General features: G+C 37.7%; 2 protein-coding genes across 2 annotated transcripts in view; both read left to right on the forward strand.

The window, feature by feature from the left end:
• Window positions 1–9671: 9671 nt before the first annotated feature.
• VSIG1 (V-set and immunoglobulin domain containing 1) lies at window positions 9672–113098 on the forward strand. The gene is made up of 8 exons (XM_053714188.1): window positions 9672–9720; window positions 10310–10473; window positions 21071–21166; window positions 44101–44293; window positions 80338–80493; window positions 96202–96321; window positions 98249–98381; window positions 112939–113098. The coding sequence occupies exons 1-8, from the start codon at window positions 9672–9674 to the stop codon at window positions 113096–113098; spliced, it is 1071 nt and encodes a 356-aa protein (XP_053570163.1).
• Window positions 113099–128636: 15538 nt separating this feature from the next.
• ATG4A (autophagy related 4A cysteine peptidase) overlaps window positions 128637–144179 on the forward strand; it is a 179209-nt gene continuing 163666 nt past the window's right edge. The window contains exon 1 of the mRNA XM_053699137.1: window positions 128637–128659. The gene's annotated coding sequence lies outside the window, so the exon portion shown is untranslated. The remainder of the gene's footprint in view (window positions 128660–144179) is intronic.

A 144179-nucleotide genomic window follows, 5' to 3' on the forward strand; every position in this document is an offset into this window, starting at 1 on the left:
ATCTGGAAGTGGGATTCGTGGTATATACTGTCCAACAGGTTAAGGTGGGTTAAAGACAGCATTGGAGCTAGTAGCAGCTGCAGTAGGAGTCACAGTAGCTTGAGAAGGAGCCGAGAGGTTATGTAGCAGAGCAGTAATCTGGTCAAGCTTGGAATTAAAAGATTTCAAATGAGCAGAATGATTTCCCAGAAGTTGCCCTTGTAGAGCCACAGCCCTGGATAACTCATCAGGGTCCATATTATGGCCCGTTTGTACTGTCATGTTAGGAAAAGTCCAGAAGAAGACCCAAATGCTAGGGCGAACTTAAACAACACCCTTGCACTCTGAGTTTAATCCAGGATGTGACCCCACGACAACCTCTAAAAAACAATGTACTCATGATATGGAGCAGGGTTAGCCTGAGTCCAAAGTATTTAAAAATATCAGTCAAATAGACTTCTGAGTAAGGAACTGGTTTCAGGAAAAGTCTTCCACAGAATCAGGAGAGCAGGGATAGTCCACTTATACTCAGACAGAGGAAGGGTAAAACAAGAAACAGTTAATAATGCAGGAGTAGGTAACTTGTTATCAGGCAGTTTGAGGGTTAATACTGTGTAGTCAGTCCTTGAAGAGTTTGGCAACAGGTTATCAGGCAGTTTGTAGGTTTATACTGAATAGTCAGTACATGCAGAGTTAGATAACAGGATAACAGGTAGTTTGAGGGTTAATACAGATTAATCAGTACTTGCAGAGATTGGCAACAGGTTATCATGCAGTTTGAGAGGTTCACAGAATAGACAGTTCTTGCAATGTTTGGCAACAGGATATCAAGCAGTTTGAAGGTTTACACTGAATAAACAGTATTTGCAGAGTATGGCAACAGGTAAACAAGCAGATTGAGAGATTCACAGAATAAATAGTACTTGCAATGTTCGGCAACAGGTTATCAGGAAGTTAGAAGGTCTTTGCAGAGTTTGGCAGTTAGAGAGTTTCCACAGCGAAGTCCTCACAGGAGCCACAAAGAGTAACAAACAAACGGGCACTGAAGAAACAGGAAGCCCGGAATAAAAAGCCTGGCAGTGACATCATCAGGAAGGGGCGGCTCAGACTACCTGTCGATCAAGCACACAGAGAGGACAGCTGGAGCTTCCCAGCGGCCGAGCATGACAATAACAATAACATGCCGTTAGAATTTCCAATGGTTTTTCATGTTAGTAAAGCAGAAATGTATCTATCTGCTAATACTCTATAAACAAATACAAATGTATGCATTATTGTTATAATTGAAGATTCTATCAGATATATGCAAAGATACTTTTGAATTTCATCAAATGCCAGAAAAAAAGTTGAATTGAACAATCCTATCAATATCTTCTAAACTCCATTCTAAGACTTTCTAAATAGAAGCTAATATCACTTTAAGAAGATTATCAACACATACGGGTAACATATATGGACAGTTGCAGATGTATATAAAGGATGAAACTACTTCCCATAAGTCATCTTGATAAAGGCATTTGAAGTGCCGAAACGCATAGAAGTTTGATTTGTGGACATCATCTGCACCAAAGAAATACAGGCACCCTAATCCGGTGTTAGCGGAGGTCCAAATACTCATGAAAGGAGAAGCTGTGGAAACGATCCTCTGATAGGCGACATCAGGGTTAGATGACCAAGCTGTGAGATCGAGGCAGTGAAGATGCTGTGTGTATCCCGCCACACACGGAAAACACAGTTAGCGAGGAATACAGCTAGGTAAGTCTGCCACACAGCCGAACTCGAACTGAAAAGCCTGAACAGGGATCCGACGACACTTACATTCAAAGACACCTGACCGGTCAGGCATTACCGGTATATAATATCACGGGACACTTTCTATATTATTCTTAAACAGAACTTTCACTTGGTACTAAAACTACATGGTATAAAATTACCTTCCACCTAATAATCCTCCACACATGGTGGATGATTGTTGTTTTTTTCAGACATCATATCACTGAAGTGAAAATTAAAACAAGAGAGATATTTATCGATTCACCTATACCTGTTTGTACAGAGATATTTTAATCAACTATATATGGGATTTTATAAGAGACACTATTTTTTTGAGTCCGCTTTTTTTCTTTGAATCACCTACTCTTTTTTGATACAATGGAAAATAATTCAGGAGTTATAAGGAGATTTGTAAACATTGTTATATTCTCAAAATCTACACATATTTTTGAAACTAAATGAACTTTCCACTTAGGGGCATGTTATCTGTATATATTATATGCTGAATACTGCTATTTGTGCTGATTTAATTGCATCCTATACTAACCTTGAGATATACTTTTATGCATTAATGGCTTAATTTTAGCCTATTTCTCTATGTACTAACAATTTAATATACATTGGGTCATAGCCCCTTTTGTGTAACATATTTTTATTAAAAAGAAATATACTAACTGATATCTAGATATTCAGGTATCCAATATTTCCAAATTGGATACTGGTATACACATTTTTACTTGTTATATACTGTAGGTTATATGGGTTGTGGCCACAACTCTATCTTTTTTTTGTTATTATATATATTACTATGTTTATTTTAAATATATTGTTGAACCTTATTTTTTATTCTAAGGTTAAATAAACCTTTTTATTTGTCACTGAATTAAATCATATTTCGCATAGATTATATAGGATAACCCTCCCTTCCATTTTATATTATACCATATATCCTCAGCTTTCACTAGCGCCACTCAACTACTATTTTTAGGCAGGTTACATCAGCAACACTTAAATCAGCACATGAATATTTGAATATTCTCTGTGTGATAAATGACCTATTGTTAGGAAAAACCTCTTGACTCACCAAAGTTTGTATACTCCTTATTTAGAATGCAGTGAATATCTAGATTAATGCTTGAATTGTTATGGTTTGGGGGGAAAAAGGAACCTAACCTTAGTTAATAATCTTGCTATAAAAAGACATGCAAACCTCAGAGTCTACCCTCTGGTAATTTAAGACCTATACAGTTAGTCTGGAACAAGCACATATACATATAGAAAAGATAGAAAGTGAACAACAGCCGATGACCGTTGATTATTCATAAATATATAAATCGTTATCGCAATGTTCTTAACAGCCATAGCATGTTACATAATAAGGCCATGTTACACCAACAAAGTGTGGTGTAATAGAGATATTATGCTATAGCAAGCAAAGAGTGCATTATATGTTCTCAATGGTCGTGACCTTTTATTTATATATTGACTATATATAACTATGTAGAGCTTAAGAACTATGGTATATAAGGGCCGTGAAACAAAAGCATATCAAATAGATGCAAAACAGATATAATGCTAAATGAGCCTATACATTGGGCTTATAGCGGAAGCCCCTTAGTGACTTGCTAAACACATTAAACGTTTTGAGTCAGGGGATTCAACGAAACTCTAACAACCTAATTGAGTGCTAAATCTCACGGCTAGATTAAGTGAGTATCTGGAGATCTATCCTACTCTGGTCCTCAAGCGGAGCATTTATATTAATTGCAGTGAGTCCTCAATATCGGCAATGTCCATTGAGTATTCTTCTGGGCATTCCATACCCCCCTTCTGTATTGTTCAGACAGTGCCGATGTGGGGAGAGCCATCGTTAACCGGCTGTAACTGGTATGTCAGGGATACCTCATGAGGACGTTGGGGGCTCCCCCTTCGATATCTAGAAGAATTACGATCCACTGTCGCATAACAAGTTCTGACTCCAAATCTGCAGCCAGATCAGGCTTAAGGCTCTTTGCTATTTCAAGCACTCTCCGTTCCGGTCCTACAGCAAGCTCAGACTCTCCTTGTTGCATGTGCTGCTGATTAGCTGTGCAATACAAGGTAGTATCTCCGCTGTCTGACAGGGCGTTTGCAGTGTTGGCATGTAGATCTTCAGTAAGCACTGTAGGGTAAGGAGTGCTAACTACATTTTTTAACATGCCCACAATTGCTGCCTGGTGTTGATCAAGTCGAGTGCACAATGCTGCCAGAAGGGAAGTTGCCAGCTCCATGGAGAAACTTTTATGTATGTATATGTGCTGCCGTAAGCCTATCTTCTCGCTTTTTATTTAGTGGTAGACTGAGGGATCTGGAGTCCAATTTCTGTTACCCTATGTTCAGGATCCAGCACAGCAATAAGTCTCAGTATCGTGGGTGATCATTTCCTTAGTAGGTATCGCAGTTAGGATGCATATCTTTGTGGTAGGCCGTAATCACTGCCGCGTGCATTTGTTCTAGAGCCGGCTTTTACACTGCAGAATCACCTGCTCTCATACTCTCGCCAAGTCTCTGAAGAGTTGTAGGGATTTGCGGGTCCAATTACATGGAGAATGGTGTCTATAAACCCCTTTAGTAGCAAGGTTTTTTATGGAGCTCCTCTAACTTGCATCCGCTCAGTATGGCGGTTAACTCCGCCCCCAGATACTAATTTTAGTATCCATTTAACATAGCTGTTAGTAAAAGAGGATTGAGTGCTTTTAGGTGTAGCCTATATATCTAGGAATGCTCCTCAACAAACGATACCAATAAACTAAAATTTGATAATATTAGTAAATATATTTCTTATACTGTGTGCTCCATCTGGCAATGAACGTTTAATTTTGACCTTTATATCCTTTTAAGGGCCAGATTACAAGTGGAGCTCTAATGTTTGCGCTCGTCGGGTTTAATGCTCGTATTACGAGTTGAAAGTAAACGTGATCACTTGAGCACAATATTAGTGATTTGATTGTGATTTACGCAATTTCAGAGCTCTGTTAACCGTTTTGCAAAACTAAAAACTTGCACAAAACACATCAAAAATACATTACAAAGAGCACTTACACTAATAATAACACCATCTAATACAAATTATTTAAAAAAAATATTGCACACTAAAGTTTTAAAGGCTCAAAGATATGAAGTCTCAGGTGTTGGGAAAAAAGGCATGCAAATGGCTTTAACATAGAGATACATACATATACAGGGAGTGCAGAATTATTAGGCAAGTTGTATTTTTGAGGATTAATTTTATTATTGAACAACAACCATGTTCTCAATGAACCCAAAAAACTCATTAATATCAAAGCTGAATAGTTTTGGAAGTAGTTTTTAGTTTGTTTTTAGTTTTAGCTATTTTAGGGGGATATCTGTGTGTGCAGGTGACTATTACTGTGCATAATTATTAGGCAACTTAACAAAAAACAAATATATACCCATTTCAATTATTTATTTTTTACCAGTGAAACCAATATAACATCTCAACATTCACAAATATACATTTCTGACATTCAAAAACAAAACAAAAACAAATCAGTGACCAATATAGCCACCTTTCTTTGCAAGGACACTCAAAAGCCTGCCATCCATGGATTCTGTCAGAGTTTTGATCTGTTCACCATCAACATTGCGTGCAGCAGCAACCACAGCCTCCCAGACACTGTTCAGAGAGGTGTACTGTTTTCCCTCCTTGTAAATCTCACATTTGATGATGGACCACAGGTTCTCAATGGGGCTCAGATCAGGTGAACAAGGAGGCCATGGCATTAGATTTTCTTCTTTTATACCCTTTCTTGCCAGCCACACTGTGGAGTACTTGGACGCGTGTGATGGAGCATTGTCCTGCATGAAAATCATGTTTTTCTTGAAGGATGCAGACTTCTTCCTGTACCACTGCTTGAAGAAGGTGTCTTCCAGAAACTGGCAGTAGGACTGGGAGTTGAGCTTGACTCCATCCTCAACCCGAAAAGGCCCCACAAGCTCATCTTTGATGATACCAGCCCAAACCAGTACTCCACCTCCACCTTGCTGGCGTCTGAGTCGGACTGGAGCTCTCTGCCCTTTACCAATCCAGCCACGGGCCCATCCATCTGGCCCATCAAGACTCACTCTCATGTCATCAGTCCATAAAACCTTAGAAAAATCAGTCTTGAGATATTTCTTGACCCAGTCTTGACGTTTCAGCTTGTGTGTCTTGTTCAGTGGTGGTCATCTTTCAGCCTTTCTTACCTTGGCCATGTCTCTGAGTATTGCACACCTTGTGCTTTTGGGCACTCCAGTGATGTTGCAGCTCTGAAATATGGCCAAACTGGTGGCAAGTGGCATCCTGGCAGCTGCACGCTTGACTTTTCTCAGTTCATGGGCAGTTATTTTGCGCCTTGGTTTTTCCACACGCTTCTTGCGACCCTGTTGACTATTTTGAATGAAACGCTTGATTGTTCGATGATCACGCTTCAGAAGCTTTGCAATTTTAAGAGTGCTGCATCCCTCTGCAAGATATCTCACTATTTTTGACTTTTCTGAGCCTGTCAAGTCCTTCTTTTGACCCATTTTTTCCAAAGGAAAGGAAGTTGCCTAATAATTATGCACACCTGATATAGGGTGTTGATGTCATTAGACCACACCCCTTCTCATTACAGAGATGCACATCACCTAATATGCTTAATTGGTAGTAGGCTTTCGAGCCTATACAGCTTGGAGTAAGACAACATGCATAAAGAGGATGATGTGGTCAAAATACTCATTTGCCTAATAATTCTGCAGTCCCTGTACATGTCTAAAGATGTATACATATATATATATATATATATATATATATATATATATATATATATATATACACACACACACACACATACATACACACATATGTATAGGTGCATTGGAGCCCTTTGCAGTTAAGTAGATGAAAACATGTAAAAGCATATTTATGCAATATTCATATTTAATAAAGTGTTATAGTATGTATTTACTGTAAATGTTACGGATAAAGTAAGATATCCTAGAATTACCCGGGTAAAATGGACATTAACAAAGCGGTTGTGGGTAAAGCCCAATGTACTATAATTCTCCCATCTACACTATTATTTTTTGCCTCCGCCTGAGGGGTTGAAAGGGGGAGCCCCGCCGATCCTCTGGCATCCACCCCAAGTGAACCTTGGGAAATGAGGATGCAAAAAAGATAGTGAAGATGGGGGAACTACAGTGCATCGTATATATGTTTGATGCAGTGACTCGATGAAGAGCGTGCACTCTGATGGGATTTATAATCTTACATCGGCTTTACCCACAGCCGCTTGGGTAATGTCCGCTTTTTCTGGGTAATCCTACGATTACTCAATATCTGACTTTACCCATAACATATATCTATACCTATATACTATTATTTATATATATATATATATATATATATATATATATATATATATATATATATATATATTGTACCGAAAATCATCAGATACAGCCAATAGGATTTCAGTAGCTTTAATTCTATTGGCTGATTTAAAAATTTCAGCCAATAGGAATGCAAGGTACCCCAAATATAAAACAGGTACCTTGCATTCAATCCTCAGTGTGCGGCAGTGACTGCATGAAGAGGATCCTCCACGCTGGATGGCTCTGCGGCCGGTGTTCTTGCTCCGTGATCACCTCCACTCCGCGCCACCTTCGTCCTGGATGAAGATAGAAGAGGTCCCTGCGCTGGAAGAAGATGTCGCTGCCTGGAAGAAGACCTTCTCCGTCGGACTTTAGGAACGGTGAGTACCTATTTGGGGGTTAGACTTAGGCTTTTCTTTATTTTTTGGGGTGGCTTTTTTTCTTTTGAATAGGGTTTGTTCTTTTAATGGTCTGCAAAAGAGCTGATTGCCATTTTAATGCTCCTTTAGGGGCAATGGGTAGTTTTGTTTTGTTTTAGTGTTAGTTTTTTTATTTTGGGGGGTTTGGTGGGTGGGGGGGGGTTTACTGTTAGGGGAGACTTAGTATTATTTTAATGTAAAAGAACTGTTTAACTTAGGGCAATGCCCTACAAAAAGCCCTTTTAAGGGCTATTGGTAGTTTAGATTAGGGGGTGTTTTTATTTTGGGGGGCTTTTTAATTTTCAGAGGTGTATTAGATTAGGTTTATTTTTTTTATTTTCTATAATTTGGTTTATTTTTTTCTGTAATTTTAAAGTTTTTTATTTTTTGTAATTTTAGATTTATTAATTTTAATTTAATCTTAGTTTTTTTTATTTTAAGTACTGTTAGGATTTTTTATTTTAATTTTAACTAAGTATTTTATTATTTTATGTAATTGGGGTTAATTTAGGGGGTGTTAGGTTAGGGGGCTTAGTGATTAAATTAGTTATTTGCGCTGTGAGGGGTTGGCGGTTTAGGGGTTAATAGGTTAATTGCATTGTGGGGGATGGCGGTTTAGAGGTTAATCACTTTATAAGGCAGTTTGTGATGTGGGGGATGGCGGATTAGGGGTTAATACATTTATTAGGTAGAATGCGATGTGGGGGGATGGTGGATTAGGAGTTAATAAATTTATTAGTTAGATTGCGATGTGGGTGAATGGCGGATTAGGGGTTAATAATTTAATTAGGTATATTGCGTTGTGGGGGTTGGCGGTTTAAGGGTTAATACTTTTATTATTAGTTGCGATGTGGGGTGATGGCGGATATAGGGGTTTTGACATGTCAGGTTTATTTTTGGGAGGTGGGTTAGACTTTTACGGGCGATTTAACTAAGTTTCTAAACTGCCATAAGTCACTGGCGACTCCAAAAATGTGTATTTATCCGACTTACAGCAGTATATGAACTTCTGTAGCAGTTTATATGATTCCCCGATGTGCAAGGTGAAATTACGCGCAATGTGGGTTTTAGCAGTTGCGCTGAAGTCTGCGCCGCTTATGTAATCTTGCCCCAGGATTTACCAATGCAACAAATAAAGGGGACTTTTAGTCATGAAGTATAAAATACTTCAAGCTGAAAGTTCCTATATTTGTTTCTAGCGTTCACCACACTGAGGGCCTCAGTATGCTATTTATCACTGAGGTCATTTTAGCCAATAGTCGTGCACGCCAGTTGGCACTGTGCCGGATAGCTAACACGCTATTGGCTAAAATCACCTCAGTGATAAATAGTTTTCTGCCGTGGATGGCCTGAGGTGCTCAGTGTGGCCAATGCTACAGACAAATAAAGGAACTTTCAGCATGAAGTATTTTATACTTCATGACTGAAAGTCCCCATTGGCAAATTCTATTGTGTCAAAAACGCTTGGATTTACTATCACTCAGTTAAGAGTTTAGTGTATTTTATTTTTCTATTCATACATGTAAATATCTATGTTGTGCACTCATTCTAGTTGATGATTATTCGGCTAAATAAACTGCATTCTGTTTGGTTAAATAAGTATAGTTTCTGTATTCATTGTTCTACACATTAATTTGCAAATAGCAAGATCATTTGCTTTTCTTTTATGTATTTTGCATTTTATTCACATAAATACAATTTTTAACTAATAGCAACCAATGTTTTTATTTAAAAAGGGAATCAACATTTTGGGCTAAGTGCTTTCATATATGCTAGAAGTAATACATTTTTAAACTGTAATCTGATCTGTAACTGCACTTCAGAATATTTGGAGACAAAAAAAATATATCATTACAAGTGTGTGTGAGTGTTGGGGGGTGGGACAAGATGCCCACACCTTGAAATATAGTTCAACTGAAAAAAAGCCACACAGCCATATTGGGCGAAGTCTGGGAAGTATGTTTGATAAAGTCAGTGTATGAAAAGCCCTTGTTGACATACAGATATGCAACGATAAGAGGAACTGCTCGTTGAAGTTTGCCACAATATACTCAAACCAAACCGAGAGAGCACCTGTATTCTTCTTTGTCTGGACCTCTTGGCAACATGACGGTCTCCTTTTTACAGATAGTGGCAATACTGGGAAGCCTTACAGGTAAAGTTTCAAGACAGAAAGAAATTGGAAAATTTAGGTTTTCATAGAAAAATATATTTGAAGACATTTGTTTGTTACCTGCCTTTGTTGCTAAAGCAATAGTTGACAAAACTGTATTCCATGTAACCCTGTTGGTCCACTGGGTGATTAGGGGGATCAGCAATAAAATTTGCTATTTTCAGCATTAAAATTAGCCATTTGAAAAAAATATAGAAAGATCAAGAAGGAAGTAGCTTTAATTGTACAGTCTCATGTAGCAGTTTCAGAGTATTGTGGAGGAATTGTGTGGTTCTGGAGAGACGTTGTGCATTATTTTTATTTTTTAAGTTGTAGTAGCTGTGCCCAAATAGCAGAAATGCTAGATCACAAGACTGTTGTGTGAGTTATTTCCTTACACTGAGAGACGTTTTTGGATAAAGCAATAAAAAGACTTCAATTTGGGATAAGCTTCTCTAAGTTATTCTGTTTGTAGACCGATAAGCTATAAATATACCAAAATATAGGTGACAGGATAAATGTTTAATTTCTAGAACTATATATTTTTTTCCATTTTAAATTTATATCATATTTTTAAATGTATTTTTTTCAGGTTCAGCCTACTGTTTGCAGGTGACAATTCCCTTTTCAGCAATCAATGTGACCGTAGGACAAAATGCCACCTTGTACTGTACATATTCCCCCGTGGGAACCCTCTCAAAGGGTCTCTTTATTCAATGGAGCATTTTTGAAGCCCAATCACAGCAGTTTAAAACTGTGAGTATAACTTAATATTAGGTATTATTTAAAAGGTTCTATTGATCTCATTGCCAGCTATGACCATTTGATTTGTGTTTTCATAGGTAGACTTTACCTTAAGTCTTTATGACTGCCTTTAATTGATATACTTAAATGTACATTCCAGCCAAAATTGGAATCCACATGGCTTCATTTCCGGAATATACAGTACGTTTGTTTTTTTAATTCTTTTTATTGAGGGGACAAAATCAATACAGTTACCACATAAATAAAATTGTCATGTACCTTCAGAGTGTAACCATTAAACAGAAGGAAAATACAGTCCAGGTACATAAATATACATCTATTTGATAAGAAATAGTCCAGTGATCAATTAGAGACTGTAATAAAGGAAGTCCAGTGAAATGCTCAAATCATAATATACATGTTTTAGCAAAAATGCTTGCAATAAAAGTTATAGCAGTTTCAAAAGTATATTTAAGTATGCACCAGCATTTTAAACACAACACTTGCTCAAGGTGCTTGTACCATCTGGTGAGACATGATACAAGCTCCATTGGCACTCAGAGCAGCTGCAGTATTTAAAATGCTGGTATAGTGACAATATCTAGCTATGCTACACATGCACGTGCAGAGAAAAATGTTAACACTAAAACAGTGATAAGCTTTTATGCCAATACATGTATCTTGCAAATATGTTACTATTCAAAGATGTAATTCATCTATGTGCATTTAAATTTTGACTGGAATTTCCCTTTAAAGGAAAGTTTAGCTATTAGCGTTGTTTATAAAACCATATGCACTTATATATGTCTATATACAGTATGTATACATGTTTATGTATATGTGTTTATATGTCTGAAAATATAGTGTGTGTGTACATATGTATATATATATATATATATATATATATATATATATATATATATATATGTGTTAAAGCCCTTTGCAGTCCTTTTTTGTCTCTAACACCTGAGACCTCATATATTTGAGCCCTTATAACTTTTTAATGTAATTTAGTTTTTTTTATATTCTTTATCTGACAGCGTTATTATGAGTGTAACTGAACTGTTAAATGTTTTTTTGATGTATTTTGTGCAACTTGTTTACCAAAGCTCTGAAGTTGCACTAACCAGATGCGCGTTAAATTAAATTGTGCTCAAGCAAATGCGTTTACATTCAACTCCTAATAGCGCATTACTTCTCGCACACAAAGAGCCACGATAAACATAAAGCCCTTATTGCTCATGCAACAGCACACCACGCGTAATCTAACCCTTTATGTTTAACCCCTTTGAGGTGGTTAAACAGATAGTTATTTGCTATTAATAGTGCAAAAAGAAAATGCTGCAATAAGGCCCCATCCATGTTGGTTGAAGCAGATGGTCATAACAAGACCTCATGTTTTATCTAAATGAATTGTATCCATGGACAGCGCTGCGGAATTTGTTGGCACTTAATAAATAAAGTATAATAATAATAATAATGCTTTTGCTCCAGTCTTTTAATTCTGAAAACTATAACAAATCCCCCATCACAACATAAATGATAGAAAATGTTTTATACACCCTTATTTGAAAAACAGAAATCCCAATTTTCTCATAAACAGTTTCATTATTTAGTTTTCACACATCTGGGTTACTCTCATTAAATCAAAATGTGCAAGTACCCTAAAAATGGAGGAAGTGAATGAGTATAAAAAATAGTTGTCAGGCTTACTTTGTGAAAATAAGGGACTACCTATCTCACTAGGCTCTCGGCACAATCAGCGACAGGAGAGAATAAGAGGTAAAGGATTGCATGGTGTTTAATATACTTCTCTGCCTTTGCAATGTGTTGCAGCCCTTTATCTCTGTCAGTTAAAGAGGTTACTGAAGTATGTGTCTGATCTGAGGTCTGATGTACTCATGTACCTGGTGTCACGCATGCACTGGCTCTTATATCTGTTTCTGGTAATGTAAATGGCATTACAGGGAATGTTTCTGAGACCTGACATAGGTAAGCAGCTAGCGTCAAATGAGCAGCTAAAGCAGAGTCTTGTCATAGTTTTGATATGGGGTTGCCTGAACTCAGATTGAAGTGTAATGTATTCATGTAGCGGGCACTGAAGGGGTTGCTAAATCATGCACCAGGTCTGAGGTTTGATGTGAGAATGTAGTTGGTCAGGGGGTACTTAGTCTGACAGTTAAATTTTGCAAACAATAGTAATGATAGCTAGATGGTTTAAAAAAAAAATAATTAAAATACTTCTTAAGAAGGTGCTTAAGTGCCCCAATATACCATACATTCTATACCTCCTAAAGTAGCCTCATCATTTAAAATATTATACAAAAAATGTAAATGTTATATGGCTCACAAAAATACACACACACATTCAACACATAAATATACACCCTCACATACACAAGCATACTCAAACACATACACACATATACACCTTGACAAACACAAACAAACATACTCAAACACATATACACCCTCACATACACAAGCATACTCAAACACATATACACCCTCACATACACAAGCATACTCAAACACATATACACCCTCACATACACAAACATACTCAAACACATACACACACATACTCAAACACACTCAAACACATATGCACCCTCACATACTCAAACGCATACACACACATACTCAAACACGTATATACACCCTCACATACATACTCAAAACACATACACACATATACGCCCTCATAAACAAACATACTCAAACACATATACACCCTCACATACACAAGCATACTCAAACGCATACACATACTCAAACACGTATACACCCTCACATACACAAACAAACATACTCAAACACATCTACACCCTCACATACACAAACATACTCAAACACATACACACACTCATATACATATCTACAGATTTACACTTACATGGATATCATGTTTAAGTTAGTACATACATAGTCAAGCAAGAACCTTTTTTGGAGAAACTGAGCAGAAAAGGGACAGAATCCAAAACTCTGAGAGACATATCCAAGTAATTGCTGTTAATAATATGAAACCACGTGATTTTGGGAAACACCAAAAATGACAATATAATGACATCATCACACTGATGTCACAAGCCACAAATACCAGCATCTTCCCTGCAGGTTCACTGCAAGGCAAATAATATCAGGTTTAAACACAAAAATGCAGGAAAATATTTTAAAACAACATCTAAATTGTAGGTGTATAACATTTGTGATCAACTGGGCTGACTTTAAATAATGTGCAGTCAGTCATGTAATATATCAGAAACAAATTTAAAAAAAAAAACTTACTTAGACATATTCTGACTTAAGGTTTTGTCCCTGTGCCAAACTTTCTAACAACATGGAGGATAAACTGCTGGTTTCTAATCAACTGAACAATCATCAGAAAAAAAGAAAAGCAATTGTTTTAATTGGTTAATTGTATAGCCTGTAAGGAAGTAAAAAGAAACTGCGTGGAGTGAGTGATCCCTAAAAGTTAGAAAAATCATTGAATTTAAAATATTGACTGTAGTTAACTTTGGTGGACTGATGTTGAAAACCTGTTATTTAAATATAAAGAATAGCCATCATTAAAGCTTGTAATATTTATATATTATATACAAAACTCATAAGTGAGAATTCTTTGTATTGCCTAGAAATACACCAGACTGTTGCCATAAGGTTTGTTTCTTTGTCAGTACATTGGTCCATATGAAATGCTTTGCACAGTGACTCTGCCAAACTCCCAGGCCTAGATTTAGAGTTCGGCGGTAGCCGTCAAAACCAGCGTTAGAGGCTCCTAACGCTGGTTTTGGCCGCCCGCTGGTATTTGGAGTCAGTGATTAAAGGGTCTAACGCTCACTTTACAGCCGCGACTTTTCCATACCGCAGATCCCCCTACGCCATTTGCGTAGCCTATCTTTTCAATGGGATCTTTCTAACGCCGGTATTTAGAGTCGTTTCTGCAGTGAGCGTTAGAGCTCTAACGACAAGATTCCAGCCGCCTGAAAAAAGCAGGAGTTAAGAGCTTTCTGGCTAACGCCGGTTCATAAAGCTCTTAACTACTGTACCCTAAACTACACTAACACCCATAAACTACCTATGTACCCCTAAACCGAGCTCCCCCCACATCGCCGCCACTCGATTAAAATTTTTAACCCCTAATCTGCCGACCGCCACCTACGTTATACTTATGTACCCCTAATCTGCTGCCCCTAACCCCGCCGACCCCTATATTATATTTATTAACCCCTAACTTGCCCCACACAACGTCGCCGCAAGCTACTTAAAATAATTAACCCCTAATCTTCCGACCGCAAATCGCCGCCACCTACGTTATCCCTATGTACCCCTAATCTTCTGCCCCTAACATCGCCGACCCCTATGTTATATTTATTAACCCCTAATCTGCCCCCCACAACGTCGCCGACACCTACCTACACTTATTAACCCCTAATCTGCCGAGCGGACCTGAGCGCTACTATAATAAAGTTATTAACCCCTAATCCGCCTCACTAACCCTATCATAAATAGTATTAACCCCTAATCTGCCCTCCCTAACATCGCCGACACCTACCTTCAATTATTAACCCCTAATCTGCCGACCGGAGCTCACCGCTATTCTAATAAATGTATTAACCCCTAAAGCTAAGTCTAACCCTAACACTAACACCCCCCTAAGTTAAATATAATTTTTATCTAACGAAATAAATTAACTCTTATTAAATAAATGATTCCTATTTAAAGCTAAATACTTACCTGTAAAATAAATCCTAATATAGCTACAATATAAATTACATTTATATTATAGCTATTTTAGGATTAATATTTATTTTACAGGTAACTTTGTATTTATTTTAACCAGGTACAATAGCTATTAAATAGTTAAGAACTATTTAATAGTTACCTAGTTAAAATAATTACAAATTTACCTGTAAAATAAATCCTAACCTAAGATATAATGAAACCTAACACTACCCTATCAATAAAATAATTAAATAAACTACCTACAATTACCTACAATTAACCTAACACTACACTATCAATAAATTAATTAAACACAATTGCTACAAATAAATACAATTAAATAAACTATCTAAAGTACAAAAAATAAAAAAGAACTAGGTTACAGAAAATAAAAAAATATTTACAAACATAAGAAAAATATTACAACAATTTTAAACTAATTACACCTACTCTAAGCCCCCTAATAAAATAACAAAGACCCCCAAAATAAAAAATTCCCTACCCTATTCTAAATTTAAAAAGTTACAAGCTCTTTTACCTTACCAGCCCTGAACAGGGCCCTTTGCGGGGCATGCCCCAAGAAGTTCAGCTCTTTTGCCTGTAAAAGAAAACATACAATACCCCCCCCCCCCAACATTACAACCCACCACCCACATACCCCTAATCTAACCCAAACCCCCCTTAAATAAACCTAACACTAAGCCCCTGATGATCTTCCTACCTTGTCTTCACCATGCCAGGTTCACCGATCCGTCCTGGCTCCAAGATCTTCATCCAACCCAAGCGGGGGCTAGACATCCACTGAAGAAGTCCAGAAGAGGGTCCAAAGTCTTCCTCCTATCCGGCAAGAAGAGGACATCCGGACCGGCAAACATCTTCTCCAAGCGGCATCTTCTATGTTCTTCCATCCGATGACGACCGGCTCCATCTTGAAGACCTCCAGCGCGGATCCATCCTCTTCTTCCGACGACTAGACGACGAATGACGGTTCCTTTAAGGGACGTCATCCAAGATGGCGTCCCTCGAATTCCGATTGGCTGATAGGATTCTATCAGCCAATCGGAATTAAGGTAGGAATTTTCTGATTGGCTGATGGAATCAGCCAATCAGAATCAAGTTCAATCCGATTGGCTGATCCAATCAGCCAATCAGATTGAGCTCGCATTCTATTGGCTGTTCCGATCAGCCAATACAATGCGAGCTCAATCTGATTGGCTGATTGGATCAGCCAATCGGATTGAACTTGATTCTGATTGGCTGATTCCATCAGCCAATCAGAAAATTCCTACCTTAATTCCGATTGGCTGATAGAATCCTATCAGCCAATCGGAATTCGAGGGACGCCATCTTGGATGACGTCCCTTAAAGGAACCGTCATTCGTCGTCTAGTCGTCGGAAGAAGAGGATGGATCCGCGCTGGAGGTCTTCAAGATGGAGCCGGTCGTCATCGGATGGAAGAACATAGAAGATGCCGCTTGGAGAAGATGTTTGCCGGTCCGGATGTCCTCTTCTTGCCGGATAGGAGGAAGACTTTGGACCCTCTTCTGGACTTCTTCAGTGGATGTCTAGCCCCCGCTTGGGTTGGATGAAGATCTTGGAGCCAGGACGGATCGGTGAACCTGGCATGGTGAAGACAAGGTAGGAAGATCATCAGGGGCTTAGTGTTAGGTTTATTTAAGGGGGGTTTGGGTTAGATTAGGGGTATGTGGGTGGTGGGTTGTAATGTTGGGGGGGGGGTATTGTATGTTTTCTTTTACAGGCAAAAGAGCTGAACTTCTTGGGGCATGCCCCGCAAAGGGCCCTGTTCAGGGCTGGTAAGGTAAAAGAGCTTGTAACTTTTTAAATTTAGAATAGGGTAGGGAATTTTTTATTTTGGGGGTCTTTGTTATTTTATTAGGGGGCTTAGAGTAGGTGTAATTAGTTTAAAATTGTTGTAATATTTTTCTTATGTTTGTAAATATTTTTTTATTTTCTGTAACTTAGTTCTTTTTTATTTTTTGTACTTTAGATAGTTTATTTAATTGTATTTATTTGTAGCAATTGTGTTTAATTAATTTATTGATAGTGTAGTGTTAGGTTAATTGTAGGTAATTGTAGGTAGTTTATTTAATTATTTTATTGATAGGGTAGTGTTAGGTTTAATTATAACTTAGGTTAGGATTTATTTTACAGGTAAATTTGTAATTATTTTAACTAGGTAACTATTAAATAGTTCTTAACTATTTAATAGCTATTGTACCTGGTTAAAATAAATACAAAGTTACCTGTAAAATAAATATTAATCCTAAAATAGCTATAATATAAATGTAATTTATATTGTAGCTATATTAGGATTTATTTTACAGGTAAGTATTTAGCTTTAAATAGGAATCATTTATTTAATAAGAGTTAATTTATTTCGTTAGATAAAAATTATATTTAACTTAGGGGGGTGTTAGTGTTAGGGTTAGACTTAGCTTTAGGGGTTAATGCATTTATTAGAATAGCGGTGAGCTCCGGTCGGCAGATTAGGGGTTAATAATTGAAGGTAGGTGTCGGCGATGTTAGGGAGGGCAGATTAGGGGTTAATACTATTTATGATAGGGTTAGTGAGGCGGATTAGGGGTTAATAACTTTATTATAGTAGCGCTCAGGTCCGGTCGGCAGATTAGGGGTTAATAAGTGTAGGTAGGTGTCGGCGACGTTGTGGGGGGCAGATTAGGGGTTAATAAATATAACATAGGGGTCGGCGATGTTAGGGCAGCAGATTAGGGGTACATAGGGATAACGTAGGTGGCGGCGGTTTACGGAGCGGCAGATTAGGGGTTAAAAGTGTAATGCAGGGGTCAGCGATAGCGGGGGCAGCAGATTAGGGGTTAATAAGTGTAAGGCTAGGGGTGTTTAGACTCGGGGTACATGTTAGAGTGTTAGGTGCAGACGTAGGAAGTGTTTCCCCATAGTAAACAATGGGGCTGCGTTAGGAGCTGAACGCTGCTTTTTTGCAGGTGTTAGGTTTTTTTTCAGCTCAAACAGCCCCATTGTTTCCTATGGGAGAATCGTGCACGAGCACGTTTTTGAGGCCGGCCGCATCCGTAAGCAACTCTGGTATCGAGAGTTGTATTTGCGGTAAAAATGCTCTACGCTCCTTTTTTGGAGCCTAACGCAGCATTTGTTTGAACTCTCGATACCAGAGTTAAATTTATGGTGCGGCCAGAAAAAAACCCGCGGAGCGTTAACAGCCCTTTTACCGCCAAACTCCAAATCTAGCCGCCAATGAATAAAAGCCCAAGGTGAGCATGAGAGGAAGGGGAGATTCTGAAATCCCTTGCATTTTGTTAGAACTTTGAGATGTTATAATTTATAGTGGGTACAGCAATGTAAAACTATTTATTTTTTTGTAATTTATTAACTGTTCATGTCTATTCAGCTCCTGAACATTTGATACAGCTCATTTTAGACATACGTGTTATAACTACTAACATTAAAGGGATATCAAACAGTACTTCTTTGGTAAAAACAAATATCTTAAATCAAAGGAAACATAAAAACAAACACATTGTTTAAAAACAGCAAACAACTAAAATGTTTTCTACAAAAATTAGCACTTAGATTTTCTCACTGTAGCCTGTAGGGCCAGTCAAGTCAAAATAAAACTTTCATGATTCAGATAGGGCATGCAATTTTAACCAACTTTCCAATTTACTTTTATCATTAAATTTGCTCTGTGCTCTAAGTATTCTTTGTTAAATGCTAAACATAGGTAGGCTCATATGCTAATTTCTAATCTACTGAAGGCCGCCTCTTATCTCAGTGACTGTACTTTTGCTGTTTTTCTCAGTTAGACAGTGCTAGTTCATGTGTGGCATATAAATAATGTTGTGCTTACTGCCATTGAATTATTTATGAGTCAGCACTGGTTTTGCAAAACAGGTGAATGGGTAATAAAGGGATTGTCTATCTTTTTAACCCCTTACCGACCAGCATCGCACCTTGTGTGGCACTGGTCGTTTAGCTCTTAAGGACCAGCGCTGCCTTCCTGTGCTCTTTCTGAAGCAAAAGCAGCGAGATCACTCTATTTCTGCATGGAGCAGTGCAGAAATAGCAGGGAAGAATAGTACCTAAGATGGTGGTAACCAGGGGGGGGGGGGGTGAGGGAGGGAAGAGAGATGTTTAGGAGGGGGTGGTAGGTATCAGGTGGGAGGGTAACCTCTACACTAAAGCTAGATTAACTCCTTCACTGCCGAGAATTTCAGAAGTGTGGTGTGCTGCTGTAATTAGCAAACTTCTGATTACCAAAAGGCAATGGCAAATGCATGTGTACTATTTCTAAACAAAGGGGATCCCAGAGAAGCTTTTACAACCATTTGTGTTATGACTGCATATGTAAATAATTTCAGCGAGAACACCAAAGTTTGTGAAAAAGTTAACAATTTTTTTATTTGATTGCATTTGGCAGCGAAATAGTGGTATGAAATATACCAAAATGAGCCTAGATATTCCCGGTCCTTAAGGGGTTAAACAATAAAAGAAAATGTAAGTAGATTGTCCCTTTAAGTTTCATTCTGCCAGTTCTGAACATGAGCAAATCTGACTCCTTGGTTATCTAGTCTATTCACTTAAAGGTACACTGAACCCAAATTTTTATTTTGTGATTCAGATACAGTATGTAATTTTAAGCAACTTTCTAATTTACTCATATTATCAAATTGTCTTCATTCTCTTGGTATCTTTATTTGAAATGCAAGAATGTAAGTTTTGATGCCGGCCCATTTTTGGTGAACAAACTGGGTTGTTCTTGCTGATTGTTGGATATATTCACCCACCAATAAACACATGCTTTCCATGGTTCTGAACCAAAAAAATAGCTTAGATGCTTTCTTTTTCAAATAAAGAAAGCAAGAGAATGAAGAAAAATTAATAATAGGAGTAAATTAGAAAGTTGCTTAAAATTGCATGCTCTATCTGATTCACGAAATAAAAAAATTGGGTTCAGTGTCCCTTTAATACTAAACTAACTATGAACGTTTTATGACATCATGCTAGATAAGTTTAATGTAGAGACCACAGGCTCCTTGTAGGGCTGTGACAGGAAGTAATGGACACTGAGCAAATTAAGTTTAAAAACAAAAATAAATAAAAAAGGTAAAATCAATTTAAATAGATGAACAATACATATTGCAATGATTTATATTAAGTATACATCACTGCTTAGTTATTTGTTTATTACAACAATGAAACAGACTGTTCAATATACCATTAAAGAAAGCAAAAATTATTATTTTTGTGTGCATCATCAATATGTGAATAAAAAATAGACTGTTCTATGAAGCAAAGTCTATTTTTAAGTGAATGGAGCATAGCTGGTAATATGAACATTCTATCCATAAAAATAAATAAAAATAAACTAATTCAAAGCTGTGACTTGGTCTTCCTTTAGACTTAAAACATTTGTGCTGCTTCCAATTCCTCTCGAGCTACTCAGTATTTATGTTTTACTTTGAAGAGGCAATTATTTGTATTACACTGGAATATAAAATTAGTACGACAGTGATTTAATCCAGTTGTAATTAAAATGAAAAAAAATACATTTTTTTTTTCTGGAATTGAAGTTGATGTGTAATACAAACATGTACAGTTTGTAGAAAAATACTAAAGATATAAAATGTCGAATTCTCCAAAAAGCAAAAAAATAAAAATAAATATTTTTTAACTTTTTCATAAATAAAAAAATGTCAATGCTAAAATATAAGAAAAAAAGAAATATAATTATACAATAATTAAAAAAAAGATACAAGAATATAAAACTAAAGCAAATTCAGCACAGTCCATTCACTTTTAAGATGCAGATTTAATATAGATAGTGGATTTAAACATTCGCTCTTAGATACTTTCTGCTCCAAAACAGTATTCCCCCTGCTTCAGTTCGGAGGAAAATGCAATGAACCACTGTAAGATGCAGCTCGGCAGAGATGCCCGGGGAAGGTGTAACTGGAAACACCAGGTAAATATATATAACAGAGCAAAATGCTTGTCATTTCCAGTGGTTATACTCATCATAACTACTGTATATATTGTAGCATGGAGAAGGACAGGGAAATGTTATCTTCATAAAGTTTCAAGTATTCAAAAAAAAAAAGGAAAAAAAATATATTAAAGCATCATATCAGCAATCCAGTTTATATGCACAGTTCTACAGATATATTAACAGTCACTTGTGGGATATATTCTTCTAGTGTATGGGTTGTCCAGTAGAGAAAACTTCTTATAAGGGGATGTGATAATAACAGACTTAGTACATTAACAGTGAGATAGAATCAAAACATATGGCAACCAGCATGGCAAAAGTAGGAAGCCGGTCTAGAGAGAATTCTGACATGAGGTTTTGCAATTGGTTAAGAATTTATATTTATACAACAGACAATGAAAACAGATTATTCTTTTGACAAGAAAAAAATAAATAAAAAATATTATTTAAAGGTATTTGTCTTCTTGTCAGATTCCAGTTTCTATAGAGCTGTATAACACGGTTTATATGATAGACCATCACCTTTATTAGATCTACTTTTGTGTTTATTAGGAGGAGGGCAAACAAAAAACACAAAGGACCAACTAAATAATATATAAAATTGTTAAAAAAAAGCTAGTCATTTAAAGGGACATGACAGTCGAAAAATGACATGCTCTTATTTGTTAAAAAATTTCATTTTAATCTAAATGAGAATAAAAACATTCTAGAAATGTATAGGGTAGTGAGTTTGGGAGAAGTATCCCAAATAGCGAAGGAGACGGAAAGAACCTACAACATAGGTTCTCGATTGGTCCTATTTAGATGTGACAGATAGATAGCAAAAGGTAGTGCAACAGCGGTTTTATAACATCGTGATTGTTAAATCTGAAGTCAAGGAACAACAAGTTGTTATGTTATTAATATGTGTTTATTACATTTACTGCTAATTTCATTAACCTGTATGATGAAAACCTAATAAAAATTTAAATGAAAAAAAAATAAAAAAAAATGTAATTTTAAGACTATAGACAATACACTACTGATGCTGGTCCCAAATGGTACTTATAATGTACCTTTGCAGGGGTTAAACACACAGTAGTGTAGGGTCAATAGCCTTAAAATGACGTGCTCTAACAAATAAGAGCATGTCATTGTTCGACTATTATGGCCCCTTAAATTTGCATTTTACTGTAAAAACCAAACAAAACAAAAACTGTTTCAATTATAGTCAAAGCTGTGCCACTTCACATGAGGGTGTAGATAGATAGTGAGTAAATGACAAGCAGGTATACCTTATAGAGCAGGTTATTTTTGCAGAATAATGTTCCTTTAAACCAACCTAACTTACATTAACTTGATTTTCATTGACTTTAAAGCATTTGTTCATCTTATTTACTTTATTTAATGTAAACCAGCTTACTTGTCACCTACTCACCTGAAACATAGAATTGCTTCTAAATCACAAATTACATACATGTCAATCTGTCTTAGAAAAGATAATAAACTCTGGCATTTTAATATAATAGGTTTAGTTATAAATAAAACTTTGCATTACAAATTATTATTAATTTTGCCCCCCATAGATTTCACAAGCCTACTCACCGCAGTGCAGATTTTTATCCCTATATGTCTCCAATTTACCTCACCAGAGCTGATAAGGTGGAAGCAGTTTGGCCATTGGAAAAAAAAATGTAGCAAACAAGGTGTTAAAGGGACAGTCTACACCAGAATTTTTATTGTTTTAAAAGATAGATAATCCCTTTATTACCCATTTCCCAGTTTTGCATAACCAACACAGTTATAATAATATACTTTTAACCTCTGTAATTATCTTGTATCTAAGCCTCTGCAAACTGCCCCTTTTTTCAGTTCTTTTGACAGACTTGCAGTCTAGGCAATCAGTGCCTGCTCCCAGATTACTTCACGTGCACGAGCACAGTGTTATCTATATGAAATATGTGAACTAACACCCTCTAGTGGTGAAAAACTGTTAAAATGCAATCTGAAAGAGGTGGACTTCAAGGTCTAAGAAATTAGCATATTAACCTCCTAGGTTAAGCTTTCAACTAAGAATACCAAGAGAACAAAGCAAAATTGGTGATAAAAGTAAATTGGAAAATTGTTTAAAATTACATGCTCTATCTGAATCATGAAAGTTTATTTTGGCCTAGACTGTCCCTTTAATATATTCAGAAAATGTTCACCCTCAGAAGGTATGTTAATTTATTGCAACACTAACATACATAGTAACATAGTAGATAAGGTTGAAAAAAGACCGAAGTCCATCGAGTTCAACCTATACAAATCTAAAATACTTACAAAAAGCTCCAGTTAAGCTTAAATAACCCCACTAAAAGGTGAACCATTTAATACTAGCAATCAAATCCATAAATTTTGTTTATATACAGAAATGTATCCAGACTATTTTTAAATGTATCTAGGGAATTGGCATTCACTACCTCCTTTAGTAATGAGTTCCACAATTTTATTGCTCTTATAGTGAAAAAACGTTTCCGTTGTAGGAGATTAAATCTCCTTTCCTCCAACCTTAAATTGTGACCTCTTGTCACAAAAAATTTTCTTGGAATAAACAGAGCTTCTGCCATCTCTGTATATGGGCCTTGAATATATTTATATAAAGTAATCATGTCACCTCTCAAGTGCATTTTTTCTAAGGAAAACAGACCCAGTTTGGCTAGCCTCTCCTCATAGCTTAAATTCTCCAATCCCCTTATTAGCTTTGTGGCCCTTCTCTGAACTTTTTCTAGTTCTGCAATATCTTTTTTTGCAATCGGTCCCCAGAACTGCACTCCATACTCAAAGTATGGTCTTACCAGGGCTTTATATAGTGACAAAATTATGCTTTCCTCCCTTGAATCAATGTCCTGCATTGTGCACCCATCTTTAGCTTATTATCTATTACTACTCCCAAATCCCTTTCCTCCTCTGTTTGGCTAAGTCTTGTGCCATTTAAAAAAATACGTTGCCTGCTTATTTTTACTTCCAAAATGTAGAACCCTGCATTTTCCCGTATAAAATCTCATTTTCCATTTACTTGCCCATGCTTCTAATTTTTGCAGATCCCTTTGTAACGAAAGTTCATCCTGCTCTGACCTAATGACCTTACTTAACTTAGTATCATCTGCAAAAATAGAGATGTCGCTATTTAATCCTTGCTCCAAGTCATTTATAAAAATATTAAAAAGAACAGGGCCCAGTACTGATCCCTGGGGGACTCCACTGATTACCTTTGTCCAATCTGAGTATGATCCATTTACTACTACTCGTTGCTCCCTATCTTTTATCCAGTTATTTATCCATGAGCTAACATTTTCAGCTATTCCCAGTCCCTTAATTTTGTGCATTAATCTCTCATGTGGCACTGTATCAAATGCCTTTGCAAAATCTAAGTATATCACATCAACTGATTCCCCTTTATCTATATTTTTACTTACTTCCTCATAGAATCTAGATTAGTTTGACATGATCAATTTCTCCTAAAACCATGCTGATTAGAACTCATAATCTTGTTTACACGAATATGCTATTCAATATAATCCCTTCAAATATCTTCCCCACTATTGATGTCAGACAAACTGGTCTATAGCTTCCAGGATCATCCCTGCTTTCCTTTTTGAAGAGTGGCATCACATCAGCTTTGCGCCAATCCTGGGGTACCATGCCTGAGGATAATGAGTCTTGAAAAATTAAAAGTAGTGGGTGTATTCCATCTGGGACTGGAGTTTTATTTACCTTAATATTATCTAGTTATTTCCTGATATCCTCTAAACATAACCCAGTTAATGGTATGGACTTGCATGGTTCCTCTCTTGTGTATACTGAAGAAAAAAACTGGTTAAGTACCTCAGCCTTCTCCCTGTCATTATGTATCATGCTATCCTCCATGCATTTTAATGTACCTATATTGTCCTTCTTAGATTTTTTTGCTATTTATGTACTTAAAGAACCTTTTAGGGTTAGACTTAGAATCCTTTGCTATTAATTTTTCATTTTCAATTTTGGCTAATTTTATTGCTTTTTTGCATGCTTTGTTACATTCCATATATATATATGGAATGTTGAGTCTGTACTATTTTCTTTGAATAATTTAAATGCCCTATGTTTTTTTCCTAATTTCTCTTAACACATTTTTATTTAGCCACATTGGCTTTGATTTTTTTTTATTTTTACAACCATATGGTATTTGTTGATATGTATATTTATTTAACAAAGTTTTAAATATTATCCATTTTATCTTCTGTATTTTTATTAGAGAATATATTGTCCCAATGTATATTATTTAATGATCTCCTTAAATTGTTGAATTTTGCTTTCTTGAAATTAAAAGTCTTAGTTAAACCATTAAGACACTGCATATGAAAAGAGATTTCAAATGTGACCATGTTATGATCACTGTTACCCAAATGTTCTTTGACTTCTATGTCTGATATAATATCTGTATTGTTTGATAGCACTAAATACAATATAGTTTTACTCCTAGTTGGATCCTCTATTAATTGTGACAAGAAGTTATCCCTGAGAACATTTAAAAATCTATCCCCCTTAGCTGAATTACTAGTTTCATTGGCCCAGTTTATATCAGGGTAGTTAAAGTCTCCCATAATTACATACCTCCAAACATTCAAAATTCAAAAGAGGGACAACCCCCCCGGCGGGAAAAATTTGAAATGTCGTGGGCATAAGACCAAGTAATATAAATTTAAAAAATTTGAAATAATGTCATATCTTTTAATACTCTTAGGCAGCAAATCAAACACAAGCTCAAACCACTGGTATAGCTATGTGAGCTCTGTATTTAATTAATCTTTGCAGAGACAGTGCTAAATATTTTTATCTTAATTGGACGTTTAATAATAGATTCTTTTAAACTGCTCTCTGCATTCCTCATTAATATTCTAGATTCTGGCCTTTAAAGTTAGCAAAAATGCACAGTAACACTCTACATAGCATACACTTACATATGCAGTTACACACACACTACATAGCATACGCTTACACATGCAGATACAGACACACACACACACACTACATAGCATACACTTATACATACAGATACACACACACTATATAGCATACACTTATGCATGCAGATACACACACACACACTACATAGCATACACTTACACATGCAGATACACACACACACTACATAGCATACACTTATACATGCAGATACACACACACTATATAGTATACACTTATACATGCAGATACACACACTTCATAGCTTACATCTATACATGCAGACACACACACTACATAGCCGACACTTATGCATGCAGATACACACACATACACTACATAACATACACTTACACATGCAGATACACACACACACTACATAGCATACACTTATACATGCAGATACACACACACTATATAGTATACACTTATACATGCAGATACACACACTTCATAGCTTACATTTATACATGCAGATACACACACACACACTTATGCATACAGATACACACACTACACAGCTTACACTTATACATGCAGATACACACACATACACACTTATAGATACAGATAGACACACACACTACATCATATATGGTATGGCAAAAATTCACTGTATTTGTGCGCGCCTCCCGAAGGTCCGGTATGTAGATGCAGACCCGGCACAATGGAGAGTGGGTGGGGGACACAACACCCCCTGTTAGGATCCAGAGGATAGGCTGCAACTTCAGGCATGTCTGCCACACACGCCCCAAACAAAGACAATGTATCAAATACAAAAAATTCAAGTAGCGCTCTGAAATGCTGGATAGTCGCTCAGTAGTGCTGAGAGCAAGAGGGTAGAAAAATAATGATTCTTCAGGCAACAAAATATAAAAATAGACGACTCTATTCCAAATAGATAAAAAGGACAAAATCTGTAACTCATTGTATGGGTTCCTGGGGTTGGCAAGCACATTAGCTGGTAGTCTGAAGCTGCCACTGTTCGTTACCCTGGTGTTAGCACTGCTCATCATATACAACTAAAGGCATGCTAGTATTATCACCTGGGGTTAGACGTCATCACTACCAGGGGTTATAGGTCACCATTACCTGAGGTCAGAGGGTATACAGCCTTCCTACTCCTGCTTAACCCACACACCATTACTTTTCCACAAGGAAACTAACAGGTATATAACCCTGGGAGAGAAAAGCCAGCTGCTTTTGAGTATGTGCCCAATAGAATTTTTTTTAATGCATGGGGCAATGCGGGACAGATCGCTAGCAACCCGGGACAGCAGGACAGACCCCTAAAATCGGGACTGGCCCGCGAAAATTGGGACAGTTGGGGGGGAATGTAATTACAACACTGTTATTAACAGCCTTACCTATTTGGATTAGTAGTTTTGTAAATACAAGGTGTTTTATGTCCCTTTAACTAAAACAACCAATGTAATGTCTGTATTTAATTGTCAGAACATGCTTGGTGCACCAAGCATGGAAGTGTATTAATAATTAATAATTGTATGTTATTTGATCTTCTTTTCTAAATTACCCTAATAATAACTAAAGCTTGTATTTGTTCACTGTCAACACAAATACAAATAGAAATGATTTTAGTTATGGATTTGATTACTATTTTTTGTAAGACTGTTTATCAAAGTTATGAGCCTTAAAATCTTACTGACATAAGACAAAAAGACAGATTTGAAAAGTCATTCTCAAGTAGGTGATTTGTATTTGTAAGTTGACTGTTGACTTATGTAACAGGCTTATACTAACGTGGGTAGTATGCTCCATTTGCAATAGGTGACTTTCTGTCTTTCTTGTGTTCAGTGATTACATTTTTCTTTATTCTCTTGCTATCTTTATTTTAAAAGCAAGAATGTAAGTTTAGAAGCCGGCCCATTTTTGGTTCACAACCTGGGTTGTCCTTGCTGATTGGACAGCACCAATAAACAAGTGCTGTCCAGGGTACTTAACCAAAAATTGTCTGGCTCCTTAGCTTAGATACCTTCTTTTTCAAATAAAGATAACAAGAGAACGAAGAAAAATTGATAATAGTAGTAAATTAGAAATTTGCTTAAAATTGCATGTTCTATCTGAATCATGAAAGAAAAAAAATTGTGTTTAGTGTCCCTTTAACTGACTTGGATATTTTTTGTCTTTTCACCTGATGTTAAAGAGATCAAGTTGGTCCAAAGTTGCACTTTGTCTATAGACCCCAGTAGTTCATTAATATGCAGTATGTATCATATTTATCTATTATATTCTTTATATAGTTATAGCAGATGTTGTGGTTTGTTCATATTTGCACCTGTTTGATACCACATTAAACATGTCTGGTATCAGAGTGTTACGTGTACTACAAAGATAGTGTAGAAAGATACTCAAAGTGCGCTTTGCTGTGAATGTCTGAGACATTGCCAAAATACATTTCCCCTTGCAGAGATGTACGTGGTTTTGAAAGCTGTTACCTTAGCAGTTATAGGTAACTCTGACTGAGTAAGTAGAATTTATTTTCATTAGTGCTTCACAACCTTTAAACACATAAGACAACATTATAGTTTTGATTTCTAAGACCATAAACCAGTCCTATGAAAAGCTTTTGTGTTTGACAATGCATTTCATAGGAAAATGGGGAAACCTGTACTAATTTGTGATTGGCTGATGTCTGTCACATGGTACAAGGGCTGGCAAATGGGAGGAAAAAATAAATTTGGCAGAATTTTTTTTTACTGCTTTTGTGAAATTCAGAGTAAGCGTTATTGCATTGTGTTTTTATCATGCACTTATTAATTATGCAATTCTACGTATTTAGTGGTCCTTTAAGTAATCAAACACACACAAAATTAGCCCATCCATGCCACTATAGTGATCTTTAACCTTTGTATCTATAGACAGGGCTGATATTATCTGATGGGAGGTTGAAGGATTTGGATTGGGAGTATCCTAAAGCAGAATGGTCTATTTTTGCATGTTGTTGAGCCTACTTAAATGTAAAGATATACGTATTTATATGTCTTGGCATCATTTCCTGTTTAGAGATATTAAAAACATTTGCTTTCCGCTGAAAAAGGATTTTGCATCATTAGAAATCATCCATACAAATTAAATTTACATTGACAAACTGAGTAAATTTTAATTATCCAAAATCGCTATAAAATGAGCACTGCTGTACAAGAGAGTTGAAATGTGTGCACCTGAATTAACACTTGCTGGACCTTTGCCAAGAAAGTCAGGGGTGGGAGGATTAAATCAATATTGACTATGGTAAATATTGTATTATTATAATACATGTTATGTTATCTTCATATAAGTGTCATATTCTGTGCCACTCTTCCTTCTCAAAGACAATGAAGCACATTTGATAATAGAAATAAATTGGAAAGTGGTTTTAAATTGTATGTTCTATCCAAATCATGAAAGAAAATTTTGGGGTTTCCTGTCCCTTTAAGTAACCCTTTCTTGTCTGGTCTCAGCACTTCTCTTTTTTTAAAATGTTATCAATGTTTTTGTTCCTTAACAACCGTAATCTGGGTGTTGCTGGCTTTGTAGATAACATTGATGAAAGATTTAGGTAACAAAGTGAATATTCAGAGCATTATGCAAAACACTCAGCAAAAGGTTAACTTACTGGAAGCGTTACAGTAAATGTGGCCATTTTGGGGCCGATTTAACAAGGGCCGAATGGCATCTAAATGAGCATGTGTGGTGTAACTAATGAAGACTGAATACATTTTAGAAATCAAAAGATCAAAAGAAATATATATTCTGAAATTAGTGGTCTTACTCTGAGCAAAACATTAATGAATAACATTGTTTAAAGGGACATCAAACTGCTGTGCACAACTACAAAAGAATAGTAACTACTCACCATGTTATTGTATTTCATCCTGTTCCTGCAGCTCTTTTTAAACCAGTTTTCCTGTTTTTATAGCTTATGTGTCAGATACTGAAGCTCCGCCTCTTAATACTAGGCATCGTAATCTTGGAGCACAAGTATTCTTGCAGCCTGTGACAGCAGCAGTGTGCATTTGTACATCAACTGTATAAACTGCTTCAGGTTAGGGTGCATAATACAAAGCAGGAGCTGCACATTTTGTGCTGTGGCTGCAAAACTCTATATTATTGTTGAGTGCTTTTTTAAATATATTTTTTGTAACTGTAAAACCGTGTGTGATACAGCTGTCAAAAAGTGGCCAATATTACGGATCTGTGAGTGTGCACTGTTTATATCACAGGCTGTGAGAAATATCTGAGGTTTAAGATGGCGGCGCTCAGTTTTAAGAGGCAGAGCTTCAGTATCTGGCACCTTTAAGCTATTAAAACAGGAAAACTTGCAGCAAAAAGATGAAATGCCACAACATGGTGAGAAGGTACTATTATTTTGTAGTTGTGCAAAGCAGTTTAATGTCCCTTTTAGTTCATATATGTGAGTTAGCTGAAAAAAGAGCACATGCTTCAACTGTCAGGATTAATAGATGAGTCAGGCATGAAAGTGGATGATTAAATGACCATTAAATGCAGTAGAATTGCACGATTGACACATACATAATTAAAAAACAATGACATAGCACTTGCTTTAAATTTCAAATGAGTAGTATATTTTTTCTGTCAAATTTTAAAGTTAATTTAATTTTCCCTCTCCCTGTATCATGTGACAGTCATCAGCCAATCACAAAGTGTAGTTACGTGTATACTGTGCACTCTTGCAGATGCTCTTTAGAAGATGGTGCCCCAGAAGTTCTGCCTATATCTCTCCTTGTCCCCTGCAACAGCCCAGATTAATTGGTTTCTTGTGATTTTATGGAAGGGTCTTGTTGTAAAGTACAGATTATGTTTGATATCCATGAAGCATCACTTCACCTATATTTCCCAGTGTTTCATTACAGTGTGGGCCTTACTTTCATTAACATATATGGTGGAGTGAGGTGCCAAGAACATGATTTATCAAACAAGATCCTCTAGCAACAAGGAAAAAACAACTGCAATTTAATTTATAGCCTATTAATGTCACTGCTACCCTATGCAGTGCACCATTGTATACTACAGTTTTCTACTCTGCAACATGTTACATAGTGTTTGTGGGAGGTCATTAACATATGACCTGTGATTGGCCACAGCAATTGAAAAAAGATAAACATAATCAAAGGGACTTTCCAGGGGTCCATTCTTGGCATCAATACTCAGCAAATGATAATATCAAAAGGACAGTTTTAATGCTTATGAAACACTTTGTATTAATCTCTGTTGCAATATGATTCTTATTTGATGATATATATTATGCACATTGGGCTTTATTGTCCTATTTATATATTTGAAGAAAATAAAAATGGATGTAAACTGGTAAAAATAAATGTCAGCATTGATCTTGGAGGATTCTCTATGAATTCCATCTCAGAGGCCAAAGTCGTATGTTGAATGTATACAAAGAAAGCGGGTCTCAAGCGAAATTTGAAATCCAATGCACCTTTATTGTGAGCAAGCATAGAAAGTAAAATAATAGGACATAAAAACTACATGTAGACTAAGTGGTCAGACGCGTTTCGGCTCACGCCTTCATCTGTGACCTGTACATTATACTCTGCTAAGCATGTATATACCCTAAGGGTATTGCTGATTGGTTAATTGGTGCACAGAACAATCAGTTAATTAAGGTTGAGAGAACACCCTCTTAGGATTTAACCCCTGGAAAAATGCATATAACAGAAAATGCATGTTGTAAACAAACAGATTATCATCAATAAAAGTTTATGTGCAACAGAAAATAATGATAATAATACGCAATACAATAATTATAATAATAATAATAATAATAATGACTGCTGAAAAATGTATATGTACAGACGTGCCTGCTAAAAACATCGCTCAGACATATAAAATTTAATTTCATGAACCAAATGTTATATTTAATCAATGTTAATTAATTTTACCATTGTTTGATTTTTGATTTAAATTTTATTAGAATTTTATTTGATTTTTGTTATGTTGATTGTAGATTCTCAACGTATAAACCTATAATAGTATGCTCCAAAGAAGAGAAAAAAAAAAAAAAAAAAAAAAAAAAAAAGAGAAAAAATAGAAATAGATTTTGACTTGGGAGAAGGTTTCCTGGACTAATGACATATTTTGTCACATAAATTTAAGGACATTTTAAACTATGAAAGTTGTCACTTGAACCATCATCCCTTTGCCAAATCAAACCTCTTTTTCATCAAGAAACTTGATCACTAGATCCTAGGTATTATACCACTTTGAGAGAGCTGCAAAAAACCATAGATTCTCATAGCAAGTGTTTTTCAGCAGTAATTGGTCACGAACATATATTATATGCATTATAGTATTGAGCTTATATAGAGGTTTTGATACGTATGTACCCCTAGTGACCCCTATTGTAACGAACCCCACTCTAATCACTAGCCCTCCCCGAAGAGAAAGTGTGATAATAATAATAAAGTAAGTCACTTATAGACACTCAATTATCTCCTATGGTGTCCATAGCGTCTGGATAAACTGAGTGCTCAGGGTCCAGATAACATGGATGCCTCTTAGTTCTTCCTACCAGGATATCCACTCTATTAAGTGGTTCCATAAGCCTGGCTCTAACATTGTATTGTGATAAATCTGTATTACCAGGGTAGATTTAAATTCCTATTTCCAGACATTTATAATGTCTGAATCAATATTGAAGCCAAATGGTACTCTTGTTCTCAGAACAAAAATCCAAAACGCTTCTCTCTTGGAGAGGATCTCATCCAAATTTCCCCCCCTTAGGGGGCGACGAATTTGTTCTATTACAAGCCACTTGAATGTATTCACTTTACAGTCATGTTTGATTATAAAGTGCTCTGCCAGTGCTGAACATGGAGAGATATTAGAGATATCATTAAGATGTTCTCTGATCCTTTCACGGGCTTCCCTTGTAGTCATACCCACATATTGAAGATTACATGTGTGACATCTGACTAAATAAACAACATATTTGTTCCTACAATTTGAAAAATGTTCCAAATTGTAAATTCTTTGGGTGACGCAAGATTGGAATTGTTTAGAGACCTCAGCATGACCACAGGCTTTACAGTTGGTTTTCCCACATTTGAAGTGACCATGGGTCGCCAGCCAATTGCCTTGCTTGGTCTGAGTACGGATCATACTGGGTGACAAACAATTTCCCAAAGTTTGATTGCGTCTTGAGACGAAGCGAAAACCCCTTTTAATAATAGGGTTTAAAGAAGCGTCTCCCATAAGCATAGGCAAATTCTGTTTAATAATCTTGATTATCTGATCATATTGCCTACTGTACCTGGTACTGAAGATAATCTTTTCTTCTTGTTTAGCTTGACTATTTGGCCTAGATTTGAATCTGTCCCTTAGTAAAAAGGATCTATCCAAAGCTTGTACCTGTCGTATGTTACCTACAAAGTTGACTCACTAGGATTTGGATTGTTATTTATTTTGTTCCACTGGGCACAATCTGTTGACTGGTCGATAGACACACGCTCTATATGAACAGACCACTTTTACATATGCACAAAAGAAAACTTTAAAAAATTATAGATAAATAAAAGAAAAGAGAGAACCTAATTGCTTTAAAAATATTGAGACCTGATCACGAGGTTAGATACGTCACGGGCAATAGAGTCTTTATGAATTGCGCATGATGAGCTATGGTGTCGGAGAGAAACACCCTTCCAGATTCCTCTTCTTCACTAAATTTTACAATGGTATTTTGTACTGCGCTCAAACACAACGCTTAAAAACTCACCTCTTGTGATACAAACACTGAGTGCGCTAATAACACATTCTGTACTAACCTGTCAGTATATACCAGGGTTATAATACAATTTATTTGTTATTTTCTTTAAGACAACCTCCAATTAAAATGTATATACGAAACAATTGAAATTAATATTTATTCCTAAATTCTTGAGATTAGTTAAATTTATAAACACATTGAAATATATTAAGTAGAGACTAGCTTTAAACAACTATGCATGCTTATTCCGTTATAATATTCTATACAACAGATTATAAAATATACCTTTAAAATTAACCTTACTCACAAGGAATTGCATTAAAATACCAGAATATGGACCGCTAACTTCACAGTGTTTAGATAAACAATATACCAAGATACTTCACACAAATCTTATTGGGTCTCAATAGATTTAAGATAACTTTCAGACAAGTATAATTAAGTTATTTAGCCCACAAATGATTCTATATAACTTCAATCAGAAATTGTATATATTATTAATGCAAACAGACAATTTATATGCCAATATGCCTGACCTGAAATTACCTCTTATTTAGCTACAATAAGGCAAATTCTAAAATATATATATAGCAATAACTGTAATTAATTTATATTAAAATACAAAATTATTTCTAAACATTAATATTTAATACCAGTATACCAGTGATGTGCAGTCACTAGAGGCAGGTGAGGCAGTGCTTCACCTCTCATATGGGCAAAAATATATATTTTTTTATTGGCTTTAAAAAAAAAATTGTAATTTTTTTCCCCCAGCATTTTTTTTTCTCACAGCTATATGTTGTGCAATGGAGAGGCACAAGCAGGTCTGCCCACCATTACACAACATGCTGCGCCATCTACTGGATGCAAGTGGTTAAGCTCATTGCATGGCTCATTAACTGCTTATTTGAGGCAGTCCTATTTGGGCTGAACCAATCCAGCAAGAGGCATTAGTAAGTGGAACATAGGGTTGGGGCTGGATGTTAAATCATATAAAACAAAACAAAAACGGAAAAAAAACAACTTTCATATATTTTGTTGCTGTCCTGTGAACCTGCTAGCTTTGCTAAAGTGAAAAAGAGAGTTCTGTTCTTCCCCTCTAAGTGCAGTGGAATGTGCCACTGTCACTTCCTGAATCCTTACAGAGCAGGAGAGAGGCACAGAGAGCAGTGTTTCACCCACATCTTATTAAAGTAAGATTTTACTGAAAAGGATTCTGTTAGTGAAAATGATCATTTAATGAATGTGGTTTAGTGTTTTTTTTACTCTTTTACAGCAGGGTCGTTTTTGTATTTTGTTTACTCAAACTTTACACCCACTAACTTAGCAGCTTGCCTCTGTACTTCACACTAAATTATAGACTAATTTTCTGAACTCTCTGTAGCTCTGCTGTTTTATTACTTTAAAATGCAGTGGTCCCCCCCCCCCCTTGTGTGTGTGTGTGTGTGTCTCTCTCTATCTATCCATCTCTCTCCTTATGTGTTGTTCTCCCCCATGGTCTCTTTCTCTCTCTGTCTCTCTTTCTCCCCCTCTGACTCTCATCCCTTATGTAATGAAGGAATCTATAAGCATAATTTGCAGCATTAAAGTAAAAAGTATGTTTTAAACATATTTTAATGGGCATGGATTTCTAGATCTCATAATCAGAGCAAGCATTGTGTTATCTGGCAAGAGTTTCTGTTACAATCCTTTTAGACTAAAATCAGATGTTTACTAAGTTGACCAGTTTTCCAAGACACCATTTAAAGGGACATGAAACCCATATGAAACCCATATGCAAATTTAAATAACTTTCCAATTTACATCTAATATCTAATTTTCTTCATTCTTTTGATGTCCTTTGTTGAAAATAATATCTAAATATGCTCAGTAGCTGCTGATTGGTGGCTGCACATAGATACCTCATGTGATTGGCTCACCCATGTGCATTGCTATTTCTTCAACAAAGGATATCTAAAGAATGAAGGCGTATCCTAGCCACTGCCTCATCAGCCTCTGACGTCACTGCACGTCACTGCAGTATACTTACTACCCTTGGTCTAATTAATATTAAATATAAAAATAAATTTGCCTTTTAAATCACAACTACGATATAACTATAGTTTTAGATTACCTTTGTTTAAAATATTAAATATACAATTGCTTATACTTTACCAGATCACCAGTTTGAGAATTCAGTTAATATCCAAATATGTCTATCGTAATATGTCTTAGGGGAATTATGTACATTTGTAAGAGAATTAATCTTGATAGTCTCTTATCCACAAAGAGTGTCCCAACAAAGTAATTCCTATACATTTAGCAACTTATTGTATGTATATCTCTTCACATTGGGAATCCTCTGTTTAATCTGATGCCTGTAATAAAAGAAACAGAGTTTTTATTCTGATATTTTTGGAACACATTTTAAATGTATTCATGTAGCTAATCATACAATGCAGCAGATATGTATTTAATATGTATAATCTCTCTCTCTCTCTCTCTCTCTCTCTCTCTGTCTGTCTCTCACTCTCACTCTCACTCTCGCTCTCTCCATATATAGATGTTTTTAATATGATCTGTACATTTTAAAATATTATGAAGATTAGACACAATTCCTTTATCTGAGATTTAGTTTCCTATGTCATACAGAGACTTAAAATGCCAGCTTGTCTGGAAGCTGCGTATGTAGCTCTGCAGGGGATAATTTAACATGTAGATGGTGAGAGCTACAATTCCTTGAGATTCAGCTAGCTTCAATAAAGTTGAATATTGTAGACTGACTACCTCATTGCAGGGGTTCGTCAGCTTCACTAATTGAACAAATTTTTTCCTTTTTCTCTCAGATGGCTGTCTCTTGAGCCTCAGTCCAGTGCCATTTCACATCATTCTTTAGAAGAAGTAGCAGTGGTTTAGCTAATTCTGCATCATTATCAATAAATTTGCAAGAATAATTTGTCATACCCTGGAATGATCTCAATTCCTTTAAGTTAGTTGGGTTCTTAGAATTTATTATAGCTTCCACCTTTTTCCTCTGAGGATTTAACCCTTCAGAAGTAACTTTATGTCCTAAGAAGTTTACACGAGAGCGGCACCATTGAGCTTTTTGTAGGGATAATTTGACACCTGCCCTTTTAAGTTGGCTAAGGATGTGTTTAAGTTCTGTGATGTGTTTTTCAAAGTCTGTGCGTTTGATTACAACATCATCAACATAAGATAAGTTCCCCCTTTCCAGTGCATCAGGCATAGCCTTATGAATGAATACAGCAAATTTATGTCCTGAATTTATGTATCCAAACGGGAGTCTCTGGAATGCATACTGGACCTTTTGGAACGAGAACGCCAGCTTGTACTTGTCATCCTCATGTACCTTTATGGTCCAATATCCCTGTGCACAATCAATGGCAGTGAATATTTTAGATCCCTGCATCTGCGCTAGGCACTGGTCAATATATGGCACAGGTCAGCCAGACATGTACACTCGTTTGTTTATCTGTCTTAAGTCAGCACACAAACGCCATTGTCCATTGGGCTTAAGAACACCAAGAATAGGATAGTTATAAGAGCTGTGCACCTGTCTGATAATACTTCTTTCTTCCAAGTTCCTTATGTTTCTGCAAGAGAATCATATGAGGCTAAAGGAAGTCTGTATTGTTTAACAAAGACAGGTGGTGCATTGGGATCTGTTTGGATTCTTGCAATGTGCAAGTCTGTAGTCCCACAGTCATAGATATCCCTAGCAAAAATATCCTTGTAGTCTATTAAGAGTTCTCGTAGCTGACGGCGTTCATCATCACTGGAACAGCCATTAGCTAAGGAGATTTGCTCTTCGACTATTTGCTGAAATCCTGGAAAGATTTCAGACTGTCCTATCTCATAGGCTTCTTCCAACCTAGATGTGAGATCCCCTTGATTATAATTTACATTGCCCCCATGACTCTGGGTATTGGGGTATTGTTGCTCTTTGATCGGCTGATCAAATACTAGAGAGGCTTCTTCAATTTTATAGATGCCTTCCCAGATCTGAGCTGAAGGGATAAATAGACTGAATTGTAAATAGTCTCTCTGGCATAGATGCAAATTATTTTTCTATTAATTGTTCTTCAGTTAAGTACCCTTCAGGTATAAGCCCAACTACATTATTCTGGAATCCAAAAGTGTAATAACTTGATTCCAGCACATATCCTATGGTAGTTCCCTTGGATAAGGTGATATCCTGTGGGGTCATGTTATGCACAATAACATGTATTGGAATAGTTCCAATATTTACCATAGGAGTATGGGTCATTGTTATACCCAGACTTTGCATTCTATAGGAGATGCAAATGAGTGTTTCAGAAGTTTTACCTGTAAGGATAAGAGGAATTTATCAGCCCCAGCAGGGATTACAACATCATTAGACACCTGCATATTCACAGCATATGGCAATTGCTGATTTTATTTCAAGGCTGTATTTTCATCCTGAAATACTTCAGGGTCCCCCTTTAACCTGCTCCAGAGGTAAAGGTTAATCAAATCTATTTGTATGGCATATCTATGTAAGAGATCATTGCCGATCTATATTTGATTATGGGGAGTATTTAAAACTAAAAACAGGTGCTTCGCTGATTACCTATAGAGATAGATAAACATTTAGCTGTGATGTTATAGCTTTCACATTTGTCATGGACCAAGAGATCTTGGGGAGAAAGATATTTAATCACTTTAGGTTCAGTTATCTGCTTTAATAAGCCTTCACTTATATAGCTAGCTTCCTGTTTTAAGTTCAATTTAGCATACTTGGTTTTACCAAGGCCATGCACCTGTATAGCGATGAATAGATAATCTTTAACTTTCTCAATTTCTGCAAAGAATTGCGAATGATCTCCCCCTTTAGGGGACTTAGCGTCCCCCTTGCGGAGAGATATGGTTAATACATCGCCAACTAAGGAAATATTTGCTATCTTTCCAGGCGAAATTTTAAAAGTATTACCATCAGAGCCACTTAAAGGATTCTGATCATCTATTTGTAGGATAGTGATTTCAGGTACAGAGTCATTCCTGAAATGAATCTCGACAGCATCTGGCTTCTCTTCCACCACGTGACAGTTATGTCAGGTGCGAGATATACCAGACTGCTCATAATTAATAGGCCTTTTTACTTGTGACCAAATTACATTATTTATGCAATCAATTATGGTGCTTAATCGCTTCAAGAGATCACTACCAATAATTAAACGATCAGTTGGCAGATCCACTATAATGACAGAGTGTCTTATTACCCTGTTCCCCAGCCTTAGTTTTAACCATGCCATACTGTAGACTTTGAGAGAGTCACCCCTACACCTATTAGTGAACCATCAAATTCTTTTATCTTAGGTTTGTGGGGTGTTAGCTCATTTAGCTGTGTGTAGTACCTGTGGGATAAAATAGTTGTCTGAGATCCAGTATCAATTAATCCCATGATAGGGTTAGCAACTGAATCTTGGAGCTCAGCTAATACATAATATATCCCTGCAGTTTCTACAATTTCACACATAAAATTAGCATGATTACACATCTGTGGGCTTCGCCACGAGTTACCTGAATCCGCCACGTTACATGATGCAGAAGAATTTTTACTCTTACCAGTCATACTCTCTACGATAGGGCTGACAGGGTTTCTTTGTACTGCATCTGTGGGAATAAGGTTAGGAACATAAGGTTAGGAAAACTGCAAAGGAAGAGGTTTGTTAGAGCTTCCAGGCTGAGGTTTCTCCTCATCACAGCTAAAACGTCTGTTTCTGGGCTGTAGGGAGAGAACATGATTAGTACCATTATTACATTTTATCATTTAATTTGGTATATCTCTCCCCTCTCTCTCAGGTAATACAGCAGTATTTATAACTGTGCCTGTGGCCCACTGCTGGCCACTGGCTGTACCCCTAAAAAGGGATTATTAGGGTGCTGAGCCATCAAAGTTTGACTCATATTAGTAAATAGTGTATATAATTGACTTATTTGCATATTGAGTTGGCCCACTTGATTGGACAAGCTATTTCTACCCATGGACTGATTTTTTGATATCCCATGGTATTGATTCCTGGATCATTGGGATCTCTATGAATCATAGCTATTGTTCCTATTTTTACGTGGTTGTCTTTGGGGTTCAACTTGTTCAGCGTTAATATCTTGGGTAGCTCTATTTACTTGGGGTGTCTGGTTACCCTGAGAGTATCTTCGCCACTTTTGGTATTTATTTTTACGGGGGTACCAATTACCTTGTGGGTGTTCATCTCTTTGTGGATAATTATTTAACTGGGTATGCCCCCCCTTTTGAGTATATTCTCTCTGCACCACGGCCTGTGATGGGGTAGGGGCAGAGTTAAAACTTTGTGGGGAAGGCCTGTTTTCTCGGGCCACTTCCGCATAAGTTTTCTTGTTAGACTCCAAATTGAGGGGGCTAGGTGACACCTTAGTTTCTGCCACAATTTTGGGGCTGGGCCTTGGCTCCCTTTTAATCCTCTTTTCACCAGACTGCTGAATAGAGTATACCTTTATACTCTCTTTGATCAGCCAGTTAAATGAGCAGTCCTCATCAAAATCTCTAGATAAGTTAAGTGTGATGTGTGCGGACAATGCTTCGTAAAATATATTCACAAACTCTGAGCTTTCAACTATGGGGTAATCTTCAGCCATACTGTACGCACCTTTTAGTACAGAAAGGAATTTAATTGGGCTTTGATTCGCGCCACATTTAAAACCGTATACAGCCACTTTAGCAGCAGCAGTCGTGCGATAAAAACCAAATTCCTTTTTGCACTGATTTTTCATTTCACTCCAGGAATGAATAATGATATCCTTTGTGATGTTTACCCTCAAATACCCAGGGCAGAAATTCAATTTTTGACTGCTCACTAGTAACATTCATTATGGATAAAGCATTTTCATAAGTCACTAAGTGGTCAATTATAGAATTGGTTCCCTTGTTGGAAGACTTAGGTATTGCACCACTTAAAATTGTTATTATTTTATGGGTGTCATATATTTTATTAGATGTATCTTGGGCTTTCCTAGGGACCTTATTTTTGGGGCTGGAGCGTTCCCTATCTGCCTTTTTACTATGGGGAGAGCCCTTATGTACATTAGTACTACGTGGGCTATTTGGGTAGCTGGCTCCGCCCTCTGACTCACTATAATCACTGTCCTCCCCCTCTGAAGTGTAGCAGTCCCCTGAATTTAAAACATGCTGTGACTGTCTATGTTGGAAGTTTATCTCTGAGCCAATCAGTGACCTATGTTTAAACTCTTCCCTAAAGTTCTGTAATTCACTTCTCATTAATTCTTTAAGGTTTTTTAAAGTATCTGCATTTTCCTCTTTGCTAACAGAAGGGGGCGTATTATTGCTAGCCTGCCTTTTCAGTTCACTAAGTTCTTTCTGGCTTTGCGCGAGATCTTTATTTAACTCTTGTATTTTGGCTAGTAAATTTAGTTTATGCTTATCTAATGCGGCCATGTCTTGCTTAAATGTAACAATTTAATTTTCAGCCATTTCTAGACTCTCTTCGCACTTGCGTGATGAGCGAATATAATCTTATAGCCCCTGTATTTGCAATTCCTTTTCTATTAAGGAGTGTGGACATTTCATCAATAATGCATATTACAAGGGGCCAGGATTTGCGTATTAGTTCATCCTGTTTTTTGAGATTTTTGCATTGATTAATTTTTAATAATTCTTGGAACAATTCACTTTTTTCATTCCACCTTCCATTATCAATAGCAATATCTTTGGCCTTAATTGCATGCATATCCATATAATCATTTAAATCACCCACAATATTACACCTCTTTTTAATGTGGCCCATAATGTCAATCTTAAGAAAATCGCCCTTTGTGAGGGGTAATTTTGGGGAACATATTAGTATAGATTAATTTGATTCCCTTCTAGTAACAGACATTATTATTTTGGCTTAGAATTTGGTTAAATTTAAAAAACTAATATAATTTTGACCAACAAGAGAGAAAGAAAAAAAAATATTTTAAAACATTAATATCAATTTTGAAATATTAATAATAATAAAAATAAATATTTTTTTATATTTTTTTTTAGAAAAAACAACTTTTTTTTCTCTAAATAGTAATCTCTATTTACTACAAAATATGTTATATCAATATGATAAATATAAAAATCTTCTAGCTGTGCCTCCGGATATTATGTCATACTATTTACCCTGAGTATTTCAAGATTAAACATGAATATACTCCCCTTATAATATCTTAAATATGCGTTTAAAAATCCTATTTTCTATGAAAAGATTTAAAAGGATTATAATACCTTCATCATGGACTCAAATACTTTCTCAGTTATCATCTTATCACATACATACCTTGAGACCAGCAATCAGATGTAATTTCACATAATTATATCTATACTGGACTACTATCCCATATTAATATAAATATTGCATATCTGTACATCTCTTGCTGAATGTATAAAACATTTGATATTATTTACAGCAACAATTACATATACACTTATTAGATCTTATGCGTTAGACACATCTCCCAGGTTCATATATATATATATATATATATATATGTCATTTGAGTATTTTAAATAGATTTGAAAATTATAGACACATTATTTATATGACTTCCTAGGTATACATTAATTTATCTAAGAATTATGTAGATAATTTGTTATCAAAAGTACATGGGTTAAGATGTTTTGAAATATTGATTCTTAGGCTTTCAACTTCCCATATGTCTGTAGGTAAATTGAGTTCAGAATCTTTGTGTATCTAAAACTCAGCATAGCACAATTTAACACTTAGACGATAAGGGCTATATCCTCTGAGTATGTTTGTATATTCCATTATCAGTTCAGACTGAGCGCCTCTTTCTCCCAGGGGGCCTGAAATGTGTACCTAGTCACAGCAAGGGGGGGTCTGTGTCATCCTGAGATTTTACAGATATGAGTCCCTTTGCTCTCTGATGTTCTGTAATCAGGAAAAGGCATCTCATGTCTGACCTTAGATTTACAATACACAGATATATATATATATATATATATATATATATATACACATACATATACATATTTAGACATGTATATGTACTGTATGTATCTCAATGTTAAAGAGCCCTTTGCCTGCCTTTTTTTTCTAACTCCTGAGACCTCATATCTTTGAGACCTTTTTTGTGCAATATTTGTTTTTAATAATATTTATTAGATCATGTTATTATGAGTGTAGGCATTAACCAGCACATCTGTTATTTAATTAGCATCCCATTACAGAAGCGAGACAAGTAACAGCTCACATGATATAAGAATATTTAGCTCTTTCTATATAACCTCCATATGTCAATAGTGTTTAGATTTTTATGATATCTTAAAATTGCTAATATATTATGTAATAATGTAAATAGAAAACATGGGTAAACCCCTCATAATTACCTACAAGTGAACTTATATATTAGGCTTAAAAAAATATGTTACTTTAATATTTAGGAGCCTATTTATTATTAATGTGCGAGCGGACATGATACGATGTAGCGTATCATGTCCGCCGCACATCGATAAATGCCGACAGCGTACGCTGTGGGCATTTATCATTACACAAGCAATTCTTGGAAACTGCTTGTGCAGTGCCGCCCCCCTGCAGATTTGCGGCCGCTAGCAGGGAGTGTTAATCAGCTTGATCGTATAGGATCGGACTGATTGATGTCCGCGGCCTCAGAGCAGGCGGACAAGTTATGGAGCAGCGGTCTTTAAACCGCTGCTTTATAACTGCTGTTTCCAGCAAGCATGAAGACTCGCGCGGAAACAGGGGCATCAAACTTCATTCGGAGCTTGATAATTTGGCCCCCATATATTAATTCTGGTTTTGTTTTTAGCAAAACCGTCTCTCCCAGTTGTTTTATGGTCCAAGACAAAACATCACTGCTGCTATGTAGCCCAATGTTTATCAAGGTTTACAGCCACGCATGTAAAAGTGCATAATAATAAAATGCTCTTTAACAGGATATGGCCATTGATTAGTAGCTATGGGATTGTCACTCCTGATTGGTTCACTGTTCTGGTCCTGTTCAGGAGCAATAATGCATTTTGGCTTCTTAATTTATTTTAACTATGTGTTTACTCCCTTTGTTTAACAAAATGGCAGTCTGTTCTACAAATATTTGTGTTAAAAATATATTGGTTTGTTACTCAATTGAGGTATTCTACACATTTTTACATTGCTAATGAACCTTTAATTTTGTGTTGTAGGTGTTTTATTATCAGAATGGAGTATCCTATTCCCAAGGAAATTTTAAAAACCGAGTAACTGCTGCAATAAGCCCGGGAAATGCAACAATAACCATATCCAACATGCAGCCACAAGAGACCGGATTCTACAGCTGTGAAGTATTGAATCCACCTGACCCAATAAGTCAGGGAAAGATTCAACTCACTGTATTGGGTACTTCTATCTATTTCAATTACATTTTATAATTTGATAAAAAAAAAAATTATAAATCAAAGAAGACAATAATTACAGGTTTATACCTTTCTAATCAAAATAACTAGCTTCAATATATTCTTGAAAAAATAAAGATAGTGAGTGCGCCCAAGGCTAAAGATACTATAAAGCATGTATTAACATCCGGATTGGATAGTTTATATGATAATTACAATATTAAAATCACAAAAATACATATAAAAGCGGGACGTCTCCCAATGCTTGTAAAAAGATGAATTCATAAAATGTGCTAATTCATAAAAATGCTAAAATATCCAAACCTACATATGCGTGCTTAAATATTATGGTAATATCAAAAACAAAATATGCGTTAATGCAGATAACCAAGAACAATGTGAAGATAACAGTGGATAAAATACAAAAGTTCATCCGTTGTGTAATAGGGCATAAATCAACTGCCTTATGGGCAAAAAAGTTTAAAGCATAGAGCACAAGTCAATTCTGCTGCAAATAGTGCGTTATCTACTTCTTAGCAAACAAAAACAGTCAATAGGACTATCCAAAGTGTGTGTATAAGTTGCTCCAAAGGTAAGTGTGATATTAGACTTACTTTTTCTCGCTGATTATCTCTACACAGGAGATTTTCTTGGTTGATAGGATCAGTATTTTCCACAGCGTTTAGCCGTTCTGTATTCTCCATTCCCCAAAGGAACTACCAGCCGTCTCAGCTCAAAACGCTAGATCACGTGTCCCAGTGTGACTACTTGCGTTTGCGTGACATGATGGAATGCCGGCTTACACTGTGAGTGATTAGAGGTAACAGGCCCCTTGCGATAATTGGGCCAAAGTGCCCCACCTCCTTTTTCTTGTGAATAATGACTCCTATATGGCTTGGAAGGTGTTTATTAGAAACTATCCTTATTGCCGTAGGATTTTCACATCGAATATGTGGTAGTATTGACTAGTTTCACCCTTTTGATCTTGATAAAGCCCTGTAAGAGGGTGAAACTAGTCAATAAGAGAGGATAGCATTGTATGAAATACAACTTTTTTTCTACATAACCACCTTTACCCGGGTATATTTCATTTTTGAAACCACTTGTCTAACGACTATTACCTCTGCGTGCAATAGTTCCACTAAGAGCAGGTGTCTTCTACTACCAAATATCCCATGTGAGAATCCTATGGCAATAAGGATAGTTTCTAACAAACACCTTCCAAGCCATATAGGAGTCATCATTCACAAGAAAAAGGAGGCTGGGCACTTTGGCCCAATTATTGCAAGGGGCCTGTGACCCCCAACCACTCACATTGTAAGCCGGCATTTCAATACATTACGCAATCGCAAGTAGTCATGATGGGACATGTGATCTAGCATTTTGAGCTAAGATGGCTGGTAGTTCCTTTGGGGAATGGAGGATACAGAACATCTAAACGCTGTGGAAAATACTGATCCTATCCACCAAGAAAAATCTCCTGTGTAGAGATAATCAGCGAGAAACTGTAAGTCTAATATCACACTTACCTTTGGAGCAACTTATACACTCAAATCAGATAGTCCTATTGACTGCTTTTGTTTGCTAAGAGGAAGATAACGCAATATTTTCAGCAGAATTGACTTGTGCTCTATGCTTTAATCTTTTTTGCCCATAAGGCAGTTGATTTATGCCCTATTACACCACAGATGAACTTTTTTATTTTAGTCGCTGTTATCTTTACATTGCTCTTGGTTATCTGCATTAACGCATATCTTATTTTTGATATTACCATAATATTTAAGCACGCATATGTACGTTTGGATATTTTAGCATTTTTATGAATTAGCACATTTTATGAATTCATCTTTTTACAAGCATTGGGAGACGTCCCGCTTTTATATGTATTTTTGTGATTTTAATATTGTAATTATCATATAAACTATCCAATCCGGATGTTAATACATCCTTTTTAGTATCTTTAGCCTTGGGCACACTCACTATCTTTTCCCCCCCACTTATTTATTGTTTCCCTAATAGAGAAGGAGTTAGGGCAGGTGTAGTGTGTGATACTTTTAGCTAAGCACATTTTCTTTGTATATCGCATTCAATATATTCTTAGAAACAAAAACAAAAAAAGACCAATGAAGCATTATAGATGAACACACTATATAACTCTTTGACCTCTGAATAAATAATTGAATTTAAAATAAATAAATAATAATTGCGTTTTGAACCAAGGCATACAGGCAAATGCAACTATGTAGAATACGTACATTACAATAACAGCAAATACTTAAAGGGACACTGAACCCAAATTTTTTTCTTTCGTGATTCAGATAGAGAATGAAATTTTAAGCAACTTTCTAATTTACTCCTATTATCAAATTGTCTTTATTCTCTTGGTATCTTTATTTGAAAATGCAAGAATGTTAGTTTAGATGCCGGCCCATTTTTGGTGAACAATCTGGGTTGTCCTTGCTGATTGGTGGATAAATTCATCCACCAATAAAAAAGTGCTATCCAGAGTACTGAACCAAAAAAAAGCTTCAATGTCTTCTTTTTCAAATAAAGATAGCAAGAGAACGAAGAAAAATTGATAATAGGAGTAAATTAGAAAGTTGCTTAAAATTGCATGCTCTATCTGAATAACAAAAGAAAAAAAATTGGGTTCAGTGTCTCTTTAATGGATTCCACATTAATTAACATAATTATAACAACAGGAAAAAGAAAAAAAAGAGAAATTTAACATGTTTCCATGTTACAAAAGAAAAATCTTTAGGAAGCAATTTCCACAAGCAATATTTGGATAGTACGACTAACTGAAAGCTTTCTAGAAAACTCAGGAGGCCATTCTTAGACCTCTTATATTTAGAGAAAAAGAACAGAAGTTATGAAATAATGGAGACCACTTGTGGGTCTTGTTTGATAAACCTTTTTTTATTATTATTATTATAATAGCCAATAATCTAGAGTATAATATATATAGGGAGAGACCCTACTTTAAAGACTAATGAGGCAAATGAGAGACTCAGTAATTTAGGTAACAGGTCCGATAGAGTAAGCAACTAAGGATACAGTTCCAGTTAATTATAGTATAAGTATAGTATAGTGTAGCAGCAGTCTAAAGAGGGTTAGAAAAAGGAGCTAAAAACTCATATTGCAAATTAAACATTCAATACCACTTTAAATTACAGACTTTAAGATTATTTACAAGCTTCCACTTATATTTTAAAAAGTAAATCATTTAACTTTTTAATTAAAGTAAAAATGTAATACACTCCAAGATGAAGCAAATATTCCTCATTATCTCTACCACCCTCCCCTGAACTTAGACAATTACAGCCAGAAGAAAATAAGTAAAAAAAAAATATATTTACTTCTGAGACTCTTTTCTCCCACCACCTTTCTCCGTATCTGAAAAATATTTGACCATTTTCCCCCTTGCCCAATCATCCTATATCACATTGGACTCTATAGATATATCAGTATCATACTGCACCATTATCATTATATTAAAGGGGCAATAAAGTCAAAATTAAACTTTGATCATTCTGACAGAGCCTGCAATTTTAAATAACTTTACATTTTACTTCTATTACCTAATATGCTTTGTTCTTTTGGTGTCCTTTGTTTAAAAATACCTATCTAGGCTTAGGAACAGCAAGGCATTACTGGGAGCTGGTTGCTGATTTGTAGTGGCACATATATGCCTTTTGTCATTAGTTCACCCGGGTTTCCAAAGCCTCAATATTAAAGATCTTTCAGCCAATGCTACTAACTGCAGAAATCTAACTTATTTAAAACAAGTTACTATAATGATAATGAAACAGTGATCCTGAGCTACAGTATATAAGGAAACCTAGTAAAGAGATTTGTCTCTAAATTAGAAACATTTATAGTGAGAATACATCAAGGATTAGAAAAAAAAGTTTTTATAAATCATCTAAGATAAATCAGTCAGGGATAATATCAGTCCTCTTAAAGGGACATGAAATCCCAATTATTTTTTTTTACGAGAGAGCATGCAATTTTTAACTATTGTCCAATTTACTTTTATTATATAATTAGTTTTTTTCTTTTGGTATCCTTTGTTGAAAATCACACCTAGGTAGGCTCAGATGCTGCTAATTGGAGGCTGCACATTTATGCCTCATATTATTAACTCACCGATGTGCATTGCTGTTTCTTCAACAAAGGATACCAAGAAAATGAAGCAAATTAGACAGTAGAGGTAGGCTGGGAAGTATATTAAAATTGTATTCCCTATATGTCATGAAAGAATAAATGTGAGTTTTGTGTCCCTTTAAGAAATAGCGGTCTGCTTTCACAGCTTCATAAATATGGGCTTTGTGAATTTTAGTTGAGGATCCTAGACACGTAAATTGTGTATTTTTGTGTTATTCTTACTAGCTGACAGCTTAAAAAATATGCACGTGACGCCGGGTTTGCTTTTCTCGCTTAATGCAACAAGGCCATTGGCCCATAATTCACATGAATCTGGGCATATTGTCAGCCCTACACATGAAAAAAACAAATACAAGTGTGTTCATTGTGTGAAAACTATACAAATAAAAGGCTGAAACCTGTCATTTATTCAGATTTGTTAGGGAAAATAATATTTTAGGTATTTTAAAAAAATGTGCAGTTGATCCTGTTTGTGCTTCAGTAATAATTCACTAGTAATTGTTGTTGCAGTAGGGCTGTGACAGAGAGGTACTAAAATGCCCATTTTCCATTTTTCCATCTATAAGTATTCTTCTTTGAGTAAACAGTGAAAAATAAGATAAGGATGACTTTCTGTAAATAATTACAGATAAGATAATGATGTCTGCCCTCCCCACAACTTCAGCCCATTTAGGGATAGGTTACGTGTGGTGCGCTATTGTTAGTGTAAGGAGAGCAAACGCGAACGTTAGATCACAGTATTTTTTGTGCTCTAATCCATATTACAAGTGGCGCAGTGTTTAAATTCCTGCAAATTCTTTTGCGCAAAGTTGCGATAATTTACACTCCCCATATTTTCTATAGGTGGCGTTGAGAGGCAATGGGCGCTCATATTACAAGTTGAAAGTAAATATGATTGCTCAAACGCAATCGCATTTTACACTTAAACTTTTTACATGACTTGAAAGTTTGCATAAAGAGTTTGGCCAGAGTAAAAAGTTGCACTAAACTAAACTAAAAAGTTGCACTAAACTAAACTATTATCCCTAAATTGCCACACCCCACATTGTAAACTACCCCTCTACACTAACTACACCTAAACCACCACATTTCAAACTAATCTGCTGCATTATTAACCCCTAACCGACACCCCCATATTGCAAATGACTGCGCTACAATATTAACCTCTATACTGCCACCCCCCACATCGCAAACTACCCTCTAACTTTGGGGGGTTAGCTAGAAGGGTTTTTTGTAGGGCATTGCCCTAATGTGATTTAGATCTTTTTTTTTTTTTTTTTTTTAATTACAACCCCATTCCACAATAAGTTATCCCCACCCCCCAAAAAAGCCTATCTAAAAAATTTACTCTAAAAATTGCCTTGATAAGGACATTTGGCCTAAAGCGATTAAAGCAAATTTTGGGGGGAAAACACTATTCTACAAAAAAACACCCACCCAAAAAAGCATCCCGCTAAACCACAAAAGTGGCACTCACCCAACTTGAATCCAGCTCCTACGTCATTGCCAACTGCGGTTCTCCTCTTCATAGTGGGGCCCAATTTAATCCTGGTGGTGGTGGGAATCCATCTTCATTGAGGCGGCAGCCCACTTCTATCTTCATCCAGTCAGCGGTGGTCCATCTTCATCCATCTTCCACCTGATGCGTCTTGTCATCTTCGGATCTTCCATTGCCGACGTCCTCTTCATGCGGTCACCACACATTGAAGTTTGAATGCAAGGTACACCCTTGCATTGCTATTGATTTTCAAAGACAAATTCAAAGCAGCCAATAGAATGAAAGCTTTTTTATTGGCTGGTATGTATTTGGATTTAAAAAATCAGCCAATAAGAATGCAAGGGGAACCTCGCATTCAAACTTCATTGTGTGGTGGATAACTGCAAGAAGAGGATGTCGGCGACATAAGATCCAAAGATGACAAGAAAAGAAAATAAGAAAATGCATCGGATGGAAGATGCATGAATATTTCCCCAGCGGAGCCGCAGTAGAAGATGGATGAAGATGGATCACCACCGCCAAGATGAAGATAAAAGAGGATGTAGGGGGTAGATGTCGGTTTAGGGGTTAATAGTGCAGCAGATTAGTCTATGATGTGGCGGTTTAGGGGTTATTAGTGTAGCGGGGTCGTTTGGGATGTGGGGGTGTGGCAGTTTAGGGGTTAATAGTGTAGTTGGGCAGTTTGTGATGTGGGTTTGTGGCAGGTTAGGGGTTAATAGTGTAGTGGGGGAGTTTGCAATGTGGGGATTTGGAGGTTTAGTAGTTGAGGGAGTGTGGTGTTTTAGGGGTTGATAGTGTCATTGTAGTGACATTAAGTGTGCGGCGTACTTGGCTGCTATCCGCGTGCACCCCCAGGGCTGTGTGACTCACTACGGGAATCCCCTCACTTCTGGTGGCTTTGAAAGCCCACAGACATAGGATCTGCAGCGGCTTAGGATATTGTATGTCCCTTTGCAGTTAAGTAGTTGAAAACATGTAAAAGCATATTTTTGCAATATTCATAATTAAAAAAGCTTTTAACTATGTATTTACTTGTAAATATTTTTTACATTCCAATGTTCTGCACAAATCAAAATACCATTAGATTTATATAAATATATATATTTATGCATAAATAGAACATATTCTGTTCTGTGAAGAACATTGGAATATAAAATATTAATATTTTTATGTCGGGTTAGTGCACAGGGGAATATACTATTGGGTTTGCGCATGTGTAGGGTGTTTTTTGCCCCTTTATTGCTCCATTGACTTCAATAGGGGAATATGTAAATGCGCACTGGATATTCTAAGTTCGGCTTTTTGCGCTCATCAGGTTAGGGCGCAAGTAAAAATGGTTTACTTTTAACTCATAATACAAGGGCAACAAGCAAACGCAAAAAAGTTGAATTTCCAGCAAAGTTAACACTTGAGCAGGGGCGTTAATTAGCGATCCGCTTGTAATCTGCCCTACAATGGGCTGAGCCTGGAGGTAAAGCACCTTGGCTACTGTTACCAATGCCAAACAAAAAGCCTAATAGTTAGTTATTGAAGAGCTAATTATTTCAGGATTATACCCTTCTTCAATGCTTAAAATTATCTCAATTACTTAGTAAACTGGTGCTCATCCAGTGTTCTGTAAATCCACAGAACAACAAAGCCTATTCTAATTTTACGCCTACTTAGTTGCTTTAAAATAAGTGACCTTTATCATTTAGTTATTGCTGTGAAATCACTACTGAGCTGTGCTACCACCTGTTCTGTCCCTAAATTATTTTGTTGATGTCCTCTAAAGACAGATTGGGAAACAAGCTCAGATTTGGTAGCAGTGTCCCTTTAATATAGTGTTTGATTGCAACACAACCATTAGTTTAGTAAATAAGAGCTTGTAATATTATCAGCCATTGCCGAAACCTGTCGCTGTTTGTCATGGCATGGTGCCTGCTACTATCTCACCTTAATGCTAAAGATTGCCTGGTACAACCTCTGGGGTTTGCTTACATTGTTGGGTAGGACCAGATGAAACGAGATAAATACTATGCAGAGCTCTGTCCCTCTCTATTAATTTGCTTTGTTTAATCAGTTTTTTTTACTGTATTTTTTTTACAATGAATTAGTGTGATTGTGCACCCCTGCTCATACAGCCAGCACCAAGGTATATGGTGCTGTTATACACATAAATGATAATAAGTGCGTGGGCAGATAAAGAGGCAAATGCAATGACAGATTTTAAAGCAAATACTTATTATGACTTATTATGATGAGATATGTCGTTGGAACAGAGGACTTCATATCCTATATTCAGAAACTCAATACACATTATACAATTTCAGACAAATCATTGCATTGCTGGAAAAAAACAGATGCAGAGAAAACAATTGTTTTATATTTGTGCGGTAATGGATAGATTACAAGTGAAGCTCAATTAATAACTTAAAACCTTAATTACCATAACCTTTTCATGTGTTTTGTGCTGCAAACTAGCACATGATAATCATTTACCATTTTAAAGTGGTATTTTGGATTTACCAGTTGTAATATGGGTGCATTAAACAATAAGGGCCAGATTACAAGTAGAGTGCTAAATTATTTTTTGCGGGCACACAATAATTAACCAGCCATTACAAGTGGCTGGTTATTGCTACCGCTAGCTCGTGGTAACAATTAGCACTCTGAAAATTAACAAGAGATCCCATTTCTGGTTAATTTTCTAAAAGTGCCCCAAATGCCCTCAAAATATACACATATTAATATATATATATATATATGTGTGTGTGTATAGTCATATACCTATAATTTTACAAACATGCTGCCATCACTGCTACTTACCCCCTTCGCTGTGCAAGGTTCTGATGCTGTCTCTTACAGCATCAGAACGAGGCTCCCATTGAAGACTATGGAAGCACGCTCTTGTGAACGCAATTAACTTGTAATACCAGCGCACATTAGCGTGCGCTAGTATCACACAGTGACAGTGGAGTGCAAATATCTATAATAGAATAATTCTGTCATTGGACATTAAGAGGTTAATAAAAAAGCAACCTCACTAGGCAGTTTTTGGAGTCTAAAGTTGATGGGAGTGGTGCCTTTACATTGCTGTCTATGGGAACTATGTGTTACCAGTAAATATATATGTATATGACTATATACACATATATATATGTGTTTATTTGTGTATATACAGATATTTAACACTTAAAGGGACACTGAACCCAAATTTTTTCTTTCATGATTAAGATAGAGCATGCAATTTTAAAGGGACATTAAACCCAAAAAATTATTCAGAAAGAAAATACAATTTTAAACAACTTTCCAATTTACTTCTACTATCTAATTCGCTTTATTCTATAGATATCTTTTGTTAAAGAAATAGCAATGCACATGGGTGACCCAATCACATGAGGCATCTATGTGCAGCCACCAATCAGAAGCTACTGGGCCTATCTAGATATGCTTTTCACGAAAGAATATCAAGAGAATGAAGCAAATTAGATAATAGAAGTAAATTAGAAAGTTGTTTAAAATGGTATTCTCCATCTGAATCATGAAAGAAAAATGTTTGGTTTAATGTCCCTTTAAGCAACTTTCTAATTTACTCCTATTATCAATTTTTCTTTGTTCTCTTGCTATCTTTATTTGAAAAAGAAGGAATCTAAGCTAAGGAGCCAGCACATTTTTTGGTTCAGAACCATGGACAGCACCTGTTTATTGGCGCTGTCCAATCAGCAAGGGCAACCCAGGTTGTTCACCAAAAATGGGCTGGCATCTAAACTTACATTCTTGCTTTTCAAATAAACATACCAAGAGAATGAAGAAAATTTGATAATAGGAGTAAATTAGAAAGTTGCTTAAAATTGCATGCTCTACCTGAATCGCAAAAGAAAAATTTTGGGTTTAGTGTCCCTTTAAATTTATATGTATATAGTCATATACATATATAATTAAAAATATGCTGCCATCGCTGCGCTACTTACCCCTTTGCTGCACTATTTTCCCCTTCACTTGAGCCTATGTAAGCTCGCTCTCGTGAGCACAATGCTTCCCAGCAATGCGAACTTGAGGTCGCATTTGCATTGCTGTTCACTTGTAATACCAGCGCACATTAGCGTGTGCTGGTATTACACAGTGGAGTACAAATATCGCTTTCATGAAAGCGATATTTAGCGCTCCACTTGTAATCTGGCCCTTAGTGCTTCAAGTCCCTTTAAATGCACTAATACATTTCTGCACTGTCCATTAAAATAATAGGATGTGCTGAAAAGGATGCACTTTAACATTTTTTAACCACCAACTTGTAATATCAGATATAATATACACTAACATTTTCCTATCTTTTTTCCTCTCCTCCTTTAGTTATGTAAGTCTCTGAGCCTAGCTGCTTTGTAGATCACCTTCATGAGAGATGATTTACAATAGTGAAAATCTTGGCAGGGCCCTCTATCCCTTTGTCTTCTATAACTGTCACCTTGCATATTTTGGACTATGTCTTTAGCGCTACATAATCTGCTGGTGTTCTACAAATAACTGATAACAATATCAGTTTGTAAGTTATTCTTTGCATGAGGCTGCACCCCACTTGTAATTTTGATCTGTATTGTTTTGGATTTCCATTGGCTGAGAACTAAAAAACATAATTTATGTAAGAACTTACCTGATAAATCCATTTCTTTCATATTGGCAAGAGTCCATGAGCTTGTGACGTATGGGATATACATTCCTACCAGGAGGGGGCAAAGTTTCCCAAACCTCAAATGCCTATAAATACACCTCCCACCACACCCACAACTCAGTTTAACGGATAGCCAAGGTGATAACAAAAAGGAGTAAAAAAAGCATACAAAAAGAGGAACTGGAAATATAATTGTGCTTTTATACAAAAAAAAACATAACCACCATAAAAACAACAGCTATTTTGACTGAAAAATTAAATCCACACAATAATTAAGTTTTTCTTAAAAAAAACTTAAATCAAAATCAGTAGAATCAAACTGAGACAGCTGCCTGAAGAACTTTTCTACCAAAGACTGCTTCCGAAGAAGCAAAATACATAAAAATTGTAAAAACAATAAAAGTATGCAAAGAAGAGCAAATTACTGATTTACAAACTTGATCAACCGAAGCTTCATTCTGAAAAAGCCCAAGAAATGGCGACTGAACTTAGTAGAATGAGCTGTAAATCTCTGAGGTGGTGCCGACCCTGCCTCCAAATAAGCCTTAAGAAACAAAAGCTTTAACGAGGATGCCAAAAAATGGCAGAGGCAGTCTAAACTTCTCTGAAACCAGAAAAACAACAAATATACTAGAAGTCTTCTGAAATCCTAGTAACCTCGATATAGAATTATAAAGCTCTTACCACATCCAAAGGATGTAAAGAACTCTCAAAGAATTATTTAGGATTAGGACACAAAGAAGGAACAACAACAATTCCTCTACTAATGTTGTTCAAATTAACAACCTAAGGAAAAAAAGAAGTCCACAAAACTTATCTAGATGAAAAAATCAGATAAGGAGACACACAAGAGAGAGCTGATAAATCAGAAACTCTTGTAGCAGAAGAGATAGTCAAAAGAAACAACACTTTCCAAGAAAGTAGATAATCTTCAAAGAAAATATAGGCTCAAAAGAAAGAGCCTTCAAAATCTTTAAATCAAATAAGACTCAAAAAAAGGAGAAATTAATAAATGAACAGGCTTGATACCAACCAAAGCCTGAACAAAACAGTGAATATCAGGAAGTTTAAACAATCTTTCTAGGAAATAAAACAGAAAGAACAGAGATTTGTCCCTTCAAAAAATTTGCAGACAAACTTATCCAAACCTTTCTGAAAAAAACTGTAAAATCCTAGGAATTCTAAAAGAATGCCAAGAGAATTTATGAGAAGAACATCATGAAATATAGGTTTTCCAAACCTGATAATACATGTTCCTTGAAACAGATTTATAAGTCTGCAACATAGTGATAAAAACCGAGTCAGAGAAACCTCTATGACTAAACACTAATCAATTTCCATCCCATCAAATTAGTAATTTGAGATCCTGATGGAAAAATAGCCCCTAAGACAAGAGGGCTGGCCAAATGGAAAGCGGTCAAGGATGGCAACTGGACATCTGAACAAGATCTACATACCAAACCTGTGAGGCCATGCTGATGCTATCAGAAACACATGAGACTATTCCAATATGAAATTGGAAATCACCCTTGGAAGAAAAAAACAGAGGCAGAAAGATGTAGTCAGGTTGCAAAACCAAGACACTGCTAATGCATCCACCATTTCTGCCTGAGGATCCCTGGACCTGAAAAGGTACCTGGGAAATTCAGAAAACACATCTGTATAGAGATACCACTCTCCCGGATGTAAAGACTGATGGCTGAAATAATCCACCTCCCAAATGTCTAAACCTGAGATAAAAATCATAGAAATTAGACTGGAGATGAAGTCCATCTAAGAACGTATTCAAGATACTTCTTAATTGCTAAGGAACTGCGACTCCCTATTTGATAATTGACATATGCCACAGTTGTGATATTGTCTGTCTGAAAGCAAAGTGAAAAGTTCTCTCCTAAAAGAGGCCAAGCCCGAAAGAGCTCTGAAAATAGCACAGAGTTCTAAAAATATCCATTGGAAACCTCGCCTCTTGAAGTTTCCAAACCCCTTGTGCTGTCAGAGACCCTCAGACAGCTCCCCAACCTGTAAGACTTGCATCTATTAAGAATACAGTCCAAGAAGGATGAACAAAAGGAGGCCCCCTGAATAAAACGATGATAGTCTAATCACCAAAACAGAGAGAGTTGAGTGTTAGGATTTAAGAATATCAACTGTGATATCTGAAAACAATCTCTGCACCATTGATTCAGTATTCAAAGCAAAAGAGGTCTCAGATGAAAAACGAGCAAAGGGAACCACGCCGATGCTGCAGTTATGAGACCTAAAACTTCCATGCACATAGCCACTGAAAGGAATGTTCTAGACTGTAAGTTAGACAGGCTAACGCCAATTACAATTGACTTTTGTCTGATAAAGACAGACATGAACAGAATCCATCTAGAAACCCAAAAAGAGGTGACCTTTGTTAGAGGAATCACAAAACTCTAAAGGTAGAGGTAAATCCTCTAACCATGTCTTGAAGAAACAAAACTAGTTGATTAATGAGAGATTCCAATAAAAGAAAAGATTAAGCTAATACCAAGATACCATCTAAATAAGGCAACATCACAATACCCTATTGTCTTATTACAGAAAGAAGGGCACCCAGAACCTTTGAAAAGATTCATAAAGCTGTCACTAGACCAAATGGAAAAGCGACAAATTGGTAAAGCTTATCTAAAAAAGAGAATCTCAGAATCCACAATTGGTCAGAATGAAATGAAATATGAGGATAAAAATCCTGTAAAATGGAGTGGACATGAAATGACCTTGCCGAACAAAAAGGCATAATAGTCCTTATAATCGCCAACTTGAAAGTTGAGACTCTACCAAAACAATATAAATTCTTCAGATCCAAGATTGGTCTGAATAAACCTTTCTTCTTTGGAACAAAGAATAGAATTGAATAGAAACCCAATCCCTGTTCCTGCTAAAGAACCGGTATAATCACTCCTGAAAAAAATTCACTGAGTGTACTGAGAAAGAAAGATTCTTCCCATAGAAGGTCTTATTCTAAAAATCTATTCAAACCCGAAGAATAATATAGATTTTGGACTGAGTTCATCTAAAAACAATCTAATCTGCCCCCCACCAGAAGGACTGGTTTGAGAACTGCACCTTCATGCAGACTAATAACTAGTAATTATATAGCGTTTTTCTCCCAGAAGGATACAAAAAAAAACGCTTTTTCAGTGCTTACACTCAGAGTTAACCAAATTAGCAGCTGATAAAACAGTTGTTATTATTACCCAAATAAATGGTACACAATAAATTGACCTCAAAAAGCCGAAGGGCTATATTAACCCTGCCGGGATATGAATCTATGACCTTTGGATCTAGAACAAGCATTTATAGGCAGGACATTCACCAACTGATCTACATCACCGAACTAAAAGTAGGGCAGAAAAAAACTCTAAACCTCCAAATAGTGAAGATAATAGATAATAATCCTAACAAGCTAGAGATAATAAAAGCATTTAAATCATAATAATAGATATAGTAAACATAACAAAATGAATACACCAGAAGTAAATAAACTTATATACTTATATACTTATATACTTGAGAATCTAAAACTGGTTATGCTAACGGTTCAACAAAAGGTTGAGAGAACAGTACTGTCAGCCACAGATAAAGCTGAGCTAAAAATATAACCAGTACGTGAATATGCTCTACTAAGGTTATATTCAAACTCTAAAGAATCCTAAAAATAAGTACCAATTTCCATAGAAATAGTAGTATAGTCCCAAAAGGGAATCAGGATAAACCATTCTTTAGAACATAATACAGATAGTATCTTGAATAGGAAAAAACCTCAGGAGCAAAAGTAAAATCTTAAAATCCAGATTTTAAAGGGATACGGAACCTAATTTTTTTCTTTTGTGATTCAGATAGAGCATGCAATTTTAGTCAACTTTGTAATTTACTCCTTTTATCAATTTTTCTTCGTTCTCTTGCTATCTTTATTTAAAAAGAAGGCATCTAGGCTTTTTTTGTTTCAGGACTCTGGACAGCACTTTTTTATTGGTGGAGGAATTTTCCATCAATCAGCAAGAACAACCCAGGTTGTTCACAAAAAATGGTCCGGCATCTAAACTTACGATACTTGCATTTCAAATAAAGATACCAAGAGAATGAAGAAAATTTGATAATAGGAGTAAATTAGAAAGTTGCTTAAAATTGCATGCTCTATCTGAATCATGAAAGAAAAAATTTGGGTTCAGCGTCCCTTTAAAATAACATAGACCTAGATTTGGAGGTTGGCGTTAGCCGTGAAAACCAGCGTTAGAGGCTCCTAACGCTGGTTTTAGGCTACCGCCGGTATTTGGAGTCACTCAAAATAGGGTCTAACGCTCACTTTTCAGCCGCGACTTTTCCATACCGCAGATCCCCTTACGTCAATTGCGTATCCTATCTTTTCAATGGGATTTTTCTAACTCCGGTATTTAGAGTCGTTTCTGAAGTGAGCGTTAGACATCTAACGACAAAACTCCAGCCGCAGGAAAAAAGTCAGTAGTTAAGAGCTTTCTGGGCTAACGCCGGTTTCTAAAGCTCTTAACTACTGTACTCTAAAGTACACTAACACCCATAAACTACCTATGTACCCCTAAACCGAGGTCCCCCCACATCGCCGACACTCGAATAAAATTTTTTAACCCCTAATCTGCCGACCGCCACCTACGTTATCCTTATGTACCCCTAATCTGCTCCCCCTAACACCGCCGACCCCTGTATTATATTTATTAACCCCTAATCTGCCCCCCTCAACGTCGCATCCACCTGCCTACACTTATTAGCCCCTAATCTGCCGAGCGGACCTGAGCGCTACTATAATAAAGTTATTAACCCCTAATCCGCCTCACTAACCCTATAATAAATAGTATTAACCCCTAATCTGCCCTCCCTAACATCGCCGACACCTAACTTCAATTATTAACCCCTAATCTGCCGACTGGAGCTCACCGCTACTCTAATAAATGTATTAACCCCTAAAGCTAAGTCTAACCCTAACACTAACACCCCCCTAAGTTAAATATAATTTACATCTAACGAAATTAATTAACTCTTATTAAATAAATTATTCCTATTTAAAACTAAATACTTACCTGTAAAATAAATCCTAATATAGCTACAATATAAATTATAATTATATTATAGCTATTTTAGGATTTATATTTATTTTACAGGTACCTTTGTATTTATTTTAACCAGGTACAATAGCTATTAAATAGTTAAGAACTATTTAATAGCTAAAATAGTTAAAATAATTACAAAATTACCTGTAAAATAAATACTAACCTAAGTTACAATTAAACCTAACACTACACTATCAATAAATTAATTAAATAAACTACCTACAATTACCTACAATTAACCTAACACTACACTATCAATAAATTAATTAAATACAATTCCTACAAATAAATACAATTAAATAAGCTAGCTAAAGTACAAAAAATAAAAAAGAACTAAGTTACAAAAAATAAAAAAATATTTACAAACATAAGAAAAATATTACAACAATTTTAAATTAATTACACCTACTCTAAGCCCCCTAATAAAATAACAAAGCCCCCCAAAATAAAAAATGCCCTACCCTATTCTAAATTACTAAAGTTCAAAGCTCTTTAACCTTACCAGCCCTGAACAGGGCCCTTTGCGGGGCATGCCCCAAGAAGTTCAGCTCTTTTGCCTGTAAAAAAAAAACATACAATACCCCCCCCCCAACATTACAACCCACCACCCACATACCCCTAATCTAAACCAAACCCCCCTTAAATAAACCTAACACTAAGCCCCTGAAGATCTTCCTACCTTATCTTCACCCTGCCAGGTTCACCGATCCGTCCTGAAGAGCTCCTCCGATGTCCTGATCCAAGCTCAAGCGGGGGGCTGAAGATGTCCATGATCCGGCTGAAGTCTTCATCCAAGCGGGAGCTGAAGAGGTCCATGAAGTCTTCATCCAAGCGGGAGCTGAAGAGGTCCATGATCCGGATGAAGTCTTCTATCAACTGCATCTTCAATCTTCTTTCTTCCGGATCCATCTTGCAGACCTCCGACGCGGAACATCCTCTTCTCCCGACGCCTACTAGCCGAATGACGGTTCCTTTAAGGGACGTCATCCAAGATGGCGTCCCTCGAATTCCGATTGGCTGATAGGATTCTATCAGCCAATCGGAATTAAGGTAGGAATATTCTGATTGGCTGATGGAATCAGCCAATCAGAATCAAGTTCAATCCGATTGGCTGATCCAATCAGCCAAACAGATTGAGCTTGCATTCTATTGGCTGATCGGAACAGCCAATAGAATGCGAGCTCAATCTGATTGGCTGATTGGATCAGCCAATCGGATTGAACTTGATTCTGATTGGCTGATTCCATCAGCCAATCAGAATATTCCTACCTTAATTCCGATTGGCTGATAGAATCCTATCAGCCAATCGGAATTCGAGGGACGCCATCTTGGATGACGTCCCTTAAAGGAACCGTCATTCGGCTAGTAGGCGTCGGGAGAAGAGGATGTTCCGCGTCGGAGGTCTGCAAGATGGATCCGGAAGAAAGAAGATTGAAGATGCAGTTGATAGAAGACTTCACCCGGATCATGGACCTCTTCAGCTCCCGCTTGGATGAAGACTTCATCCGGATCATGGACCTCTTCAGCTCCCGCTTGGATGAAGACTTCAGCCGGATCATGGACCTCTTCAGCCCCCCGCTTGGGCTTGGATCAGGACATCGGAGGAGCTCTTCAGGACGGATCGGTGAACCTGGCAGGGTGAAGATAAGGTAGGAAGATCTTCAGGGGCTTAGTGTTAGGTTTATTTAAGGGGGGTTTGGGTTAGATTAGGGGTATGTGGGTGGTGGGTTGTAATGTTGGCGGGGGGGTATTGTATGTTTTTTTTTACAGGCAAAAGAGCTGAACTTCTTGGGGCATGCCCCGCAAAGGGCCCTGTTCAGGGCTGGTAAGGTTAAAGAGCTTTGAACTTTAGTAATTTAGAATAGGGTAGGGCATTTTTTTATTTTGGGGGGCTTTGTTATTTTATTAGGGGGCTTAGAGTAGGTGTAATTAGTTTAAAATTGTTGTAATATTTTTCTTATGTTTGTAAATATTTTTTTATTTTTTGTAACTTAGTTCTTTTTTATTTTTTGTACTTTAGCTAGCTTATTTAATTGTATTTATTTGTAGGAATTGTATTTAATTAATTTATTGATAGTGTAGTGTTAGGTTAATTGTAGGTAATTGTAGGTAGTTTATTTAATTAATTTATTGATAGTGTAGTGTTAGGTTTAATTGTAACTTAGGTTAGGATTTCTTTTACAGGTAAATTTGTAATTATTTTAACTATTTTAGCTATTAAATAGTTCTTAACTATTTAATAGCTATTGTACCTGGTTAAAATAAATACAAAGTTACCTGTAAAATAAATATAAATCCTAAAATAGCTATAATATAATTATAATTTATATTGTATCTATATTAGGATTTATTTTACAGGTAAGTATTTAGTTTTAAATAGGAATAATTTATTTAATAAGAGTTAATTAATTTCGTTAGATGTAAATTATATTTAATTTAGGGGGGTGTTAGTGTTAGGGTTAGACTTAGCTTTAGGGGTTAATACATTTATTAGAGTAGCGGTGAGCTCCAGTCGGCAGATTAGGGGTTAATAATTGAAGTTAGGTGTCGGCGATGTTAGGGAGGGCAGATTAGGGGTTAATACTATTTATTATAGGGTTAGTGAGGCGGATTAGGGGTTAATAACTTTATTATAGTAGCGCTCAGGTCCGCTCGGAAGATTAGGGGTTAATAAGTGTAGGCAGGTGGAGGCGACGTTGTGGGAGGCAGATTAGGGGTTAATAAATATAATATAGGGGTCGGCGATGTTAGGGAAGCAGATTAGGGGTACATAGGGATAATGTAAGTAGCGGCGTTTTACGGAGCGGCAGATTTGGGGTTAATAATAATATGCAGGGGTCAGAGATAGCGGGGGCGGCAGATTAGGGGTTAATAAGTGTAAGGTTAGGGGTGTTTAGACTCGGGGTACATGTTAGAGTGTTAAGTGCAGACGTAGGAAGTGTTACCGCATAGCAAACAATGGGGCTGCGTTAGGAGCTGAACGCGGCTTTTTTGCAGGTGTTTGTTTTTTTTTCAGCTCAAACAGCCCCATTGTTTTCTATGGGGGAATCGTGCACGAGCACGTTTTTGAGGCTGGCCGCTTGCGTAAGCAACTCTGGTATCGAGAGTTGAAGCTGCGTTAAAAATGCTCTACGCTCCTTTTTTGGAGCCTAACGCAGCCTTTATGTGGACTCTCAATACCAGAGTTATTTTTATGGTGCGGCCAGAAAAAAGCCGGCGTTAGTTTTTCGGGTCGTTACCGACAAAACTCCAAATCTAGCGGATAGTTAATAGGAGGATTAGGCTCCTAAAAGCTAAAAAATAACACATTTTCCTTAACCCCTTAAAGGGACAGTCTAGTCAAAATTAAACTTTCATGATTCAGATAGGGCATGCAATTTTAAACAACTTTCCAATTTACTTCTATTATCTAATTTGGTCAATTCTTTAGATATCCTTTGTTGAAGAAATAGCAATGCACATGTGTGAGCCAATCAAACAAGGCCTTTATGTGCAGCAACCAATTAGCAGCTACTTAGCATATCTAGATATGCTTTTCAGCAAATGATATCAAGAGAATGAAGCAAATTAGATAATAGAAGTAAATTAGAAAGTTGTTTAAAATGACATGCTCTTTCTAAATCACGAAAGAAAAAAAATTGGGTTTCATGTCCCTTTAACCCCTTAATGACCGGACCATTTTTCAATTTTCTTACCCTTAATGACAATGGCTATTTTTACATTTCTGCGGTGTTTGTGTTTAGCTGTAATTTCCCTCTTACTCATTTACTGTACCCACACATATTATATACCGTTTTTCTCGCCATTAAATGGACTTTCTAAGGATACCATTATTTTCATCATATCTTATAATTTCCTATAAAAAAAATATAAAATATGAGAAAAAAATTGAAAAAAACACACTTTTTCTAACTTTGACCCCCAAAATCTGTTACACATCTACAATCACCAAAAAACACCTATGCTAAATAGTTTCTAAATTTTGTCCTGAGTTTAGAAATGCCCAATGTTTACATGTTCTTTACTTTTTTTGCAAGTTATAGGGCCATAAATACAAGTAGCACTTTGCTATTTCCAAACAACTTTTTTTCAAAATTAGCGCTAGTTACATTGGAACCGTGGGGGTCGATCCGATAAAAATCGTCGCCCGCAAAAGCCGGCGACGCCAATATTTGCGCGGATTTGGTATCACATATACGGCGTAACCTAGAAGTTACGCGCGTATATTTCTGCCGTCGCCCGCAGTTTTTTGGGCCATAGGCAGGTATACCAAACCCGCGCAGTTTGGTATCCAATATGCAGCGTAAGGACTTACGTGGCGAAAATGGAGAAAACTTACTCCATTTTCACCTCGCCACAAAAAGCAGCCGTAAGAAGCCTTACGCTGACTATTGGAGCCCCGTAACTCCCTAAACTAACTAGAAAATAAACCTAACACCTAACGCATGCGCAATGTCTATCTCCCTGTCAACCGCGATCTGCTAAAATAAACCTAACACCTAACGCATGCGCAATGTCTATCTACCTGTCAACCGCGATCCCCCCCCCCCGAAATCCCTAATAAAGTTATTACCCCCTAAACCGCCGCTCCCGGACCCCGCCGCCATCTACATAAACTAACCCCCTACTGTGAGCCTCTAAAACCGCCGCCATCTACCTTATCTATCCCCTAATCTGACCCCTTACACCGCCGCCACCTATATAAAAATGATTAACCCCTAATGTAAGCCCCTTACACCGCCGCCATCTCTATTAAAATGATTAACCCCTAATTTAATCTACCTACCCCGCCGCCAGCTATATTATCTATATTAACCCTAAGTATATTATAGTTAATATAGGTATTACATTATATATATTAACTATATTAACCCTAATTATATTAGGGTTAATATAGTTAATATAGTTACTATAGTATTTATATTAACTATATTAACTCTATCTAACCCTAACTAAATTTATATTAAATTAATCTAATTCATTTATAAACTAAAATATTCCTATTTAAATCTAAATACTTACCTATAAAATAAACCATAAGATAGCTACAATATAATTAATAATTACATTGTAGCTATGTTAGGGTTAATATTTATTTTACAGGTAAATTGTTAATTATTTTAACTAGGTATAATAGATATTAAATAGTTATTAACTATTTAATATCTACCTAGTTAAAATAATTACCCAATTACCTGTAAAATAAATCCTAACCTAAGTTACAAATACACCTACACTATCAATAAATTTAATAAACTACTAACATCTATCTAAAAATACAATTAAATTAACTAAACTAAATTACAAAAAAAAACAAACACTAAATTACAAAAAATAAAAAAAAGATTACAAGATATTTAAGCTAATTACACCTATTCTAAGCCCCCTAATAAAATAATAAACCCCCAAAATAAAAAAAATTCCCTGCCCTATTCTAAATTCAACAAATTTCAAAGCTCTTTACCTTACCAGCCCTTAAAAGGGCCTTTTGTGGGGCATGCCCCAAAGAATTCAGCTCTTTTGCATACAAGAAATACAATACCCCCCCCCATTACAACCCACCACCCACATACCCCTATTCTAAACCCACCCAAACCCCCCTTAAAAAAGCCTAACACTACCCCCCTGAAGATCTCCCTACCTTGTCTTCACCACACCGGGCCGAACTCCTGATCCGATCCGGGCGATGTCTTCCTCCAAGCGGCAAAGAAGAATTCTTCCTCCGGCGATGTCTTCCTCCAAGCGGCAAAGAAGAATTCTTCCTCCGGCGACGTCTTCCTCCAAGCGGCAGCAAAGTCTTCATTCTTCCGGGGGCATCTTCAATCTTCTTTCTTCGCTCCGCCTCCGCGGAGCATCCATCCCGGCCGACTGCTGAACTTGGAATGATGTACCTTTAAATGACGTCATCCAAGATGGCGTCCGCCGAATTCCGATTGGCTGATAGGATTCTATCAGCCAATCGGAATTAAGTTAAAAAAATCTGATTGGCTGATTGAATCAGCCAATCAGATTCAAGTTCAATCCGATTGGCTGATCCAATCAGCCAATCAGATTGAGCTCGCATTCTATTGGCTGTTCCGATCAGCCAATAGAATGCGAGCTCAATCTGATTGGCTGATTGGATCAGCCAATCGGATTGAACTTGAATCTGATTGGCTGATTCAATCAGCCAATCAGATTTTTTTAACTTAATTCCGATTGGCTGATAGAATCCTATCAGCCAATCGGAATTCGGCGGACGCCATCTTCGATGACGTCATTTAAAGGTACATCATTCCAAGTTCAGCAGTCGGCCGGGATGGATGCTCCGCGGCGGCGGAGCGAAGAAAGAAGATTGAAGATGCCGCCGGAAGAATGAAGACTTTGCTGCCGCTTGGAGGAAGACGTCGCCGGAGGAAGAATTCTTCTTTGCCGCTTGGAGGAAGACATCGCCCGGATCGGATCAGGAGTTCGGCCCGGTGTGGTGAAGACAAGGTAGGGAGATCTTCAGGGGGGTAGTGTTAGGCTTTTTTAAGGGGGGTTTGGGTGGGTTTAGAATAGGGGTATGTGGGTGGTGGGTTGTAATGGGGGGGGGGGTATTGTATTTCTTGTATGCAAAAGAGCTGAATTCTTTGGGGCATGCCCCACAAAAGGCCCTTTTAAGGGCTGGTAAGGTAAAGAGCTTTGAAATTTGTTGAATTTAGAATAGGGCAGGGAATTTTTTTTATTTTGGGGGTTTATTATTTTATTAGGGGGCTTAGAATAGGTGTAATTAGCTTAAATATCTTGTAATCTTTTTTTTATTTTTTGTAATTTAGTGTTTGTTTTTTTTTGTAATTTAGTTTAGTTAATTTAATTGTATTTTTAGATAGATGTTAGTAGTTTATTAAATTTATTGATAGTGTAGGTGTATTTGTAACTTAGGTTAGGATTTATTTTACAGGTAATTGGGTAATTATTTTAACTAGGTAGATATTAAATAGTTAATAACTATTTAATATCTATTATACCTAGTTAAAATAATTAACAATTTACCTGTAAAATAAATATTAACCCTAACATAGCTACAATGTAATTATTAATTATATTGTAGCTATCTTATGGTTTATTTTATAGGTAAGTATTTAGATTTAAATAGGAATATTTTAGTTTATAAATGAATTAGATTAATTTAATATAAATTTAGTTAGGGTTAGATAGAGTTAATATAGTTAATATAAATACTATAGTAACTATATTAACTATATTAACCCTAATATAATTAGGGTTAATATAGTTAATATATATAATGTAATACCTATATTAACTATAATATACTTAGGGTTAATATAGATAATATAGCTGGCGGCAGGGTAGGTAGATTAAATTAGGGGTTAATCATTTTAATAGAGATGGCGGCGGTGTTAAGGGCTCACTTTAGGGGGTTATAGATATAATATAGCTGGCGGCGGGGTACGGGAGCGGCGGTTTAGGGGTTAATAACTTTATTAGGTTGCGGCGGGGTAAAGGAGCGGCGGTTTAGGGGTTAATAGCTTTTTTATTGTTAGGCTAGTGAGGGGGGATAGCGGATAGAGGGTTAGACAGTGCGGGCTATGTTAGGGAGGCGTGTTAGACAGTGCGGGCTATGTTAGGGAGGCGTGTTAGACAGTGCGGGCTATGTTAGGGAGGCGTGTTAGACAGTGCGGGTGTTTTAGACTTTAGTTAGGTTTTATAGGCGCCGGCAGATTCTAACGTGGCGCAAGTCACTGGCGACGCCAGAAATTTGTACTTACGCAGATTTCTGGACATTGCTGGTTTGTGAGACTTACGGCACGTTAGCATCTGACGGCGACTTATATGGGATGGCTCGAGTTGCGAGCTGAAACTGCGGGCGACGCCGGTTCCCTCGCTTGCGCCGCAAACTGCGATCGATATCGGATCGCGCCTCTGATATCTGTCAGGAATACCTGAATATCCCTTGACATGTATATATTTTTTTTTAGAAGACAACCCAAAGTATTGATCTAGGCCCATTTTGGTATATTTCATGCCACCATTTCACCGCCAAATGTCATCAAATTAAAAAAAAAGTTCACTTTTTCACAAATTTTGTCACAAACTTTAGGTTTCCCATTGAAATTATTTACAAACAGCTTCTGCAATTAAGGCACAAATGGTTGTAAATGCTTCTTTGGGATCCCCTTTGTTCAGAAATAGCAGACTTATATGGCTTTGGCATTGCTTTTTGGTAATTAGAAGGCCACTAAATGCTGCTGCGCACCACACGTAAATTATGCCCAGCAGTGAAGGGGTTAATTAGGTAGGTTGTAGGGAGCTTGCAGGGTTAATTTTAGCTTTAGGGTAGAGATCAGCCTCCCACCTGACACATCCCACCTCCTGATCCCTCCCAAACAGTTCTCTTCCCTCCCCCACCCCACAATTGTCCCTGCCATCTTAAGTACTGGCAGAAAGTCTGCCAGTACTAAATAAAAGGAGTTTTTCTTTTTTTTAATAAAAAAAAATAAAATGTTTTAGCTGTGATGGACCCCTGCCTTAGCCCCAACCTCCATGATCCCCCCCCCAGCTCTCTAACCCTCTCCCCTACCTAATTGCCGCCATCTTGGGTACTGGCAGCTGTCTGCCAGTACCCAATTTGCCCCAAAAACAAGTGTTTTTTTTGCAATTTTTTGCAATTTTTAATGTTTTCTGTAGTGTAGCAGCCCCCCACAATACCCCAACCCCCTCCCCCTCCCAGATCCTTATATATTTATTTTTTTTTTAATTCTTTTTTCCCCCCTCTTCCCTTCTCATTGGTGTCAGTGGCCAGCTAATCGTGCGCCCCTGCGCGCGCCCCCGCACGCTCCCGGCACCCGGCGTGCACATAGCACTTACAGGAACCAGATGCCGGGTAGCGATGGGCCGCCCACCCGCCTCCCTGATATGCTCCCACCCACCAACGAACCGGCACCATCGCTACCGGTGCAGAGAGGGCCACTGCAATACCCTGAGAGCTGCTGGAAGCGATTGCGATCGCTTCCAGCACTCTCTTAGACAACTGACGTACCAGGTACGTCTATTGTCATTAACTGGTTGTTAATGCATGACGTACCTGGTACGTCAGTTGTCATTAAGGGGTTAATGCCCACAGCACTTTTCCATTTTCTGTACGTTTGGGACTAAGGCTATTTTTACATTTTTGCGGTGTTTGTGTTAAGCTGTAATTTTCCTCTTACTCATTTACTGTACCCACACATATTATATACTGTTTATCTCGCCATTAAATGGACTTTCAAAAGATACCATTATTTTCATCATATCTTATAATTTGCTATAAAAAAAATACAAAATATGATGAAAACATGGAAAAAAACACACTTTTTCTAACTTTGACCCCCCAAATCTGTTACACATCTACAACCACCAAAAAACACCCATGCTAAATAGTTTCTAAATGTTGTCCTGAGTTTAGAAATACCCAATGTTTACATGTTCTTTGCTTTCTTTACAAGTTATAGGGCAATAAATACAAGTAGCACTTTGCTATTTCCAAACCACTTTTTTTCAAAATTAACGCTAGTTACATTGGAACACTGATATCTTTCAGAAATCCCTGAATATCCCTTGACATATATATATATATATATATATATATATATTTTTTAGAAGACATCCCAAAGTATTGATCTAGGCCCATTTTGGTATATTTCATGCCACCATTTCACCGCCAAATGCGATCAAATAAAAAAAATTGTTCACTTTTTCACACATTTTTTTCACAAACTTTAGGTTTCTCACTGAAATTATTTACACACAACTTATGCAATTATGGCATAAATGGTTGTAAATGCTTCTCTGGGATCCCCTCTGTTTATAAATAGCAGACATATATGGCTTTGGCTTTGCTTTTTGGTAATTAGAAGGCTGCTAAATGCCACTGTGCACCACACGTGTATTATGCCCAGCAGTGAAGGGGTTAATTAGGGAGCATGTAGGGAGCTTCTAGGGTTAATTTTAGCTTTAGTGTAGTGTAGTAGACAACCCAAAGTATTGATCTAGGCCCTTTTTGGTATATTTCATGCCACCATTTCACTGCCAAATGCGATCAAATTAAAAAAACCTTTAAATTTTTCACAATTTTAGGTTTCTTACTGAAATTATTTACAAACAGCTTGTGCAATTATGGCACAAATGGTTGTAAATGCTTCTCTGGGATCCCCTTTGTTCAGAAATAGCAGACATATATGGCTTTGGCATTGCTTTTTGGTAATTAGAAGGCCGCTAAATGCCGCTGCGCACCACACGTGTATTATGCCCAACAGTGAAGGGGTTAATTAGGGAGCTTGTAGGGAGTTTGTAGGGTTAATTTTAGCTTTAGTTTAGTGTAGTAGACAACCCAAAGTATTGAGCTCGGTCCATTTTGGTATATTTCATGCCACCATTTCATCGCCAAAAGCGATTAAATAAAAAATATTGTTCACTTTTTCACTAACTTTTTCACAAACTTTAGGTTTCTCACTGAAATTATTTACAAACAGCTTGTGCAATTATGACATAAATGGTTGTAAATGCTTATCTGGGATCCCCTTTGTTCAGAAATAGCAGACATATATGTCTTTTGCATTGCTTTTTGGTAATTAGAAGGCCGCTAAATGCCACTGCGCATCACACGTGTATTATGGCTTGCAGTGAAGGGGTTAATTAGGTAGTTTGTAGGGAGCTTGCAGGGTTAATTTTAGCTTTAGTGTAGAGATCAGCCTCCCACCTGACACATCACACTCCCTGATCCCTCCCAAACAGCTCCCTTCCCTCCCCCACCCCAGAATTGTCCCCGCCATCTTAAGTACTGGCAAAAAGTCTGCCAGTACTAAAATAAAAGGTATATATATATTTAAATTAAGCATATTTACATATGCTGATGTATAGGATCCCCCCTTGCCCCCCAACCTCCCTGATCCCCCCAACAGCTCTCTAACCCTCCCCCTCTGCCTTATTGGGAGCCATCTTGGGTACTGGCAGTCTGCCAGTACCCAATTTAGAATAAAATACAATTATTATTATTTTTATTTTTTTTATGTAGTGTAGCTTCCCCCCCCTAAAGACCAACCCCCACCCCCTCCCAGATCCCTTAGATCAGTTTTTATGCATTCCCTCCCCCCTTTCTCTCACTTATTGACTAACATTTTTCTGTAGTGTAGCGGTTCCCACCCGCTCACTCCCCGTGCACGCGCCCGCCGCACCCTGTGCACATGCGCCCGTCCATGCGCGCCCCCGGCGACCCTGCCCCCGATCCCGCCCCCCTCTTACTGGTTGGAACCATCAATGGCCGCCCATCAGCCTCCCAGATCAGCTTCCACCCACCAACGATACCAGCCATCGATGTCCAGTGCAGAGAGGGCCACAGAGTGGCTCTCTCTGCCCTGGAGGGGTAAGAAAGGTTATTGCAGGATGCCTCAATATCGAGGCATCACTGCAATAACCGGAAAGCAGCTGGAAGTGAGCAGGATCGCTTCCAGCTGCTTTCCAGACTGAGGACGTGCAGGGTACGTCCTCAGGCGTTAACTGTATTTTTTTTTTGAGGACGTACCCTGCACGTCCTTAATCATTAAGTGGTTAACAAAGAACAAACACCTAGATTATGAGTTTTGCGTTAGAGACTGTGCGGTGCTAACAAGCAGTTTATGCTCACCGCTCACTTACAGACAGCGCTGGTATTAAGGGTTTTTAGAAACCCGGCGTTAACCGCAGAAAAGTGAGCGAAAAGCAAAATTTAGCTCCACATCTCACCTCAATTCCAGCACTGCTTATGTTAGCGGTGAGCTGGTAAAACATGCTCGTGCACGATTTCCCCATAGGAATCAATGGGGGAGAGCCGGATGAAAAAAAAACTAACACCTGCAAAAAAGCAGCGTAAAGCTCCTAACGCAGCCCCATTGATTCCTATGGGGAAATAAAAGTTATGTCTACACCTAACCTAACACCTTAACATGAACCCCGAGTCTAAACACCCCTAATCTTACACTTATTAACCCCTAATCTGCCACCCCCAACATCGCCAACACCGGCATTATATTATTAACCCCTAATCTGCCGCTCCGGACACCGCCGCCACCTACATTATAGTTATGAACCCCGAATCTGCTACCCTCAACATCGCCAACACCTACATTATATTAATTAACCCCTAATCTGCCGTCCCCTATGTCGCCGCAACCTACCTACATTTATTAACCCCTTATCTGCCGCCCCCAACGTCGCCGCAACTATAATAAAGTTATTAACCCCTAAACCTAGGTCTAACCCTAAACCTAACACCCACTAACTTAAATATAATTTAAATAAATCTAAATAAAATTACTAAAATTAACTAAATAATTCTTATTTAAAACTAAATACTTACCTTTAAAATAAACCCTAAGATAGCTACAATATAACTAATAGTTACATTGTAGCTCGCTTAGGGTTTATTTTTATTTTACAGGCAACTTTGTATTTATTTTAACTAGGTACAATAGTTATTAAATAGTTATTAACAATTTAATAACTACCTAGTAAAAATAAAGATAATTTACCTGTAAAATAAAACCTAACCTATGTTACAATTACACCTAACACTACACTATAATTAAATTAATTCCCTAAACTAAATACAATTAATTACAATTTGAAAAAAATATCTAAAGTACGAAAAAACAAACAAACACTAAATTACAGAAAATAATAAAATAATTACAAGATTTTTAAACTAATTACACCTACTCTAATCCCCCTAACAAAATAAAAAAGCCCCCCCCCCAAAAAAAAGCCCTACCCTACACTAAATTACAAATAGCCCTTAAAAGGGCCTTTTGCTGGGCATTGCCCCAAAGTAATCAGTTCTTTTACCTGTAAAAAAAATTACAATCCCCCCCCAACATTTAAACCCACCACCCACACAACCAACCCTACTCTAAAACCCACCCAATCCCCCCTTAAAAAACCTAACACTAACCCCTTGAAGATCACCCTACCTTGAGACGTCTTTACCCAATCGGGCAGAAATGGTCCTCCAGACGGGCAGAAGTCTTCATCCAAGCCGGGCAGAAGAGGTCCTCCAGATGGGCAGAAGTCTTCATCCAGACGGCATCTTCTATCTTCATCCATCCGGCGCGGAGCAGCTCCATCTTCAAGACATCTGACGCGGAGCATCCTCTTCTTTCGACGGCGACTGAAGAATGAAGGTTCCTTTAAGTGACGTCATCCAAGATGGCATCCCTTCAATTCCGATTGGCTGATAGAATTCTATCAGCCAATCGGAATTAAGGTAGGAAAAATCCTATTGGCTGATGCAATCAGCCAATAGGATTGAGCTTGCATTCTATTGGCTGATTGGAACAGCCAATAGAATGCGAGCTCAATCCTATTGGCTGATTGGATCAGCCAGTAGGATTGAACTTCAATCCTATTTTACTGATAGCATCAGCCAATAGGATTTTTCCTACCTTAATTCCGATCGGCTGATAGAATTCTATCAGCCAATCGGAATTGAAGGGACGCCATCTTGGATGACGTCACTTAAAGGAACCTTCATTCTTCAGTCGCCGTCAAAAGAAGAGGATGCTCTGCGTCGGATGTCTTGAAGATGGAGCCGCTCCGCGCCGGATGGATGAAGATAGAAGATGGCGTCTGGATGAAGACTTCTGCCTATCTGGAGGACCTCTTCTGCCCGGCTTGGGTGAAGACTTCTGCCCGTCTGGAGGACCACTTCTGCCCGGTTGGGTGAAGACGTCTCAAGGTAGGGTGATCTTCAAGGGGTTAGTGTTTTTTTAAGGGGGGATTGGGTGGGTTTTAGAGTAGGGTTGGTTGTGTGGGTGGTGGGTTTTAATGTTGGGGGGGGATTGTAATTTTTTTTACAGGTAAAAGAGCTGATTACTTTGGGGCAATGCCCCGCAAAAGGCCCTTTTAAGGGCTATTTGTAATTTAGTGTAGGGTAGGGCTTTTTTTATTTTGGGGGACTTTTTTATATTGTTAGGGGGATTAGAGTAGGTGTAATTAGTTTAAAAATCTTGTAATTATTTTCTGTAATTTAGTGGGGGGGGTTTCGTACTTTAGATACATTTTTTTAAATTGTATTTAATTGTATTTAGTTTAGGGAATTCAATTAATTATAGTGTAGTGTTAGGTGTAATTGTAACATAGGTTAGGTTTTATTTTACAGGTAAATTTGTCTTTATTTTAACTAGGAAGTTATTAAATAGTTAATAACTATTTAATAACTATTGTACCTAGTTAAAATAAATACAAAGTTGCCTGTAAAATAAAACTAAACCCTAAGATAGCTACAATGTAACTATTAGTTATATTGTAGCTAGTTTAGGGTTTATTTTATAGGTAAGTATTTAGTTTTAAATAGGAATTATTTAGTTAAATTATTTAATTAATGACAGTAATTTTATTTAGATTTATTGTAATTATATTTATGTTAGGGGGTGTTAGGGTTAGGGTTAGACTTAGGTTTAGGGGTTAATACATTTAATATAGTTTCAGTGACGTTGGGGGTGGCAGATTAGGGGTTAATAAATGTAGGTAGGTGTCGGCGATGTTAGGGCCGGCAGATTAGGGGTTAATAATATTTAACTAGTGTTTGCGAGGCGGGAGTGTGGCGGTTTAGGGGTTAATATATTTATTATAGTGACGGCGATGTCTGGTTCGGCAGATTAGGGGTTAAAAATTTTATTTTAGTGTTTGCGATTTGGGGGGCCTTGGTTTAGGGGTTAATAGGTAGTGTATGGGTGTTAGTGTACTTTTTAGCACTTTAGTTAAGAGTTTTATGCTACAGCGTTGTAGTGTAAAACTCTTAACTACTGACTTTAAAATGCAGTACCAGGCTTGACAGGAGAGCGTCTACCGCTCACTTTTTGGCAGACTCGTAATACCGGCGCTATGCAAGTCCCATTGGAAAAAGAGTATACGCAATTGACGTAAGTGGATTTGCGGTATTTCCAAGTCTTGCAAAAAAAGTGAGCGGTACATCTGTACCTGCAAGACTCGTAATACCAGCGGGCGTTAAAAAGCAGCTTTTTAACCCTAACGCAAAACTCGTAATCTAGGTGAATGAGTGTTCAAATGAGAAATAAGGAGAATTTTTAACAAAACTGTCTCTGATACAGGATCCTTTGAACCAAAGAAAACCTTCATCAGTAGAATAAACTTAAGTATGCTGTCGGTCAGAACAAAATTAATTAAATCTTAACAATTTTGAAAAGACCTTGTAAGTTTATTTAAAGGTATAATAGCAGTCATACGGCTAGATTACGAGTTGTGCGTTAGGGTAAAAAAGCAGCGTTAAGAGGTCCTAACGCTGCTTTTTTACGCCTGCTGGTATTACGAGTCTTGCAGGTTTAGGGGCACCGCACACTTCTTTGGCCTTACCGCAAAACGACTTACGTAAACTTCGTAAAGTCTTTTTTCTATGGGACTTTCATAGCGCTGATATTACGAGTCTGTCCTGGGAGGCCAAAAAGTGAGCGGTACACCCTACCCTGTCAAGATCCCTAACGCATTTAAAAGTCAGTAGTTATGAGTTTTATGGTACAATGCCGTAGCATAAAACTCATAACTAAAGTGCTAAAAAGTACACTAACACCCATAAACTACCTATTAACCCCCAAAATGAGGCCCTCCCGCATCACAAATACTATAATAAAATTATTAACCCCTAATCTGCCGCTCCGGACACCGCCACCACCTACAATATATTTATGAACCCCTAATCTGCTGCCCCCAACATCGCCGACACTTACATTATATTTATTAACCCCTAATCTGCTGCCCCAATGTCGCTGCAACCTACCTACACTTTTTAACCCCTAATCTGCCGCCCCCAACGTCGCCGCCACTATAATAAACATATTAACCCCTAAACCGCCGCACTCCCCCTCCCAAACATTAGTTAAATATTATTAACCCCTAATCTGCGTCCCTAACATCGGCGCCACCTACCTACATTTATGAACCCCTAATCTGCCGCCCCCAGCGTCGCCGCTACTATATTAAATTTAATAACCCCTAAATCTAAGTCTAACCCTAAACCTAACACCCACTAACTTATATATAATTTAAATAAATCAAAATAAATATTCCTATCCTTAACTAAATTATTCCTATTTAAAACTAAATACCTATAAAATAAACCCTAAGCTAGCTACAATATAACTAATAGTTACATTGTAGCTATCTTAGGGTTTATTTTTATTTTATAGGCAAGTTTGTATTTATTTTAACTAGGTAGAATAGTTATTAAATAGTTATAATAAAACCTAACCTAAGTTACAATAACATCTAACACTTCACTATAATTAAATAAATTAACTAAATTAAATACAATTACCTAAATTAAATTCTATTAAATCCTATTGGCTGTTCCAATCAGCCAATAGAATGCGAGCTCAATCCTATTGGCTGATTGGATCAGCCAATAGGATTGAACTTCAATCCTATTAGCTGATTGCATCAGCCAATAGGATTTTTTCTACCTTAATTCCGATTGGCTGATAGAATTCTATCAGCCAATCGGAATCTAAGGGATGCCATCTTGGATGACGTCACTTAAAGGTACCTTCATTCAGCTTTAGTCGTCGGATGAAGAGGATGCTCTGCGTCGGATGTCTTGAAGATGGACCCGCTCCGTGCCAGATGGATGAAGATAGAAGATGCCGTCTGGATGAAGACTTCTGTCCGACTGGAGGACCACTTCGCCCGGCTTGGATGAAGACTTCTCCCGGCTTCATTGAGGACTTCGGCCCGGCTTGGATGAAGACTTCTCCCGGTAAGTCGATCTTCAGGGGGTTAGTGTTAGGTTTTTTTAAGGGTGTATTGGGTGGGTTTTATTTTTAGGTTAGGGACTTTGGGCCTGCAAAAGAGCTAACTGCCCTTTTAAGGGCAATGCCCATCCAAATGCCCTTTTCAGGGCAATGGGGAGCTTAGGTTTTTTTAGCTAGTATTTTATTTGGGGGGTTGGTTGTGTGGGTGGTGGGTTTTACTATTGGGGGTTGTTTGTATTTTTTTTTACAGGTAAAAGAGCTGATTACTTTGGGGCAATGCCCCGCAAAAGGCCCTTTTAAGGGCTATTGGTAATTTATTTAGGCTAGGTTTTTTTTTTATTTTGGGGGGGCTTTTTTATTTTAATAGGGCTATTAGATTAGGTGTAATTAGTTTAAATATCTTGTAATTTGTTTATTATTTTCTGTAATTTAGTGTTTGTTTTTTGTACTTTAGCTAATTTAATTTAGGTAATTGTATTTCATTTAGTTAATTTATTTAATTATAGTGTAGTGTTAGGTGTTATTGTAACTTAGGTTAGGTTTTATTTTACAGATACTTTTGTATTTATTTTAGCTAGGTAGTTATTAAATAGTTAATAACTATTTAATAACTATTCTACCTAGTTAAAATAAATACAAACTTGCCTATAAAATAAAAATAAACCCTAAGTTAGCTACAATGTAACTATTAGTTATATTGTAGCTAGCTTAGGGTTTATTTTACAGGTAAGTATTTAGTTTTAAATAGGAATAATTTATTTAATGATAGGAATATTTATTTAGATTTATTGTAATTATATTTAAGTTAGAGGGTGTTAGGGTTAGGGTTAGACTTAGGTTTAGGGGTTAATAACTTTAATATAGTGGCGGCGATGTTGGGGGCGGCAGATTAGGGGTTAATAAATGTTGGTAGGTTGCGGCGACATTGGAGGCGGCAGATTAGGGATTAATAAATATAATGTAGGTGTTGGTGATGTTGGGGGAAGCAGATTAGGGGTTCATAAGTATAATGTAGGTGGCGACGGTGTCCGGAGCGGCAGATTAGGGGTTAATAATATAATGCAGGTTTTTGCGATGTCGGGCAGCAGATTAGGGGTTAATAAGTGTAAGATTAGGGGTGTTTAGACTCAGGGTTCATGTTAGGGTGGTAGGTGTAGACATAAATTTTATTTCCCCATAGGAATCAATGGGGTTGCGTTAAGGAGTTTTACGCTGCTTTTTTGCAGGTGTTAGACTTTTTTTCAGCCGGTTCTCCCTGTTGATTTCTATGGGGAAATCGTGCACGAGCACGTACGACCAGCTCACCGCTGACTTAAGCAGCGCTGGTGTTGGAGTGCGGTAATGAGCAAAATTTTGCTCAACGCTCACTTCTTGTCTTTTAACGACGGGTTTCTGAAAACTCGTAATACCAGCGCTGCATGTAAGTGAGCGGTGAGACAAAACTGCTCGTTAGCACCGCATAGCCTCTAACGCAAAACTCATATTCTGGGCCATCGCCTTTTATGATAAAAGCAATAAACTGTGGTTTGCAGATAAAATCAAGTACATGAACTGAGTAAGTAAAAACAGTAAATGTCATTGTACATGTAGAAACATTTTTAGCATAAAATATAATAAATAAATGCCACATAATTGAGCTGAAGAAATAACAACAGCTTAATAATGAAAAGAACACACTTAGCTTTGTAGAATTGTGTTTAAGGGCATCATAGTTTCTACAGTAACATCAGAGTCAGGATCAGAATAAGACAACTCGCAAAATGTAACTGAAAAAGAAAAATAACATTAGACAAAACATTCAATTTCCACAATGTAAAAAATAAAATAAAAAAGCATGCATAATAGCTTTCAAATTCATGAAAACAGCAAGCAAATAGAGGGAGGGGGGTAAAATAACTAAATTTGGCGCCAAGAATGACGCATTACGCAAAAGAAAGTTAAAAATTTTGGGCGCAAAACCAACACAAGAAAATGACACAACTCGTGTCATAACAAACGCGACTTTGCGCCAAAAAGAATTTGCGCTAAGGATGACGCAATAAAAAAACAGCATTTTGCGTCCTCGTGAGCCTAGATTTGCCCGCAAAACAAGTCAAATTAGAAAAAGACTGAACCCCAGGTAAGAAAAAAGTTTAAATAAACTTACCAACATGATTCCTATACTGAAACTGTTTAGACTGGAAAGGGAAATATACATAGAACTGACTCATGGCAAATATAAGTAAAATACATATATTTAAAACTTTATATTAATACATAAAGCGCCAAACCATAGCTGAGAGTGTCTTAAATAATGATACATACTTACCGAAAGACACCCATCCACATATAGCAGATAACCAAACCAGTACTGAAAACTATCAGCAGAGGTAATGGTAGATAAAAGTATATTGTTGATTTGAAAAGGGAGGTAGGAGAAAGATTTCCTGTGAGAGAAACCACAAAAATTAATAGGCGATACTCTCTTCACATCCCTCTGACAAACACTGTACTCTGAGAAGAATTGGGCTTCAGAATGCTTAGAAGCGCTTATCATAGAAGAAATCTTAAAAATCAAGCACAAACTTACTTTCCCACCTCCATAGGAGGCAAAATTTGTAGAAACTGAATTGTGGGTGTGGTGAGCGGTGTATTTATAGGCATTTTGAGGTTTGGGAAACTTTGCCCCCTCCTGGTAGGAATGTATATCCCATACGTCACTAGCTCATGGACTCTTGCCAATTACATTAAAGAAACAGGATTTTCCCTGTTTTATTGAATTTATGCGTACACTCAAACATGAACGAATATTTTTGTAAATTAAAATATTTAAAACGTCCAATTGTAACTGTACGCTATTTGCTACTGGAGTTAATCTATTAAAGGGACACTAAAGTCCAAATTAAACTTTCATGATTCAGATAAAGAGGCCCATTTATCAAGCTCCGAATGGAGCTTGAGGGCCCGCTGTTCCATAACCCTGTCCGTCTGCTCTGATGAGGCAGACAGACATCGCCGGAATTCAACACGATCGAGTACGATCGGGTTGATTGACACACCCCTACTGGTGGACGATTGGCCAAGAGTCTGCAGGGGGCGGCGTTGCACCAGCAGCTCACAAGAGCTGCTGGTGCAATGCTGAATACGGAGAGCGTATTGCTCTCCGCATTCAGTGATGTCTGTCAGATCTGACCCCCACTGTCGGATCAGGTCCGACAGACAATTGATAAATATGCCTCAAAGCACGCAATTTTAAACAACTTTCCAATTAACATCCATTATCTAAAAGTGCACAATCATTTATATGAACACTTTCTGTGGCACCAGCACCTACTGAGCAGGTGCAAGATTCACAGAATATACGTTTTTGTGATTGGCTGATGACTGTCACATGAGGCAGTGGGAAGGACAATTTAACTAACTGTAAAATTTGTCAGCAAAAAAATGCAACTCAATTTTTTTTATTATGCATTTGCTGATTATGCTAATCTGCTGTGTTTAGTGATCCTTTAAGGATAAAAATGGGAAAAACAAGCATTTGATAACAAGGGTAGAAAGATTCAGGTGTAGGAGTGTCACAGACAGTGATCATTGAAATATTTGAAGGATAATAAAATAAATGTATATACATTTTCCAAAATCTACCATATTTTATAAAACAATTAATAACTATTCCAGTTTTATTTGGTTTTGATTTTTTAAATTCTATATTTATATTAAAAAAATAATATAATTTTCAATGTAATATTTTTTATAATCAATAAAAAAAATTAAATAATGAGCCATCTAACACTCCTTTAGACCTATCATTAATTTGTTCCATGTAGATCTATGTGAAATCAGCCATTCTGCATTTTTTGCTGGGTCAGTTACCTCTTTCTCTTGCAGCTCCGCCTTCTACTCCACATTGCAGTATACAAGGACCTATGGAGACAGGACACTACTTATCTCTGAAGTGTTACGCTGAGGTAGGAATGCCCCGTCCACAATACAACTGGAACAAAGTACTAGATGGACTACTTAAGCCAACACCGCCACAGATGGGTAAGTGCACCGGCCTGTGCAGTACCATGTAAGGTAGATGCTTCAAATGAAGAGAGTCTAATATCCATAAACAACTTGAGTTCTTACTTTAAAATGAAGATCCCCTTGTGTGCAGAGTTCTTCCCCCTAGCAGGTGTCAAGACTTAGAAAATGGCTACTAATTATTGGCACATATTTTTCAAACCATTGGAAGATGCTAACAATCCACAATCTAGTGAAAAAAATATCTAATCCCCTAAAAGGTTCAAATATAAAAGTCCTTTTAAGAAGGCATCTTAAACCTGAAAGAATTTCTTGTAAGCTGATGACACGCCTACACCCATCTTCAGTCTTAAGTTATAAATCCAGTCACAAGGTAGATATAAACTCAGTGCGGATGGATATACCTATATATTGGAAGATTCGCTACTCCCTCCAGACCACCTTTAATAATCCAAACCCCTATTAACTTTATATGTCTAGGCTGCCTTCTGAAATGAAAATATGAGATAACCACACCCTATTAACCCAACCACTACTAATTATTACCACTGTAACCCACTCCCATCCAAACCAAATATAAAACCAGTTTTGACAGTTTCATTTGCAATTCCCATTAAAATACCAATCCCACAAAATGCATGATTGCCTTACAAAATGCTTTCACTTCTATGACCACTTATTGCAAACAGTACCTTACCTTGGAACTAGCTAGAGACTACTTAATTTTTTTATTTAGCCCAAGTCTTCATCTATAACTTTTTCACCCCTATGGAAGTTGCTCCAAATACATTATGAGCAGAAATAGATAATGGTTAATTTATCGTTTTTAAAAATAACTCATTGGATAATTTGCTAAGATGTCTCTTATTGGTGGAAATGTCAAAATAAAGATAAAATAAACATGCAACTCCAAAAATCTCAATCAATAACATGTGGGAGTATCTATAAGGGCAAATAAAATGGATAAAAGCACCTATTTATTAACACCAAAAACTATAGATAATGCACATGTTCCTGAATAGATCATACGTAGAAAATGCATATTTTGATTATCGTTTTTATGGCAACAAATATGCATCCCCATAAGACGAAGGTGAAGCCAAATAATACATTTTATAGTCCACACCTAGGGGTCTTAAGGAAATTCATGTCAACAAGCTCTGTACACACATATGAAAGCAAAATAAAATAAAAACATAATAAATAACAGGTATTTTTATACTACAAACCACATAAATAACTAAATCTTACCAGGCAAACTTGGAGACTTGTATTAAATTTAGAGTGTACAATTGGAATAAGGAATTGTTTTATAGGGCCCCCAGATCACATGAGCTTTTTTCTCCATGTAATGGCGCCAGATAATCTATACATATTTGGCTAGATTACAAGTGGCATGTTAACAGTTATGTGCAAGCAAAAAGGGGGTTTATCGTGGGTGTTTGTGTGCATCTGGTTTTCTGCTCGTATTACAAGTTGAAAGCAAACACGACCGATTCAGCACAATTGAAATTAAAGGCACCAGGTTAGAGTGACCTCAGAGCTCTGGTTAGCTGTTTTGCAAAGGGTCACAAAACACATAAAAAATACATAACAAAGTACAGTTAAACTCCTAATACCATCTAATAAAAAATATTTAATAAAAAGATACAGAGGTCCCAGGTGTCAGAAAAAAAGCAGGCAAAGAACTCTAACATAAAGATACATACATATACATGTCTAAAGATGTTTATGTATGTATATATATGTTTATATGTGTGTACATATATTTATGTATTTATATGTGTATTTATGTATTTAAAGACAAAAATACACATAAACACATATGTATACATATATAGACATATATATATAAGTGCATTAGCACCCTTTGCTAACAAGTAGAGGAAAACATGTAAAAGCATATTTACAGTATGCAATATTACATAGTAACATAGTTACATAGTAACATAGTAGATAAGGTTGAAAAAAGACTGAAGTCCATCGAGTTCAACCTATACAAATCTAAAATACTTACAAAAAGCTCCAGTTAAGCTTAAATAACCCCATTAAAATGTGACCCATTTAATACTAGCAATCATATCCATGAATTTTGTTTATATACAGAAATTTATCCAGACTATTTTTAAATGTATCTATGGTATTGGCATTCACTACCTCCTTTGGTAATGAGTTCCACAATTTTATTGCTCTTACAGTGAAAAAACGTTTCCGTTGCAGGAGATTAAATCTCCTTTCCTCCAACCTTAAATTATGACCTCTTGTCAGAACCAATTTTCTTGGAATAAAAAGAGCTTCTGCCATCTCTGTATATGGGCCTTGAATATATTTATATAAAGTAATCATGTCACCTCTCAAGCGCCTTTTTTCTAAAGAGAACAGACCCAGTTTGGCTAGCCTCTCCTCATAGGTTAATTTCTCCAATCCCCTTATTAGCTTTGTGGCCCTTCTCTGAACTTTTTCTAGTTCTGCAATATCTTTTTTAGCAATCGGTCCCCAGAACTGCACTCCAAACTCAAGGTGAGGTCTTACCAGGGCTTTATATAATGACAGAATTATGCTTTCCTCCCTTGAATCAATGCCTCTTTTAATACATGCTAGTATCTTATTAGCCTTTGAAGCCGCTGCCCTGCATTGTGCACTCATCTTTAGCTTGTTATCTATTACTACTCCCAAATCCCTTTCCTCCTGTGTTTGGCTAAGTCTTGTCCCATTTAAAAAATACATAGCCTGCTTATTTTTACTTCCAAAATGTAGAACCTTACATTTTTCCGTATTAAATCTCATTTTCCATTCACTTGCCCATAGTTCTAATTTTAGCAAATCCCTTTGCAAAGAGAGTTCATCCTGCTCTGACCTAATGACCTTACTTAACTTAGTATCATCTGCAAAAATAGAGATGTCGCTATTTAATCCTTGCTCCAAGTCATTTATAAAAATATTAAAAAGAACAGGGCCCAGTACTGATCCCTGGGGGACGCCACTGATTACCTTTGTCCAATCTGAGTATGATCCATTTACTGCTACTCGTTGCTCCCTATCTTTTATCCAGTTATTTATCCATGAGCTAACATTTTCAGCTATTCCCAGTCCCTTAATTTTGTGCATTAATCTCTCATGTGGCACTGTATCAAATGCCTTTGCAAAATCTAAGTATATCACATCAACTGATGTAAAGTGTATTTACTGTAAATATTTTACTATGTTTTGCAAAAAGCAGAATATGTTTTAAGTATTTATAAATAGATATTCCTATATATATATATATATATATATATATATATATATATATATATATATATATATATATATGTATCTCTACCTATATATATAATTATATATAAATATATATATATATATATATATAATCATTTATATATATATATAATCATATATATATATATATATATATATATATATATATATATATATATATATATAAAATTCCATCAGTTGTACAGTGTTACCCTCCAGTGGTCATCTGCCTGGGTGCCAACATGCAATTAATATTCCGGACAAATAGTCGCACTCTCAGGTCTTTTGGTGAAAATAGTAGATAATTTTAATGAAACGTTTTCGGGGTATTCCTCCCCATCATCAGCATAAACATACAGTGCATCAAACAAACTTAAATAGAGGCATATTACTCATCAAACTAATACAAAATACCTGTGTGTAAAAAAAATTTCTCAGTGTGGTGGCGCCAAACAGTGTGTGTGTGGACCGCATATTCTGCGTTCCACTGTGAGAACCGGAAGTGTTCAGTGCAGTGTTGTTTCCGGTATTCTCGGTTTTACAGAAAAAGAATGGTTTCGCAAATAAACTTGCGTTGTTCAAACGTATTTAACCACAAGTGACTAAGTGTATCATAGTAATTCATTGTCTGTGCCATTGTTGACAGTGCATCTCATTCTTTGTGAGTTATTCGTATTACGTAAATCTATTTTACTGATGCATTGTCCACTACTCATAAACTCTTATATGTGCACATGTGTATTATCCTGATATTATTCCCTATTACCTTACATTACATCCCCCTGTTTGTTGTCTTACTAGTGTCCGTCTCGATCATTTGTATGAATGGTTCAATAGGACACGCTGTCATAATCTGGTTGGCATAGGAACCGTTTGTTATGCCGGTTCTACTTAGGCGGATTGATCTGTTTATTTCTCTTTACTATGTCATATAACCAGTATTGGCTACCTACGTGCCTTGCTATTGTCTTGGTACTTGCAAGGTTTTGTTGAGTTTATTCATTTATGTGTTTCTTTTGCATGTCCTAGAACATGCCTGTTAGGGGTATATGTAGGGACTAAAGAGTATTCTCTGACACTTGTTGTGTGTACTATCTGTGTATCATCCCTGTTATCGTTAGGGTGCTTCTAAGTTATCAATATGGACTATGTGTTTGATCCACACAAATAGACCTGGGTTACAGTGAATAAATAAAAGCATCAAAAAATCTAACATAAATAAAAAATGAAAAGCAACCTAAACGCTGTTGCTACATTGTACACTTAGCATTAGTAATGTATAATTGGTTTCGATGTTGTTCTGAATTGTATCTATCCCTCTTGTGCCTGCATACTCCTTACGTATAATGTACACATCTTAGCTCTCTTATTGCATATTAAAGGAAGCTATTATTGCCCTATTAGTCCATATAGTTATTTTGTGTCACATTACTATATAGTAACTTCCATCCGTGATTCAATCTTTAGATTCATCATAGTTTGATAGTCCTAGTACAGTGTCCCTAATTATTTGTATTAGCACAACCTGACCCCCTATTGACTACTTTTTGACACTAATGGAGTATTGCCTCACTAGGAACTATTTTCGCTTTGAGACATCCTTTTATTTGCAACTTACGGGCACTGCGATGGGGTCAAATATGGCCCCATCGTATGCCAACATATATATGTCTCAGTTTGAAAACCAATCCCTATGGAGCACTGACACATCGCCGGTTGTTTTCTACGCAAGATACATCGATGATGTGTTCATGGTGTGGCGTGGCGGACAACAGGCACTGTTAGAGTGGTTCATGAAATGGAACAATACCCCTACACCAGTGAGATTCAAGATCACGCACCATCACAAGGAGATACAATTTCTAGACCTCAATATCTACATAGAGGGAAGCACCTTAGGCACTACACTCTACAGTAAGCCTACTGATAAAAATTCCATTTTAAGTGCAACAAGCTGCCACCCCCCAGCCTTACTAAAAGGTATAGTCAAATCACAGATGACTAGAGTTGTGCGCAATAATTCCAACAAAGCTACAGGGGTCTCACAGTTGCAGCTCATGAGGGACAAATTCTTGCAGCGGGGATACAAGCAACAGATAATTGATAGTACCCTATGAGAAGTCCTTCCATACACCCAGGACAGTCTGATATACAAGGGGAATCTGACAGAGAAACCGAACAAATTGATAATGGCAACAACGTTTTCACCTAACACAACACAGGCTGGGAACATACTAAGAGAACACTGGCCAATAGTACAGTCTGACCCAAAATTGACCTTTACGCACAACCTGACACCAATGATAGCATACCGGAGGGGTACTAATCTCAAGGACAGCTTGGTACGCACAGACCCTAAACCAAGCTACATGGACACTGCCCATATTAACATCAAAGGCTCATACAGGTGCCTAGGGTGCACAACATGCAATGGCCTCATGACAACTAAGAACTTTCACCATCCTCACACTAATAAAGTGTTTAAGATCAAGCACTCAATATCCTGCACCACAACATTTGTAGTATATCTGTTATTCTGCCCATGTGCCCGGTTCTATGTGGGCAAGACGAGCGGAACACTCCGCGACAGGATGGCTAACCATAGACGGGCAATACGGCTGGCATTGGATCAAGGAGGATCGGATCAACCAGTGGCCAGACATTGCGCCAATATGAGACACCAGGTGTCCACTATCAGGTATATCCTGATTGAGCATATCCCCCCCCTCGATAGGGGAGGTGATAGAAACAAGGCCCTGCTTAGAAGAGAGGCGGAGTGGATATACAGATTGGGCACTATAGCCCCAGGAGGGTTAAACTCACCTCCAGACTTTAAAGCGCTCATTTAAGCAGAGACACACACTGGGCATGGCAAATACACCTCGAGTAGTATGTGACGATGCACTGGGAGTCAGGCCTCTTGGGGGGTAGACTATTTAGTGCAGGGCGCACTACCTGTTGTTGGGGGAGTCATGGTAATGATCCCCTCCAATGTAGCAGCACTCGGTCTATCAATGCCAATTGCCAATAAGTTCTCATGCAGTCTTAAAATACTGAGCCTCCTTTAAATACATAGTAATTTCATAGAGATCATCCATCTACATCAACCTAAGGTGATAATCTCAACGTGCAGAATATGAGAAATCAACCAACAGGAATACCACAAAGCCACAGATCTATGAACCATGGACATACAACCATGTCAGAGATGACATTAACCCCAAAATTGAGGAATACACCCCATATACCCCAGTGTCAGGTTGTGCTAATACAAATAATTAGGGACACTGTACTAGGACTATCAAACTATGATGAATCTAAAGATTGAATCACGGATGGAAGTTACTATATAGTAATGTGACACAAAATAACTATATGGACTAATAGGGCAATAATAGCTTCCTTTAATATGCAATAAGAGAGCTAAGATGTGTACATTATACGTAAGGAGTATGCAGGCACAAGAGGGATAGATACAATTCAGAACAACATCGAAACCAATTATACATTACTAATGCTAAGTGTACAATGTAGCAACAGCGTTTAGGTTGCTTTTCATTTTTTATTTATGTTAGATTTTTTTATGCTTTTATTTCTTCACTGTAACCCAGGTCTATTTGTGTGGATCAAACACATAGTCCATATTGATAACTTAGAAGCACCCTAACGATAACAGGGATGATACACAGATAGTACACACAACAAGTGTCAGAGAATACTCTTTAGTCCCTACATATGTAAGCAGATAACAACGCCAATATGGGTTAGTATTGTAAGGGCGTATTGGCGTTGTTATCTGCTTACATCTCCTACAGATTGCTGAATAGCTATTGGAGGTCAGTCTGCTAGGTGACTGCGTTTGATCCCAGACCGCTCCTTCTGCACCATTAGGGTTGTTTTACCAAATGTGAGTGTTTCTATCACACTATAATTTGTTACCTCTGTCAAACAATATTGTACCATGTGGCGCTTCTGTCCTCTTTTGTTGTCTACAGATTATTGATCCAGGATCTGCGCCTTGATCCTCACACAGACAGCTGCCTTGTCCTGAATCATCTTCTGTACCATTGTGATATCATCATCTCCCCTCTCACTTGAGACTTTTATTATATGATTACCATATTTGCTGAAATTAACATTGATTGTATTATTATCACTACTGATTACTTTTAATTTGATTTATTTGATTATTAATATTGTATTATTGACCTTTATTCCTTTGATTGAAATCTTAATAAGGATATTCCATTGCCTTATTTGATTGTATTTTCATTGCATTTAGTCTAGCTCTCCTAATATATATATATTATTACATATATACATATCTGGTATACCAATGGTGCCCCCTATTTTTCTCATCTTTATAAATATATTTCTTCTGTTATGTGTGATCAGTCCACGGGTCATCATTACTTCTGGGATATAACTCCTCCCCAACAGGAAATGCAAGAGGATTCACCCAGCAGAGCTGCATATAGCTCCTCCCCTCTACGTCAGTCCCAGTCATTCTCTTGCACCCAACGACTAGATAGGATGTGTGAGAGGACTATGGTGATTATACTTAGTTTTTATGACTTCAATCAAAAGTTTGTTATTTTAAAATAGCACCGGAGCGTGTTATTACTTCTCTGGCAGAGTTTGAGGAAGAATCTGCCAGAGTTTTTTACTATGATTTTAACCGGAGTAGTTAAGATCATATTGCTGTTCTCGGCCATCTGAGGGAGGTAAAGGCTTCAGATCAGGGGACAGCGGGCAGATGAATCTGCATTGAGGTATGTAGCAGTTTTTATTTTCTGAATGGAATTGATGAGAAAATCCTGCCATACCGTTAAAATGACATGTATGTATACACTTCAGTATTCTGGGGATGGTATTTCACCGGAACTACTCTGTTAAAGGTCACTAATCCTTTTTAATAACTATTTATCATGTTAAACGTTTTTGCTGGAATGTAGAATCGTTTACATTGCTGAGGTACTGTGTGAATAAATATTTGGGCATTATTTTCCACTTGGCAGTTTTTTTTGTTTTGTTTTTTTTTTGCTTTAATTGTGACAGTTTCGTTTCTCTTCACTGCTGTGTGGGAGAGGGAGGGGCCGTTTTTGGCGCTCTTTGCTACGCATCAAAAAATACCAGTCAGTTACTTTTATATTTCCTGCATGATCCGGTTCATCTCTGATAGATCTCAGGGGTCTTCAAACTTCTTTGAAGGGAGGTAAATTCTCTCAGCAGAGCTGTGAGAATTCTTATAGTGACTGTGAATAAAAACGTTGCTTTGTATTTTTTATGTCAAATTTAATTATTGTTATTTTACTAATGGGAACAAACCTTTGCTAAAAGTTTTGTTGTTTTAAAGTTTGATGCTATAACTGTTTTTCAGTTCATTATTTCAACTGTCATTTAATCGTTAGTACCTCTTTGAGGCACAGTACGTTTTTTTGCTAAAAAAAAGATTATAACCAAGTTGTAAGTTTTTTGCTAGTGTGTTAAACATGTCTGACTCAGAGGAAGATATCTGTGTCATTTGTTCCAATGCCAAGGTGGAGCCCAATAGAAATTTATGTACTAACTGTATTGATGCTACTTTAAATAAAAGTCAATCTGTACAATGTGAACAAATTTCACCAAACAGCGAGGGGAGAGTTATGCCGACTAACTCGCCTCACGCGGCAGTACCTGCATCTCCCGCCCGGGAGGTGCGTGATATTTTGGCGCCTAGTACATCTGGGCGGCCATTACAGATAACATTACAAGATATGGCTACTGTTATGACTGAAGTTTTGTCTAAATTACCAGAACTAAGAGGCAAGCGTGATCACTCTGGGGTGAGAACAGAGTGCGCTGACAATGCTAGGGCCATGTCTGATACTGCGTCACAGCTCGCAGAGCATGAGGACGGAGAGCTTCATTCTGTGGGTGACGGTTCTGATCCAAACAGATTGGACTCAGATATTTCAAATTTTAAATTTAAATTGGAGAACCTCCGTGTATTACTAGGGGAGGTCTTAGCAGCTCTCAACGATTGTAACACCGTTGCAATACCAGAGAAACTGTGTAGGTTGGATAAATACTTTGCGGTACCGGCGAGTACTGACGTTTTTCCTATACCTAAGAGACTAACTGAAATTGTTACTAAGGAGTGGGATAGACCCGGTGTGCCGTTCTCACCTCCTCCAATATTTAGAAAGATGTTTCCAATAGACGCCACCACTCGGGACTTATGGCAAACGGTCCCCAAGGTGGAGGGAGCAGTTTCTACTTTAGCTAAGCGTACCACTATCCCGGTGGAGGATAGCTGTGCTTTCTCAGATCCAATGGATAAAAAATTAGAGGGTTACCTTAAGAAAATGTTTGTTCAACAAGGTTTTATTTTACAACCCCTTGCATGTATCGCGCCGATTACGGCTGCGGCAGCATTTTGGATTGAGTCGCTTGAAGAGAACCTTAGTTCATCTACGCTAGACGACATTACGGACAGGCTTAGAGTCCTTAAACTAGCTAATTCCTTCATTTCGGAGGCCGTAGTACATTTAACCAAACTTACGGCTAAGAACTCAGGATTCGCCATACAGGCACGTAGGGCGCTGTGGCTAAAATCCTGGTCAGCTGATGTTACTTCTAAGTCCAAATTACTTAATATACCTTTCAAGGGGCAGTCTTTATTTGGGCCCGGTTTGAAAGAGATTATCGCTGACATTACAGGAGGTAAGGGCCACGCCCTACCTCAAGACAAAGCCAAAGCTAAGGCTAGACAGTCTAATTTTCGTCCCTTTCGGAACTTCAAAACAGGAGCAGCATCAACCTCCACTGCACCAAAACAGGAAGGAGCTGTTGCTCGTTACAGGCAAGGCTGGAAGCCTAACCAGTCCTGGAACAAGAGCAAGCAGGCCAGGAAACCTGCTGCTGCCCCAAAGACAGCATGAACCGAGAGCCCCCGATCCGGGACCGGATCTAGTGGGGGGCAGACTCTCTCTCTTCGCCCAGGACTGGGCAAGAGATGTTCAGGATCCCTGGGCACTAGAGATCATATCTCAGGGATACCTTCTAGACTTCAAATTATCTCCCCCAAGAGGGAGATTTCATCTGTCAAGGTTGTCAACAAACCAGATAAAGAAAGAAGCGTTTCTACGCTGCGTACAAGATCTGTTATTAATGGGAGTGATCCATCCGGTTCCGCGGTCGGAACAAGGACAAGGGTTCTACTCAAACCTGTTTGTGGTTCCCAAAAAAGAGGGAACTTTCAGGCCAATCTTAGATTTAAAGATTCTAAACAAATTCCTAAGAGTTCCATCGTTCAAAATGGAAACTATTCGGACAATTTTACCCATGATCCAAGAGGGTCAGTACATGACCACTGTGGATTTAAAGGATGCTTACCTTCACATTCCGATCCACAAAGATCATCACCGGTACCTAAGGTTTGCCTTCTTAGACAGGCACTACCAGTTTGTAGCTCTTCCATTCGGATTGGCTACGGCTCCAAGAATCTTCACAAAGGTTCTGGGTGCCCTACTGGCGGTACTAAGACCGCGAGGGATTTCGGTAGCTCCGTACCTAGACGACATTCTAATACAAGCTTCAAGCTTTCAAACTGCCAAGTCTCATACAGAGTTAGTTCTGGCATTTCTAAGGTCGCATGGATGGAAAGTGAACGAAAAGAAGAGTTCTCTCTTTCCTCTCACAAGAGTTCCATTCTTGGGGACTCTTATAGATTCTGTAGAAATGAAGATTTACCTGACAGAAGACAGGTTAACAAAGCTTCAAAATGCATGCCGTGTCCTTCATTCCATTCAACACCCGTCAGTAGCTCAATGCATGGAGGTGATCGGCTTAATGGTAGCGGCAATGGACATAGTACCTTTTGCACGCCTACATCTCAGACCGCTGCAATTATGCATGCTAAGTCAGTGGAATGGGGATTACTCAGATTTGTCCCCTACTCTGAACCTAAATCAAGAGACCAGAAATTCTCTTCTATGGTGGCTTTATCGGCCACACCTGTCCAGGGGGATGCCATTCAGCAGGCCAGACTGGACAATTGTAACAACAGACGCCAGCCTACTAGGTTGGGGCGCTGTCTGGAATTCTCTGAAGGCTCAGGGACTATGGAATCAGGAGGAGAGTCTCCTGCCAATAAACATTCTGGAATTGAGAGTGGTTCTCAATGCCCTTCTGGCTTGGCCCCAGTTAACAACTCGGGGGTTCATCAGGTTTCAGTCGGACAACATCACGACTGTAGCTTACATCAACCATCAGGGAGGGACAAGAAGCTCCCTAGCAATGATGGAAGTATCAAAGATAATTCGCTGGGCAGAGTCTCACTCTTGCCACCTGTCAGCAATCCACATCCCGGGAGTGGAGAACTGGGAGGCGGATTTCTTGAGTCGCCAGACTTTTCATCCGGGGGAGTGGGAACTTCATCCGGAGGTCTTTGCCCAAATACTTCGACGTTGGGGCAAACCAGAGATAGATCTCATGGCGTCTCGCCAGAACGCCAAACTTCCTCGCTACGGGTCCAGATCCAGGGATCCGGGAGCGGTTCTGATAGATGCTTTGACAGCACCTTGGAACTTCGGGATGGCTTATGTGTTTCCACCCTTTCCGCTGCTTCCTCGATTGATTGCCAAAATCAAGCAGGAGAGAGCATCAGTGATTCTAATAGCGCCTGCATGGCCACGCAGGACTTGGTATGCAGATCTAGTGGACATGTCATCCTGTCCGCCTTGGTCTCTACCTCTAAGACAGGACCTTCTGATACAGGGTCCATTCAAACATCAAAATCTAACTTCTCTGAAGCTGACTGCTTGGAAATTGAACGTTTGATTTTATCAAAACGTGGTTTTTCTGAGTCGGTTATTGATACCCTGATACAGGCTAGGAAGCCTGTTACCAGAAAGATTTACCATAAAATATGGCGTAAATACCTATACTGGTGCGAATCCAAACATTACTCCTGGAGTAAGGTTAGGATCTCTAGGATATTGTCTTTTCTACAAGAAGGGTTAGAAAAGGGTTTATCAGCTAGTTCATTAAAGGGACAGATTTCAGCTCTGTCCATCTTGTTACACAGGCGTCTGTCAGAAAATCCAGACGTCCAGGCTTTTTGTCAGGCTTTAGCTAGGATCAAGCCTGTGTTTAAAGCTGTTGCTCCGCCATGGAGTTTAAACTTAGTTCTTAACGTTTTACAGGGTGTTCCATTTGAACCCCTTCATTCCATTGATATAAAATTGTTATCTTGGAAAGTTCTGTTTTTAATGGCTATTTCCTCGGCTCGAAGAGTCTCTGAGTTATCAGCCTTACATTGTGATTCTCCTTATCTGATTTTTCACTCAGACAAGGTAGTTCTGCGTACTAAACCTGGGTTCTTACCTAAGGTGGTCACTAACAGGAATATCAATCAAGAGATTGTTGTTCCATCCTTGTGTCCAAATCCTTCTTCAAAGAAGGAACGTCTTCTACACAATCTGGATGTAGTTCGTGCCCTCAAGTTCTACTTGCAGGCAACTAAAGATTTTCGCCAAACTTCTTCCCTGTTTGTCGTTTATTCTGGACAGAGGAGAGGTCAAAAAGCTTCTGCTACCTCTCTCTCTTTTTGGCTTCGTAGCATAATACGTTTAGCCTATGAGACTGCTGGTCAGCAGCCTCCTGAAAGAATTACAGCTCACTCCACTAGAGCTGTGGCTTCCACTTGGGCCTTTAAGAATGAGGCCTCTGTTGAACAGATTTGCAAGGCTGCAACTTGGTCTTCGCTTCATACTTTTTCCAAATTTTACAAATTTGACACTTTTGCTTCTTCGGAGGCTATTTTTGGGAGAAAGGTTCTTCAGGCAGTGGTTCCTTCTATATAATGAGCCTGCCTATCCCTCCCGTCATCCGTGTACTTTTGCTTTGGTATTGGTATCCCAGAAGTAATGATGACCCGTGGACTGATCACACATAACAGAAGAAAACATAATTTATGCTTACCTGATAAATTCCTTTCTTCTGTTGTGTGATCAGTCCACGGCCCGCCCTGTTTTAAGGCAGGTAAATATCTTTTAAATTATACTCCAGTCACCACTTCACCCTTGGTTACTCCTTTCTCGTTGATTCTTGGTCGAATGACTGGGACTGACGTAGAGGGGAGGAGCTATATGCAGCTCTGCTGGGTGAATCCTCTTGCATTTCCTGTTGGGGAGGAGTTATATCCCAGAAGTAATGATGACCCGTGGACTGATCACACAACAGAAGAAAGGAATTTATCAGGTAAGCATAAATTATGTTTTTACATCAGATATATATAGAAATATGTATTAATGAATAAATAGAACATATTATGCTATGTGTAGAACATTGGAATGTGAAATATTCATATTTTAATGACGGCTAGCACACTTGAGAATATGCGATCGTGTTTGCTTATGAGTAGTTTTTTTTCCCTCTATTGACTTCTATGAGGGAATAGGTTATCGATATTCTAAGTTCGTCTTTTTCCGCTCGTCAGGTTAGTACACAAGCAATAATTATTTACCATCAACTTGTAATAAGAGCGCTTCTCGACGCATGCAAAAAGCTTACTTCTAGCACAGTTAACACTCGTGCAGGAGCGCTAAATAGCGCTCCACTCATAATCTGGTTCATATATATAAAGTAATATGGACGTTGCATGACACATCAAGCCTTTCAAATAGCATAAGGAGTGAACTCAAACAATTATATCCTATCTTGTGGTATATGGATGCTGAGCATAGAAACAATTGAATTAAAACATGTACGGCTAGATTTCGAGTCTTGCATTATGAGTAAAAAAGCAGCGTTAAGCCTCATAATGCTGCTTTTTTACTATCTACTTGCAGATTTAGGGACACTGCACACTTTTTTGGCCTTACCACAAATCAACTTATGCAAATTGCGTACAGTCTTTTTTCCATGGGACTTCCATAGCGCCGGTATTACGAGCTTGTCCTGGGAGGCCAAAAAGTGAGCGGTACACCCTATCCCGTCAAGATTCGTACCGCATTCTAAAGTAAGTAGTTATGAGTTTTACACTACAACGCTGTAGCATAAAACTCATAACTAAAGTGCTAAAAAGTACACTAACTACCTATTAACCCCTAAACCGAGGCCCTCCCACATCGCAAACACTAAAATAAAATTATTAACCCCTAATCTGCCGCTCCGGACATCGCCGCCACTATAATAAACATATTAACCCCTAAACCTGTACGCTGTACTCCCGCCTCGCAAACATTAGTTAAATATTATTAACCCCTAATCTGCTGTCCCTAACATCGCTGCCACCTATCTACATTTATTAACCCCTAATCTGCGGCCCCCAACGTCGCCGCGACTATACTACATTTATTAACCCCTAAACCTAAGTCTAACTCTAACCCTAACAACCCCTAACTTAAATATAATTAAAATAAATCTAAATAAAACTTACTATTAATAACTAAACAATTCCTATTTAAAAATAAATACGTACCTGTAAAATAAACCCTAAGCTAGCTACAATATAACTAATAGTTACATTGTAGCTAGCTTAGGGTTTATTTTTATTTTACAGGCAAGTTTGTATTTATTTTAACTAGGTAGAATAGTTACTAACTACCTAGCAAAAATAAATACAAATTTACCTGTAAAATAAAACCTAACCTAAGTTACACTAACACCTAACACTACACTACAATTAAATAAATTACCTAAATTAAATACAATTAAATAAATTAAATGCAATCAGCTAAATTACAAAAAAAAACAAACACTAAATTACAGAAAATAAAAAACAAATTACAAGATATTTAAACTAATTACACCTAATCTAATAGCCCTATCAAAATAATAAAAAAGCCCCCCCAAAATAAAAAAACCCTAGCCTAAACTAAACTGCCAATAGCCCTTAAAGGGCCTTTTGCGGGGCATTGCCCCAAAGAAATCTGCTCTTTTACCTGAATAAAAAATATATAAACAACCCCCCCAACAGTAAAACCCACCACCCACACAACAACCCCCCAATTAAAACCCTAACTAAAAAAACCTAAGCTCCCCATTGCCCTGAAAAAGGCATTTGGATGGGTATTGCCTTTAAAAGGGCATTTAGCACTATTGCAACCCAAAGCCGTAACCTAAAAATAAAACCCACCCAATAAACGCTTAAAAAAACCTAACACTAACCCCTGAAGATCCACTTACAGTTGTCAAGATTCGACATGCCGGGAGAAGTCTTCATCCAAGCCAGGAGAAGTGGTCCTCCAGACTGGCAGAAGTGGTCCTCCTGACGGGCAGAAGTCTTCATCCAGACGGCATTAAGTTTTAAGCCCCTTGTTACTATTATTTGTCAAACCAAGCTGTAGCTAACACGTTGCCCTCTCAGATACTACACAGAGGGTTTAAAATGCATATTTTTACATCTTTAATATAACATTTATATTACTGTATATAATTTAAACTATACTCAAATCCCATTTATAACCTCTCTGTCTTCTACAGATGTTCAGAGTGGAATGCTTATCATTGGCAATATGACAAATTTTGATGACGGACATTACAGATGCACTGCCAACAACAGTCTAGGAAGTTCTTTCTGTGAGATAGACCTGCATACAGGAGGTACTGTACATATTTTAAATTCTGAACAATTTAAATGTAAAGTAAATTAATTAGAATTAATCAATTTCTGTTTAGATTCATTGATTGTTTGTACCGATTTGTTGTACTGCAAAATATGTTAGTGAAGTGTTTTCAAAGGGGCAGTACAATATCTGCAATCAACTTTTTTTGAAATGAAGACTAAAGGGATATACTACAGTCTGTTTCATTGTTGTAATAAAAAGCACTACATGCAATATGTATTACTAATCTTTAAAAAATGATTTTAGATTTGATTTCTTTTCTTTTTTTTAACTTCATGTGTGCAGTGTCAGCTATTTCCTTTGCCCTACAAGGAGGTGGAGTCTCTACAAGAAGGCTTATCTAGTTTGAGGTCATAAATATTCTAGAGTAACTTGAGCTAGTTTGATATTCAGATAATAGTAGAGAGGCAGTAAGTCTGTTTTGCTCATGCTCAGAATAGGCAGAATGCAATTTAAGTTCAAAAGATGTCTCCTCTCTTATCTTCCTGAGGGCAGTGGCTACAAGGAGAAAATCTAAGTGCTCATTTTGCAAAAAAATAAGTAGCTTGTTTGATGTTATTAACACAAAGTGATTCTTTTTATGTTTACTTTGATTCAATATATTAGTTTTTTACTAAAGGAGCATTGTTTCATATCCCTTTAAACACAAAATACTTTTACTAAGCATAGTATTGAGGTTATTCCCCACCTCCCTCTAGTCATAGATGCCGCCATGTTAAAATCTAGCTTTCACTTCATTCCAGTGCTGATGTGTTTGCACATGTGCAGCAACTCTCCTTCAATTACCTGCAGCGTAACGTAGATTCCATAATGGCAGCACCCATGATTAGAAGGAGGTGCATAATATGTATGTAGTGTTTATAGTCCCTTTAAGGAAATAGATGAGTTTGATACTTGGAGTCACGCTTGACTTAAATCTGTCTCTTCATCCTGCCGCAACCACCTATGCAATATCTCCAAAATTCGTCTGTTTCTAAGTGCTGAAACTACTAAACAGCTAATCCACTCCCTGGTAATTTCCCGACTTGACTACTGTAACAACTTACTAACTGGCCTCCCTCTCTCCCGCCTCTCTCCCCTCCAATCCATCTTAAATGCATCTGCCAGACTAATCCACCTCTCTCAACACCCTGTTTCTGCTGCACCTCTCTGTGAGTCCCTTCACTGGCTCCCCATTCACAACAGAGTTAAATTCAAAATTCTCACCCTGACCTACAAAGCCCTCACCAATGCTGCCCCACCCTACCTGTCCTCACTTATCAACCAATACACTCCTGCCCGCCCCCTAAGATCCAACAATGACCTTCTTCTTGCGTCCTCTACCATCACCTCCTCTCATGCTAGACTACAGGACTTCTCTCGTGCGGCACCAACCCTCTGGAATGCACTTCTTCATCCTGTCAGACTTGCCCCTAACCTCTCCTCCTTTAAACGTTCCCTAAAGACCTTTCTGTTCAGGGAAGCTTATCACCCGACTTATTAACAAACTAACTTAACTTAACTAACAGCTGCCCTCTATCTCTTCACTAATATCATTCTCACCTTTGCAGTCCCAACCTCCTGTTTCCCATCCTATCCATCTAGATTGTAAGTTCCCACGGGAATAGGGCCCTCAATTCCCCCTGTTTTTGTCTGTAAAATTTTGTCTTATCGTATTGTTTCTCCTTTGTACTGTTATCCTTGTACCCATGGGCAGCGCTGCGGAATCTGTTGGCACTTTATAAATAAAGAATAATAATAATACTGCAATTGTTATATATTGTTTACTATAGCAACTTTTCTTTAACAAAGAACATCACATCAGTTTCTATAAAATGTTATTATTGAATATATTACATTATTGGAAATTTTGTGATATCTTATAAAAAGTTAAAAGCAACTTTTCTTTTTTCCTTTTTTTTCAGGAGAAGGTCCAATCATTGCAGCAGGAATCATTGCAGCTGTGCTTTTGGCCGCTATTATAATTGCTGTTATCTGGTTTCTTCTAGTAAAAAAGAAGAAGGGCAAAAAGCAAAAGATGGCTGCAAGTGAGATGAAGTAAGAACCAGGGCCTTGATCCGATATGCAGCGTCGCCCGGCAGAAGCCGGCGACACCAAAATTTGCGCGGGTTTGGTATCCTATATACGGCATAACCTAGGAGTTACGCTCGTATATTTCTGCCTTCGCCCGTAGTTTTTTGGGCCATTGGCAGATATACCAAACCCGCGCAGTTTGGTATCCAATATACAGCGTAAGGACTTACGTGGCGAAAATGGAGAAATCTTACTCCATTTTCACCTCGCCACAAAATGCAGCCGTAGTAAGCCTTACGCTGTCTATTGGAGCCCCGTAACTCCCTAAACTACATGCCAAATAAAACCTAACACCTAATGCATGCGCAATGTCTATCTACCTGTCAACCGCGATCTGCTAATTAAACCTAACACCTAACGCATGCGCAATGTCTATCTACCTGTCAAACGCGATCCCCCACCACAATCCCTAATAAAGTATTTAACCCCTAAACCGCTGCTCCCGGACCCCGCCGCCAGCTACATTAAAAGTATAACCCCCTAATGTAATCCCCCTACACCGTCGCCAGCTACATTACATACCCCCTAATGTGAGCTCCTACCCCGCCACCAGCTATATTAAACTACTACCTAATGTGAGCCCCTTACACCGCCGCCAGCTATATTAAACTACCCCCTAATGTGAGCTCCTACCCCGCCGCCAGCTATATTAAACTACCCCCTAATGTGAGCCCCTTACACCGCCGCCAGCTATATTAAACTACCCCCTAATGTGAGCTCCTACCCAGCCGCCAGCTATATTAAACTACCCCCTAATGTGAGCCCCTTACACCGCCGCCAGCTATATTAAACTACCCCCTAATGTGAGCTCCTACCCCGCCGCCAGCTACATTAAACTACCCCCTAATGTGAGCTCCTACCCAGCCGCCAGCTATATTAAATGTATTAACCCCTAATCTAATCTCCCTACACCGCCGCCAGCTATATTAAATTAATTAACCCCTAATCTAATCAACCCTACACCGCCGCCAGCTATATTAAATTAATTAACCCCTTATCTAATCCCCCTACACCGCCGCTAGCTATATTAAATGAATTAACCCCTTATCTAATCCCCCTACACCGCCGCCAGCTATATTAAATACATTAACCCCTAATCTAATCACCCTAAAGTAATCACCTCTATTACCAGCCCTTAAAAGGGCCTTTTGCGTGACATTGCCCCAAAGTAACAGCTCTATTGCCAGCCCTTAAAAGGGCTTTTTGCAGGGCATTGTCACAAAGAAATCAGCTCTTTTGCCTATAATCTAAATCCCCCTACACCGCCGCCACCTATATTAAATAGATTAACCCCTAATCTAACCCCCCTACACCGCCGCCACCTATATTAAATGTATTAAACCCTTATCTAATCCCCCTACACCGCCTCCACCTATATTAAATAGATTAACCCCTAATCTAATCTCCCTACACCGCCGCCACCTATATTAACTATATTAACCCTAATTAAAATTAAAATTCTTGTAATCTTTTTTTTATTTTCTGTAATTTAGTGTTTGTTTGTTTTTGTAATTTAGTTTAGTGTATTTAATTGTAGTTTAGTTTAGATATTTGAAGTTTATTTAATTTATTGATAGTGTAGGTGTATTTGTAACTTAGGTTAGGATTTATTTTACAGGTAAATCGGTAATTATTTTAACTAGGTAGCTATTAAATAGTTATTAACTATTTAATAGCTATTGTACCTAGTTAAAATAAATACCAAGTTACCTGTAAAATAAATATAAACCCTAAAATAGCTACAATGTAATTATTAATTACATTGTAGCTATCTTAGGGACTATTTTATAGGTAAGTATTTAGATTTAAATAGGAATATTTTAATTAATAATATTAATATTAATTAGATTTATTTTAATAAGAATTTAGTTATGGATGTTAGAGTTAGATAGGGTTATTATACTTAATATATATATAATATAATAACGATATTAATTATATTAACCCTAATATAATTAGGGTTAATATAGTTACTATATATAATAACTATATTAACTATATTAACCCTAATATAATTAGGGTTAATATAGTTAATATAGGTGGCAGCGATGTAGGGGGATTAGATTAGGGGTTAATCTATTTAATATAGGTGGTGGCGGTGTAGGGGGATTAGATTAGGGGTTAATCTATTTAAAATAGGTGGCGGCGGTGTAGGGGGATTTAGATTATAGGCAAAAGAGCTGATTTCTTTGTGACAATGCCCCGCAAAAAGTCCTTTTAAGGGCTGGTAAAAGAGCTGATTTCTTTGGGGCATGCCCCGCAAAAAGCCCTTTTAAGGGCTGGCAATAGAGCTGTTACTTTGGGGCAATGTCACGCAAAAGGCCCTTTTAAGGGCTGGTAATAGAGGTGATTACTTTAAGGGGATTAGATTAGGGGTTAATGTATTTAATATAGCTGGCGGCAGTGTAGGGGGAGTAAATTTGGGGTATATAATTTTAATATAGCTGGCGGCGGGGTAGGAGCTCACATTAGGGGGAAGTTAATATAGATGGCGGCGGTGTAAGGGGCTCACATTAGGGGGTAGTTAATATAGATGGCGGCGGTGTAAGGGGCTCACATTAGGGGGTAGATAATATAGATGGCGGCGGTGTAAGAGGCTCATATTAGGGGGTAGTTAATATAGATGGCGGCGGAGTAAGGGGCACACATTAGTGGGTAGGTAATATAGATGGCGGCGGTGTAAGGGGCTCACATTAGGGGGTAGATAATATAGATGGCGGCGGTGTAAGGGGCTCACATTAGGGGTAGATAATATAGATGGCGGCGGTGTAGGAGCTCACATTAGGGGGGTTATATAGATAAAATAGGTAGCGGCGGTGTAGGGGGCTCACATTAGGGGGTAATATAGATCAGCGATTTTCAACTTTTTTTTGCCGTGGCACACTTTTTTACATTAAAAAATCCTGCGGCACACCACCATCCCAAAATTTTCAAAATCACACATTGTAGCCTAATACAATATATATATATATATATATATATATATATATACACACATACATACACACACTATACACGCACACATACTGTACTTTGCCGTCATGCCATGCCTCCTACAAACTATACGTGACATATTGACATTCATTCACAAACAATCATAATGATTGTCTGTGAATGAATGTCCATATGTCATGGCTGTAAATGATGCCTGCCTGTCTGCCTGATGAGCCTGTCACATCAAAACAAGCAAAATTTAAAAAATATGTCACACTGTTGTCAGTCTGCCGCGGCACACCTGAGGATCTCTCACGGCACACTAGTGTGCCGCGGCACACTGGTTGAAAAACACTGATATAGATAATGTAGGTGGCGGCGGGGTCCGGGAGAGGCGGTTTAGGGGTTAATACATTTATTATTATTAGGAGAGTGAGGGGGGATAGCGGATAGAGGGGTATACGTGTCGGGCTATGTTTGGGAGGCGTGTTAGACAGTACGGGTGATTTAATAACTTAGTCAGGTTTTTTATGCGGCGGCAGTTTCTAAAGTGCCGTAAGTCACTGGCGACTTTGAATTTGTACTTACGCAGATTTCTGGACATCGCTGGTTTGTGAGACTTACGGCACTTTAGCCTCTGACGGCGCTGTATATGGGATAGCTCGATTTGCGAGCTGAAACTACGGGCGGCACAGGTTTCCACGCTTGCGCCAAAACCTGCGCCATATATCAGATCGTGCCCCTAAACTGAGTTATTTTACGCTCGGCCTTGCACAATCATTAAAGGGACAGTCTACACCAGAATTTGTATTGTTTAAAAAGATAATCCCTTTATTACCCATTCCCCTGTTTTACATAACCAACACTGGGATATTAATACACTTTTTACCTCTGTTATTACCTTGTATCTAAGCCTCTGCAGACTGCCTCTTTCAGTTCTTTTGACAGACTTGCATTTTAGGCAATCACTGCTGACTCCTAGGTAACTCCACGGGTGTGAGCACAATGTTATCTATATGAAAAAATTAACTAACGCTCTCAAGTTATGAAAAAATGCATTCACATAAGAAGTGGCCTTTAAGGGCTAAGACATTAGCATATGAGCCTACCTAGGTTAAGCTTTTAACTAAGAATACCAAGAGAACAAAGCAAAATTGATGATAAAAGTAAATTGGAAAGTTGTTTACACTTACATGCCCTATCTGAATCATGAAAGTTTATTTTTGACTTGACTGTCCCTTTAATAGCTCGATCTAGTATTACAAATTGCTGGTTAAATTGTTTTAACAAGCCAGATATATATACAGCATACCTTATACTTTCAATGGCAAACCCAAAAGTGGGGATAGGGTGTTCATTGTTTTGCAATCCGAAATACTGATTTCTAATTTAATGCTTTTAAAAAAACCTGGTTATTAACTATTATTGTTTGCTATTAATAATATTTATGAAGCAGAGGTTAAACCGCTGCTTCATAAAGCCTCTCCTACAAACTGGTATTAGCGAATGAAAATTACCTCAGATTCATTTGACCAGGGTGATTGACAAGCTCTACTTTCACTCAATCGGTTGGTAAATATGGGGAACACATTTGTCCCACAATTTGCAAATAGGTGCGGGCAAATTCCCAACATGTGAATCCTGTCCGCACGCAAAATGATAAATCTTGACCAAAGAGTCAATAAGAAAGAAAAAAAGGTAAGGGGAATAGGGATAAGATAACACGTAAAAAAAAAAAAGGGATAAGATGTAAGACGAGAGGGAGTGGGAAGGGAAAGGGTCAGTGATGTACGTGTATATGTGTGTGTGTATATATAGAGTTGTGCTCATAAGTTTACATATCCTGGCAGAATATATGATTTCTTGGCCATTTTTCAGAGAATATGAATAACACAAAAACTTTTATTTCACTCATGGTTAGTGTTTGGCTGAAGCCATTTATTATCAATCAACTGTGTTTACTCTTTTTAAATCATAATGACAACAGAAACTACCCAAATGACCCTGATCAAAAGTTTACCCTGGTGATTTTGGCCTGATAACATGAACACAAGTTGACACAAAGGGGTTTTAATGGTTATTAAAGGTAACCATCCTCACCTGTGATCTGTTTGCTTGTAATTAGTGTGTGCGTATAAAAGGTCAAATAGTTCCTGGACTCCTGACAGACCCTTGCATCTTTCATCCAGTGCTGCACTGACGTTTCTGGATTCTGAGTCATGGGGAAAGAAAAAGAATTGTCAAAGGATCTGTGGGAAAAAGGTAGTTGAACTGTATAAAACAGGAAAGGGATATGAGGGATTGAGAATGCAAATCAGCAGTGTTCAAACTCTAATCAAGAAGTGGAAAATGAGGCGTTGTGTTTGATAACATACTGCATTCATTTTGCCATCAATTCTGACCAAATTTCCTGTGCCTTTGTAGCTCACACATCCCCAAAACATCAGTGATCCACCTCCATGATTCACAGTAGGAATGGTGTACCTTTCATCATAGGCCTTGTTGACATGACTCTCCAAATGTAGCTTTTATGGTTGTGGTCAAAAAGCTCAATTTGGGTCTCATCACTCCAAATGACTTTGTGACAGAAGGTTTGAGGCTTGTCTCTGTGCTGTTTGGCGTATTGTAAGCGGGATACTTTGTGGCATTTGCGTAGTAATGGCTTTCTTCTGGCGACTCGACCATGCAGTCCATCTTTCAAGTGCCTTCTTATTGTGTATCTTGAAACAGCCACACCACATGTCCTGTATTTCACCTGAAGTTATTTGTGGGTTTGTCTTTGCATCCTGAACAATTTTCCTGGCAGTTGTGGCTGAAATTTTAGTTGGTCTACCTGACCGTGGTTTAGTTTCAACAGAACCCCTCATTTTCCACTTCTTTATTAGAGTTTGAACACTGCTGATTTGCATTCTCAATTCCTTGGATATCTTTTTATATCCCTTTTCTGTGTTATACAGTTCAACTACCTTTTCCCGCAGATCCTTTGACAATTCTTTTGCTTTCCCCATGACTCAGAATCCAGAATTGTCAATGCAGCACTGGATGAAAGATGCAAGGGTCTGTCAGGAGTCCATGAACTCATTGACCTTTTATACACACACACACTAATTACAAGAAAACAGATCACAGGTGAGGATGGTTACCTTTAATAGCCATTCAAACCCCTTTGTGTAAACTTTTGATCAGGGTCATTTGGGTAGTTTCTGTTGTCATTATGATTTAAAAAGAGTAAACACAGTTGATTGATAATAAATGGCTTCAGCCAAACACTAACCATGAGTGAAAGAAAAGTTTTTGTGTTATCATGCATATTCTCTGAAAAATGGCCAATAAATAATACATTCTGCCAGGGTATGTAAATTTTTGAGCACAACTATATATATATATATATATATATAAATATATATAGTTTAGCAGGTGGAGAACACTCTCACTTCATAGGTCAACTTGCCAGGGTGCATGCAGAAAAAAACATCAATAAACAATGGCTTGCACTCGCTGGTCTTTTCAAAAACATGCCTTTATTGTAACGTTTTGGGGACCATATCCCCTTCCTCAGGCAGTGAACCACAGTTAAATGAACACATTTATACAACCCATAACCAATAGAAACAAACCCCACCCCCTAATTAGACCAAAATAACGCCAATTAGTAGTCATAGTAACACAACTATACACATAAATTAAACACCCACATTTCCTCACATCAATATGGAGGGCAAAAGCGTGAACATGTATCATAACATCAGACACCTTATAGAGAATAAAAGAATTACATGTCAAATTAAAACAGCCAGAGAGCAACTAAAATAAACAATTACATATTGGCATTGAAATAAATATGGAATCAGAATCACACAGGTACACAGGCTACACAATCGTGTCCATTATGTCAGCGCAATCATGGTCTCTCACAAAATTGTGGGCTCTCAAAAAATTGGAGGCTCTCAAAAAAGTGGATCAAATTAATTGATGGACACACTCATTAAAGGAAGCAATACCAATCTAGCTTGGAATTTAGCCCATGTGGCTGTATGGTATTCAAACTGTATGTCATCTTATTCCTATCGCCACCGTGTCTCAAAGGGGTCACATGATCAATCAGGACAAACCGGAGGTCTCTTGAATTATGACCAGCTTCCATAAAGTGTCTTGCAACCGGTTGTTCGCTCTTGTTGTTCTTGATGGCAGCTCTAATAGCAGATCTGTGGTTCGCCATTCTTGTACAGGCTTTTTCTGTAGTTTTTCCTACGTAGAACTTGGCACAACTACAGCTTAGCAGGTATACAACATACTTCGCTGTACAGGTCAATCAGTGGCTAATGGTATATTTCTTCTTTTTATGTGGGTGTCCAAACGTAGCCCCCTGAAGCATCGAATTGTATGTAGTGCACCCTGTACATCAATAGCAACCCATCTTTTTTGGTTGTAACCAGGTCATGTCCAAGTAGCAGTGGGTAGGATTAGTTTTCATAATCAAGTCCATTAGACTTGTATTTCTTTTATAGCCTACTCGAGGTGGAGCCCATTTAGAGAGTGGTAAGTTGGGATCACCCTGCAAGATGTGCCAATGATTGCGTAAGCTCATTCCAGCTAGTCTTGAATCGGGAGAGTACTTGGTGGTGAAGGTCATATGTGAGATGTTAGACACCTCATTTCTGGGCCAGATCTGGTCAGATCCCATACAATTCTCTCTTGCTTGTCTAATCATCCTCGGATGGTATCCTCTATTCAAGAATTTATTGCTCATAGCCTCAAGTTGTTGAGTTAGATTGTTGGTGTCACTGTTATTCCTGATGACTCTTGTTAGTTGTGCTTGCGGAATGGCCTGTAGTAAAGCCCCAGAATGGCAACTTGTAGCGTGGAGAAGTGAATTACGATCAGTGGGTTTATGATAGAGAGTGGTACCCAATTTATTCCTGACCTTATATATTCTCAAGTCGAGAAAATCCACATACTCATGATGGTAGGTGATCTTGAACTTCACCGGGCTGTCAAGTTGATTCAAAGTCTCGAACCATGTGGAGAGGTCTTGATCAGACCCTGTCCATATAATGAACAGGTCATCAATGTATTTTCGGTAGAAGGCTACCTCTTTTTTCTCATCGTTATGCAATCATATTGCTCCATGTATAGGTTGGCCAGGGATGGGGCCATATTTGATCCCATCGCCCTACCCATGACCTGTTGGTAAAATGATCTTCTAAAATGGAAATAATTCAAGGTGAGGCTCAGATCAAGGAGCTCTATGAGGTAGTCTACAGGTGGCCCTACAAACGGATGTTTATTCAAAGTGCCACGGACACAAGCTTTACCATCCTTATGTGGTATAATGGTATACAGACTTGTGACGTCTGCAGTGACTAGCAACCAGTTTGCTTCAATTGTAAGTGGTTTCAGTAGATCAAGTAGTTTGGGAGGAATCCCTCAAAAAGGATGTAATTTGCATCACTTGGATGTGCAGGAACCCCTGGCGGACACGATAAGTTGTCCCGGGGGTCGTTCTGTGTTTTTGTGCACCTTTGGTAGTGCATACAAAATTGGGCAGATTGGGTATGCAACCTTCAAAAAGGAAGCAGTTTCCGTCTCAAGCCATCCATTCATAAGTCCTCTATCGATTACAGAAGAAATCAATTTCTGAAATGTTTCAGTTTGCGGTATGTATTAGTGTCCTGTAGCTGTCCCATGATTTCATGCTTGTATTCACTATAGTTTTGGACTACAACAGCCCAGCCCTTGTCTGCAGTCTGTATAATGATCTCAGGGTCATTGGCAAGTGATCTGATGGCCTCTTTTTCATCATGAGAGACGAAACCTTGTTGTAGAACTATCCTGTAGTTCTTGCGTGACCAGACGCTTGTACGTTTTTATACTTGGATTTGGGTTGTTAGGGTCAAAGGAGCTCTGCTTTTTGAATGGTGTCACTGGAGTTGACATGTCTGTGTCTTTAAAATGGTATTTTAATCATAACAGTCTCTGGAACTTTTGACAGTCAATATATACGTCAAACGGATCAGCCTTACATGTAGGCACAAAGTTTAAGCCTTTGTTGAGGAGGCGAACCTCAGGCTCTGTCAGAACATGGTCACTAATGTTCAACACCAAGCCTGGGTTATCATTGGTGGGTTTGATCACCTCGGTGGTATAGGGTGTTTTGCCATGCCAACCGCTTCTCTGCGGGTGTGGCCTCTTCCTCGTATTCTTTGGCCCGAGCATGTGGTGACCCCCTGAAAAAATTATGGTCCCTAGTTGGATAATTGGATGTCCCCTCAGCGGCTTGTAAGGTGTCAGAGTCAGAGCTGAACTGCTTTCAACAGTTTGTAATGATCTCTTAGTATATTGTCGTAAGTGTCTCTGTCTCCTAGAGCCATAGTTTCTCCTGTTGTCACCACTGATGAGCCATCTGTAGACCCTCTTCTCTTTATGATCGTCACATTCAATGGTTAGTTTACAGTTCTTGAATTAGATTAATTCATCCTTATACTGTTTATGCTGTGTGCTCATTTTCTCAAGCCAGGGTTCAGAGGTGTTGGTGGTCATGACCTCCAATTTCTTATCCTCAAGGTCCTTAATCTCTCCTTTAATCTTCTCTAGAAGTGCTCTTACTTCTTCTGTTACAAGTAAAATGAGGTCAAGGATGCACCTATTCAAAATGGCACACCGTTTCCTCAAAATTTGTTGTTGGTGCGTCCAATGGTGGGCAGGTTCCTGATGTGGAACCCCCTTGGGATGAGTTTTCTCCTATAATAGTCGGATAGGTATAGTCTTCCTAAGTTTCAGAAGAGCCAAAAACACAGAACTGGCAGATTCAATACCAGTGGTATCTTCTTCAGCAGAGAGTAAAATTCTAGCAGCATCAGCTTCAGTGAAAGTGAGCAATTCAGTATCCTCGATATCATGCTCCATATTTTAGCCAAGATATATGTGTGTGTTTAAATCCCATGTACAAAAAAAAATGGAAAATGTATATAGCAAAGAAATGAATTAAAAACTCCACTACTTGAGCAAAATGATTGCACTAGAGCAGTTTTCCACATACTCATTAGCCAATATGAATCATTTTGGTGTTGTCTGTAGAAATAAATCTGACTTTTTTTGTGTGAGAGCAATATTAGTGTTTCATACTGTTTGCATTTTTCTGCTTGACTTGTAATCTGGCTATATATGTTTAACCATAGCAAAAGGTTGAACACATGAGTAAAACCCCACACATGAACAGTATTAACTGGTAGTGTATGATCCTCCTACGATCATTACAAAGTTGGATTTACAACTTGGCCCCATAACTAGGTTGCCTTTAGAAATGGAGATGAGTGGAAGATGATATTCTGGACCCTATATTGATCCTTCAAGTATCTTGTCATGCCTTTGGGAGCTATGTAACACCCCATCATAATTCAAAATCTTATCAATCACATTTTCTAAGAATTATTGGATTTATTTGCCCTCCAAGTCGAGAAAAGCATTGGAAATATAAAATGTAAGCCTTTTCTCAAACATGGGTGCATCCTCCTTCAAGGATAAAACTTGTACATTGTACCATCTGAAAGGCTGTCCTGCACTTTAATGGTTTAGTGATTTTGTTTTATTTGTTTTATCTGCAACTTCCCTAACAATCTGATACCAATTACAGTCTAGTGTTTTGTTATTGACATTTTTACTTCATGGCCATTCGTTAAAAAAGAAGACTGGTCTCTTTCCAATTAGTTTTTTTTCTATTAAAGAGAGGCCATGTTAAGTGACTTTTTATTATACATACCTAGGATCAGACTTTGTAAATGTGAGTGGGCATCTCCACCTTTTTGCTCCTTTAATGCCCATGATACCATTGCATGTGTTTCACAGTTATCTAATTAAAAGTAGTAGTGTAGGATGCAATACATTAAAGTCACTGCAGGTTTATCAAATACTACCGTTAATAAACTTTATCTTCTACAGATGTTGCTGTTAAAGCCAATTATTTTCTTAATTACTAAATAAATAAATACATAAATTACTATTGAATTAGGGGACAAAGCCCTTTCCAGTCCCCACAAATCAGAATTCTAGCTCATTAATTTATTGTTAGATTTAGAGAGAGACAGCGACAGAGAGACAAAGGGCTTGATGATCAAAAAAACGCTGTCATTGAAAGAAAGCATACAAAATGTTATAATGTATGTGTCTGTCATTCACATCTAGAATACTGCATAGCTAGATTAACATCTATGAAGCTAAAATTTGTCTTTTTAAACTTTAAGGGATGTCACATTACTGGTGAGATGTCTTAGATAATCTCACGAAAGCATAGAGCTTTAGCTCATCGGGTCCTGAGAGAGAGACAGATAGAGACATAGAGAAAAACAGAGGGTCTGATGATCAAACAATTCTCTAGCATGGTGACAAAGTGCAGTGCAGATTTTACTAGGGCTTAACTCACTGAGTGCTCAAAAGGAAAAGTGCGGAATTCTCCAGCACTGTATGTAAATGTGATTTAAGACCAGTGCAATATAGGACTGCATGATATGAAAGTTTTGTTAAACTTACACTTTGTGATTTGTTATTTATAGTACTTTAAATTTCAGATTGTGTACTTTCTCTTTTATATTCATTTATATTAAGATTAAGATCCAGCAGGGATTTTACAAATTCTGATTATGTTTTGAAAGTTTTTCTGTTACCATAACAAATTAGGATCATATTTTGTATATTTCTGTGTATCTTTTACAAATAGCATTACACTTTGTATTTGCTCCATTGTAAACTAAAACTGACAGTTTCAGAAAGTGGGAGGCACAGGGCAGTTCCCTGGGCTGAACAGGGGAGCTCCCAGGGTATGTCTGAAATTCTTTTACAATTCTTTTAAAATTATATAAACATTTTAAACAAGTTTGTCTTACTGATTTATTTCGCCAACTGTATGTAGTTAAAGTTTTCTCAAAACTCACAATACACTTATTTTAACTATCAGAAAAGTAATATAAACTAAATTATAGGCCAAGCAAGTTAAACTGTAGTGAAAACATAGTTTAATTTGTAATTAATGCAAACTGAGCTTTTATAAAAGCCCCAGGTGTTGTTCAGTTACCCTCTCTCTAAAATTTTGTATCCCAGAGATCTGGATTACTCTCTACGGAAGGCATCTCTTAACTCTCTGGGACGTCTAGATTCCTCCCTTTTTTTCTTAGAAATTCAGTGAGGTCAGCCCCTGTGAAGTCTGCACTATAATTTCTTTCCAAATTAGAGAATGTTTGATTATCTGGCTCATAGGAAGTAATGAATCTCTCTGGGAAACTGAAGCTGACAGTGTTTCAGTTTTATTTTAAATAGAAGAAATTCAAACTGCAATCTAATTTGTAAAGGTACACATAAATATACAAAGTATGACCCTAATTTGTTAAAGTTAGACAAAAACTGTGAAAGCATAATCAAAATTTGTAAAATCACAATCCTAAATACACTGATGTATACAAAATAAAATACAAAATGCAAAATTCAAATGTAATAAAACTTAATCTGAAGTGTAAAGTAATATAAAATACAAAGCACAAAGTGTAAATACAGCAGAACTATCATGTCATGTAGTGCTGTTTTGCACTGGGCCTGTCTCTCCTTCACATACAGAAATGCAAGAAATGTCCCTTGGAGAAGTATAGAAAAATCTGCTTTCTAAGAATTTCACTAGGGATCTTGCAGTGCCAGAGGATCATTTTAGATCATCTCACCTGAGCCGAGAGCTTTATATCATCAGGCTCCCAGAGACAGAGAGAAAGATAAATTTTCCCTAGACAATTTTACTCAAGTATAAAATAATCCTTGCATTGGATCACTTGTTCTACATAAAAAAAAAGATTTGTTTAAATGAATTATAGATAACTAGGGTTGTCAATTAAAAATGGTCACCTAGTTTCCATTGGTGTTGAAAACTGTGTAGTCTGGTCGTAACAAGTATCTACATTGAAGTCTATGGAGATGTTTGCTTTACAAGATATGGCACAAAAATACAAAGATATATCAAGTAAAACCATAGTGTGTATCAATAACAATATAAGGCTTCCTGTATCTTCGCAACAGGAAGTGCTTTACGAAAAAAAAGGAGAAAAAGAAAGAAGGGGTAGGGTAAGAAGAGGAAGGAGGGGGTGAGAGGTGTAGCATTCTGTTGGAGCTCATCCCATGGGGCCCAAACATCAGTGTGTAGGTCTATAATTCCTCTATTTAGGTATACAGTCTCCTCCATTGTCCTAATGTTGGAGAGGATGTCTTTTACTTTTTCAATAGTAGGGGCACTCCAGTGTCGTGGGATAGCTAATTTAGTGGACAAAAGGTAGATTAAGAGGTGTTTTTTGGGCTTAGGAAGTTTGGGGATATCTAGGTGTAGAAGATAGGTTTCAGGACCTTTGTTGGTTGGGAGGGATAGATGTCTGAAAATACTGAAAACTTTGGACCACAGCTAGCAGATTTCTGGACATCTCCACCAAATGTGGATATCATCTCCTCTTTGGCACAACCTCTCCAGCATCTATCTGAGGTAGCGGGTGAGAATCTATGAAGCCTATTAGGCTCCATAGATTGCCATCTTGTAAGCAATTTATAGTATAATTCAAAAAGGGTAACTCAATGAATTGCCCGTCTGGTGTCTGCAATGGCTCTCATCCATATCTCAGTATCAAGAACTCTATCGAGGTCTCTCTCCCATGCCAGAATATTGTGTGTTTTTTGTAGGGTAGGGCACGGCAAAAGGTATTGGTAGTGTGTCATGAGTGGTTTGTTTCCCTGTAACCCTACGGTCCAACGGGACTCCCACGGTATGTTGGTGTGTGGAGTTTTAAAGAAGTTCCAGCTATGTAGCAGGGACTTAAAGCATAGAACCCTGCTACATAGCATTAGAAGGGTAAGGGAGGGTTCTGTAATGTTGGGGTATCCATATCAGGTCTGATAAGATACCATGGGGGAGCGAGGCTTGTTTGATGTCATGCCATCTGGGTGGTTCCTTAGAGGGGCCCCATTTCGAGATGTGGGTGAGCATGGTGCCTCATAGTAAAGTTTAAGATTGGGGAGGCCTAGGCCTCCTTTATCCATTGGGGCATACAGTATTCTATTTGCTATGCGAGGACGCAAGTCTGCCCAGACGTATTTGTTGAGAATGGATTGATAGGTATCTAGGTATGTACCGTAGTTGGGATTTTAAATGGGAGGCATCTATAGAGGTACGTAAGTTTCGGTAGAATCATAATTTTAAATGCAGAGATTCTACCCATCCAAGATATCTCTTTGTACCGGGGGAGTGTTATCATTTGTTTAAGGGTCTGTAAGAAGTGGTCATAGTTGGTCTCAACTACCTTCTTGAAGTCATGCGAGAGGAAGACACCTAAGTGTCTAATCCCGTTATGATTCTATGGAGATGTTTTGTGTTACCACCAGGTTTCACAGGTTTCAAAAGCAATGGAAATTAAGCCTTTATATTTTGTACTAGAATATTGGTAAATTGATGTTTATATTTGTTAATCATTTAAAAAACTGTTTTGTTTTTTGAGAAAAAATATCCCTTTTTCATGTAAAAGATTTTCAAAGATTTCTTTCTTTTATTTTTTAAATAAAACAGGATAAGATCTTCATCTGGATCTAACACAGAATATGCAGCTGTTCCTGGTGAGGGTATTGAGCCTGCCAGGGAAAACCTTGTAACGTCTGCTCCACCTGAAACTAGAGAATACCGGGACCAGGCAGAGAATGAAGCCACTGTAGAAATGGAAGATCCAGCAGTGTAGCTTCAGACACTGTTATAGTAATATGCAGCTTTCTTTAAGCCATAAATTAGGATCTTTAACATAAGCAGCAAACTCATAGTCATCTAGAAAATGGTTAAGCACCGTTTTGCCATAGAAAATACATTGAATTTCTTTTTTTTTTATACTTGTATTATATTATTGGTGTTTTTATATTGTTAAAAATGTAATATCTATGTTACTGCTCAACTTTACCAGTGGAGATTGTTTCATATTCTCGCAAACACATATAAAAACATATTTCAGCACGCGCACACCTCTCACACGCGCATGTGCACGCACACACTGTCCATAAGTCAGCTTCATTCAATTAATAATAAAATATTGTAAATCTACTAACTCGTGAAATCTAATGTCTGGTTTACATTCAATTGAGGGGCCTAAAACAGATAAAGTAGATATAACATTATAAATATATTTTAAATATTCAAAATGGGAAATACATGTGCCCTTTTCTAGCTTTAATATGGTTCAATGCCCTGTTGCAAACTGGCTTTCCATCCCTAATCCCTACTGCTATAATGAATACTGCACTGTATTGTTAATCTGCATTCCACCCATTCTAGAACAATAGATGTTACATTTTACATTAGCTCTCTTCCCAGAATGCAACACTGCAGAATGAAACAAAATGGTAAAGCTGTAGTTTTAAAATGTTAAAATATCCAGAATGTATGTGGAGATTAAGCAAATGGTTTGTTTTTGTATTATTATGCAAATGTATATCATACTCTTTTTTTTTTTCACTTAAATAGTATTTTGGGACAAAAAATGTCTGTATTATTTTTAATGTTTTCAGATAAGTAATTTTTAGAACCCAAGTAACCATTTCTTTTTTTAATGTTTAATTTTCAATGGTGATTACTATTGTCTGCTATCAGTTTCTATGTCATACATGTTGCTGATTATACCAAGCAAGGAAAATGAATTTGCAGAATTTGAACCATTAGATAGCATGTTTTATTTAATACAAAGCCATCTAAAGATGTATAATAAAATGAATAAAGATTTGACTAAGTATTTTCTGTCTGATGAACTAGGTCTAAAGTGAATTCAATACTTAATTATGGAGCCTACACTGATTATTAATTTGTAAAGAGCCACCAATGCCATATTACCTGAGCAGGGGCACACAATGACATTGATTCAAGGTAAAAATATGGATTAAAGGAAAGGGATACTAAACCCAATTTCTTTCTTTTAATGATTCAGATAGCTCATGCCATTTTGAGCAATTTTCTAATTTACTCCTATTATCATTTTTTCTTATTTCTCTTGCTATCTTTATTTAAAAAGCAGGAATGTAAAGCTAAATAGTAGGCCCATTTTTGGTTGAGAACCTGGGTTATGCTTGCTTATTGGTTTGCAAATGTAGCCGGCTCCTAAACAATACATTTCTGCTTTTTAAATAAACATAGCAAGAGAACAAAGACAAAATGATAGTAGGAGTAAATTAGAAAGTTGCTTGAAATTGCATGCTTTATCTGAATCATGAAAGATACAAATTGAGTTTAGTATCCCTTTAACAAAATACAGGATGAGGGCCGTATTCCAAGGATCTTACAATCTACTGGAAAAGAAACAGAAAGTAAATAACTTATTAAATATATATAGAGACATGATAAAACATAGATTGCTGAAAATATGCACTAAAATACATTTAGTCATGCTATAAACCTCTAACGACTAAAATGCTACCGTTAACCTGTCTGCAGCCCATAAATGTAGAGCTAGATGACGAGTGGAGTACTATTTATCACTCCGCTAGTAGTAAGGTTTTTGAGCGCATCTGTGCTAACGTATTCCCCCCATAGACTTCAATGGCGCGCACTAAGTGGGGGGGGGGGAACTAACACCCTACTTGCATGCAAACCCAATTGCATTTTCTCAAGTGCGCTAAACCCAACATGAAATTTTGATTATTTCACCTTACAATGTTATTTACATAGAAGAATATGTGCTATTTATTCATAATACTTATTTCAATATATATATAGCCCTGACGAAGCCCCTGTATGTTGGAGCAAATGGGGAATAAACGTACGTTGGCAAGCTCCTTTTAACTAGCTTTCTGCACTCTTTGCTACCCAGCACTTACTTGGTAAAGTTAATGTTCATAAGCTATCCAGTCTACTGTTCCAGAGAATGACAAAGTTTTATATGCTACTTGATACCTGAGTAGCTGGATCATTTATCAAGGAAAGAAAGAAATTATGGCTAACAACTCACAGTTGCAGCACAAGTAATGAGCATCTCTAACCGATACCAATCTCAGGAGGAGAAAAGTGACACAAGAGTGGGCTCATTTACAGGGGAGATTGGAGTGCAAAAAGCGTGCAGGCAGCTAAGGACGACCTCAGGATTGGGGTCCTTCAGGCTAACAGCTGTAAGAACCTTAGGAAGTGTACAACCCAAAGCGGGTAAGCAGTGTTGGATGAGGACTCCTGTGGGTACAGATATCCAGTTGAGGTTCTGGTAAGAACGCTAAGAAAATGTTATGCATCGTAATTTGGAGACAGGTATGTGCTGTTTAGCATGAGACAGGTGAAAGCGATTTATGTATTTAATGTGTACAGCTAACTTCCTTTACATACTATGTTGCAAACCATTCTTTGAAACTTCCACGCTATTAGCAATTGGGAACTGCTACACAATAACTTGCTGCTTAAAGTCACCCATGAATGTGCAAAGTTTGTTACGTTATTTGGCTTTGAATTTACAAGCTTATGAATTTCTTTGTTCCAATCCCTGCAAATGTTTGAAAATTTGTCGGTTTCGCTATGTTATTATGCAGGTTGACTGTGCACACATTTTGTTAATAACTGAGAATGCTTTATTACCTGGTGTGCTATTAGCTTAGTCTGAGTTTGTATTATTATAATCTTGTAGTACAGAGAGAAAACTGGCCCAGCTCTTAAAATATCTATTGATTGCTCTATTTTATTTGCATCTGCCTGGGGGGTTGAAGTGGGGCACCCTGCCGATCCTCTGCCATCCACCCCCCTTGAACCCCCCAGGGGGAGACAAAAAATATAGTGAAGATGGGGGAATTACAGTGCATCGTATAGAGGCATAACTAGAATTCACAGGGTCCAGGTGCAAGAATCTAAGAAGGCCCCTCCCCCCCGAAAAAGTGAATTTCATACATATCCTTTTTTTTTTTTACATTTAACACAGAAAAAAAATGTGAATCAGATTACATGTCTGTAAAAGGAGGTACCCTGTTCCCACAGTCTGTGAGATGGTCTGACCCCCTATTACTGTATATAATGACACTGTTTAACTCACCAAAACTGTATATAGTGAGTCAGTGACACAGTCTGTAATCTGCCGGTGAGATGGCTGGCCTGACCATACCTGCCCCAGTACTTTATAAAGTGACCACAATAGTCTGTGGCATGGTCCAAACCCCCCCGTACTGTATATAGTGACACTGTTTACCCCCGCCCCCCCCTTGCTTTAATAACAAGGTCTGTAATTTGCTGGTCCCACAAACATATACACACAGTCACATACATACATACATACATACACACACACACATGCATAAATACACACACAGTCACATACATACATACACACACACAAATACATGCATAAATACACACACAGTCACATACATACACACATACACACACACATAAACACTAATGGGTAAAACAGAAAGACTAATCCCTGTAGTCAGAGACACTAGTGAAGCATCATGTCACACTCACATGATATCAGTGCAGGCAGTGGCAGGTCAACGTTTTTTATTTAAAAAAATATATTATTTTTTTTAAGATGGGCTCCCATCCCTGTAGTTTCGCCCCTGATCGCATATATATGTTTGATGCAGTGACTCGATAAAGCGCATGCACTCTGAGGGGATATATGATCTTACATCGGGCTTTACCCACTTGTGTAATGTCCGTTTTACCCGTGTATTACTATGATTACCATATATCTGACTTTACCCATAACATATATATATATATATATATATATATATACACATTGAGAGAAATGCACTCACAGGAACGAACAACCAGCTCAATACCATTGTTAGCCTGTTCTATGGCGATTTACCACCTGGGTGCAACTTCTTTTAGCCCAGCAATGCTTTTCACAGAGTAGAACTTTCCTGTAGTATATCAGTCTGATCCCGCCCACTATGGTCAGTCCAGCGCCGAAATACCAGGCAATTCCTCTCTGAACAAGGAACAAAGCAACCCCAGACGATCGTTTCGGCCTTCATTGGGCCTCGTCAGTGAGGTGTAGCAGTATTCCTCTAGGCACACTGAGCAAGGAGTCCACGTCTGGTTTCCCCTTTTTCCCATAGGGAGACTTAATACACATTGAGAGAAATGCACTCACAGGAACGAACAACCAGCTCAATACCATTGTTAGCCTGTTCTATGGCGATTTACCACCTGGGTGCAACTTCTTTTAGCCCAGCAATGCTTTTCACAGAGTAGAACTTTCCTGTAGTATATCAGTCTGATCCCGCCCACTACGGTCAGTCCAGCGCCGAAATACCAGGCAATTCCTCTCTGAACAAGGAACAAAGCAACCCCAGACGATCGTTTCGGCCTTCATTGGGCCTCGTCAGTGAGGTGTAGCAGTATTCCTCTAAGCACACTGAGCAAGGAGTCCACGTCTGGTTTCCCCTTTTTCCCATAGGGAGACTAAATACACATTGAGAGAAATGCACTCACAGGAACGAACAACCAGCTCAATACCATTGTTAGCCTGTTCTATGGCGATTTACCACCTGGGTGCAACTTCTTTTAGCCCAGCAATGCTTTTCACAGAGTAGAACTTTCCTGTAGTATATCAGTCTGATCCCGCCCACTACGGTCAGTCCAGCGCCGAAATATCAGGCAATTCCTCTCTGAACAAGGAACAAAGCAACCCCAGACGATCGTTTCGGCCTTCATTGGGCTCCTTGCTCAGTGTGCTTAGAGGAATGCTGCTACACCTCACTGACGAGGCCCAATGAAGGCCGAAACGATCGTCTGGGGTTGCTGTGTTCCTTGTTCAGAGAGGAATTGCCTGGTATTTCGGCGCTGGACTGACCGTAATAGGCGGGATCAGACTGATATGCTACAGTAAAGTTCTACTCTGTGAAAAGCATTGCTTGGCTAAAAGAAGTTGCACCCAGGTGGTAAATCACCATAGAACAGGCTAACAATGGTATTGAGCTGGTTGTTCATTCCTGTGAGTGCATTTCTCTCTGTGTGTATTTAGTCTCCCTATGGGAAAACGGGAAACCAGACGTGGACTCCTTGCTCAGTGTGCTTAGAGGAATGCTGCTACACCTCACTGACGAGGCCCAATGAAGGCCGAAACGATCGTCTGGGGTTGCTGTGTTCCTTGTTCAGAGAGGAATTGCCTGGTATTTCGGCGCTGGACTGACCGTAATAGGCGGGATCAGACTGATATACTACAGGAAAGTTCTACTCTGTGAAAAGCATTGCTGGGCTAAAAGAAGTTGCACCCAGGTGGTAAATCGCCATAGAACAGGCTAACAATGGTATTGAGCTGGTTGTTCGTTCCTGTGAGTGCATTTCTCTCTGTGTGTATTTAGTCTCCCTATGGGAAAAAGGGGAAACCAGACGTGGACTCCTTGCTCAGTGTGCTTAGAGGAATGCTGCTACACCTCACTGACGAGGCCCAATGAAGGCCGAAACGATCGTCTGGGGTTGCTGTGTTCCTTGTTCAGAGAGGAATTGCCTGGTATTTCGGCGCTGGACTGACCGTAATAGGCGGGATCAGACTGATATACTACAGGAAAGTTCTACTCTGTGAAAAGCATTGCTGGGCTAAAAGAAGTTGCACCCAGGTGGTAAATCGCCATAGAACAGGCTAACAATGGTATTGAGCTGGTTGTTCGTTCCTGTGAGTGCATTTCTCTCTGCGTGTATTTAGTCTCCCTATGGGAAAAAGGGGAAACCAGACGTGGACTCCTTGCTCAGTGTGCTTAGAGGAATGCTGCTACACCTCGCTGACGAGGCCCAATGAAGGCCGAAACGATCGTCTGGGGTTGCTGTGTTCCTTGTTCAGAGAGGAATTGCCTGGTATTTCGGCGCTGGACTGACCGTAATAGGCGGGATCAGACTGATATACTACAGGAAAGTTCTACTCTGTGAAAAGCATTGCTGGGCTAAAAGAAGTTGCACCCAGGTGGTAAATCGCCATAGAACAGGCTAACAATGGTATTGAGCTGGTTGTTCGTTCCTGTGAGTGCATTTCTCTCTGTGTGTATATATATATATATATATATATATATATATATATATATATATATAAAAAGAAATATCTCACAGCACCATTATTAATATAAGCCTAAGTAATCTACCTTGATCTGCAATTTAAATATGTAGCAGGCCAGGGGTGCTGGACAGTAGTGCCATATTAGAATAAACCATAAGAGAAAGTGGTTAAAAAAACCACAAAGTCTACTATAGCCTGCACTGATTAATAAAAGGCGAATTGTGAAAACTCCAGAAAATTAGGAACAGATGGACACAGTGAAAAAATCACACTGATACAGTGACCTGTGCTAAATCACACCATTTATTAATTACCGCTAAATTTCAAAATAACAATCCCCAAACAAAATAAAATAAAATAATAAACACATGGATAAAGTAGTAACCACAGATACTAATATGTCGACACAGATGAACTTGTCATATGACCACTATTTTATACCATCCCGGGAGGTAAAAGGAAATAATAATGTCCAAAGAATTTATTTGAATGCACTAATGAAATTCCTGAAGTACACTTAATTCATATTGCTTAAAGTCCTCCTTGGATGATAGTGCTTAAATTGACAGAGGAAAACTTTATACAATAAGAGGGAGCTGCTAGAGTTGTATAACCCCTGTAAATACTAAACTTCATATAGCGTCCAGCATAAGGTAGAACAGTCTTATTGTCATAAGTATATAAATCGGTTTTCCCAGGACACTAGGGTGGCTAATGCAGCAAATTCCAGAAAAGCAATTTAGAGAAGGCAAACGGATACCTGTATCAGGGATGATTCCTTTCTCACCTGACCCATCCTTAGACGGTCCGCACACTGCCTTTAAGCTCTTCGCGCTGTTAGATCCGGCTTTTTTCCGCTGCTGATAGAAATGAATGTTTGCACTCACCCTAGCGCTCATGCAAGGTCCGTACTCGGCTGTTGTACAGGGGTTAACAGTCTCTACCTCTATACTGCTCCTCAGACAGTTGTCATCCGGCCATTCAAACGAAGGGGTTCAGCTGCTACCCCAGTGTTTCAGCTACGCGCGTTTCACCCGCACTAGGAAAATTTAAAATCGGGCTTCGTCAGGCCACTTTCTCTTATGGTTTTTTATATATATATATATATACAGGGAGTGCAGAATTATTAGGCAAATTAGTATTTTGACCACATCATCCTCTATGCATGTTGTCTTACTCCAAGCTGTATAGGCTCGAAAGCCTACTACCAATTAAGCATATTAGGTGATGTGCATCTCTGTAATGAGAAGGGGTGTGGTCTAATGACATCAACACCCTATATCAGGTGTGCATAATTATTAGGCAACTTCCTTTCCTTTGGCAAAATGGGTCAAAAGAAGGACTTGACAGGCTCAGAAAAGTCAAAAATAGTGAGATATCTTGCAGAGGGATGCAGCACTCTTAAAATTGCAAAGCTTCTGAAGCGTGATCATCGAACAATCAAGCATTTCATTCAAAATAGTCAACAGGGTCGCAAGAAGCGTGTGGAAAACCAAAGGCGCAAAATAACTGCCCATGAACTGAGAAAAGTCAAGCGTGCAGCTGCCAAGATGCCACTTGCCACCAGTTTGGCCATATTTCAGAGCTGCAACATCACTGGAGTGCCCAAAAGCACAAGGTGTGCAATACTCAGAGACATGGCCAAGGTAAGAAAGGCTGAAAGACGACCACCACTGAACAAGACACACAAGCTGAAACGTCAAGACTGGGCCAAGAAATATCTCAAGACTGATTTTTCTAAGGTTTTATGGACTGATGAAATGAGAGTGAGTCTTGATGGGCCAGATGGATGGGCCCGTGGCTGGATTGGTAAAGGGCAGAGAGCTCCAGTCCGACTCAGACGCCAGCAAGGTGGAGGTGGAGTACTGGTTTGGGCTGGTATCATCAAAGATGAGCTTGTGGGGCCTTTTCGGGTTGAGGATGGAGTCAAGCTCAACTCCCAGTCCTACTGCCAGTTTCTGGAAGACACCTTCTTCAAGCAGTGGTACAGGAAGAAGTCTGCATCCTTCAAGAAAAACATGATTTTCATGCAGGACAATGCTCCATCACACGCGTCCAAGTACTCCACAGCGTGGCTGGCAAGAAAGGGTATAAAAGAAGAAAATCTAATGACATGGCCTCCTTGTTCACCTGATCTGAACCCCATTGAGAACCTTTGGTCCATCATCAAATGTGAGATTTAGAAGGAGGGAAATCAGTACACCTCTCTGAACAGTGTCTGGGAGGCTGTGGTTGCTGCTGCACGCAATGTTGATGGTGAACAGATCAAAACACTGACAGAATCCATGGATGGCAGGCTTTTGAGTGTCCTTTCAAAGAAAGGTGGCTATATTGGTCACTGATTTGTTTTTGTTTTGTTTTTGAATGTCAGAAATGTATATTTGTGAATGTTGAGATGTTATATTGGTTTCACTGGTAAAAAGAAATGATTGAAATGGGTATATATTTGTTTTTTGTTAAGTTGCCTAATAATTATGCACAGTAATAGTCACCTGCACACACAGATATCCCCCTAAAATAGCTATAACTAAAAACAAACTAAAAACTACTTCAGCTTTGATATTAATGAGTTTTTTGGGTTCATTGAGAACATGGTTGTTGTTCAATAATAAAATTAATCCTCAAAAATACAACTTGCCTAATAATTCTGCACTCCCTGTATATATATATTCATACATACAGGCATAACCAGTTTTTTTGTGCTTCACTTTATTGCGCTTTTTACAAATTGAACGTTTGTGGAAACTCTGTGTTGAGCAAGTCTATCAGCGCAATTTTTCCAACATATAAACACATAAACACACATGAATACACATATATACACACCTATATATACATACCACCAGCAAAAATATTATGGGGTCTATTTATCAAAGTGTCAACTGAAAATACCCTTAAATTCCGCTTTGTATTTGTTGCGAGATTGATCCACCGTAGTTATCAAAGTGTCAAGATCGGCAAATGTTGAACTTTGTGATGTAAAATACGATCCCGCAATCTCAATCCAATGTCGTTACAGATGTTCCGAATTCAGATTCAACTCTATTTGACCCTTTTCCAAATTTATCAAACATTTAACAGGTACGCTCGCGTGTATTCCGACGCAGCGTACCTAGTCTTCAATCTGCCACCCTTCAGGTTGCGGATGCCATAGAACTCAATGGGAGTCTGAAAACACAGAAAGCTTATGTTCGATGATGCAAAAGAATGAAGTATATTACATAATAAAAGTAAATTAGAAACTCTATTAAAATTCTATACCCTTTGTAAATCAAACAATATTATTGCTCCACATTTGATGTACTAGTAGATATAGGAATAAAAATGAAAAATACATTACTACTTAAAGGGACAGTCTAGTATAAATTAAACTTTCATTATTCAGATAGGACTTTTAATTTTAATCAACTTTCCAATTTACTTTTATCATCAAATTTGCTTTTTTCTCTTGGTATTCTTAGTTTAAGCTAAACATAGGTAGGCTCATATGATAATTTCTAAGCCTTTGAGGGCTGCCTCTTATCACATGCTTTTTAAATCTCTTTTCAACACAAAGAGACAGAAAGTACACGTGGGCCATATAGATAACACTAGGCACAGGGGGTTATTTAAGATTTAGCACAATACAATGCTAAATTTAAGACAATAGACAATAAACAGTCACAGTCATGTGATCAGGGGGCTGGAAGAAGGTTCCTAGATATAAGGTAATCACAGAGGTAAAAATTATATTAATATAACTGTGTTAGTTATGCAAAACTGGGGAATGGGTAATAAAGGGATTATCTATCTTTTAAAACAATAACAATTCTATGGTAGACTGTCCCTTTAATGGATTATGTTACAAATGTGTCTCTTTATTGCAAAGCAAGGGGACAATATTTCTACAAATTTGTTGAAAAGTTTTTCCCCAAACTTGTCGCACTAATAGATATAGAGATAAAAATGAAATACAGAACTTAATAGTTAACTTCCTTTTTATTTTCTGTGAAAAATTCCGATTATCCTAGCTTAGTGAAGGTATAATCTAGATTTTATTAAAGACACAAGTGCAGCTTTTTAAAGTACATAAAACACATAAACATTTAAAATAAAACAGAAAAAATAGAGTCTATATAACTAGCCAATGAGAATGCTAGGTTAGAGACAAAAGAGAAAATGGACCAATCAGATGATCCATATTGGCCATAAACAGACCAGTGAGCACCCCATCTTCCTCTTTCTTGTTTGATGCTCATAACCAGGAAACTTTTGAAGAAATTTAATAGTCCCAACAGTCCAAGGAATAAACAAATCAGTAAACAAAACCACAGGAATTGAAAAGTCTTCATGGAGTTTTGACTCGAGGGTTGATGAGATGAATGAGAGGATTTGAAGATCCATCTGTTCTTCCATGAAGAGACAGGAGTCTTGATTGTAGGAGCAAATCCTGATTTAACTAGGGACATTTGGGAAGTTGGTAACTAAAATAAAATATATAAAAACGTTAGTATAATTCTAAATAGATAATTGTATGGGTGGGATAAGATAGTAGAGAGGTGGGAAATATTCGTCTCTGTGTCTTTAATAAAATCTAGATTATACCTTCACTAAGCTAGGATAATCGGAATTTTATTACAAGACCAGAGACTTCATATTTGCATGTTTAAAGCAATTATTGAAAAAGGTTAAGTGATGCATGTTGGATAGGTTTAAAGTAAAAATGTCTGAAAGTGGAGTCGGAAGACCAGTCCGCAGCCTTCAAAATGTCTTGCAATGGGGCAGACTTCAGAAGGGCTTTAGAAGCGGCCAATCCTCTAACTGAATGAGCAGAAAAAGAAAGGTCAATTCCAGCCTCGGACATGACCCACTTTATCCATCTAGCAATAGAGGTAGTAGTGACAGGAGCATGAGGAGGAACAAAAGATAACAAGAGTTGGTTGTTAGAAGAATCTCTGAAAGATGCAGTTTTAGATTCGTAAGATTTGAGACAAGAAACAACACAGAGGGAAGGTTCAGAGGGAAAATAGGGGTAGAAAATAGAAGAGGATAAGGTCTTAGTTCTACGAGAAATGAGGAAAGTGACACCTTCAGGAGAAAAAGATTTAGAATTGAAATCTAGAGCCCAGACATCAGAAACCCTGCGAAAAGAGATCAGGCAAAGAAGGGTAGCAAGTTTAGCAGAAATTTGTTTTAGAGAGAGAAGGTCATTGGAAGGCCAAGATTTAAAGAGAGAGAAAATTAAATCTACATCCCAGAAGAAATTATGTTTTGGAGTAGGAGGTCTTTTTAGTCTAATAGCTTTGAGAAGACGACATACTAAAGGATGTTTTCTGATAGGGAGATTGTTAATGAAATCATGTCTAGCAGAGATAGCGGATCTGGAAAGATTGATGGTCCTGTATGCAAGGCCTAGATCAAAGAGATGAGACAGGAAATTTAGGATTTGAGTTAGAGGTGATGAAAAGGGATCCAGACTCCTAAGCATGCACCAGCTAGACCATCTGGACCATGCGGAAAAATAAGATTTGTGGGTTCCTGGGGCCCATGAGTCTCGCATGAGATATTTAGTTGAGTCCGAAAGGTCGAGGAGATTTCTGAGTTCCCCGTAATCGACTATGCTATTAGTCTGAGAGAGTGATTGAGAATTAGAAAATGAGGATTGTCCTCTGGATCTAAGAGGAGATCCGGAAGAACAGGGAGGAGAATTGGGGTTTTGAAAGACATCCCCAGAAGAGAGGGATACCAAGCTTGAGTTGGCCACAGGGGAGTTATGAGGGTTAAAGATAGAAGGTTCCTGCGAACTACAGAAATTGTCCGGGCAATCAGGGAAAAGGGGGGAAAAGCATAAGCTCCTAGTTTCGGCCAGGTTTGAAGAAAAGCGTCTATTGCCAAGGCTTCTGGATCTGGACGCCAGCTGAAATAGAGAGGAAGTTGACGGTTGAGACGAGAAGCGAAGATGTCTAAGGAGAAAGGACCCAGAAGGGTTTGGATGGATAGGAAAATGTTTCTGTGAATTTTCCAATCGCTGGAGTCCCTGAGGAAACGAGAACCCCAATCTGCAGCTGAATTCGAAAGACCTGAAATATATTCTGCCTTGATAGAGATATTCTTGTCTAAACTGAGATGAATAAAATCCTTGGTAATATTTGACAGATTTCTGGACTTTGTGCCACCTAATCGATTGAGATATCTCACGGCTGAGATGTTGTCCATCCAAAGAAGGATAGAGGCAGGGGCTAAAGATTTTACAAAACTTTTTACAGCAAAGGACCCGGCTAAAAGTTCCAGACAATTTATATGAAGGCCTATTTCTTCTGCGGACCATTTCCCTCCGGTAATAGATGGACCGCAGCGGGCACCCCAACCCGACAGGCTGGCATTGGATTCTATGATTAAATCTGGGGATTTCCCAAAAATAGCTCTCCCATTCCAAGCTTCCATTTGGGAAAGCCACCACGAAAGCTCCTCTTTGGCTTCCAAGGATAATGGAATGAGGTGAGAATAAGAGAAACCTTTCTGAAGGTAAGAAATTTTTAATCTCTGGAGCTCTCGATAATGAAGGGGGGCCGGAAAGATAGCCTGAATTGAGGATGAAAGTAACCCAACAATCCTGGCTATCTGTCTGACCGAGACAAATTGTTTGTTGAGAGTCTTTGAAATTTCCTTCTTGATGTTCTTTATCTTTGAGAGGGGTAAGCTTAAAGTGGCTTTCGCCGTATCTATAAGAAAACCAAGAAAAATTAGAGATTTGGAAGGAAGAAGGATTGATTTTTCTTTGTTTACTAGAAAACCTAAATTTTCTAAGAGGTTTATTGTCATGGATAACTGAGATTGAAGAGAAGCAAAATCTTGATTCATCAGCAGGATATTATCCAGATAAATGATCAGACGAATTCCTCTGAGTCTCAGAAAAGATACTACTGGTTTGAGGAGTTTTGTAAATATCCATGGAGCGGATGAAAGTCCGAAAGGGAGACAAGTGAAACTCCAAACTTTTCCCTCCCAAGAGAAAGTCAGGTATTTCCAGTGTTCCGGATGTATGGGGACTGTGAGATAAGCATCCGAGAGGTCTAGTCTGACCAGCCAATCGTTGTCCAAAAGAAAGTCCCTTAGAAGATGAATCCCTTCTAGTTTGAAGTGGTTGTAAACAACGTAAGCGTTGAGAGTTCTTAGGTTTATAACAGGTCTGAACTGACCGTTTTTCTTTTTTACTAGAAAAAGGTTGCTGAAGAAGGCTAGATGAGGAACTGGATTTGGGGAGATTGCTTCTTTTTGTAGAAGATTTTCTATCTCTGTTTGAACTAGAAGTCTGTCTTTTAGAGAAAAGTGAATAGGTTTTGGAAAAGAAGTTTGGATAGGGGGAGATAAGAAGTCTATCTGAACTCCTTGAACTGTGTTTAAGATCCAAGGATCTGAAGATATGAGACTCCAATTGTGAGCAAAGAAGGCTATTCTTCCCCCAACTTTTAGTGGGGAAGAAAGAGGAGTGTTGAAAAGAGGAAATTTTACCTGGAGAAGGGCGAGATCGGGTTCTGAAACGTTGACCTCTTTGTTGCCAGGGTCTGGACCGCTGTGGAAAAAAGTTGAAAGCTGGAGAGGCTTCATTGTTGTATCTGTAGTGTTGATACTGAGAGGAGTAGTTTTGTTGGAATTGAGGTCTTGAAATTTGAGAGGAACGGCCGGGAAAGCGACCTCTACCTTTCCCGGCCCTGTCAGAGAAATTCTGAGAGTACATAATTTTTCTCATAGAGGTCTTAACTTTATTAAGGGTGGAGAAAGTGTTGGCGTAAAGGTTCAAATCCTTAAGAAAAGCGTCTCCAAAAAGAAGACCATCTTTGTCAGATTGCAATTCATTAACTGCGAAATCACAGATCTTAGGGTCAATTTTCCTTAAAATATTCTTTCTGCGTTCAATTATAATGGTGGTATTAGTGTTACCCACAAAGGACAGAATGCTCTGAACCCACTCTCTAACGAGGGAAGGGTCCATAGGAGATTCTTGGATTACAGCCTCTTCAGATAACTCAAAGAGCTTAGTAATAGGACCAATGGTGTAAAGGAGTTTATCCTGGCAATTTTTCCAAGCTTTATCTAATCCTTTTTTAATTTTGTAACCCGGAGAGCCAATAAATTTGAGAACTTTGGGATCAATTTCAGGGGTAATGTTACAATTTTTGGGGAGAAGGGGTCTGGGACATTCAGCCCTCATGTTATTTCGAGCCCTTTTCTTCAGGGTCTTTTTGAGTTGAAAATCTTTAAAGGAAGCGATTTCCATGGGAGGAAACCATTTGGAGGATCTAGGATGGTGTAAGGTGTCTGCATTAAAACGGGGGTTACCAAGGGCGTCAGTAAAATTAAAATTATCATCATCTAGATGTTTGGATTTTTTAGAGCATTTTTTAGCTTTTTTGCGTTTAGGCTCAGATTCAGAGGAGGAGTCTGAATCACAATTATTGGAAGAGGAATTATTTGAATCCTCAGACATATTATCTGAATTATATGATGTAGAGGAATCAGAACCCTTTTCTTTTGAAAATATTTCAGATTTTTTAATTTGAACTCCCTTTTTATTCCCCTTGGGAGTAAGGGGTCTTTTAGCGGATGTTTTACTTCCTTTGCCGCAAGGAAGATTAGACTCAGTCAGAGTGTGTTTGGATTTACTGACAAGCTTTTTGCTTAATTTAAAAGCACTAGAAGGAGCCTTTCTTTTAATTGTTTTCTTTGGAGGGGATTTTTGCATAAGGGAAGTCATGTGAGACATTAATTTATTTATTGAGTTATCAATCATAATTTGAACAGATTGTTCAGATAAGGGATTGGGAGAAATGTCAAGAGACATATTGAATACTAATGTAAATATAAATAGTGCAAACAATTTATGAGGTAAAATTAATAAAAGATATTTGAACCTTTAGCCAACAAAAACACCTATATTAATATGCAAATAATTTGTGAATTTTTATTGTAATAAATTTTTTAAAACAGTAAAACGATTAGCAAAAATTTCTGACAGGAAGAAAAATATATTCTGACAGGAAAACTTAGTGAATACTGAAAGCACCACCGGAGGGCAGCAAATACCTAAAAATGAGGAAAAAAGGAGAAAATTAGCAGCTGACACAGTCAGAGAGAAAGAAGAGCCGAAAGAAACAAAATTACTTTTCACGGAGAGGGCAGGAGGCGTCCACAGCACTACTGAGGTAAACAGAAGGCGGGCTGTGACGTCACTAAGAACGCCCACAAGATGGCACCGGAGCTCAAGATAGAAGGGAGAGGAGACAGAACACTCTCAGAGAAAAACAGCAGGTAAATTTTGTGACACAAAATGTTAGCAAAGAAAAAACCGGATAAGAGGAAAGTAGCTAGAACTAGGCACAGGGCAAAACGAACACTGCACAAAAAACGAGTGCAGGAAAAAACGGAATATAATGTAATAAAAAACGGAAGAGAAAAAATAAAGGCGAAAATGGAAAATATGTGTAGGAAGAGACACAAATATATAAGTAATATGGAAATAAAATGTGATAACAAATGTTAAATTAATAACAGTTGACAAGGTATAATAATAATAAATGAGAGAACAATTAGCCACACTTATATGTTGCATGAGCAGCAAAAGAAAGAGGAAGATGGGGTGCTCACTGGTCTGTTTATGGCCAATATGGATCATCTGATTGGTCCATTTTCTCTTTTGTCTCTAACCTAGCATTCTCATTGGCTAGTTATATAGACTCTATTTTTTCTGTTTTATTTTAAATGTGTATGTGTTTTATGTACTTTAAAAAGCTGCACTTGAGTAGTAAAGAAAGATAATGCAAATATGAAGTCTCTGGTCTTGTAATAAAATCTATGTGCACCATGTTTAAGCCATGTAATACAAGTCCCACTCTCCACCAATTATGACGCAAACTCCTAAAAAATCCACACATTAGTGAATTTTTCAACCACTTTTGATTGGAATATGCATAATCACATGATTTATGAAATCAGCCAATATGATTCAAATATACATATTAGACTATCACTAACAAATCAAAATGCTCGATACTTGTGTCATTGATCACTCATCATAACTTGTAAGTGCCATTTGTTACATTGTGTATTATACTTTGAAAGTATGTATATGTGAATTTAAAATTAAAGATAAACATTGATGCTGACATTAGGACACACAGTGTAATATTTTAGACAATGATTTTAAAATTCAAATTGATGTTTGATTCAATATAATCTTAAACTGATAGCTCAAAGGGATAGCCCACCTAACATTAAACTGTCATGATTCAGATATAGCAGAAATTTAAATCACCTCTTTACTGTCATGCTATTTTCAGTGTATTTCTTCCTTCTCTTGAACTCATTTTTCAGTAAGAAATGTCATCTTATATGCCAGCCCATTTTATAACACCTGTGTAGGGGTGGTTTTCAAAACTAGATTACAATCAGGAGGGATTACACAGGCACAGAGAGAAAACTGGCCCAGCTCTTAAAATATCCATTAATTGCAAATAAATACATATGATACTCTGATTAATAATTAATAATAAATTTACACTATATACATATAGTGGTATAAATAAACACAGAGATATGAAAGACATCATTGTTTAGAACAAAAAAAAAGGAATTTTGGGACATGTAAATATGTTTGCAAACGATTTCTGACATAACACACACACACAAATATATATATATATATATATATATATATATATACACACACACACACACAAGTATGTGCAGAGATATATGTACAAATTCTAGCATTAATAATCATTTATAAAAATAAAATATGAGATAAAAGCATATCATGACTTCTAGAAATACAAATACACATTAATTTATTTGAAAGTATCATATAACAGATTTTTTTGTATAACAAATCAATATAACAATAACTTTCTATGAGATATTATTTGTTGAGGTATAGATCTATCTACTTCTTGGACATTAACAGTTGAAAAATAAAAGATTAGCTTTAGAGAAATGTGCTTGTTCATGGACAGTAATGAAATGGTATAAATAAAGTTGGGAAAAACCTGAATAACCACGTCATCAATGACTGTAAGTTAACAACAGTCCGATGCTCTTCGCACCGTACTTAACGTGCGTGTTTTTGATGGCTTTTTTGATAAATAAGGGGATCGTATTCAGATCTGCAGCAACAATGTCTGGCGAGTGTATTGAAGCCGGCAAATGCACTGAGATTGACGCTTTGATAAATAGACCCCTATGACTCACTGAAGGCTCAGATGATGGTTAGCATTTATTTTATTAGCAATAAAGTATTTTTTAATTAAAGTATGTACATTGTATTTTAGACATAATGCTATTACACACTTAATAGACTACAATATAGTGTAAATATAAGTTTTATATGCACTGGGAAACAAAAAAATGAGTGTGACTCACTTTATTGTTATATTTACCTTATTAAGGTGGTCTGGAACCGAACCAGCAATATCTCTGAAGTATGTCTGTATATATATATATGTATATATAATTATATATAGGTATAGCTATATACAGATATATATATATATATATCTATATATATATATATATAGGAATATCTATTTAAAAATATATAGAACATATTCCCCTATGTGATGAACATTGGATTGTTGAATATTTACAGTAAATACACAGTATAACACTTTATTAAATATGAATCTTTCATAAATATATTACATTTTCAGCTACTTGACTGCAAAGTGCTCCAATGCACTTATACATATGAATATATGAATACATATGTATTTATGTGTTTATATGTGTATATTTCTGTAAATACATATATACACATATAAATACATATGTAAACACATAATACACACACACACATATATATATATGTATATATATTTATATAGACAGACATATTTAGACATGTATATGTATGTATCTCTATGTTAGAGCCGTTTGCCTGCCTTTTTGTTCTCTAATGCCTGAGACCTCATATCTTTGAGCCCTTATAACTTTTTGTGCACTATTTTATTATAATAATTTGTATTATATGGTGTTATGAGTGTAACTGTACTTTGTAATGTATTATTGATGTGTTTTGTGACACTTTTTTGTTTTGTGAAACAGTTAACCAGAGTTTTGAGGTTGCGGTAATCATTCTATCGTAAATCGCGATTGTGCTCACGCCTTTATATTTACATTTACTTTCAACTTGTAATACAAGCACTCCTTCTGAGGCTCGCAAACAGCCACCATAAACCCGATATCGCTTGCGGGTAACTGTTAGTGCGCCACTTGTAATCTGGCCCATAGATATTAAATCCATAACATCAATTGAAAGAGTTTCAGGCACCAAAAAAGTTCAACCTGTGGTGTTTCTAGTGATGCTAAAGGGTACGGAGTTCCCCTGGTTATTTTTTTTAGCAAACCCAGGTATCAAAGCTACCACAAATCTAGGTTCTGTTCTGTTCCTTTTAGACTTCAGTGAGTTCTGACAGATGATTTCACTCTAAGATGGAGAGTTTTTGAGAATTGGACCCTTGGTGTTTTAACAGTACAGGTAGCCCTCAGTTTACGTCGGGGTTAGGTTCCAGAAGGAATGGCTGTAAATTGAAACCTTTGTAAATTGAAGCCCAGTTTATAATGTAAGTCAATGAGAAGTGAGGGAGTTAGGTTCCAGGCCCCTCTCAAAATTGTCATAAGTAACATCTAATACATTATTTTTAAAGCTTTGAAATGAAGACTTTAAATGCTAAACAGCATTATAAACCTAATAAAATAATCACACAACACAGAATATATAATAAAACTAAGTTAAATGAACAAAAACATTTGCTAAACAGCATTATAAACCTAATAAAATAATCACACAACACAGACTTCACTTGCATTTTTCTGCAAACAGTTCTTTCTATGCATTTCAATCTGGACTGATTTATAGACAGGAAGATCTTGTTCATTTGAAATCTGCTTGATAGCTCAGGTCTGGTTAAACTGATTAATTTCAGCTTGCTTGGCTTTGCTGCAACACAAGCGGACAGCTCCACCTACTGGCTATTTTAATTGATGCACTGCTTCTCAATGCTTTTCAATAGCAGTCACATGATGGGAAAAAAAGGTTGTTATTCTGAAACGGTGTAAATTGAACCGTTGTAAACTGAGGGCTACCTGTATTTGATATTAGCTTTTGCGAGGAAATTTTTGTAGTTAAAAATAAATAAACATATCATTGTATTGATGGCACCAAGTAATTGTATATATTTACAAATTATGAAACTGGCACTAGAAATAGTAGGATTAGGGATAGGTAGATAAGTTATCCGGTGCTGACCCTAAATATATATATGCAAAAGGAGTTAGGTAAGGGAACCAAAAGGTTTAGGGTTTATTTAGCACTCATCCCTAAAAATGTAGAAGTTAAAAAATTGAATTTTTAATAATAACCATTTTAAAAAAACAAGGAAAATCCTTGATAATGTACCCACACTAAAACTGTTCACCTAGCCCCCCTGTTTCCTGGCCGATAGCAGCTCCCTCGGCTTCAGGTGTCAGGGACTAGGGACAGTATTAAAACCAATAGTAAGTGCACAACAAAGTGCTTACTGTAAGCACAAACGCGTTTCGGCTGTGTTAATCAGCCTTTCTCAATGTGGACAAGTAAGCCGAGGCCCGGGTGCCACCCCTTTATATAGTGCTTGTAAGAAAGTTCACAGCCAGTCCCTATCTTGCATTCACGTCCGCCCATTCAGTAACCAATCCCGAGCGGTATGTGGTAGGCGCGATTGCCAATTGCGGCGTGATTGGATCCAACAATTTTAGACGTACCAATCTCGAGTCAGCAGTGCTACAAGGGGGACTGGCCAGTCTATTAAGTATCGATCCTTTGTAAATACTCATCATTGGATGCATTCAATGTCGTAAATCCCTTTTTGCGATCAGTTACTGCTTTATCTATAGATCGTTATGTTGGTATATTATGTCCATATGTATGATTATTATGTACACATACATAGTCGTTATCTACCGGCTTAGGTGCTGCATGGCTAGATCAAAATCATGGTATTAAACCGATATGGCAACCCCTGTGTTATGTCAGTATATCATATCCCTATCAAGGATTGATATGTACACATACATTATCGTTATCCAGCGGCTTCGGTGCTGCATGGTTAGATCCGGTCCATGTTATGGAACCTGTGTGGGAACCCCTATGTTAGCTATTATGTGTAACCCTTCTATAGATATTTATTCAACCTTAACGTATGGTCATTAAGAACATTATTCTCACTATGTTGGTTTAATACAGTATCCTTTCTGTTCAGCACGCTGTATAATACTTTGAAGTTCACCTTCATTCTGTACTGCGTGAGCTGTCAAAGTAGAGATTACTATTATCCTATTTCCCAAACATATTTCCTACCTCTCATTGTACCCCTTAGTTAGTATCCGAATTACCTGAGCATATACAGATTTATAATAAAACATAAGTTTTTTATTTATTATCACATTGAAGCCCAATATACCTGGTTCGGAGTACAGGGTATTTACTTGGTTATACCTATGGTTCATTTTCTAAACTTACTATACATATTCTCCTATTCAAGTGTGGCTCTTTTTATTGCATTAGTATGAAAATACATATGCAATATAAAAGAAGCTCATTATGTGTAGTAAATGGTATGAATCATAGTTTTGAGGGTAGTGATGTTAATCGGAGTCATTAGGAGTTGGATTCCAATTGGAACATTATAAGGGAGATGGTGATATGAACTTATTAAAAAATAGCACTACGGGCGGCACTTTAAAAATGTGTTATCCAGTGTTATTCATTTGAAGACAATTATTGATAAATACCTTTGTATGGTTCTGACTTACAGTATCATCAAATATACTTGTCTGTTATAATAGCTCCTGGATACATGCAACATTAAAGGTTGCTAGGTAACACAAAAATATAAATTTAACATTTTAATCAGAGACTACCTATTTCTGATTCTTCTACCAGTATCACAGGAATACCCAATAATTGTTTGCTTCATTCATCCCATGTGGCATAACTGAGTTTAATTTGAATATCCAACCTGTTTCTTTTTGTAACAAAGCATTTTCGGTGTTGCCACCTCTGATGCCAGTATTCCTGTGATACTGGTAGAAGAATCAGAAATAGGTAGTCTCTGATTAAAATTTAAAATTTATCTTTTTGTGTTACCTAGCAACCTTTAATGTTGCATGTATCCAGGAGCTATTATAACAGACAAGTATATTTGATGATACTGTAAGTCAGAACCATACAAAGGTATTTATCAATAATTGTCTTCAAATGAATAACACTGGATAACACATTTTTAAAGTGCCGCCCGTAGTGCTATTTTTTAATAAGTTCATATCACCATCTCCCTTATAATGTTCCAATTGGAATCCAACTCCTAATGACTCCGATTAACATCACTACCCTCAAAACTATGATTCATACCATTTACTACACATAATGAGCTTCTTTTATATTGCATATGTATTTTCATACTAATGCAATAAAAAGAGCCACACTTGAATAGGAGAATATGTATAGTAAGTTTAGAAAATGAACCATAGGTATAACCAAGTAAATACCCTGTACTCCGAACCAGGTATATTGGGCTTCAATGTGATAATAAATAAAAAACTTATGTTTTATTATAAATCTGTATATGCTCAGGTAATTCGGATACTAACTAAGGGGTACAATGAGAGGTAGGAAATATGTTTGGGAAATAGGATAATAGTAATCTCTACTTTGACAGCTCACGCAGTACAGAATGAAGGTGAACTTCAAAGTATTATACAGCGTGCTGAACAGAAAGGATACTGTATTAAACCAACATAGTGAGAATAATGTTCTTAATGACCATACGTTAAGGTTGAATAAATATCTATAGAAGGGTTACACATAATAGCTAACATAGGGGTTCCCACACAGGTTCCATAACATGGACCGGATCTAACCATGCAGCACCGAAGCCGCTGGATAACGATAATGTATGTGTACATATCAATCCTTGATAGGGATATGATATACTGACATAACACAGGGGTTGCCATATCGGTTTAATACCATGATTTTGATCTAGCCATGCAGCACCTAAGCCGGTAGATAACGACTATGTATGTGTACATAATAATCATACATATGGACATAATATACCAACATAACGATCTATAGATAAAGCAGTAACTGATCGCAAAAAGGGATTTACGACATTGAATGCATCCAATGATGAGTATTTACAAAGGATCGATACTTAATAGACTGGCCGGTCCCCCTTGTAGCACTGCTGACTCGAGATTGGTACGTCTAAAATTGTTGGATCCAATCACACCGCAATTGGCAATCGCGCCTACCACATACCGCTCGGGATTGGTTACTGAATGGGCGGACGTGAATGCGAGATAGGGATTGGCTGTGAACTTTCTTACAAGCACTATATAAAGGGGTGGCACCCGGGCCTCGGCTTACTTGTCCACATTGAGAAAGGCTGATTAACACAGCCGAAACGCGTTTGTGCTTACAGTAAGCACTTTGTTGTGCACTTACTATTGGTTTTAATACTGTCCCTAGTCCCTGACACCTGAAGCCGAGGGAGCTGCTATCGGCCAGGAAACAGGGGGGCTAGGTGAACAGTTTTAGTGTGGGTACATTATCAAGGATTTTCCTTGTTTTTTTAAAATGGTTATTATTAAAAATTCAATTTTTTAACTTCTACATTTTTAGGGATGAGTGCTAAATAAACCCTAAACCTTTTGGTTCCCTTACCTAACTCCTTTTGCACCAAGTAATTGTAGCCTGATTAAGCAAAATATGTTCTAAATCCTTGTAAAGTTATCTTAGCATGTGCAAAAAAACGTGGTAATATAGGACAGGAAGAATATTATGCTTTCCAAACAAATAAAAACAAACAGTAAAATGTATGTGTGTCCTAAATATAAAAGCAAATACATCAAAAACAGTCAAAACAATCTAGACTGCAAGTTGAAATTCTGTGTATGGATGCATGAAAGAATCTTTTGTGGGAGCAATCTAGGCAGACTACACACAATCAGACAAGGGAACTAGCAGGTGTGGACTGGGCCAGGATGGCAATTTCCCCTCTGACCGGGCGTCGTTATCTAATGAAATCAGAGCCGGTGTTCTGTCGAAAACTCCAAGTCGTCAAAATCTCAAATTACTACACTTCCGGTGACTCTCCCATTTTTACTATTTGTTTTGCCTCTGTTAGGGGGTCGCCCTGCCGATCCTCTGGCATCCACCCCCAGGCAATGAAGTATGCAGTGAGGTTGTTTAAAATGCTGCTTATTAATCATAACATTTCAAAGGGTGACATTGCTGTTACTTGGGCCCTTGCACTTGCCTCCTGGGCCATACTTTATCAGTCCAGCAGGGACCAAGTGAAATACAACATTACAATTAGTAACTAATTTAGCGCTTTAGAGCAAAAGATGTTGAGCTCAAGCAATTGTGAGAGTGAAGAAAAGTAATATACTGGCTTCACAATATATGAATTTAAACTGATGGTAGAATCCACCCTTTAAGAATAAATAGGTAAAAATAATAATTATGTAGGATAGCCACAAGATAGTCCATCCTCACCATAAATTAAATTACACCTAGATTTAGAGTTTTGCGGCCAAAAGGGTGCATTAGCTACGCATGTTTTTTTTCTAGCGCTGCTTCTAAACAACGCTGGTATTTAGAGTTCTCTGAAGGGCTGCGTTAGGCTCCAAAAAGGGAGCGTACAGGCATATTTACCGCCACTTCAACTCTCAATACCAGCGTTGCTTACGGTAGTGCAGTGATGTGCAGTCACTAGAGGCAGGTGAGGCAGTGCTTCACCTCTCATATGGGCAAAAATATATATATTTTTTTATTGGCTTTAAAAAAAAAATTGTAATTTTTTTCCCCCAGCATTTTTTTTTTCTCACAGCTATATGTTGTGCAATGGAGAGGCACAAGCAGGTCTGCCCACCATTACACAACATGCTGCACCATCTACTGGATGCAAGTGGTTAAGATCATTGCATGGCTCATTAACTGCTTATTTGAGGCAGTCCTATTTGGGCTGAACCAATCCAGCGAGAGGCATTAGTAAGTGGAACATAGGGTTGGGGCTGGATGTTAAATCATATAAAACAAAACAAAAACGGAAAAAACCAACTTTCATATATTTTGTTGCTGTCTTGTGAACCTGCTAGCTTTGCTAAAGTGAAAAAGAGAGTTCTGTTCTTCCCCTCTAAGTGCAGTGGAATGTGCCACTGTCACTTCCTGAATCCTTACAGAGCAGGAGAGAGGCACAGAGAGCAGTGTTTCACCCACATCTTATTAAAGTATGATTTTACTGAAAAGGATTCTGTTAGTGAAAATGATCATTTAATGAATGTGGTTTAGTGTTTTTTTTACTCTTTTACAGCAGGGTCGTTTTTGTATTTTGTTTACTCAAACTTTACACCCACTAACTTAGCAGCTTGCCTCTGTACTTCACACTAAATTATAGACTAATTTTCTGAACTCTCTGTAGCTCTGCTGTTTTATTACTTTAAAATGCAGTGCCCCCCCTTGTGTGTGTGTGTCTATCTCTATCTATCCATCTCTCTCCTTATGTGTTGTTCTCCCCAGTGACGTGCAGTGACGTCAGAGGCTGATGAGGCAGTGGCTAGGATACGCCTTCATTCTTTAGATATCCTTTGTTGAAGAAATAGCAATGCACATGGGTGAGCCAATCACATGAGGTATCTATGTGCAGCCACCAATCAGCAGCTACTGAGCATATTTAGATATGATTTTCAACAAAGGACATCAAAAGAATGAAGAAAATTAGATATTAGATGTAAATTGGAAAGTTATTTAAATTTGCATATGGGTTTCATATGGGTTTCATGTCCCTTTAAATGGTGTCTTGGAAAACTGGTCAACTTAGTAAACATCTGATTTTAGTCTAAAAGGATTGTAACAGAAACTCTTGCCAGATAACACAATGCTTGCTCTGATTATGAGATCTAGAAATCCATGCCCATTAAAATATGTTTAAAACATACTTTTTACTTTAATGCTGCAAATTATGCTTATAGATTCCTTCATTACATAAGGGATGAGAGTCAGAGGGGGAGAAAGAGAGACAGAGAGAGAAAGAGACCATGGGGGAGAACCAGTGATGTGCAGTCACTAGAGGCAGGTGAGGCAGTGCTTCACCTCTCATATGGGCAAAAATATATATATTTTTTTATTGGCTTTAAAAAAAAAATTGTAATTTTTTTCCCCCAGCATTTTTTTTTTCTCACAGCTATATGTTGTGCAATGGAGAGGCACAAGCAGGTCTGCCCACCATTACACAACATGCTGCGCCATCTACTGGATGCAAGTGGTTAAGATCATTGCATGGCTCATTAACTGCTTATTTGAGGCAGTCCTATTTGGGCTGAACCAATCCAGCGAGAGGCATTAGTAAGTGGAACATAGGGTTGGGGCTGGATGTTAAATCATATAAAACAAAACAAAAACGGAAAAAACCAACTTTCATATATTTTGTTGCTGTCTTGTGAACCTGCTAGCTTTGCTAAAGTGAAAAAGAGAGTTCTGTTCTTCCCCTCTAAGTGCAGTGGAATGTGCCACTGTCACTTCCTGAATCCTTACAGAGCAGGAGAGAGGCACAGAGAGCAGTGTTTCACCCACATCTTATTAAAGTAAGATTTTACTGAAAAGGATTCTGTTAGTGAAAATGATCATTTAATGAATGTGGTTTAGTGTTTTTTTTACTCTTTTACAGCAGGGTCGTTTTTGTATTTTGTTTACTCAAACTTTACACCCACTAACTTAGCAGCTTGCCTCTGTACTTCACACTAAATTATAGACTAATTTTCTGAACTCTCTGTAGCTCTGCTGTTTTATTACTTTAAAATGCAGTGCCCCCCCTTGTGTGTGTGTGTCTATCTCTATCTATCCATCTCTCTCCTTATGTGTTGTTCTCCCCCATGGTCTCTTTCTCTCTCTGTCTCTCTTTCTCCCCCTCTGACTCTCATCCCTTATGTAATGAAGGAATCTATAAGCATAATTTGCAGCATTAAAGTAAAAAGTATGTTTTAAACATATTTTAATGGGCATGGATTTCTAGATCTCATAATCAGAGCAAGCATTGTGTTATCTGGCAAGAGTTTCTGTTACAATCCTTTTAGACTAAAATCAGATGTTTACTAAGTTGACCAGCTTTCCAAGACACCATTTAAAGGGACATGAAACCCATATGAAACCCATATGCAAATTTAAATAACTTTCCAATTTACATCTAATATCTAATTTTCTTCATTCTTTTGATGTCCTTTGTTGAAAATCATATCTAAATATGCTCAGTAGCTGCTGATTGGTGGCTGCACATAGATACCTCATGTGATTGGCTCACCCATGTGCATTGCTATTTCTTCAACAAAGGATATCTAAAGAATGAAGGCGTATCCTAGCCACTGCCTCATCAGCCTCTGACGTCACTGCACGTCACTGCGGTAGTGGCTAGCTAGAAAAACGTGCTCGTGCATGATTCCCCCATAGGAAACAATGGGGCAGTTTGGGCAGAAAAAAACCTAACACCTGCAAAAAAGCAGTGTTAAGCTCCTAACGCAGCCCCATTGTTTCCTATGGGGAAACACTTTCTAAGTCTGCACCTAACACCCTAACATGTACCCCGAGTCTAAACACCCCTAACCTTACACTTATTAACCCCTAATCTGCCGCCCCCGCTATCACTGACCCTTGCATTACACTTTTAACCCCTAAACTGCCGCTCCGGACACCGCCGCAACCTACATTATACCAATGTACCCCTAATCTGCTGCCCCTAACATTGCAGACACCTACATAATATTTATTAACCCCTAATCTGCCCCCTCAATGTCGCCGCTACCTTACCTACACTTATTAACCCCTAATCTGCCGACCTCGCCGCCACTCTAATAAATGTATTAACCCCTAAACCGCTGTACTCCCGCCTCGCAAACTCTATAATAAATAATATTAACCCCTAATCTGCCCTCCCTAACATCGCCGCCACCTAACTTCAAGTATTAACCCCTAATCTGCCGACCGGACCTCGCCGCTACTATAATAAATGTATTAACCCCTAAAGCTAAGTCTAACCCTAACCCTAACACCCCCTAAGTTAAATATAATTTTATTCTAACAAAATAAATTAACTCTTATTAAATAAAGTATTCCTATTTAAAGCTAAATACTTACCTGTAAAATAAAGCCTAATATAGCTACAATATAACAAATAATTATATTGTAGCTATTTTAGGATTTATATTTATTTTGTATTTATTTTAACTAGGTACAATAGCTATTAAATAGTTATTTACTATTTAATAGCTACCTAGTTAAAATAATTACAAAATTACCTGTAAAATAAAGCCTAACCTAAGTTACAATTAAACCTAACACTACACTATCAATAAATTAATTAAATAAATTAACTACAATTACATACAATTAAATAAACTAAACTAAATTACAAAAACAAACAAACACTAAATTACAAAAAATAAAAAAAGATTACAAGAATTTTAAGCTAATTACACCTACTCTAAGCCCCCTAATAAAATAACAAAGCCCCCTAAAATAAAAGAAATTCCCTACCCTAATCTAAATTAAAAAGGTTAACATCTCTATTACCTTACCAGCCCTTAAAAGGGCTTTTTGCGGGGCATGCCCCAAAGAAATCAGCTCTTTTGCCTGTAAAAAAACAAACACAATACCACCCCCCAACATTACAACCCACCACCCACATACCCCTACTCTAACCCAAACCCCCCTTAAATAAACCTAACACTACCCCCCTGAAGATCTCCCTACCTTGAGCCGTGTTCACCCAGCCTGGCACCGATGGACAAAAAGAAGACATCCGGAGCGGCAGAAGTCTTCATCCTATCCGGGCAGAAGAGGACATCCGGACCAGCAGACATGCTCATCCAAGCGGCATCTTCTATCTTCATCCATCCGACGAGGAGCGGCTCCATCTTCAAGACCTCCGGCGCGGAACATCCTTCTTCTACCCGATGAATGAAGGTTCCTTTAAGTGATGTCATCCAATATGGCGTCCCTCGAATTCCGATTGGCTGATAGGATTCTATCAGCCAATCGGAATTAAGGTAGGAAAAATCTGATTGGCTGATTGAATCAGCCAATCAGATTCAAGTTCAATCAGATTGGCTGATCCAATCAGCCAATCAGATTGAGCTCGCATTCTATTGGCTGATCGGAACAGACGTTAGTGTTTAAACTATATAAAATATTAAAATCTTACTGAATAAGAAATATGTAAAATATTAAACTTTCAATAAGAAATCATATTTAGAGTTTAAAAAACTCCCTAATAATGGTGAAAATTAAAAATAGGGAGGCTCACAAGAAAAACTAGAGAACTCAGAAAATCCTTTGTTAGAAGATGTTGCTTATAAAAACAAAATGTATGCTTACCTGATAAATTGATATCTTTCCGGATATGGAGAGTCCACGACGTCATCAATTACTAGTGGGAATATCACTCCTGGCCAACAGAAGGAGGCAAAGAGCACCACAGCAAAGATGTTAAGTGTCACTCTCCTACCCATAATCCCCAGTCATTCAACCGAAAGGAAAATGGAAAAAAGGTGTAGAGGTGCCTGATGTTTAGTAAAAAAATAACTGTCTAAAGGTTAAGGGTGGGGTCGTGGACTCTCCATATCTGGAAAGAAATAAAATGTATCAGGTAAGCATACATTTTGTTTTCTTTCCTAAGATATGGAGAGTCCACAACTTCATCAATTACTAGTGGGAACCAATACCCAAGCTAGAGGACACAGATGACTAGGGAGGGAGAACAAGAAAGGCAAACCTAAACAGAAGGCACCACCACTTAAAGAACCTTTCTCCCAAAAGAAGCCTCAGTCGAGGCAAAAGTATAAAATTTGGAAAAAGTATGCAGAGAGGACCAAGTTGCAGCCTTGCAAATCTGTTCCATAGAAGCTTAGTTTTTGAAAGCCCAACAAGAGGAGACAGCCCTGGTGGAATGAGCCGTAAGTCTGTCAGGAGGCTGCTGACCAGCAGTCTCATAAGCAAAACAAATTATACTTCTCAACCAGAGAGAAAGAGAAGTAGCAGTAGCTTTCTGACCTTTATGCTTTTCAGAGAAATAAACAAACAGGGCGGAGGACTGGCAAAAATCCTTAGTCGACTGTTGGTAGAGTTTCAGAGCATGCACAACATCCAAATTATGCAGCAAACGTTCCTTATGAGAAGAAGGATTAGGACATAGAGAAGGAACAACAATTTCCTGATTAATATTTCTATCCAAAACCACTTTAGGACGAAAACCCAACTTAGTATGAAGAACTGCCTTGTCAGCATGAAAAATAAGGTAAGGTGCATCAAGGAAAGGGAATGATGTCCATGGAAGCGGCCATCAGACCAATTACCACCATACATTGATGGCCAAACAGTAGACTGCAGAGAGAGGCAAGAGGAAAGAATTTTGTTTTCTGATTTTTGTCAGAATTTTTTTTCATAGATAGGGAATCTATAATGGTCCTTAAGAAAACCACCCTTGTAGCTTGAACAAGGGAACTATTTTCCAGATTCACTTTCCATTCGTGGGAACATAGAAAAGACAACAAGATCTCTGTATGAGAGTTTGCTTGTTGAAAAGATGGCGCCTATACCCAACCAATACCCAAGCTAGAGGACACAGATGACTAGGGAGGGAGAACAAGACAGGCAAACCTAAACAGAAGGCACCACCGCTTAAAGAACCTTTCTCCCAAAAGAAGCCTCAGTCGAGGCAAAAGTATAAAATTTGGAAAAAGTATGCAGAGAGGACCAAGTTGCAGCCTTGCAAATCTGTTCCATAGAAGCTTAGTTTTTGAAAGCCCAACAAGAGGAGACAGCCCTGGTGGAATGAGCCGTAAGTCTGTCAGGAGGCTGCTGACCAGCAGTCTCATAAGCAAAACAAATTATACTTCTCAACCAGAGAGAAAGAGAAGTAGCAGTAGCTTTCTGACCTTTATGCTTTTCAGAGAAATAAACAAACAGGGCGGAGGACTGGCAAAAATCCTTAGTCGACTGTAGGTAGAGTTTCAGAGCATGCACAACATCCAAATTATGCAACAAACGTTCCTTATGAGAAGAAGGATTAGGACATAGAGAAGGAACAACAATTTCCTGATTAATATTTCTATCCAAAACCACTTTAGGACGAAAGCCCAACTTAGTATGAAGAACTGCCTTGTCAGCATGAAAAATAAGGTAAGGTGCATCACACTGCAAAGCCGAGAGCTCCGAGACTCTCTGAGCAGAAGAAATAGCAAAAAGAAACAAAACCTTCCAAGATAACAACTTAAAATCTATGGAATGCAAAGGCACAAATGGAGCCTGCTGCAAAACTTTAAGAACAAGGTTAAGGCTCCAAGGAGGAGCAACAGACTTAAACACAAGCCTGATTCTGACTAGGGCCTGACAAAAGGATTAAACATCTGGCTCATCCGCCAGACATTTATGCAACAAAATAGATAATGCAGAAATCTGACCCTTCAGAGAATTGTCTGACAATCTTTTTTCCAGACATTCCTGGAGAAAAGATAAAATCCTAGGAATCCTGACCCTACTCCAAGAGTAGCCCATGGACTCGCACCAACAAAGGTATTTACGTCATACCTTTTGGTAAATCTTTCTAGTAACAGGTTTGCAAGCCTGACCCTGGTCTCAATGACCAACTCAGAAAAACCATGCTTAGACAGAACTCAGCGTTCAATCTCCAAGCAGTCAGCTTTAGAGAAACAATATTTGGATGAAGGAATAGACCCTGAGTTA

Source organism: Bombina bombina, chromosome 1 (genome assembly GCF_027579735.1).
Source record: "Bombina bombina isolate aBomBom1 chromosome 1, aBomBom1.pri, whole genome shotgun sequence".
Lineage (NCBI taxonomy): Eukaryota > Metazoa > Chordata > Amphibia > Anura > Bombinatoridae > Bombina > Bombina bombina.

Coding starts and splice junctions, on each gene's coding strand:
- VSIG1 (XM_053714188.1), top strand. CDS start 9,672: ATGACGGTCTCCTTTTTACAGATAGTGGCAATACTGGGAAGCCTTACA. Junction 80,494..96,201: donor GCCAACACCGCCACAGATGG/GTAAGTGCACCG, acceptor TGTCTTCTACAG/ATGTTCAGAGTGGAATGCTT. Junction 98,382..112,938: donor ATGGCTGCAAGTGAGATGAA/GTAAGAACCAGG, acceptor AAACAGGATAAG/ATCTTCATCTGGATCTAACA.